At 39.7% G+C, this 135645-nt stretch overlaps 8 protein-coding genes across 8 annotated transcripts in view; 3 read left to right on the top strand and 5 right to left on the bottom strand.

Annotated features, from left to right (window-relative positions):
• Positions 1-10515: 10515 nt before the first annotated feature.
• On the top strand, positions 10516-25830 carry LOC135477513 (organic cation transporter protein-like). Its single transcript, XM_064757680.1, has 11 exons — positions 10516-10661; positions 15458-15701; positions 16456-16559; positions 18969-19123; positions 19525-19693; positions 20441-20653; positions 20998-21224; positions 21902-22083; positions 22277-22428; positions 23949-24038; positions 25052-25830. The coding sequence occupies exons 1-10, from the start codon at positions 10516-10518 to the stop codon at positions 24004-24006; spliced, it is 1650 nt and encodes a 549-aa protein (XP_064613750.1). The 3' UTR covers positions 24007-24038; positions 25052-25830.
• Positions 25831-28323: 2493 nt separating this feature from the next.
• Positions 28324-36606, bottom strand: LOC135477426 (organic cation transporter protein-like). Its single transcript, XM_064757563.1, has 9 exons — positions 36458-36606; positions 35511-35754; positions 35138-35241; positions 32365-32513; positions 31586-31754; positions 30939-31091; positions 29895-30067; positions 29290-29471; positions 28324-28479 (listed from the first exon to the last, which is right to left on the bottom strand). Exons 1-9 carry the CDS (start codon positions 36604-36606, stop codon positions 28324-28326), a joined length of 1479 nt encoding a protein of 492 aa, XP_064613633.1.
• Positions 36607-49876: 13270 nt separating this feature from the next.
• On the bottom strand, positions 49877-54808 carry LOC135477310 (organic cation transporter protein-like). The gene is made up of 5 exons (XM_064757464.1): positions 54663-54808; positions 51651-51894; positions 51133-51236; positions 50347-50501; positions 49877-50100 (listed from the first exon to the last, which is right to left on the bottom strand). The coding sequence occupies exons 1-5, from the start codon at positions 54806-54808 to the stop codon at positions 49877-49879; spliced, it is 873 nt and encodes a 290-aa protein (XP_064613534.1).
• Positions 54809-57733: 2925 nt separating this feature from the next.
• Positions 57734-59044, top strand: LOC135477210 (cAMP-dependent protein kinase catalytic subunit-like). The gene has a single exon (XM_064757407.1). The coding sequence runs from the start codon at positions 57734-57736 to the stop codon at positions 59042-59044; it is 1311 nt and encodes a 436-aa protein (XP_064613477.1).
• A 7985-nt stretch (positions 59045-67029) lies between these two features.
• LOC135477106 (E3 ubiquitin-protein ligase listerin-like) lies at positions 67030-94590 on the bottom strand. The gene is made up of 31 exons (XM_064757296.1): positions 94189-94590; positions 93591-93800; positions 93132-93230; positions 92652-92882; positions 92195-92247; positions 91166-91346; positions 87155-87328; positions 86254-86444; positions 85519-85663; positions 84167-84946; positions 83408-83663; positions 81797-81948; positions 80140-80221; positions 79418-79571; positions 78660-78804; positions 77982-78296; positions 77615-77727; positions 76938-77045; positions 76182-76324; positions 75250-75385; positions 74615-74762; positions 74137-74356; positions 73274-73511; positions 72764-72838; positions 72288-72534; positions 70940-71108; positions 70480-70606; positions 69693-69780; positions 69136-69330; positions 68596-68763; positions 67030-67552 (listed from the first exon to the last, which is right to left on the bottom strand). The coding sequence occupies exons 1-31, from the start codon at positions 94240-94242 to the stop codon at positions 67493-67495; spliced, it is 5457 nt and encodes a 1818-aa protein (XP_064613366.1). The 5' UTR covers positions 94243-94590; the 3' UTR covers positions 67030-67492.
• A 301-nt stretch (positions 94591-94891) lies between these two features.
• On the top strand, positions 94892-105850 carry LOC135471855 (5'-nucleotidase domain-containing protein 1-like). Its single transcript, XM_064751262.1, has 12 exons — positions 94892-95115; positions 96660-96751; positions 97553-97624; positions 98889-99001; positions 99566-99648; positions 100580-100664; positions 101105-101279; positions 101895-101983; positions 102125-102243; positions 102846-103028; positions 103904-104105; positions 104817-105850. The coding sequence occupies exons 1-12, from the start codon at positions 94915-94917 to the stop codon at positions 104951-104953; spliced, it is 1551 nt and encodes a 516-aa protein (XP_064607332.1). The 5' UTR covers positions 94892-94914; the 3' UTR covers positions 104954-105850.
• A 10934-nt stretch (positions 105851-116784) lies between these two features.
• Positions 116785-122176, bottom strand: LOC135461305 (fibrillin-2-like). Its single transcript, XM_064738328.1, has 6 exons — positions 122054-122176; positions 119411-119457; positions 118519-118575; positions 118092-118174; positions 117155-117292; positions 116785-117010 (listed from the first exon to the last, which is right to left on the bottom strand). Exons 1-6 carry the CDS (start codon positions 122075-122077, stop codon positions 116910-116912), a joined length of 450 nt encoding a protein of 149 aa, XP_064594398.1. The 5' UTR covers positions 122078-122176; the 3' UTR covers positions 116785-116909.
• Positions 122177-135494: 13318 nt separating this feature from the next.
• Positions 135495-135645, bottom strand: part of LOC135482287 (uncharacterized) — a 14447-nt gene continuing 14296 nt past the window's right edge. The window contains exon 12 of the mRNA XM_064762197.1: positions 135495-135645. This exon is cut by the window's right edge and continues 1761 nt beyond it. Within this exon, the coding sequence (XP_064618267.1) occupies positions 135629-135645 (17 nt within the window). The 3' untranslated portion in view covers positions 135495-135628.

The raw sequence follows: 135645 nt of genomic DNA, 5'->3' as shown, positions 1-135645 counted from the left end.
GGAGTATTACTCTTTGGCTTTGTTATACGAATATCTGTGTTTATATGAAGTAGAAAGCCAGAAAACACGTTTTTAACTTCTTCGAAATATTTCATATGTTTTAGCAATTCAGATGAAAGTTGTAAACTTTATCGATGTTTCTTTGACAATTACAAAGTACTCAGTGCTAGTGCTAGAAAACTGTTTTTTTTTTGTTGTTTTATGTTCTGTTTTGGGTTTTTTTGTTATTTAATTTACATCCACTTCCAACTGATTCTACTGAAGTCTTAAAGCACGCGCAGAATCGTCATTATCATCAAACCCTGCTTTTGCGAAGAGTTTATTAGACCCCATACCTGTAGCGTATAGATCTTTTCTCTTACAAGAAGAAAAGAAAAATATTCGTCTTCATATCTATGCAAGCTGTACAACTTATATGCTATTGAAGACAATAGAAGGAAGATGTCCCTCCTTACATGTGTGGCAAAGCCGGGGTGGCTGTTTCAGTCTGTGAGTCTTCTTCCCTGAAAATATATATATATATATATATACCTTGAAAAAAAACATAAAGTTTGAAACTGCAGTTGGAATATAACAGAATGTAGAAAGTTGAGATGGCGTTTTATTATTTTTTTTCCTATGTAAATTCTCCTCACCATATATATATATATATATATATATATATATATATATATATATATATATATTGTTACAATATTGCAAACAGCAACAGAAAACAGACTCAGTGACTCAATATTACAATGTAAACAATGCTTTATATATAAAATGAGACGTACAGTTTTACAGACAGTTCAACAACAACAACATAAAAAACATACACATCAGTATTACCGGTCTTTAAAAGTTTCCAGTTCACCTTTGCATCCCAAGGAACGTATTCCAGGAGATCCGACGTAAAGACCATGGGATAAACACACAATTCACACAAGTCACAAATTGTCCCAGTCAGGTACTTCGCTAGGTTAGCGAACGCGAACACAGTACACAGGTTACACAGAACTGGAACAGTCAAGCCTTTGAATGACGTCACACCCGCAGAGCACAACACAGGGTAAATCCAGGCATGGAGGTATAATCCACTTTAGAACAGTCACAGCTCCCGCAGAAACTCACAAACGAGCCGTTCAGAGACGTAGAGTAATGTCACCTTGTGGCAGAACGAACGTCCTTTGCAAAACTGAAAACTTCAGTTTAGAGTCCGTGACGACCTTGTCGGTCAGGTGAGGTCAGCGTGTTAAACAAATTACACAGTCAACACTGTATAATCATAATAAAGATCCGAACACCAATAAACGTGACTTCCGCAGAAATTCACTTAAATCAGACATCAGTACAACTGTGGTACACAAACGGTGCCGGCATAGAAATCTGTCCTCCCAAACGAAACTGGCATCACCAGCTCATATCAATATAATGGACTCGATACGAGAGCGTCGCACACTCTCCTGGCTCCCAGTGGATGCAACAGAAATACCTCCTCTGTGCACAGAAAACACGGCTTATATACATTCCAGGTAACAGGGCCTGTTATGCTTTCACAAAGGTCCGCAGACTAACAGTACATGAAAACGTTAAATAGTCATACATAACAATATATATATATATATATATTTATTTACAATAATTCACGACTCATACTAGAAATAACGACTAAAATAAAAAAATAAAAATACTATTTACAATTCCGAGAAATCATGCAGTGCATCCAGAAAGATAGCTGGGTTAAATACATGAGCATACTTAAAATTGTAATCAGTCTTTAATCTACGTCAAACATAGACCAGTTTAACGTCAATTTGGGCGAGTTCGTTCCGCGAACATAACAATGAAATAAATACAATGAATTATACACGGCTTTACACCATATATTTAATGTATCCTGATGTGGCATTTGTCAGGAAATGTGATTATCTGTGATCGACTATATTTGTCCCTATTTTACACACAAACACAGGGCATAGATTATACAGACCATATCAAAACCATACACAAATGAAGTCCTTTCTAATTATACCGCATTATCTTGTAAGACAATGGTTTGGGCAAGAACATGCAGAACTTACGACTTTTAAAATAATAATGCACATTATGACGCAAAAAAAGCCTTGTACATCCCTCTAGGGTACCTTGTCCACAGTTTTGGGAATTTCTGACAATAACAGTGTCAAATTAATCATCCAAAGTTTATGATTTATGTCAGTTACATGTCTTTAGCTGTTTGATAATATAAAATTTGATTCATTGTTTGATTGATTCGTTGATTGATTGATTCATTCATTCATTCATTCATTTAAATGGTGTTTTACGCCGTACACATGAAGATTTCACTTATATGGTGGAAGGAAACAGGTTACAGCAGGAGGGAAACTCACGACCATCCGCAGGTTGCTGCAGTCCTTCTCATGTACGGCCGGAGAGGAAGCTAGCTTAACTCACAACGACCACATAGGTGAGAGGCTCCTGGCTCACTGTGTCATTCTGGCGCGCTAATCCCTTCGGCCACGGAGCACCCCCCCCCCCCCTTCCCCCACCCTCCTTTTTGAACATAATCAAATTAATCTGAACTACTGTCTGTTTTATATATTCTGTGTATCTATAATTTTTGCTTCTCTCCGTTGACCTTTGTTTTTCGCTGATTCACGTTTGTCGTAGACAATCCGTAGACTGTGACCGCCAGAGTATGTCAGAAGTGGAGCAAAATCAACTTTTTTATGTTTTTTTTTTTTTTTTTTAGAAAAATAGCTTGTCTGACGTGAAATTGCCTGCTGAAGAATGAATAATACTTTCAGCAAATATATTTACTTGGTGGCACTTTTCCAGTGGACATTTGTTATCGTACTGCACAGCCCATCTCCAAATTCCGTATTCGAAGGAAGTAATTTTAGCTTTGTTTTTACGAGATGTGTACATCGAATATCACACCATCACAACATTACCCAGACGAGTGGGGAGAGCATTTTAACAGTCCCGCGTAAGATTCAGTGTTCCAGGAGATAGTAGGTGTATACGGAAGATTTTATACATAACATCGAGATATTAAATACTCCCAGAGTTAGCTGGTGTAGGTAAAATTGTTTTGATCTATTTTTCAGTCGTTCGGTCCGTAGGTCAGTCGGTCAACTTCTTGACATACCGTCTTTTGCTTTTTTATATATATATTCGGTTGGTGTTTTATGCCGTACTTAAGAACTGCCTTTTAACGTGGTACTCCTATTTTTAACATACATTTAACGAAAACTTTTAGTTAAAGACGACACGAAACCAAACATGGTGGATACCCTGCAGCTAGGGGTTGCAAGTTTCGTGACATTACAAAGTGATAATAAACACCAGCAGATAGAGCCGTGTACAGACATTTTCAACATCAGTTGTAAGAATGACTGACCGTCACAAGACTAACAAGAAATATGTTCGTGTTTTGGGTGGATTTTAAACATCACAATATCACAAAAATACGTGTGAACTTAAAGTAATACTGTCCTTCATTAGAGGTATAATATCTTGTTTTAATATGTATGCACCCAATGGACCTCATAATCATGACTTTTTGTGCGTTTACATTTAGTCAAAACAGTGGATTTTCTGCATGGCCTCTATATGCAGCCTGGGGGATCATTCTCAAACGGGATATAACGGTCGTAGGCATAGGCTCGTCTAAGGTCTTAACATTTACCACGTCGCTGTTTCTTAAAGCAAATCTGCGCCCTCGACAGGTCATATCCCCTGCCCATGAAAAACCTGCAAATATGACGGCAAATGTGCCGGTACACAGATGCCGCTATAAGAGTCAGATAAAACATAATGCACTTTAAAAGTTAGTCTGTCGTAAATACCCTAAGTTGTCGTAAATACCATTCGTCGTCGTAAATACCCTATGTTGTCGTAAATACCCTACGTCCTCGTAAATCTAAGAGACTTTTGAGAAACAGCCCTCAGTGAAGTACAACAATCGCCTGTCTGTAGAGACCTGTTAAAATAAGTTATAATCTTTGTAATGAAGACAAATACCTAAATTTTTGCACCATTCCTTTCGGTGTCTGTTTGTGTGACTGGGTATATCGGTCGGAAACCAATATACGCTGTGTTCAGATGTTCCCTCCTGCTGCTTTCTTTTACTGGTATACAAATATGAGAACAATGTAGCGTTACTTGGTGAAGAGATAATGTAGTTTCGCCATATGGCATTTATTTCTGGATAGAAAAACGCATGGTTGCGTAGCGTGCTAGCTGGGCGCAATGCCCCAGCAGCCTCTCACCATTGTGATCGCTGTGAGTTCAAGTCCAACTCATGCTGGTTTCCTCTCCACCCGTACTTTAAAAGGTGTGCAGCAACCTGCGGGTGTCCATGAATTTCCCCCAGGCTCTGCCCGGTTTCCTCCCATCACGGTGCTGACCGCCGTCGTATAAGTGAAATATTGTTGAGTACGGCGTAAAACACCAACCAAATAAATAAATAAATAAATAAATAAATAAGTGCATGGCCTTGCAGCACAGTCCTGCAGTCAGCTGCGAACAATAGTGGATCACTGAAAAGACATCCCGATTTTATAGTTTTAGAGTCATTTCGCACAGAGCTCACCTCTGTTTTACCACCTAACTTTTAGCAGTAAAATATGTATGTATTCATTGTATTTTTGAGACATGACGGTCATTCTACCAGCGAAATCAAAATTACTTTTTAATTTTTAATAACAAATGCAAGATAAAGTTATCTCCGATGAGTTTTTATTACAACTATCTGTATGCGCATCTTACCGATCCAATGAGCCACGGATTTTTTTTTCCGACTCCTAATCCCGTGTTTCGAAGTAGTCCCTCGTTATAATTAGCTGGAGTGTCGCTGCTTGCAGTTGATATCGAGCTTCGGGCGCCAGTGTAATGTAGCAAGCATGTACTTGACGTCGCAATGGCCATTCGGGCACAATATTTACAGGATCCACTCCTATGTTATGGTGTTGTTGTAACGTCTGTCAATGTCGATCGTGCTATTGTTTTTAACTCTTTTAACTTTATTTCTTCTTTCATCGTTCAGATGCAATCAATTTGACTTCGGACATGTTTCAATATTAGTAGAATTTCTTCTACATTTGAATTTAGTTTTCTTGGTTTCAGTTTTGTACCACACTGAAGAATACTTCAGTAGTCCTTCGGTGGTTCAACATGGAGTAGAAAAATTAGGGCCGATAGACACTAACAATAATTCAAAATTCAATAATAAGTGCACGTTTCTTTTCTTCGTTGGAAACACGGCAATATATGCCTTCAACAGGGGCATATACAGAAATGCACAACCGCTTACAGTGATGCGAAGTTACCTTGACCTTTCTGTGCGAAGAAGAGCTGGCGTGACCCATTCTTATTGCTATCGCAGCTTTGGCATCTGATACGCCACGGACAACTCGTACATAAGCCATACACACTCGAGATATTACTTACACAAACACTTATGCACCCCCTACGTACCCTTCTCGAAACGAAAACCAGCTGTTCTTTAAGATATTGTAATTTAATAATCCATAACGTTCGCTATGTGTGGGAGTTCGTTAGTAGCTTGCCAAAGTCCGGTGGATTATCCCAGGCACTCCGGTTCCTCCACCCATTAAACTGACCACCTTCGTAGAAGTAAGAAATGCTTGAGTGTGTGTTAAAACAAAAATCAAAATAAGTAAATAAACAAATATGAGTTGTCAGTGATTGCATTGTGTCAGCCTAATGGTTGACAGAGATACATGTGCCAAAAACAAACTGCGGACATATTATACATGTTAATATAACTCTGTGTGACAGGAGCACAGTTGTTTGTCGAGTCGCATTTATTTATTTATTTATTTCACTCCGTACTTCAGGATATTTCACTTATACGACGAGGACCAGCATTACGATGGGAGGTTGCTGGCAGACTGCTTTAAGAAATTTGTCTGACTTTCACCACGTCTTACAAAGCGAGACCTGATAAAGTTACCCACCTGAAGAAGCTAAGTAAGACACAGCCACCTCACCTGAGCTAACTAGGCCAGATAAAGCCAGCACACCTGACCAAGCTATGTCAGATAAATTCACAACGTCTTACCAAGATAGGTAGATATAGCCGCCAAATCTAACAAAGCTACATGTGAGCCAGATAAATTCACCACATCTGACCAAGATAGATCAAAACAATCACTCCTGACCAAGCTAAGCCAGACAAAGCCACCACACCTAACCAAGCTAGATTAGACAAAGTCACCACACCTGACCAAAATAGGTAAGATAAAGCCCCACACCTGGTCAAGATAGGCCAGACAAAGTCACCACACCTGACCATTCTTGGCCAGATAGTCACCACACCTGAACAGCTAGACCAGATAGTCATCACACCTGATCAGGTAGACCAGATAAAGCCACCACACCTGATCAAGATAGAGCAGATAAAGTCACCACACCTGATCAGGTAGACCAGATAAAGTCACCACACCTGATCAGGTAGACCAGATAAAGTCATCACACCTGATCAGGTAGACCAGATAAAGCCACCACACCTGATCAAGCTAGATCAGATAAAGCCACCGCACCTGATCAGGTAGACCAGATAAATTCATCACACCTGATCAGGTAGACCAGATAAAGCCACCACACCTGATCAAGATAGAGCAGATAAAGTCATCACACCTGATCAGGTAGACCAGATAAAGTCATCACACCTGATCAAGATAGAGCAGATAAAGTCACCACACCTGATCAGGTAGACCAGATAAAGTCATCACACTTGGCCAAGCTATGTCAGATTAATTCACTACAGCTTGCCAAGCTAGATCAGATAAAGCCACCGCACCTAACCAAGCTAGATCAGATAAAGCCACCGCACCTAACCAAGCTAGATCAGATAAAGCCACCGCACCTAACCGAGCTAGATCAGATAAAGCCACCGCACCTAACCAAGCTAGATCAGATAAAGCCACCGCACCTAACCAAGCTAGATCAGATAAAGCCACCGCACCTAACCAAGCTAGATCAGATAAAGCCACCGCACCTAACCAAGCTAGATCAGATAAAGCCACCGCACCTAACCAAGCTAGATCAGATAAAGCCACCGCACCTGACCAAGCTAGATCAGATAAAGTCATCACACCTGACCAAGATAGGCAAGAGAAAGCCAGCACACCTGAACAAGTTTTGTCAGATAAAGTCACCACCCCAGACCAAGTTACATGTAGGCCAGATATGGCCACCAACCTGGTAAAGCTATGTCAAGATAAATTCACCACGTCTTACCAAGCTAGATCAGATAAAGCCACCACACCTGACCAAGCTACATGTACGCCAGATAAAGTCGCCATACCTGACCAAGCTACAAGTAGGGCAGATAAAGCCACCACACCTGGTCAAGTTACGTCAGAAAAATTCTTCACGTCTTACTAAGCGAGGTCAGATAAAGCCACCACACCTGACCAGACAAAACCTCCACACCTGACCAAGACAGATCAGATAAAGTCACCACACCTGACCAAAATAGTCCAGATAAAGTCGTTCTACCTGAGTGTCATAGGCCAGATAGAGCCACCACACCTGATCAAGACAGGTCAGATAAAGCGTCGTACTTCAACAATTTTTCAGTCATATGACGACGATATTATATTATGTGTTACATGTAAAACTTTTCTTCACTTTGCCCGCTATTTTACTTAACTGTATTTGAGTTTGTATTTGAGCCAGCACTTATGTCGAAGAATGATGTGTGAGACTAAGCGCGTATACGTGTACCATTATAGATTGTTGCTCATGAAACTACTGTAACACAGCCCTATATTTATGTCAACAGAATGAGTCTGTTTCCTGTTTCGTTCAGAGGACTGTGATAGCTGGGTTTATCCTTCCTGTGTCGCCTGAGGCTGTTACACAAATTCAGCGCAGTCAGTCGGCAAACACAACAAATGTCAAAAGCGTACGGAATACATTTAGGTGGTGTAGACTTTTTATTGTTTGCACACAGGATGAAAATGTAATGTTTAAGTAGAACAGCCCTGAAGAACTGGGTCATTGAAGCTGTGAGGAGGGCTATTGGTGCACATCGGTGTACAGTTATTTCACGAGGTACATCAGAATGTTTTTCGATGCTGAGATTCCCGTTAAAGAAAAAGACAGCACCTGGCTAAAACATATTTCAATCAAAAGCAGGATAGTCAAGCTTTCTTAAAAGTATAATACTTTATTATTTTAAGGAGGTTTCATGGAATAACGAGTTGAACAAAATGACAGTAATGCACAAATGTCTTGGGAATTTTATCCAATCAAACACGTTGTTGTCAGATTACGCGGCCTGAGCTGTGACTCAGCCTTTACACATTCATTCCATGAAATGACATTTAATACCACAGAACTATTGCATAAGGCATCATTTTGAGATTGTTTGCAACGATTTATTTACGTATAGCCGAAGGCCATTTCAACACAGTGTTGTGGGACAGGTCTGTATCATTTATGGACTACCCAGGACGTAAAATAAAGTAATCTACTAGCGGTGTAATATTCAACGACAGTATTTACATATTATGATAGACAAGCAGCATGCCTTCTCAGAATTACCAGCAAAAACACCCCAGGAGGCTACAACCTGAAACCGGAAAACCCCGGACGTGCATCTGCAGGCTACTCACATACTGTGTAAATGATATAGTGGAAACAGTTCAAGCAGTGAAAGAAATATCCTTCCAGTACGTCCAGTAGTGGAGAAAGCTATTTATCCCTTGGTCCTTCATAGCCGAAGTTCACAACTTTAATCTGCCATAAGCTACTGCTTTGACTATTATATGTGAAATACCTACGAAGTTCGAGAGTTAGAGTAAACGTGACGTCCCCCTGTCGATAATGGAGACGCGCTGAAGTCGAAGTTTCACTAAACTTTCATTGCGTTGGAAAAAACTCTAAAAAAATATTTACTGCCAGTTTTACATACTTTCAAGTGGACGTAATCATTATCATTAGTCAGGTGATGTCTTTCACTTTAACCGACGAACGCTACCCTTCAAATAGCAAGTTTCCCTGTTTATCAACATATCTGCAACCAAAGTACAGGTATTGATTTTTCATGAACACTGCTTTATCTTTACGTTTAAAAGCATAGTTATTCGTGTATGCAAAATGACTCCTGTTCTCCTATATAAGCATCTACAGGCTACATATAGAATCTATTAAATACAGGCTACATTTAGAATCTATTAAAATGTTCTGTACATAATGATCTGGTTCACACGCATGCGCAACAGTCCAAAGAAACGAATTGAGTACAGTAACACGTTTAACTGTAGGTAACTAAAAACTGATATATATCGCGCGTCACACATTTTGCCTTATTCATTTTAACTTCCTCAGTAGCTAAAGAACAAATGGATGCGTTGAGTGTGTTTATTTTAGACAGGAGATTAAAAAAGCAACTCATTTTCTATCAATAGACCTAAATGATACGAGAACATGCAACAAAAGAAAAATTTAAAAAGTAGAATACCAAAACAATCACCGAAGATGACCGTTTACGTTTCTGAGTATCCTTGAGCTGTACATCAGGCTCCACTAATAAACGCGTGTTATCGTGTGCAGCTGTCTATTTATAATCTCAGGCTCTTGCGAGGATACATTCATTGCTCTTGTCAGCTGCTATTTTTAATTTTCCTTTTTCTTTCAGAACATGACCTGAAGCAAAAAATATATGTGTCTGCAGTACCACATGATGACCCAAAATCTGACTGCTACCTAGGATGTTAAGAATCAACCTAGTATACTATGAGCGTGATATCAACTGTATTTACCCTCTTTCAGAACTCTTCGGGCGAGTGCTTCATTGTTCCTGAATCGCTTAATGGGTGGGCGGGAATACCTCAGAGGAGTAAAAGGACCTTTGAACAATGCTCAAAACACTTCTAATAAAAGCACGTTGAACTCTCTAGCATATCACAGAGATGACCTCATAACGAGATACGGACAATACTCTGGAGCATTGCTGTTTAATCTGCTGGTCTGTTTCATTACTCGGAATTAGCCGACTAAATGTCCAATCCCAATTAGAGATTGGTCAAAGTCTCGCCTGTTATCACATAAGCGTCTTTATATTACTAGAACATGATTAACAAACCTTGTGGTAACAGCCATGTACAGCTTAATTCTGCTATTTAAATAGGATTTGATATAATCCGAAACTCAACCAGTGACACTCAAAATCGCCATGAATTTTTCCTGAGACGTAAAATTTTCTATAATTTCATATTTATATTATTACTGCATCAGAATAAAGATGTTTACAACTAGGAATAACCGCACACCAATGCGTTCCAAAAGCATGAAGTCGTCATTGTAATTACTTAGACATGCACATGTATAATTTATATTGGAAAATGTCAGTCAGATCTTGTATTCCGACGCAGTGGGGGAGATAAGGAAGAGTGGACACAGAGGCCTCCAACCAATGAAGTTGGGATAAGCCAGACGTCAGTCAGTGGAGCCAGTAGTCAGTAGTCAGTCGGTCAGGGAGCTCACTGAGGAAGGATGGGGGTGTTCGACACGGTGCTCACCACAGCCGGAGAATTCGGTCCTTACCAAAGGCGCTTGTACTTTGTGCTGTGTCTGTTGTGTGTGACGGTCGGTGTGAGTGCTGTAGTGGTCATCATGGTGGTAGCTGAGCCCTCGCATAGGTATGTTAAATAACCTAACCCGGTGTTAAGCCTTCTCTTTCAGCCTGAATGTCATGGCTGCCGATGATAACACATCATTCACTTTCAAGCTCTTTTGAAACCCAGAGAAACACAGCTGTTTCGTCTTGTGTTGTCAACATGTGTTGAACAGGTGACACAGTAAGCACATGAAACACCGTGGAATAATGTACAACCCATATGAATTACCGCGTTAATTATACTGAACCACAACAGTAAAACACACATCAAAGCGGACAGACGATACACTGCACAGCTAGATGACATACATTGGAAAAAGTTGTTGCAGACGGAAATGTTTAAAATCGACATGCTCCTGAAGAATTTGTCAGAGGGAAGGTCGCTTCAGCTCCAGTAACGTAGATTCGCTGCGTATTTAATACCATTTGCAGTCTTTCCTCTTAGCTCAGAGATCAAATTTCTCTCAAGATAAGCACAGTGTTGACCTTTATTCCTGCTAATGCGAGAATGCAAGTGACATATGCTTCTTCTAATGTTAGATTTGATATTCTCTGTCGAATCTGAATAGCAGTTTAGTAATAAGAAATAAGTATGGGCCCATCCCTCTTATCATTAAAGGGTTTGTCATCGTCCCCTGAGTTACTATTTGTTTCTGTGTTAAGCCTAGACTTTAATGATACGCTGTAAATGTATAAGTTACATGTAAATACGACACTTTAGGTAATATCGCATTAATCGTACACATAGAGAGATTCGTGAGTCGATACACGTACAGCTAAAATATGTTATCCAATTTGTTTAATTTGTTCATCATGCGTAACTAACCGACCAAACTGGTTTTATGTGTATGAGGACACGTGGTAAATTTGAATTCCAGTCCGCTATAAACCCAACACTATAGCAACCACTGTTATAAAACCATGTGTGTATGGTTTCCTCAAACGTTCTATAGACCTGTTGTGGATACAGTATACGTAATCCCGTGAAACAGATTTCCTGGTCGTGTTGATTTCAACGGTACAAGGTTGGTGCTGTAAGGCATGAGTGATGCATACTAGGTTACACTTGTTAGGCACTTCAGTTATGATTATGGAAGCTCGCGTCGCTTAAAACGGTATTGCATGTTTCGCGAGTGCTGCTACCACAAAGAGGTTTCTTGTGTTATCTAAGCGTGATTCCACGTGTAACACATGGATCTGTTTTATGGGCATTCGTAATTTGAGAATCGTTATGCGTGACTAAAACCATAGTCAGACTTTCATATGCCAAGCGCTTGTGCAGAAAAGGTCTAACGCTGCTTTTACGTTGCATATAAGAAAACAACTTTATTTATTTATTTATTTATTTGATTGGTGTTTTCCGCTGTAATTAAGAATATTTCACTAGAAAACTGCTTAAGTTTAGATGGCTGTTCTGGCCAAGTCGTCAAATAACTCCTTTAATGTAGGGACAATGAGGATGGCCGTCTGTTTGAAAATGCATGTATTTGTGCTTTACTTATTTCCAAATTGTGCCAGTCGTTTAGCAGATGAAAAGTTTTGTTCATATATATACGCAGTACATTTTCTATTTCACATTGTTTCAACATGATGTAATAACAGAGTTAGAGAAATTTTCTTTCCATGAACTGTGAAAAACGTTGCTTTTAAAAATAATTTTTAAAAGCATAATAATAAATAATTTTAAAACACCAGAGGTGTGTATATGTGCAACAAACATTAGACGTGACAAACATCCTGTTTTATGTCAGATTTTGATTAATTCATTTCTGTGACAGTTCAAGAACGCTACATAATTCCGAATTCAGGCTGAAGTAACTCGTACAAGGATGACTCATTGAATTGACGAACTATTTGCTGTTGGGAATGGTTCATATCTTCTTTCAACAAAGAAAATATTTACTAAGTTTAATCTCTAAGGTAGCTATTTTACATATCCCATTAAACATATTAATAGGTTATATAATGTGGTAGGCAACTAAAGTTAATTAATTAAACAATTCTTAACCAGAAAATATATATAAATACGGGCTTATTTAAGACAGGGACTTAAGTAACTAGTATCTAGTGAAAGCTTAAAATAAAATATAACCACTTGCAAACTATCACACTGTGGTCACTCCCCTGGATTTACTCTCCATACAGCAGTCCTTTTTTACTGGGCCATGGCAATGAAACAGTTCATGCATGTGTAAATAAAATAAAACAATGTTTAGCCTATATCACAAGGAGATATATTTTGATTTATTTATTTGATTGGTGTTTTACGCCGTACACAAAAATATTTCACTTATACGATGGTGGCATGCATTATGGTGAAAACGAGGCAGTACCCGACAGAAATCCATGACTATCCACAGCTTGCTGACATATCCAAATGGAGATACAGGACATAATTTAAGATGGTGAAAGGCATACGACATGATTTTCAGAAACTACCACCGGGTTGGGGTGAAACCCAGAAAACAAACGGAAGAGGGAGACAAAAAAGCGTAATGTATTTTATTTGCTGTGCATTTACGTGTTATTTGACAGGCTTTTACTTTCAACACCGCAAAAATCTTTGATTAGCATAGTCGATGTATATCGGTAAAGTGTGAACTATTGTATTTTCCGATTCAGTACATTCATCTCAACATAATGTGTAAACAGTTTTGCTTAACTGTTACTGATGATAATAAAAACGAAGTCATCACCATGTAACTGTCAAAGGTTTCACAAGCTTTCGATCAACATGCCTGGATTATTATAAAGTAACTAAGTATTTTATTTCCAAAAAATTTAAATAGTATGTTGTTAAATGTTTAGATATACAAGAACCAATTATGGACAGTGTTCGCCTAGCCTTCATTATTATTAGTAGTATTACTGAACCCATGTACAACTATGCTTCTTAAGCAGGATATGTTAGTGATGATGTTGTCTTCAAACTATGGATTTTTAACTTGACTTCCATTCCAGCAAGATTTTTGGATAATCTGGGCATTAAGGTAACTGGTAAAGTTAAGTCGTAAATGGCATTTAAATGTCAAGCCACCCCCATGCTGTGGAAGTATAACCCTAGCACAGTGACATTCAGTATGGACGAGTTGTTAAATGCACACGGTTTACCTTGTTTGCTGACAAGCGACAAATTTCTTGTCAACTAGTGTGCCCAATTGTTTTCAGACAAACCACCTGTGTTATTTTGAAGGAATGTTTGTTTTATACTGCATTCCACAGTTTTATATATAAATGTGTTGCCTTATCACTTCGCTATACACGATTCTGCGGCCTATTGTCATAGTAAATCATAGATCTAACTCTAAATTATCACAACAAAGCGTGATATTCCGATGTAAAGGTACACACCATATTAACCCTTTCTATGGATTGATAAAGCAATATTTAATAAATGTGACGTGTGCTGATATGCATCGCATTGTTCTATCCCTATATCAACAAAGTTATCCTTGTGTGTGGCTCAGTTTGTCACGCGTTTGTAAACGTTTTATGGTGAAAACAGGACCAGGTACGGTAAGGTAAAGAATTAGCCCCAGAGACATACCATGAGAAAGTGCAAATTTAAAATACCAGCACAAATCTGTAAATTTCCCAATTAGAATATATAACTTGGTCGAAGCGCCCATATATCTTTCATGGTTATAAAAGAAAAGGTTGATCATTTATAACCCGGTCAAAAACTCTCGGTCAAAAATGATCATCTTCGGTCCAAGCAGGGAGCTGTGTTTTGTTTGAGGACGCTATACTTTCATATTCTCTATTCAATCAAAATATTATGCATTCACCACGAAAAGCAAATTATTGTCTTCCAGTAATTATATGACTCGTACATTTACTATATTTGTAGTGTTAAAATGATTCTAAAGTTTAAAAACAATAATAAAGTGACCCTCTTTTTTAAATTTAAGAAACTTCATTACCTATTTTGAGCTCTAACATGTACGCAGAGGAGGCTAAAATCTTGTGAAATTCTAAAATAATAGCCAAATTGCGCCCATCGATGTTCTCCTCACAGCCGCTCATATAAAATTTTTAACGATTGTCTTTATAGGCAAAACATAAACTTTATACTGTGTCATCTGTGGCCATGTTTAAAATCTGTCTTTTCTGTCGAATTTTGATGTCGTTCTTCGCGGTATAGTGAGTTAATGCAGTCACTGTGAGTTAATGCAGTCACTGTGAGTTAATGCAGTCACCGTGGAGAATTGGCAGATCTTTGAATTTATGTTTTTTGTTTGATTGGTGTTTTACGCTGTACGCCAAATATTTCACTTATAGGAAGGAGGCCAGCATTATGATTGCAGAGCCCGGGAAAAACCCACAGCCATCCGCTGGTTGCTGGGAGACCATCTCACAGCCACTAGATCTTTGAAAGAGATGCTTATAGATATTCACATACTTCTATTTAATAAGTGCTACCAAAAATTAGAATTAATAATTGTTAAGATATGTAAATAGGCATGTAAGCTATACCGAAATCATATAAATAACTTACCGTGTTGTATGTAGCGGAATTATAAGGATGAAAGATACATTTGTGGTACAGTGATTTTCCCACTCTACAGTTTAAATATGAACAAAACTTATTTCAGTGTGACTAGAATACCCCTTTTCGATATCAATTTTTTACCTAATTCTGCTTAAGCCGGGCTGCTAAGGGGTGTGTGAGTGGCTGCTATTTAAGCATTTATATGAGCAGTTAAAACCCTGACTGAGGTAAACTGACAATAGGTTGTATTTCATGAGTTACAGCTGTCACACTGTCGTCGCTGCCCTAGTTTTACAATGAGAAAAATGTTGACTCGTATTATACAGGTGCGCCCTTCCGTCCTATGAGAACGACACATATAAAATCCAGGATGCGGATCATGAGGGGATCGTCAACCTGACCATTCCGACGAGGCTGATCCGAGGGGTCAAAGTGTACGACCAGTGTAAGATCTATACATGGCCACCGGAAAATGAGACCAGGGGCATGCGCAGTGGTGATCCACGCAGAGAAAGCTGTAAGAGCTGGGTGTATGATAAAACTCATTTTGAGTCAACAGCAGTTTCCAAGGTAAACTCAAAATAAGTATAGGTAAAAATAATAGCTGACTAGAAACTTATTTGTTGGCGACATATTTATGCTATTGGATTAGTTCTCCTCTTTCAATAAAAACATTTGCTGTATTATGAAAAAAAAATATTTTGTTTGGTATAGGCCTAAATTATATATAAGTATATATTTAGCCCTGTTCTTCGGTACCCGCTTTTTTAAGTCTATTGCATATTCTGTTTTCGCCACAATTTACGTCCAATGTATGCATAAAAATGTTTTTTAATCTCCTAAAGGAAAAGACTTACAAAAATCGAAGTAGACATCAGGTTTTGCGAACTCTGTCCAACTTTTTATCACGACACTGAATGTGGGAATAACTCTTTTTACCCATGAGTAAAAGATTACTGATAAAGATTCCAAAAACTTTCTTTCTTCTGGTGAACATCAGCAAAAAGGTGATGTGACGTCAGAGTTCCTAGATGCCGTCATTATAGCTCGTGAAGCCCACAGTAGTTTTCAAATATTTAAATGCCTTTCAACACTCTCAAAACAAAAATCTGAATAAATGATTGGAAGTATTTATTACATAGTTTTCAGTTGTCTGTATGATGAACCTTACTTCACATTTTAGCTGTTTTTTACTTTAAGATAACATGTATTTTTGCTACATGTCACTGTCACGGGCATGTAGATTTCATTGTTGTGTTTACTTGATCGAATGAAAAATAATTTCATTTTGCCTAACAAATTATCGATGTTCCCTACTCTACAGCTGGACATGGTGTGTGAGAGAAGCTCGCTCCGGTCTCATGTCAAGATGGCCTTCATGCTGGGAAAAGCTATCGGAGTTGTCGTGCTCAGCATCTTTTCAGATTTGTAAGTATTCCTAAACCGGAGCTAGGGGGTGTATAAGCATCTATGGTTATTACGTCAGCTTGACATTTTCATGAACAGTTGCAATTAAAGCACAACTGAGATAACTGTGTTTATATTTCACCTGGAAATTATTAATTATGTCATTGCCTAACTCCACACACATTTTTCGCACACTCTACATACGGTGTAGTTCCTTGGTTCCTCAGTGATACACCCGGTTGGTGTGGCTCATCCATCGCATGAACTGTTGTGGAAAAATCAAAGGAGATCCGTTCATCAAGGGTTCATTATCGCACTTTTCTGCTAATGCTGATGCTTCTCTTCCCAATTATAACAATACAAGTCATGAGGTTCCTACTTTGACTTTATGGGCTTGATTTTAATACTCGACAGAGCACTTACTTAAGACATCAGCAAGTACACATGGTAAGTGTAAAGTCAGTCTGATGAACGGCTGTCGAGAAAATCAAAGGAGAGACATTCTTGAAGAGATTCTTTTCTTGATGGTATTACGTATCCCACTTTCTGTCAGTCATAATTATTTCAATTACCTATCTTCCCAACCACGACAAAAATTTATGAATTTTATTCGATATTACTTCAGTATTTAAGATTTTCTGTCCATAGACTATTCCGTTGATAATAGCATGTCTGCTGTTATGAATTTCTAGCACCTAGTTACACTTATTTAACTCATGGAATGCATTTAGTTGAATTTGCAAATACCGTCTTTATTTCATACAGTGTATACGAAATTAAAATGTGAATTCACCGTGAATTCACATTGTGAATAGTGACATCTATTCTCTCCAGTTTTAAATCATATATCAAACATAAAGTGAGCCAATGCTGCCTGACGATGCCTCGATACGCCAGATTGTGGAAAATAACCAACGTGCCTGGGACAGTGATTCACCAGTAACACTTAGCTACGTGCTCTGGTCTTGCCAGGCTCGTATGGATGAAACATTTCAAGGTAAAGCACCTGGGGCAATCTGTCTATAATGGAAAATTTCCACTAATGTGGAAGCCAGAGCCATTGCTTGCTCATCGCCATTATCTATGAGCAGCAAAGGATCAATATTTATAGGAATTCTTCGTTTTTTTGTCTGGCAGGTTTGGCTAAAACAAAATTACACAACACAGAACACCATATTATAGAGGCTTTCAATGGCATCTTACATTTTAGTTAAATCAGTAAGCTTCGACAAAGTACACATTTGTATCCACATTATAATGTGGGATCTACCTAATAGAATTATTTAAATTTCAGTACTAAAACAATTGGTTAGTTTTTAAAAAAGGCCTAGTTTTTAAATATGCCAAATTTACTTTCTTTTACAGGAAATTGAAACTGCGTCGTTAATTATCCCTACCGCATGCTAGGTACTTTAGTCGTCTTAAGCTCGGCATAAACGACTGCTGCATTAGTTCTTGACTACTGGAATCGGTACGAGTTGGAACTAGTCGTGGTTTTAATATATTGCCATATATGATTAGGGCCAAATCCGAAGGGCACCAGATGGATGGACTCGCGCCTAAAGCCTGACATACATGAGAGCTTGAACAGCGGCTATACTAATAATCCAGAGTTGGCCTTAGTCACCGATGGAAATACAATATGAGGAGATTGAGCTGCATACTGAGTACAACTGACGCCAATTACTGTTGAGTCGCGCCGTTATTCCGCATACCCTAGCGCTTGCAATGGCCCAACAAACCAATCTGGTTGAGTTGAGTTTTCAGCTCCCGTGTATGTTTAAACGCGATTCAGCTCAACTCAGCTGGTTACACGGAGCTGGTCCCAGTTCTTGTACACTACAGACAATTCGCCAATGATTTATCGATTATTTGACTGGTGTTTGACTCCACAATATAGTGGGCATAAATCGGGCATGAACCAATGACCAATGAGTCATTGCGCTGCTCCAGCGTGCTAACCAGTATAGCAGGTCCTTGTTGGCCAATCAGGTTTCGTGTATTAATCTCGCCGTTATACTACAGCGATTGTCAGATACTTTGCCACCGGCGTCGCTCTCCTCTAGCCATAATCAGGGCAGCTATCGTATAAGTGAAATATATAAATGTGGTTACTGTACATGAAATGTGTACGTTTAGTAATTGTTATTTTAGTACCTTTAGTTTAGCACTATTTAGCAGATAGTGATTTTCTCTCTCCACTGATCAGTCGGAATTGCTTTAACGTTTTAAATAAATATAGCTCCGCTAGTACGACGAAGAAGAAACTCATGTAACGGAGTGGTTATGGAGCGTCTCTTGTAAACCACTGACCTTTGACAAGACATGTTGGCTGGTATCCTCCACATGGCGTAATAGTGAGACAGCACTACGAATATGTCAACATGTTGGAATTTACCGGTTACCTGTGAGTCTGCTTTTATTTCACAGGTTCGGCAGGAAGAAGCTGATAATCCTCTCCCTTGCCTTGTCTGTTGTCAGTGGTTTTATCTGCGCCTGGGTCAATGAGACGATCCCTCTCTGCTTCGCTTTGGCCTTTCTCGGGGCTTCCAACGCAGGCGTCTACAATTCCATTTTTGTCATCGGTGAGTTTTCTACCACCATCCGCGCGTCTTCCTGCACAGAATAATCAAGCAAGAAATACAAGATTATAAAATGTGTTATTTTCGACACGACAATAATTAAAATGTCTAAATAGGAAATCATCAGACTGCATATTATGTTTGTTAAAGTCGGATGATTTTATGTACAATTGTTGTTTTCGTAGAATGTCTTGCTTTTGTTTTAAGATATAACTGCGGCGCAATTGTTTTCTTGGATGCTTTTACGACATTCCATACATATTATTTTTAGGTTATATTCCCTTTCTATAACCCCTACAGTTAACAGGTTCCGTAATGCACAAATCGTTTAACCCACGAAAATCCCAAAGGTTTCCATTACAATGGTATGAATTAATCTTCCAGAATTCTTGGGTGTGTTGTAGGAATGGAGGTGACAGGACCCAGTAAACGATATTACGCCGGCACGGTGCTGGATTTCTTCTTCGCCCTGGGTGAATGCTCTGTAGCTGGGGTCGGGTACCTGCTCCGTGACCGTAACCTCACCATCACCGTTCTTATAATTCCCAATGCTTTACTTCTTCCCTGCCTCTGGTAGGTAACAATTCTTGCCGGAATTCGACTTTACAAACTTCGAAAGGATATACGGGAATTTGGGACAAAAATCAATATTAGCTAATCAAATCAGATTGTGTATATTTACCGAGAAGATCTCAAATTATTGCCTTTCAGTAAATATCAGACTCGTATCTGTAATACTTATATATAGAAAAGCTATAACGGGATGCGCTTCATCACCTTTAGGCGATTACCGATTTTGAGCTGTAACACGTGATCGAGGCTGATAATTTGTGAAAGGTCACTATCTCGGCTTTTCTAAAATAACAGCAAAAGTTAGACTGGACATGCCCTGGGTAAACCACCGACCTTTGACCAGTTGCTGACGGTCTTTCCCACATGTGACGTATGTGGACACACCATACAAGCCGAAAACAAGTTGGCTGGTATCTTCAGCTGATTATTTTTTTGGCAAAAATCTCCTTTTCCGGTATCACCTCTCTAAGTCGGTATAGGTTCTTGTAAGCAGGGTATAGAGCCCACCATAGTAGAGCTTCATTTGTCATTTCCATAGGTCTGCCATAAACATGTAACGCTTGAGAAATGCCTGAAAACTCAAAATAAACGTTAAAATATTATCATCGCGTGAATAGGCATCCTTTCTATGGCTTTCTGGCAAATCTTATTCTAAAATCCTTGATAGGAATGTAGGAAAATGATTATAATCTAATTTTCTGAGTATTACATACCTGCAAACATTTTCCGGCATTGCTTTCCCCACAGGCTGGTGCCCGAATCACCACGATGGCTTCTACAAAATGGGCGGAAGAAAGAGGCCTTAAAGACTGTACAGCGTCTGGCCAAGGTGAACGGAAAGGCGCTTGAAGATAAGACTGTTGACATGCTAGAAGAAGAAAAAGAACCAAAGGAGAGCATTCTGGCCGTTTTTAAGTCTTGGCGGGTTACCTGGCGATTTGCTTTCATCTTCATCAACTGGTAAGCTCTACTTAGCTATATGATTGACAGCCATTAAACACGTTAAGTTGTTAAAGGATTATGTAGATCCTTATAACTTGTTATACGTGGAGCGCATGCATTTGAGCGCAAACAGAAAAACAAGTACATCTGCAAGGTATCATTAAACTGACATTTACATGGAAATGGTATAATTTTTAATTCAAATAGTGTAAAGTAGAAAGCGATCATGATACAGTTCTGAACATTATTAACCAAAAGCTAGCTACAATATAAGTTTAAATGCTTCTGCATTGTTTTATCTTAAAAATTACCCGATTCCTCACATCAGTCCCGATTTCAGTTGACATTGGTTTACCTTTCAGGTTTGCCGTCAGCCTGATGTTTTACGGTCTATCCCTTCACAGTATGGACACGCTGGGAAATCCCTATCTTAATCTCTTCCTCTTCTCCCTCATGGAATTCCCAGCTTACGTCTTAGACATGATTCTCCTCAAATTTGTGGGACGCAGAATCGTCATGTGTCTGGCCATGTGCTTTGGTGGATTTGCTTGTATATCAACCATTTTCCCACTGCTTTATGGTGGTCAAGGTAATTACCCTAGATTCTGGAAGTCCTTACATAGACTGCTGGACAAAACCAACGCCCCAGCTCTCACTGTTTGTAGGGTTTTGGTGACTATATTTGTTTGTCTGATTGGTGTTTTACACTGTACTCAAGAATATTTCAATTACACGACGGCGGCCATCATTGTGGTGAGAAGAAACCCGACAGAACCCGGATAAAACCCACGATCACCCGTAGATTGCCAGCATACCTTCCCACGCCGGAAAGGAAGCCAGCATGAGCTGACCGCATTTTCTCCTTGGTCATTGCACCGTGCTGGCACGCTAATCACCTCGGCCTCAAAGGCCCCCTTTGTAATTACAACCAGTGAGCTACGCTCATTTGGCCGAGTACACAGTCTAAAGTTTGTGTTCTAACAATACGGTGTGCATATCTGAACCTCGCCAGTATGTCGTTAAACAACCATGAAATACATAAGTAAAAACGGCGGATATCAAAGATTGCCCCATTGTGAAACATTACTTATTACCAAAATGAATATCGTTTTGCATCCTGTATTTTTATCAATTATGTTCTTGCTTTAAATACTTACAAATAGTCTCACAATAATGACTTATTTGATGTTTTCGTCAGGGCATTACATTTCTCTGTCTGGCCATTCTGACATATCTTCTTAACTTCTGCGTTCACATGTGTTTCAGAGACTGCAACACCTGTTCTGGCATTGGAACTGGTTGGTAAGTTCGGAGCTGCCATGGCGTTTACCACACTCTATACGTTTACTTCTGAACTAGTACCAACGACTATTCGAAGTCGTGGCATTGGGGCCAGTGCGACCTTCGCAAGGATCGGAGGAGTTGTGGCCCCTTACATTGCTCACCTGGTAAGTATATCCACGATATAACATAAATGTGTCTGAAGTCAGTATCGTACACAAAGACTATTTTCTTCTTTGAGCGTTATTAAAAATAGATTATCATAATCTTCAGCGTTCTACAGCGCAGCCTTATTTCTCATGAAATCCATATCTCATTCAGTAAGTCTTTGATGAGCTGACCTGTTTTTGTCGTTCGCAGGAGGGCTATACGGACGGTCCCATAGGGGTCGCTTTACCGATGATATTCTATGGAGGATTGTCTATATTTGCTGGGTTACTCAATATCTTCCTACCGGAGACTAAGGGAAAACCGATGCCGGAAACAGTAGAAGATCTCAAAACTGGCCTTAGGTATGATGCGGTAGGCTGTAGGAAGTTCTGACAGCAGCTTGTAAATGATCGTGGGTTTTCCTCCGGGTTTCTTCCCACCATAATAAAGGTCACCTTCAAAGAAGTGAAATATTCGTCAGTACGACGTACAAGACCAATCAAATAAATAATAAATACATAGATTATACGGACTGTTAAAGCAAGTCCATAAATGAAAAAAGCTAGTCACATTTTTCCTTTCTACCAATTGTTTAAGTAAAAGCGTCCAAAGGCTTCGCGGATATCCTGTTTTGTCTTTCCGACACTTCAGTGTTTATACATTGTACTTCTCTACATGCTGTGAATGTATGCTCAGTGATATACTCCAACATGCAGAAATAGTTAGACAATGCATTTAGTTATCTTGGGATGTTTTTTCATTTGAACCAGCATCCCATGATACCTCGTTTGATGTGTACAATTTATACGTAATATCATGTTATCCAAGTACTCACTCACAGGAGTTTCCACCTTTGTTTTGCAGCAAATTTCCAAGCAGACGAGACGCCATGTTGCTGGCCTTCCAAGGAACCAGAGCCAATCCTGTGGCTGGTTATATATTATGTCCTGATATATCCAACCAATGTGGTGCCTTATTCTGTGTAATTTTCTAAGGATATTAAGAAATCACGATACAAGAAAAAAATTATAGTTTATCAAACTATTTTATTGAAATCACTTTTCTGCCACATTATGGTATATCAGGAAAATATATAGCCTGGGCACTTCTGTGGGTTATCTCCACGTGGATGATTTATTTTTATTTATTTTTACATATTTTTTTACTCTAAGCAATGGAGCGATTCATCCACGGTGTAGTTGCAGGGTAGAAATATATGTAACAGCTTTGGTGCCTGTAGGCACGTGCATGACCCGGATGGTCTAAATGGCCCATAATGCGTTATGCAAAGTTTTCCACAGTGCCATTCATTTGACAAGGCGTTAAAATCTGCTATGTGGATCGGGTGGTTTTGGTTTTCATGGCCTGGAATTGCGCATATTCTAACGGGCAAAAGGAAAAATTCGATCCATTTAAAAAGAAAAACCTTATTGATAAGATCTTTGGGACATTAAACCAACCAATACCCGGCCAGATATACAAAAATCATTCTAACGCTAGATCCGTTCCACATGTGCTCATGCCATGTAAATTCCTAGCTATTTTTATCCGTTTTGCTCCCCGCGGGACGTATTCACACCAAAGGCATACCAGGAATTAGTGTTTGCCGTTTTCTTAAATGGACCGTTGGCTTCCATTGATTTCTCGGTTGTGTGAAGAAACAAGTGTTCGTTCTGAACTATTTAACAGGAATGTCATGTTTAAAACAAAGGCCAATGCTGGCGCTTTCAACTGGAGTATGACAGTGCGCATGACGCAGAGAAAGTGCGGTTACGTCACAGTAGCGTGATTTGTCCGCAGTTGTTCTCTGATCTGACATGTATCGATGGATGGAATTCATATATTCAACATCTGTTAATGATTCATGTTTTCCTGTTTGCAGATCGAATCCCCAAGAGAGGGCGACAAACGTCGAAGTTCAGATGTCCCCGCTCATTTGATCACCAGCATCGTCATCTTCCTGAGTGTAGAGGTATTATTTACCGGTAATTCGCTGAAAATGGTTCATTTAGATATGTAACTGATACAAACCTATACTGCTTTAATTATATACCCTATATTTATCAACCAATAACAAAACTTTGCAGGTCATTTCGATAGATATGTAGACAGTAGCCAACTAACTAGTCAGCATTGGGAGGTTTTAGAACTAGCGAACGTTGCTTATTTACCTAATATTTTTTTTAAACAAAACCATTTTGTATTTTTATGTATCACATTAACATCTCACTGTATATAATCAGAGAGAATGTGACGAACATCGTATCAAATTTGTCATTTGGTGAAGTAAGACATCACCAAATAAACTTAACTGGTACTATCTATGATTTCGTCGCAAGGCACTGAAGTATTATTGTTTACTCGAGTGACGGCTTATTCATTTATTAATTTGGTTGGAGGTTTACTCCATACTCCAGAATATTTCACTTAGACGACGGCGGCCAGCATTATTGTGAGAGGAAACCAAACAGAACCACAGAAAGTCATGACCATCCAAGGACGACGTGTGAAGAATTGCGTTTAAACCAGCTGGTTTAATATCATTACAAGTTCACTATGTTTGTATGCATTGAAGAACAATCACTACCGTTTATTCATCAGTATACATTAGCACCAAATCCGCTACATGCATTGTTCATAACCTAAAGCTATGCAAACGCTTTTGGGGGCATATAGCATCATTTAAAAACGAAGACACTTTATTGGTAACTATATTTTTTTTTATTATTCTTGTGCCTATCTGATGAAACTCTATGAACTTCCTTGCCCGCTGTTTTGCATTCTGATCTGCTGAAATAAAGTCAGCTTTCTTGACCGTTGCTTTGCATCTCTATCTGAAACAAGGCGTCCTTTTCACAGCAACCCTTTTGAAACACGACTTGGTAGTTGAAAATCTTTGTCCATGTTATAAATTTCTATGTCCGTTTGTTAAATTTTCTTCATCTTTACTGGGACATGGCGACCATTACCTATCGATCAATACAGCATGTGTCATCGTCAACACTGCGCAATACCTTAACAATCTGACCTACCACACTGGTGAAAATAAAGCTGAGCATATGATTCTCCGTCAAAGTGTTTCATTCAACAGGTGAGTCGGATGTTATCTTCAACCAAGTACATTTGACTCATAAGGTAACATTATGCGTTGCTGGAAACCGTTCAGCATATTGTAACATAAACTCTCACATATTCTTTTAGACAAAACAAAGAAGTAAGGTTCTCTACCCCTCTTTTCATCCCTTTCTTTACCCTAATTTTCTTTATAAACGGAAAGAAAACATAAAAATGTTGGGTATTTCATTTTAATTTTGCTCTGAATTAAATGCAGTCATACATTTCCGCTGGGAGATGAGCTTGGTATGGACCACATTATATCGTCGTCATTGGCGCTACATAACGATTTGTACAACTTTTTGCTCAGGTCTGAACAACATTCTTGTGAACTTAACCGATGTAATGATGCGAATCTGTTTTAGGGCCACAGAAACGTCGATGTAACGTCGTTGTCTGCCTACAGTGTCATTTTTGTTCGTAAAGCCCACATTACAATCCAAACATTTGACGGCATTTAATTCAGTCTAAACAGACTAGGTTATTACGAATTAATATTCGAATGCGAGTTAGGCTTGTCCTAAGAAGGCTATACGATTCGGTAACACGCACAGTGAGGAAACCTCCACAAAAAGTATGTATTGGTGCAGAATGAAACATTCAGTGCAAAGTAGTATTAAAGTAAAAATTGAGAATACCATAGATTTACAACAGGATATGTTTATAGATTATGATGGTAAAAAAGCAATATACACTTAGTAAATAAAGGTTGTGTTCACACGTCATTATTCATTGTATTCATATTTGTATTGTCGACAATGCGTCTGTATAAATATCCACGAAAGCAAGACGGCATGGAACTAAATGGGTACATATTCCTGCGGAAGGTCGACTTGGGTCAACGTAGAATTGACCCTTGTTCTCTTGTAATGAGTGAGCACGGTAATAAACTGTAGCTTTGCCCACAAATCATCGCCACAAAGACAAGCATGAACAACACACTACATACCTTTATTCTGACGGAAAAGTTTTCCCATTGAAATGTGAAGACAAAATTCACATTTTTGTGACTACCAAATCCGTGTATTGTGTAGGGGTTATAGTTGAAATTTTTTTAAAGCAGCAATCGCCCTTGGTTGTGTTCCGTTTGTTGGGAATAATTTCAGTTCGCCACCCCAGTGTATACAGCTCTGTGCGGGATATTAAACTACTGCCTTGACATCAAATATCTGGAATAGATATAAACCAAATTAGACAACAATGTTTCTTAGATACAGCTATCAAATTGTGCAATAGGCCCCGATAGCACAGTTGGTAGGGTATCTGCTTAGAGAGGTTGTAGATCCAGGATAAATCCTGGGTCGGGTCACACCTAAGACCTTAAAATAGGAAGTTGTAACTTCCTCACCTGGCGTTCAACATTAAGGGGATAGTGCAACGACTGGTTAACCAGTTGTTGCACCCGTGTCAATGATAGTTGACCCGTGTCAGTGCTAGTATAATGGCTCTGGCGGGGCAGCTTACTTGCCTTCGGTAAGTCATCTCAGTGAAGCAGCACTAGATAAAACAGCGGTGGAAATCAGCAGCACTGGTATAAAGAGCGTTGAAAACCCCTTCTGCAACAAGGAGGCACATTACATGCACTCTGATTACTCTTTCGTCGTCATATGACTGAAAAATTGTTAAGTACGACGTTAAACTCCAAACTCACTTAAATTTCACCTTACTCGGCGATACGGTCAAATCCTGTCTCTGTATTTATTCTGACTACAAGCTCTGGATATAACATGTTACAATGCCATTGTGCTAAGTCGCAATATTGAAGCAGGGTACTTTAATAAATGAAACTACAATATATTCCCTTTGTAGCAAGCATATAGCATATATCAGGTATACTCGGCCTTTACTTGGTTGACTAATCATAATCCTATGTAATATGCACATAAGTTTGGTTCGTTTGTTCCAAGAAAGTCACTGGAGAAGTGTATCCAAGTTGTTCCATACGCTTTCTTGTATTGTTCCATTTCCCACCTGTGGTAAATATCTCTGTGCCGCTCCATTCACCACCAATATAAAGGCTTCCTCTGTTGCATGTTATATTATCTGATACCCTTGCCATTAGCATCGGGAAATACATGTGTGTGTGCAAATAATTTTACATGTTTCGATATAGTCAGGAATTTAGTGTATTTTGATGCTGGGTTGTGTCGGGGATGCAACTGACAATAATATGCAGGGATACCTCTGCCACACAAAGGCATGTGGTCAGCTTCGTTTGTTCCTTTAATTCCAGATTAGTGTCTTAGTGCCAAGCATAATAAATTGAGCCACCTATGTATACTAAATTCTGGTGCAATACCCCAGAAGACAGTAACAGGAAGGGTTTTGAATCTAGAGCTTTAAAGTCGATCGTCTTCTATTGAACTACTTTTGTTGTCATAGACATGACTTGTCGTTTTCGATCCTTTATCTGTCTTTTTCTCTCTCCTGAAATGAAAACACATACACGTACAACAGGGCCCGGTTGTTTAACACTGGTTTAAGACTTAATACCAGATTTAACTTGAAGCCAAGTCTTGAATTTTGTATTTAGCCTAAAAAAATTGTGTACCGGTGTATTAAATATGAACTGATACTGCTGCTGTTATACTTGGAATTTGAGGAGCTGTATTGGCTGCTGACTTAATACCAGTATTAGCTAATCCATTTTTGAACAACTTGGCCCTGAACACAGCAGAGCACGGTACAATAGGAAATACTGTTTTTGTGCAAGTATCTTATGACTAAAATTCCCTGATAAATTACAAGGTTATTCCTTCTGATTCGTTCACACACATAGGACTCATCTAGAGATAGTTTTGAGCTAGTTATATCACAAGCAGAAAAATGAGTTTTCTCCTAATAACCACATATATTAATGAATCGTCACAGAAGCTGAATCATGGAATATCTAGCCTCAACTCTTAAGATACAATAAGCTTTTTCCAAAATTTCGAACATGAAGATTCTTATGAATTACTAATTTTTTGCCTTCCTTTATTTAATGTCATTTCCCGCCGGGAACACCAAATGAATGTTAGCATATCCAAGAAAACACTGTATTGGAGTCCTTTTCTGCAATCTTGAAGTACAACAGAAAGGAATGGTAACAACTTCAAATAGTATTCACTACACTTCATACAGACCACAAAACAAAGTGATAACTACCTCGCGAAGTTAATCCCATCCTCGATGGTTTCTGGCAGCTTCCGGTTGAAGGTTTCTAGTAGAAATAAGGACAAACATCCGGCAACTATAGCCGACACACCAAAAGTGACTAGAGGTACCGCTTGGCCCATCTCTCCGCCCACGTAGTCACCCTGAGCGAGAATAAGTGAATCACATATCCACAAAATTCAGTTACTGGTTTGGTCAGCTGTGTCGGTTGTACAAGAGGGTAACTGGCTCACTAGTGGTTGACAACCGTTTTGTATTGTATTGTATTTATTTATTTGGTTGGTGTTTTATGCCGACCTTTCTCTCATACTGAAGAATATTTCACTCATATTTTCACGTCAGCCAGCATTATGGTGGGAAGAAAGCGGGTAGAGCCCGGGGGAAACCCACGACCATCCGCATGTTGCGAGCAGATCTTCCCAGGTTAGACATCTGGACTTCACAGCAACGGCATTGGTGAAAGGCTCCTGAGTCACTGTCCCGCGCTGGCGAGCTAACATCCTCGGCCACTAAGCCCCCCCCCTCCCCCCCTTTCCCCAATATTGTATGGAAGTCAACAGTAAGGCAAGTAAATATGAGATCAGAAGTAGAAGAACTTGTTTAAATGCTTGGTTTGTGCCTGGTTAGGTACCGTACTTTCTCACCAAGATCATCATAATTTTCCCACTTGTATATAAACATAAGTGCTGCCACGCAAGTGAAATACTTTTCTTGTAGTATATGATGGTAATGTCAAGCGCATTATCTCGGAACGAAATATCATCAAACTCATTTCTTCACAGCAAAACACCAATCAAATGAAAATGTAAATAGACCAAGGCATGTGACATGTAAAAGAAGATAACCACTCCAGGAGATGAGGTGTACACTAACATTCCCCATCGTGTCGTTTGGGGCACGTGTTTAGCCTTTTACATAAAGTGCCGGAAGGCACACAGTAATAAAAGACTTACCAAGTCAGCAATATAGGGGGCCACCATTCCGCCAATCCGTGCACACATAGATCTTCCCCCCATTGCGGCATTCCGGATGACGGTCGGGAAAATTTCCGAGGTCACCACGTACACAGTGCTGAAAGCGGCGGTTGCAGAGAACTTCCCAATCATGGCTAAAGTAATGGTGATCCATTGTTGTGCTGAAAACAAAACTAGGCATGCTTACACTCCTTTTCACACATATCCGCCAGTTATGTTAACTGTTCATTAGTTTATTGACTTGATTCCTTTTATCGTTATACTATAGAATTCCAGAACTCATATCACGGTGGTCTAGAAACTTGAGACCCTACTAGTAAACCACACCCTCCACAAGGTACATGACAAATTTCAGTAGTCAGAGCCAGACCAGCAAGATCCCAACCTGGATCCCATCTTGCGAACAACGTGAACAACGCTTTGGCTGAATGAACCTACAATGTCAAATTTTTCATTATTTTCAGACTGTGCCTTTAATGTGTTTGGAATTGTTAAACTTTCAGAACAAAGTAACACTGAAGCACGTTTTTTACTTGCGTCTATGGAACTTCAAAATGATAATGTCAAGCGCATTATCTCGGAACCCACAGTCATCATAGAGGAGTGCAGAGAACGACGTCCTAGTCGATTCAGGGCCCATACAAGACAGCTGTAGGCGGGGATTTCCACCAAGCCAGATAAGAAGTTGATGTGGATATCCCCGTTAAGATTGCCACTTTTCAGGGACAAGCCATAGTACATCATGCTGACAACCATCCTGTCAACATATTAGAGGAGTAATACATCATGCTGACAACTATCCATCAACATATTAGAGCAGTAGAACATCATACTGACAACCATCCATCAACATATCAGGGTAAGTAAACCTGTAACACGGTCCTTACAACCATCCTGTCAACACATCAGAGCAAGTAAACGTAGCACATCATGTTGACAACCATCCGTTCAACAAATGACAACATGCAAACGTTGCACACCATGCTGACAACCATCCTTTTAACAAATCAGAGCACGCAAACGCTGCACATCATCTTCACAACCATCGTTTCCTGACAGTCCTGACAACCAGTCTGCCAACATATCAGAGCATGTAAACATAGCACATCATGCTGACAACCAGACTGTGAACATATCAGAGCACGCAATCGTAGCACATCATGCTGCCATCATAACCCTGTTATCATAGCGCAGCATGCATACGTAGTACACCATCCTGTTAACATATCAAAGCAGTAGTATATCATACTGACAACCATTCTGTAAACATATCAGAGCAAGCCAACGTAGTGTATTATGTTAGCAACCATGCAGCCTAAATATTAGACCATGCGAAAGAAGTACATCGTGCTGACACCTATCCTGTCAACATATCATGGTAAGCAAATATTGGTAAATTCTGATATAGCCTGCGTTGTGGTATTTGGCCAAAATAATGGAGAAAAAGTGTCAGACTCGAAGACAATTAAATGAGGTGAATTTTGAATGATTCATTATGACTCTTTCGCAAGAATTACCATAGCATTAAATATGGTTTGTAAAAGTAGAGATAATACCAATCACGTACCACTTCATAAATGAAATTCCAGCGCGGAAACCAACACTCTAGAAGTAAATATTTTGGAAACCTTTCCGTTTGTTTCACATTTTCCAACGTTACATCATCTAGCATTTTCTCATTTAGAGGGACTTTGTTTGCTTTGGCTATCTTCATCAGAATATTTTTGGCTTTTTCCTTCTTTCCTTTGGCGATGAGCCATCTGGGAGATTCTGGGAGGATGCTGAACATAAAAAATGATGGAAAGAACAAATAATGAAATATACAAAATCGTGACCTGTCATGTGAAAAACTGTGATTGCGCCTTCTTGTCACTGATAAAAAAAAACATGGTTACATAAACACATCCCCAAATACATACGAAAATGAACTGACTACATGCTCTGTTGTTTAACACTTTCTCCAAAGGACAGGGAATGTGTCCTTCAGGTGTCTATAACTCACTATATTATTCTAACGTTCAGAAACAGATCTTTCGTTTTGGCACTTCAAACAGAGAGGTTTACCCACTGTCACAAAATGTAGGTCTTAACGTATCTGGATAACATTTGTGTACTTGTAACAACATCACCATAACTGTTGTTTTGCCGTCAGAATTCACAATCATTTTTATTATTGTTCTTCTTATTTGTGATATTCTTACATGCTTTCCAGTATTATGCTAAGATCTATGCCAATGTGTCGTGGCTTTGCTGCTCGTCCGTAACAGTTACTTACAACCAGTATGTGAGAAACCCGGCTCCAGGAGCTGAGCAAGCGATTTCCAAGTACTGCCAGTTTCGGATCAAATATGCCAGTCCAGCTAGCATGATGTAGCCAAATGTGAAGAAGTACATGATGAGAATACTGGCCCACCGTCGTTTGGATGGTCCCAAGATTTCGGTAACTGAAGCAGAAAAATAAATATTTATCCATTTATAATACAGATAAAAACTTAGAATATAATTGTACTTGTCAGGAAGAATTGTCTTCGAAATCTATTCGTCGTAATAGATATTTGTGTATCATTCGTCAACCATAGTCACACGGGTCAATATTTGTAAGATCAATTTTCAGTGTTAAACACAAACGACCAGAGAACTTCAGTCCACAAAGTAAGAGATCGGAGAGGAGTTATGTAATTTTTTTAACCCTCCGTTAAGCTGATTTATAGAATATAAAAAGACTACGGTAGGGAGAGTACAACTAGAGCAGCGACAACAGTGTGTTAGTTGGCATATGGTCATATACGAAACCTGTGAAATCTAGGTTATTGGCAATTTACGGGTTAGGGTTTTATTCTAAACTAATAACAACTTAAACGTACCAACACACATATTCTCAAGGAGTTGTGGTTTCAAGCTGCTGATCCTACGGTAACCTGCACCATGAACCATGGTTTTTGTATAGGATTGTACCTATTTCCGGTCGGTCACTGCATGAGCCATATACGCCACGTTAAACATCCTAACAAATTATCAGTCTTTTCAAAATCACGTGACAGGAACTTACCGAACACACAGAGTTAATCATCAGTCCTGCGTTTGAGGTGCCATTCATGAGTCTAAGGACACAAAAGCTGTAATACTCCAGAGCAAAGGCCGCGGCCAATCCACTGGTCGTCTGTAGGGTTAGGGCAATATGGATGCAGGTTTTGCGGCCAAGTCTAAAGGATGGATAGAAAATGTGCAACAAAAGGTTTACAGCACAGAGAGTAAAACCTGAGCAGCTGAGGCAGTATGATAATTTGCAAGTGGTCACACGTAACCGGTGAAATACAGCCTTTTGACAATTTACCTCATTGAGGGTTTCTTTAACTGTTTATGTAAATGCTTAAATTGTGGCAAATTACACACCTAATAACATGATGGCTTAAGCAGAATTAAATCAAATGATAGCTCCTGTTTGAACCTCAGCTGTCCGTGCCCAATCAGTAACATGTGCTAAGTGGGGTCATACTCTGTATTAATGCATTGTCTGGCTGTAAGCTCACATTACATATAATCTCAGCATGTCTTTATTACCACGCATGTTTGAATTCTATGGACTTGAGTTTGCAATAAAATTTAACACTAGTAATTTCAATAATTTGAAAGGCCTTTCCTTAGTGTCGGAGAAATCTTAATCATGCCAGATGTAGATACTAGACCTGTTTCCTTCCACCCAGTTGACCTTTCATGATAATGTGCTAGCCAAGTTGGGGTCAAGTTGACGGACCGAACAGCTTGTCCAGGTCAGACAATGTATTCCCATGCCTCACTCATGTAAGCCTTCCACTGGTTAGCTCTTGATCAGGGCGTGATTGTCTCACTCAGCCTGTTTGTATACTACTCCGTGACCGTCAGTTCTTCCACTGGTTAGCTCTTGATCAGGACGTGATTGTCTCACTCACCCTGTTTGCATACTACTCAGTGGCCGTCAATTCTTCCACTGGTTAGCTCTTGATCAGGGCGTAATTGTCTCACTCAGCCTGTTTGTATACTACTCCGTGACCGTCAGTTCTTCCACTGGTTAGCTCTTGATCAGGACGCGGTTGTCTCACTCACCCTGTTTGCATACTACTCAGTGGCCGTCAATTCTTCCACTGGTTAGCTCTTGATCAGGGCGTGATTGTCTCACTCAGCCTGTTTGTATACTACTCCGTGACCGTCAATTCTTCCACTGGTTAGCTCTTGATCAGGGCGTGATTGTCTCACTCAGCCTGTTTGTATACTACTCCGTGACCGTCAGTTCTTCCACTGGTTAGCTCTTGATCAGGACGTTGTTGTGTCACAGCTTGTTTGTATACGACTCAGTGACTCCGTGAGTCAATCCATCAGTTTGATATCCAGGAAAACCACTCTCACATTCCATTATAACCACTTCCTATTTGAGCTTTTTTAATCTAATAAAAATCAAGTGAGATGTCAACGATGTCTTCTTAACAATTTTTAATGAGGTCTTTACTACGGAGCTCCCCTATGGTTTTGCTTCATTATCAGATATTAGCTTGTTTGCCTGGGGATGTGCATTTCCTGGAATATTTGACGCACACGAACAGCATTTATCTCTGACATCAAAGTGTGTGATTTCTATAGCAATGACTCTGCTCTAGCCTCTATTTCACCACTTATGCGTCCAGACATTCGTATACCACCCGTCAATAAAAATAGTCGTTCCTAATCAATAACGGCATAACGACTTTTAACAAAAACCACCACAGAACTAAATAAAAGTACATGTGTACAAAGTACCAAAATAGGACGGAATCACACAAAAACAGAAGCGGTCAACAATTTTCAATGATGCTGGAAAGACGCAAAAAATGTTCTACTCGAATGAATGACATATAGGATATTGCACAGTGAAGGTTGAATATCACAAATATTGTTCGACTGAGAGGTGAAAATGATAACCCAGGAGTCGCATTTCTACCTTTCACTGTGCAATATTCTATTTATTATTTATATCCTGACAATTTCTCCATATATAAATGCGCAGCAGTTTATCTGTTGTATCCGTGAAAAAATAAGCAATGTGCCATCTTCGTCGTATTTCTGATTTTATTCATACCCGCTGCAAATTCGTTCACGTCAGCGCTCACAAAACCTCTTTGCACTTTTAAACGCTGTCTATAAGTAATTATACATTCTACAAAGGTGCTCAATGCTAATGCAATACAGGTATTTACGTAAATTAAGCACATGAAGAATTTCTACCTCTTTTTTGGAGAGCTAAATGTATATATTGCGCTGAAGTGCACGGCCTGATGATGAGGTCCAAGAAGATTTCACGGCCCTAGGACATCACCTGTTTGCTAGGACCGTTCAGAGAATGTGGAGCTAGAAACGATTTTTGATTGCTGATGAGTATACTGACGTTAGGTGCAAGCTACGAGAGACGTACTTGTCCACATTTTTGACACCACTACCACTCACTGATTGTGATAGAAGTGACACAATGAATGTAGCAAACGGCATGTACAAAAGTAGTTCAACTAGAACGTCAACTGTGGGTCATGGGTAAAGGTCCCCAGCTGTGTAATAGCAAAATGTCAATGATATCTAACTAGTGAAGATATCATTTTTATCGTTGAAGGAAATACTGGGATTTTACTGATGTATAAATAATAAAACAGTATCCAAATCGTGTGCCATGGTAGTATATAAGTTGTCGATAATTGAAACATGTAGGTCATCCTACAGTTGCCCACCGAATTAAGTCGCTGACATGTCCGATGTGTTATACATAAATCAGTTTAGCGCTAACATGATAAGGAATAATTTGCATGGTTATGTCTTAGCCACTTACACATCAGCGAGTATTCCGAACACAACCGAACCGACGAGAACGCCGCCCATAAAGGCCATTTGCGCACGCGATCTGTAAGATTTCTTATCACAAACCAGATCCATCTGCAAAATAAAACCTACTCCGAATTAATCAATGTCGATTCACTAATAACTCGTTTACTCTTCAGTGCCATGTGAAAATACTGTTGTCACCAAAATAAATGAGAAGATTTGCCACTTTACTGGTCTTATTGACGATTTCTTCATTAAACTAATCTCTTTAAGAATAATGTAACAATAGAACAATCTAGTAGTGTTAGCGGGTATTTTCTTTTCGTTTCACGTGTCTAGTTCAATTTCCAAATCCTGCGATTTGAGAAAACCTTCCTTGCCTGGGTTACGATGGTCGTCTGAAATATGGATTGATCATAAACCCATTGTTCACACTCTCTTGTGTTGAGGTCAAGAACACTACCATTCGATTCGACCAATGGCTCGCCTCCTTCTCGAACATAGCGATCACATTGGCTATAAGACGACCCTGTTGATTCGACAACTATCGGAATTGAAGCGTTAATATAAAGTTGATGTCTTTCACTTTGTATAGCGTAAGTATCGTTCTCCCATCCAGGTATAGTTCACCTGTTAATGAAGAACAGTTCACGTGTCTGTGTAAAGTTTCATGAAACAATTTTGTCAGCTGATTTGGACACAAAAATAACATTGATCCATGCGTATGTGAGGGACCTAATATGTTGTTTCGTTTCCGGATAAAATGTCTAGCAAATGTATATCTCATTTATGTGTTTGTGAGTCCGAGGCAAGAAACTATTTATTTGAAAATAAAAAATCTTACCAAATTTAGCAACTGTGAGCCACACCTAGAAATCCATAGTAATTTTTATCATTCTAATGGGGATTATATTATCGAAAGCAGCTTTTATTCATATAAAAATAAAATTATTTTGCAAATAGTTTTAATATACACTAAACCTAAATCAGTTTCAAGGTCGACAGTGATCGTGTGGCCGTTTGGGCAATCTTACTCTCGTTTAAAGACCACATGTCTTTCACAAGCATGGTATGTATATCAGAGCGTCGTACGTCCTTCAGCAATTTTCCATTGACTATTGGTTTATCCCTGGCACCAAGCTAATCTGGTTTCCTCCTCCCGTCAAACTGACCCCCATCGTATGCATTTCTGAGTTTGGAGAGCGTTAAACAACAATCAAATAAATAAATATCAACGAGGTATTAATAAGTCAAACCTGAAAGAAATTGAGAACTAATGTTAGATGCTGGAACACGTTATGAGTGAGAATAGTGAGAATGTATCTATAGGCCTCTGTGAAACGGCACTCCAGCAATGAACACGGAGATAACCATCTGGAACCCGGTGAAGATTTTTGGCAAACACACCAGCAAGTACTGACGTTTCTGGTAAGATCCGAACTCGCCCAAGTGTATCAGCAGATCATCGAACTTCATCTTCTCGCACTGAGCTAGGTTTAACGCTTCTGTTGGTTCACTGACGTGTAACGTCGTACTTAAATATCGAAAAAACGATATCCCTAAAAACACAATTTCCAAAGCAATGAACGCATTAAAGCTGCTTGTCAGCAACTTACACAAAGAGTTTACGACAAGAAATTTATAGAGAACTGATCCGTAAGTTTGAGTCGGTAGCAGAAGCTATACATTTAACAGCTGTCTTCAACGTTTGACTGATTCTATGTTTAAATTTATATATACATTTGTAACGCTGAACTAAACGTATATGTAATGTATTCCCGAACAAAACACGGTTAAGCATACATCCAGGATGAGTTTTTTTAAATAAATGTCACCTTTGTTATTTTATACTAGGCAGAGTTCCATGGTGATATACTCTTCTCGTGTGTACAGGGGCTTCCATACAGAAGGATCTTAAGGATAGTCTTAGCACATTAGATATAAACCGTGACAAGTTCGTCAATACTTAATATATTCTACGTCTAAAACCACCTAAAAATTAAAATAAACGGGCAATTTCGTTTTATTACTGTAATATAGGTTCCATGTAGCGAGCATAATATCCTGAAGGATTCGCACTTTACTTAATATAGAACTTTTCTTGGCTTTACAAGGATTCCAAAAATCGGAGTGTTTAAAACCCACACGTTACATTACTGATGATGGGAGAAAACGAGGGGTGATATGTCCAACAAACAACCATGTCACCAACTTTTCGCAGAAAATGACGTGTGCAGTTTATGCATCACAATATTAATTTAAAACAGTTATTTTGTCATCGATATGTCTGTTACATATAAGATGTGACCTAAGCCAACAGATAGAACAGATGTACCAAATACAGATGACTTAATGACTTTTATCCCTGTCATACCATTAAAAACACAAACTTGAAGTGCTCTAACGCAGTCCAATTTAGTGTCAAATTCAGATGATCTTAGGGTACGAAAAAGAAAGTTTATCCCGCAGACAAAATACTTCGCTGACGCCTGGGCCTATGTGAGGGTTACTGACACCATACATTCCCGTATTCTATCACTGAGTAACCATGCAGCTAATAATATCCAGCTATTACAGATTACCACCTATTATTTGCTAGATTTGTTAGATTAAGAAACATCCACACCATTTTCGGCTCATGGTTTAAATGATTCCAAATAGGTTGAGAATACATGTATATACAGGTAGGTACGTGCACAGTAACCGTAGTTTATTCATTGTTATATTTTACTGATGTCTTACGGTGAAAATAACTTACCCGTCTTGGGCCAGGCTTGCTATGAGAGGACACCAAATACAGTCTAAGGGAATCATCGGTCCTGACAAACTAGCGTTTGGTATACCTGAAGACACCCGAAGGACAGGGGAGCAGAAAACTGATAGGCCGGTTTAGCATATTTACTGTCTAGTTCAGCTTACATCCAGTACTATATACATGTACAATGTGGCCAACGGGCCCGGTGTGATAACAAAGATGCCCTCCAGTATATAGATTATGTATTGTTGTATAGTATGAACAATGCTGACCTGTCCTACCCCGCATTATAGATAGGACGGGAATATTTATATGTGAACACCCGCACACGTAAAAATCTCCTCTTGTATTATGAGGTTTAGAAACCCAAACGCATGGGTATAATTTTTATAGAATAGAAGTATCTCGGTTTCCTGAATGCAAGTGAATATATATGCACTTATATACTAAAAAATACTTATATACTAAAAGAAATACAGGATTATAGACATTCGATTATGTACAACTCAAAATGTAGTGTTTTCGTACTTGTTTACATCCTTTCAATGTAACTTCATAGCCCATTTTAACGCTATGATCTTGTACCAATAATTCTTCCCCAAAGACAGTTTATTTGCTGTGTATTCTGAGATAAACAGCTAATACGATAATTATACGTCCACTTTTAAACGATAATATTGTGACAATACGTAACTGTTTGGCACCACGAGTTAGATAGCATTAAGACCAGTCACGACAAACATTTGGCTGGAATTCTGAATGTTGTTTTTGCTTTATTGGAAATCTTTTCATATAAGTACGTTGTAGATATACATGTAGCCCTACATCGTAGAGCACGTAGTGGTATTCATCCTTTACCCTACTTCTTACTATTCATATTACTGTATTTCCTTTTTACTTATATTCAAACCTCCCTTTTAAGTCGTTACACACTTTCAGTACTCACTTCTACATAAATTATCGCCACGATATGGTTGAAATATTGTCGGCGTAGCTTTAAATTAGGGACTTCCTTGCCGATTGATTAGCGTACTAGAGGAGAGCAGTGATTCAGAAATCACTCAACTAGTCCAGCTCAAGTCCAGTCCCTGCCGAGTTACTCTCCGGTCGAAAATGGGAAGGTCTGCCAACAAATTGCAGATGGTCATGGGTTTCCTCCGATGTGTGTCTGGTTTCCTTCCATCATATATGTAATGCTGGTTGCACAAATATTCATGAGTGTAAAACACTAATCAAATAAATGTAAATAAATTATATGTCACAATGCTCTGAACAGAGTAATCCAAGTGAAATCTTATTCTTCCCATCTTTAAACATGGGATTGTCGTGTAAAACATTATATATTTCATCCAGAAAAAATGAAGAAAGTACTCTTTCTGGCGATGTTATTGATTCACATATTAATGTGAATAAATGGAAATTCAGTGCTGGTGTTCATCAAGGTCAAAAAGAAAGACTAGTATCTATATCTTGGTATTCAAGATTGGCATGATTCTGGCAGGCTGCTAAAAAATGACATCCTCCTCAGAAATACCTTATGCTGTATTCATTTAGCCTATATTGCGTGTCCGCATAGGCTATGATGGACTAAAAGTCACCGACGTCTACCATGTCTAATGGTTTGCGTAGTTTTCATCAAAATGCTTCATCAAAACCTTAACTCAGGTAAACTGACACCAGGTGGAATTTCACCTGTTACGTATGACCATCAGCCAACGATCACACTGTCGTCGCTGCTCTGGTTTTACTCTCCAAGCTGTGGCCTTTTGTATCACTTATCCGGGTTGCAAGCGTACCAAGTTAAAAGGAAACCAATCAAGAAAACAATTTAGGAGAATTTCCACCATAACGTGAACTCAAAGGCTTGTGAGACTTAAACAGGGCACATTTCTCATTGCTTCATAGATCTGTACAGATTTTTTTGCAATTACCCTGAAATTAGACCGCGAGGTTGGAATATCAGATGAATTGTACAAACTGCGCGGTAAAATGTGCATTTGTCGATTTTTTTAACCCGGCCTAGGAACCATATATCCGCCGTTTTGAATTAGATTAATACGTTGTACATATTAACAGTTGCAATTAAAGCGCAACGAGATACGTAATTTACTATCGACAGCTGCCAAGCTAGCACGGTACATGATTTGGACCTTGGTTTCAATCATTTGCCTTGAACATTCCTTGAATCTTTTCATCATCAATGAAAATGGTTAACTGCTTCTCTTTTCATGATTCGCTCTAATTTTGGATTTCATATTCTTAATTTCTTAGATCTTTGGTGTGTTTGTGTGTGGAACTTTTGGGAATCGGCTTTGTTGTTATTAGCACGGAACGTCCATTTTGGGTGAGGGCTGGTATATGCGCCAACAAACTTCCGACGAGCATATAGTGTAAACAAACTCACTGATTGCTCAAAGTCTTTGAAGGATCTTCTGTCACGCTAGAAAAGTATGTTTGTTTTTTGCTTTCTAAGGTTTCTGGTATTGTTTTTGTTTATGTAACTTTGATAGCATCAGTCAAAATGTTCAGGTCATTGTTTAATATCACTTGCATGTATACTCTCGATTAGCAGAGTACAGCCAACAATGATCCCTTTTCTATCACGATCTCTATAAAATATACTTATGGATCTTAACAATAGCTATATAGAGATATTTATTTACTATATACAGATATTTATTTACTATATACAGATATTTATTTACTATATACAGATATTTATTTTGTCGTGCTCAGCATTCTATTATGCTCTTCGAAAAATGAAAACCTAATCTAAACCTGAGCCAATATGTTTTAGATCTGCGGTGAGTTATAACATCTACAGGAACTTTTTATCACAGCACAGTACGCGATTTCCGTCGTATATTGTTCGGAAAGGACTGGACTGGTTTCAGAGAAACTGTAACTCACTTGTTAGATAAAACATCTTGACAGATAGTAAAGGTCATATGTTCAACATGTCACCGGGCATTTTATATTTTGCTGGGGTATGCGAATTCTTTCATCAATACGTCATAAAGTGCGAGCCCATAAAATGAGGAAAATACGACAAAAGGATTAAGAAAGTCATTGGACTGGCAGAGATTTCAGCGGATAAACAGACAACAGAACAGTCTTTATGGTATGATCGTTCCCATAATCCAAAAAATACGCAAAATATTAGTGAGCAAGTTTCCTCCATTTCGGCGAATATGCAAATTAATAGTCAAGGTTAGCATATTTTACCTAATGTGCAAACAAATAGTGCGCAAAAGTCAAGGTTACCATATTTTACCTAATGTGCAAACAAATAGTGCACAAAAAGGTTGTCGTTTAACAGCAGACATATAAGGTTATAGTCGTTAAAAGATCGGTGTTTTAGGGAATATTTAAAATAACATCAATAAAAGGATCATCAAAAATTACCATACAACGCGTTTGAATACACCGCACACAGAAAGATGGCGAAGCTGGTGATCACATGACCGGGGATATCTGAACTTGGGCGCTTCTTACCCTTTCATGGGAATTCGACCTGCAAATAGAAAATTGGGTATAAGTCACAAGAAGAATAAAAAAAAAAGTGACGGCCAAACGAAACTTTACAGAGAGTTCAGTTCAGTTCAAGAACAAGATGACTAAAGTTTAATATATTGAAAAGACCAATGACTTTAGATGTTGAGAGTCTTGAGTAAGAACGGCAAAGCAGCTTTGCAGTTCTTACTCAATCATTTTACAAGTAAACAAACAGAGCAGGGGTAGAAAAATAGCCATTCCATCTTGGTTAATAATGGGCAGAGTATACAAAAACCTGATTATTTTTAAAATCAGTCAATATCAAAACCAATCAATATCGCGTGTGGTCACCCCTTGCTTCAATGTATGCAAAAACTCTCCGACGCATAGAAAAAGTCAGTCGTCTGATGAAATGACGTGGGATTCGTTGCCATTCATCTTGGACATCGAACGCAATTCTTGTCGGATGGCTGCAAGGTGTGGCCGTTGTCCTACTGGACGACCCATTATATACCAAAGGTGTTTAATGGGGGACATATCTGGGAAACGTGCAGGCCACGGCAAGACGTTGACGTCGTTGGCGTCCAGGATGTTCTGCACCATTCGAGCTTTATGGGGTCAGGCGTCATGCTGGTACAGGACACCACATGGCTGCTGTTGAAGGAATGGCAGGACACAGAACGTAGAATTTAATCCACGTAACGCTGAGCTGTTAGCTTCCCGTAGATGATGACCAGTTGTGTCCATTCCTCTCCTTCCGCTGTTGCCATCGGCTCGGAACAGGCAAAAGCGGCTTTCATGCGGGGGAAAAAACACGTGACCATTCACGTCACTGCCAACGGCGTACAATTCGAGCCCATCTGACGATGATGTTCGGCTGTCAGCAACCGCCCTCTGAATGGCCTATAGGCCCTAATTCCGTTAGCGAAGAGTCTCCTGGGCACGGTTTCCCGACTGACCCGGTGACCTAAGGCATTGATTGACGATGACGTTACTGTCAGGAAACGGGTCCTCAGGTGTAATGTGCGCAGGTACCCGTCTTCTCTGGGCGTAGTTACCCTAGGCCTGCCTGTTCTTGGACTGTCCGATGTCTGCCCTGTCTATCTGTAACGTTGCATCAAGCTACACAGTTACACGAGAGTAGCCGAAGGTCCTTGACATGTGGGCATGGATGTCTCCCATGGATACCATACCCAGTGCCCTCTCGCGTTGTTCTGGAGTCGGGGCCTCCGTGGCTCAGTTGGTTAGCGCGCTAGCGCAGCGTAATAACCCAGGAGTTTCTCACCAATGCGGTCGTTCTGAGTTCAAGTCCAGCTCATGCTGGCTTCCTCTGAGGCCGTATGTGGGAAGGTCTGACAGCAACCTGAGGATGGTCGTGGGTTTCCCCCGGGCTCTGCCCGGTTTCCACCCACCATAATGCTGGCCGCCGTCGTATAAGTGAAATATCATCGGGTAGGGCGTAAAACACCAATCAAATAAATAAATAAATAAATAAATGTTCTGGAGTCAACTGAGGCATTAAATTGATGGTTTTTAGTCAGTGTGCAAGTCCAGCACACTGTGTGTAACGTTTTATACACTTATTACATGTGCAATTGTGGCCATCCATGGGACACGTGATTTTTCAACTTTCTTCGTTGTCTCAAAACAAATTCGTGTGAGCGTATATGACGCTTGTGGCACATGGGAATATGCTTCGTACAATGTTTTCCTACAAAAATTTGGTATTAATTTGCTGAAAAGGCTGGTTAAATTTAACTCACGAAGTCGTAAAGTTTCTTTTGGCCGTCAGTTTATAGCAATTTCATTTCACTCATATGTTGTCTGACACACATGCATTATATGAAACTACGTGGACATTTTGTAATAAACACAAGGGCCATCGCAGATGTTCCGAATATACATTGTAAACCTGTCTAAATCAAGCACTATTTGTCATTTAAGCCATTTGGGTTATATGATACCCATCAGATGCATACATGTGCCATAGCTGTTCTAACTCCTGTCTAATCCGTCCCTACATGGCAGATAAATAATTGACTGACTTGGATCAAAATACTGAAAAATACCATTTTTAATCCCATAAACCGAGAATATACCAACTGCGATATATTTTCCTGATATAATGTGGGTGAAAATTGGCTTAAGTTAAAAAAAAGCTTGTGACTTCACAGGTTGGCTCTGATTCCTTAGAATGCCAGTCAAAATCTAAAACCAGACAAAAGACGTCCAGAAGAGATCTGCTACGAAATAGTAAAACAAACGACCATCTGCCAGGTGGAAATTGTGGTGAGGGTTTTGAGGGTATCAAGTGATATATTTCGTACATGCATGTCAAATTTCCACATCCTGATTTTTTTAGAGAAGCAGCCAACAAATGAGTTTACAGTTTACAATTAACACATGCAGTAAAGAATATGATTGCTGGAGGAATGAATGCACATGTAAATTGATAACATCTACAAAGAACTGCACCTTACCCAAGGCCTGTGCTGAGATCTTCTATCGTTTCTGGCATGGGTTTCCCCCTAGTCTCTGGCAGGAAGAGATTGAGTAACCCAGCAAATATAGACAAGCCTCCATAGAATATCATCGGTAAAGCAACCCCGAGGGGACCGTCAGTGTAATCCTCCTGGAAATGAAAACCTGCGGTGGACTATGACATGAAGTTTATGGGCAAACACACGAATGTATTATAAAATCTTGTAATCGACTAAAATTTTAATTAAAAGACTCTCCAGTTTATTTATGTTTTTGTTTGATTTTTATTTAACGCCATGTTCAAGAAAAGCGGTTAGGCTTATCGGTCTGGGAAACCGGGATTCCCCGCGTACCTGACAAACTTCTTAAGTTAAAGCCGCAGGGGAAGGAGCAAATGTTGGATTCGGACACGTGCCGTCATTGGTGACATCGGAGCGAGCCAGTGGTTTAACTATCTCAGCTGAAGAACTTTCATGAGTGGTAAGATATATGTTACAAATTTCGAACTAGAGTCCAATTTTAACACAACGATATAGATCATGTGAACCTAGTGTATCAAAAAACATCTGCTATCAACCACTGTGGAATCCTGGCAGCCAGACTTAGCCGAACAGGGTCCGGCTGGCAGTGTCCACTCATGGCTTATGATATAATTAAGACGCACAGCATTGAGAGAAACACAAGAGCAGCCACGACAGTGTGATAGCTGAAAGTGATCACATGTAACCGATGAAATACGGCCACTGGCACACTCAAAAAATGAATGTGTTAATTTTAGCAGAAAGTCTGCTATCAAAGTGATGCTAAAATGTATTCTTTTATTATAAGGTAATACTGTGTTATATGCTACATAATATGCTGTTAGTTTAATAGAATCTTTATGTTCAATTCATAGAGCATGTGTGTTATATTTAACGGGGTCGTCTGTCGCAAAACCAGAATACATTCTGGCATCACTCAAACAACAGACCTTCTGTAAAAATTAACATATTCTCTTTTTCTTTGAGTGCATATTCTGTACAGAAATCTTGAAGAACGCCAAGGAGTCACACGGTCATGAGGCTGGAAATGATGTCAGGAAAAACGCCGTCTTTACTTCGCTTTTATTAATAAATTGACGGCCAAACGAAACTTTACAAAGAGTTCAAATCAATTTGTTTTGCCAAAGCAAAAAACAGGATGACTGAAGTTTAATGTATTGAAAAGACCAATGACTTTAGATGTTGAGAGTCTTGAGTAAGAGGGGACAAAGCAGCCCTCAAATCATTTTACAAGTAAACAAACAGAGCAGGGGTAGAAAAATAGCCATTCCATCTTGGTTAATAATGGGCAGAGTATACAAAAACCTGATTATTTTTTAAATCAGTCAATATCAAAACCAATCAATATCGCGTGTGGTCACCCCTTGCTTCAATGTATACAAAAACTCTCCGACGCATAGAAAAAGTCAGTCGTCTGATGAAATGACGTGGGATTCGTTACCATTCATCTTGACATCGAACGCAAATTCTTGTCGGATGGCTGCAAGGTGTGGCCGTTGTCCTACTGGACGACCTATGATATACCAAAGGTGTTCTATGGGGGACATATCTGGGGAACGTGCAAGACGTTGACGTCGTTGGCGTCCAGGAAGTTCTGCACAATTCGAACTTTATGGGGTCTGGGGTTGTCATGCTGGTACAGGACATCACATGGCTGCTGTTGAAGCAATGGCAGAACAACAGGGCGTAGAATTTAATCCTCGTAACGTTTAGCTGTTACCTCCCGTAGATGAGGACCAGTTGAGTCCGTTCCTCTCTACAAATCCTACTCCACACCATCACGCTGCCGCCACCAAACGGTACCACCTCCTGGACGCATGATGCAGCCGTTCGTTTGCCTCTTCAACGGCAAACGCTCTGTCTGCCATCGTCTCGGAACAGGCAGAAGCGACTTTCATCCGTGAAAACAACATGTTGTCAATCACGTCGCTGCCAACAGGGTACAATTCGAGCCCATCGCAACCTCTGGCGACGACGTTCGGCTGTCAACAACAACTGCCCTCTGAATGGTCGAATGGCCCTAATTCCGTGAGCCATGAGTGTCCTGGACACGCTTTGCCAACTGACCCGGTGACCTAAGACATTGATTGAAAATGACATCACTGTCTGGAAACGGTTCCTCAGATGTAAGGTGCGCAGGTACCCGTCTTCTCTGGGCGTAGTTACCCTAGGCCGGCCTGTTCTTGGACTGTCCGATGTCTGCCCTGTGTGTCTAACGTTGCATCAAGTTTGAGACAGTTACACGAGATTAGCGGACAATCCTTGACATGTGGGCATGGGTGGCTCCCATGGATACCATACCCAGGGCCCTCTCGCCTTGTTCTGGAGTCAATCGAGGCATTAATTTGGTGGTTTTTATACAGTGTGTCCAGTACACTATGTGTAACGTTTTTATACACTTATTACATGTGCAATTGTAGCCATCCATGGGTCACGTGATTTTTCATCTTTCTTCGTTGTCTCAAAACAAATTCGTGTGAGCGTATATGATGCTTGTCGCACATGGCAATAGCTTCGTAAAATATTTTCCTACCATAATTTGGTATTAATTTGCTGAAAATGCTGGTTGAATTTAACTCAAGGATTCGTAAACTTTCTTTTGGCAGTCAGTTCATTTGATACAATGTATGCAAAAACAGAAACCAATTTTTGATAAAGGCTGAATAGAGGTCCGCACCATAAATATTCAGTGGTGAGGCTAAGCCTAAAAAGCGCAAGAATTTTCTAGTGGTGCCAGTGATATAAAGCGAACGCTGGAAACTGCACAGAGTATGAGACACGACGGCAATGGAGGTGGTGGAGTCCAGTTTCGTAAGAACTTAGCAAGACTAATGGATCAATGCTTTATACACGTGGGAAGATACATTTGTCTTGAATGTGTAGCACAGGTCCTTGGATTGGAAAACTTTTAGAAAGTCGTTATGAATTCAGATAACATTGGAATCAATCAAGGAAAATATAACTACATCAATACACACTACGCACAAATAACGACACCCGCATCTTTCATCTCATGAATAACAAAACATGCATCTTTCTTTGTTTGCAAGCCATTTTCTTGCATCTGGTTGTACTTACAAGATGAACTATGTAAGGGGCCACAACTCCTCCAAGCCTGGCGCAGGCTGAACTGGATCCAATGCCACGACTTCGAATAGTTGTTGGGAGTAGTTCAGAGGTAAACGTATAGAGTGTGGTAAACGCCATTGCAGCCCCAAATTTACCAACCAATTCCATGGCCAGAACAGCTGATGCCGTGTCTGAAAAATCAGTGAAATAAAAAATTATTAAGTGATGTGAACAAAAAAATCGCAATCCTGCACATCTCCGTAAACAGAACGTCTTTTAAATAGGATATCAGCCGGGTGCAAAACCATAACAAGCATGCTAGTGACAAGTGTTTCGGGATTGCACAGTCCAGAAGGCACTTTGTCGTATTTAAGAAGTCCATATTCAGGTTACCATGGTACTTACGTGAACCACCATAAAGCAGTGGGAAAATGGTTGACATACAAGCAATTCCACTGAAGCACATGGCCAGACACATGACGATTCTGCGTCCCACAAACTTGAGGAGAATCATGTCTAAGGCGTAACCGGGGAATTCGATGAGGGAGTAGAGGAAGAGACTAAGGTAAGGATTTCCCAACGTGTCCATACTGTGAAGGGATAGACCGTAAAACATCAGGCTGACGGCAAACCTGAAAAGTTGATCCAAAAAGAGTATAGAGCAAATAGCTCTGTCTACCATGCTGTTTACTCACATTCGTTCAATAGTCTTTAACACTGAAAATAACAAATTACCGAGATAATTTCATCTGACGCATTCCCTGTATAGCTCGTACTCTCACATATCTGTTCACTCAGATACCGCATTTTTGAGTTTTGTTTTGTTTTTTGCTTGCTTTCTCCTGGCTGCGGATCTTTTTCAGGTCAATTAATAATTCGTCGACGCCTTAGTTCATATTAAGGCTTCTTGATCAAAAGTGTTAATAAGTAGTGCTTACCAGTTGATGAAGATGAAAGCAAACTGCCAGGTAATCCTACAAGACTTAAAGATGGCCAGAATGCTCTCCTGTGGTTCCTTTTCTTCTTCTAGTATATCCACAGTGTTATCTTCAAGCGCCTTCCCATTCATCTTTGCCAGACGCTGTACAATCTTTAAGGCCTCTTCCTTCCGTCCATTTTGTAGAAGCCATCGTGGTGATTCGGGCACCAGCCTATGGGGAAAGCATTGCCGGAAACTGTTTGCAGGATTCTAATACTCGGAAAATTAGATTAGCCCATGTGGCCATTTTGCTAAATTCCATGTTAACGATTATTAGAATTATATTTGCCAGAATTCATCGTGGTGATTCCGGTATCTGACTGTGTTCTAGAAAGGTGAACAGCTATCAGCATCTGCATCTATTCACTTATTTGATTGGTGTTTTACTCTGTACTCAAGAATATGTCACTTATGCAACGTTGGCCATCAGTATGGTGAGAGGGAACCGGGCTGAACATCACCATTTGTATATTACACTCGAAAACAAATACAGATAATGTCAGCATCTATCAAAGTATGTTTTAGCACGTTCTGTTGGTGTAAATTTGGACATTAAAAACCTGGCTTACAGACATCATTTTAGTGTTGCCCGTTAATGTGTATATGAATATTTAAATATTTCATATTTCACCAGGTTTGCTAAAAAAGGTTCATGAAAACTGTCAGTTAATGTACATGCAGACTGTACAAATGTTTTTAATTTAATTTTGCGTTACATGCATCTTTACTGTACATATTTGATGATGGTTTCTGGCACGAATCGTTTAGGCCGAATCTAACACTTTGCCTTTCAAACCCAATATCATTGTCCTACTAGCCATGATTGTCACTGCACCTACTAGTCATGATTGCCACTGTACCTACAAGCCACCATTGTCATTGTTCCTACAAGTTTGATTGTCATTGTACCTTCAAGTCACAATTGTCATTCTACCTACAATGACCATCATTAGTCACGATGGCCATTGTACCTAGAAGTCATGATTATCATTGTACTACAAGTCATGATTGCCATTGTATTTACAAGTTGTGATTGTCATTATACCTACAAGTCATGGTTGTCACTGTACCTACAAGACGTGAGTGTCATTTTACCTACAAATCATCATTGTCACTGTACCTACAAGTTTATCATTGTAACTACAAGTCATAATTGTCATTGTACTACAAGTCATGATTGCCATTGTATTTACAAGTTGTGATTGTCATTATACCTACAAGTCATGGTTGTCACTGTACCTACAAGACGTGAGTGTCATTTTACCTACAAATCATCATTGTCACTGTACCTACAAGTTTATCATTGTAACTACAAGTCATAATTGTCATTGTACTACAAGTCATGATTGCCATTGTATTTACAAGTTGTGATTGTCATTATACCTACAAGTCATGGTTGTTACTGTACCTACAAGACGTGAGTGCCATTTTACCTACAAATCATCATTGTCACTGTACCTACAAGTTTATCATTGTAACTACAAGTCAAGATTGTCAGTGTACTTACAAGTCATGATTTTCACTGTACCTGCAAGTCACGATTGCCATTGTACCTAAAACTCATGATTATCATTTGTATCTACAAGTCATGATTGTACTTACAAGTCATGATTGTCATTGTACCTAAAAGTAATGATTACCATTGTATCTACAAGTCATGATTGTACTTACAAGTCATGATTGTCATTGTACCTAAAAGTAATGATTACCATTGTATCTACAAGTCATGATTGTACTTACAAGTCATGATTGTCATTGTACCTGCAAGCCACAATTGGCATTATGTCTACAAGTGATGACTGGCATTGTGTCTACAAGTCATGATTATCATTGTACTTACAAGTCATGGTTGTCATTCTTTCTACAAGTCATTATTGTTGTACAAATGGCACGGCACATCCATGTGACACGACACACCAGCCAAGTTTATCTATCCTCTCTCAAGGAGACACGCACTGATATGGCAAGCATTGGGACCCACCAGAGACAGGGAAGAAGTAAGACATTCGGAATTATGAGAACGGTGATGGTGAGGTTACGGTCACGGAGCAGGTACCCGACCCCAGCCACAGAGCATTCCCCGAGGGCGAAGAAGAAATCCAGCACCGTACCTGCGTAATATCGTTTACCTGGTCCTGTCACCTCCATTCCTAAAACACACCCAAGAATTGTGGATTAATGCATAACTTTGTTAATGCATATCTTTGTAGTGGAAATTTCAAAGACCACCGAAGAGAGACTCGGTTGTTTATTTTCATAGCCAAACGTTCTAACAAGTACTTGTACCGTAGCAGCCAAGGGAGACTAAACCAGCTTTTGGCTGTTATTGACTGGTTAGTTTGCTTGCTGTGTAAGAAGACGCAATTATATGGTGTGGCCCAGCACAAAAAACTCACCAATAACGAAAATGGTGGTGTAAACGCCTACATTGGAAGTCCCGAGAAAGGCCAAAGCGAAGCAGAGAGCGATGGTGTTACTGACCCAGGCGCAGATAAAACCACTGACAACAGACAAGGCGAGTGAGAGGATCAACAGCTTCTTCCTGCCGAACCTGTTGGATGGAAAGGCACTCACTGTTAAATTCAGCACCCTTTGTAGCCTGTTATGTCATCCGGTTTATAAGTGAGGTTTGTTGAGCGCTTAACACATGTATAACTTGCTATGCCTCAGCTGTCTCATGCTAACATGCTGGATGTACACAGAAAGAGGGCATACGTGGCCGAGGTGCTTAGCGTGCCCAATGAGCCTCTCACCTATGGGATGTAAGTTTTAAGTCCAACTCATGATGGCTTCCGCTAAGGTCGCAATGTTTGAAGGTCTTCTGTGGATGGTCGTGGGTTTTTCCCTAGTCTCCCACCATAATGCGAGCCACGGTCGTATAAGTAAAATATTCTTGAGTATGGCGTAAAACACCAGTCAAAATAAACACAGGTCAATCTTATTGGAACGGTAGTTGTGTTAAGAATATGCGAGAAATGATAATAAATTTATAAATAATAAATAAAACTGGTAATATATGATTGTAAGTGAGAACCTGCTATCACTTTACAATGAAGTAATCTGGAGAAAACCGAACATTCGGTTGGATTTGTCGCGTCGTGACTATTCATAAAAGCGCCAAGCTGATATGATAAACGTATTTGCTTATCCCTTAGCCCCGTATTAGGCATACCGGTACTTACAAATCTGAACAGATACTGAGTACGACAACCCCAATAGCTTTTCCCAGCATGTACGCCATCTTGGCATGAGACCGGAGCGAGCTTTTCTCACACACCATGCCCAACTGCAGAGTAGGGAACAACAACCAGTGATGAACAATACATGACCCTTGTCATGTGCACTTTTATGTGTTAACTGGTAAACTATCACGAACAAATGCAACACCTCAATGTAGACGGTACACTTTGTCAGAGGCGATCTGGCCAAACTGCCCGGTCGCTCTCACCATAATACTGACCGCCGTCGCCTAAGTCAAATGTTCTTGAGTACATAAATAAATCTTACCACATGATTTCTTCTTTGTGTTGTCTTAGTGGATTATAAAAATAGAATGCAATTATTATTTTCCTTTAAATTTTCAGAGGAGAAATTCAGGTATAAACACTACACGTACAGAATAAATATGAGCACTATAGAATTTTGTTTCTTATTACTTTCTTTTCTAAACTTCTTTGGTAACTTTTGATTCTGGGCTTACCTTGGAAACTGCTGTTGACTCATAGTGGGTTTTATCATAAACCCAACTCTCGCAGCTTTCAGTATGTAGAGCACCACTGGGCATGCCCCCTGTCCCATTTTCCGGTGACCATGTATAGATCTTACACTGGTCGTATACTTTGACCCCTTGAATCAGCGTCGTCGGGATGGTCAGGTTGACGATTTGCTCATGATCCGCATCCTGGATTTTATATGTGTCGTTTTCATAGGACGGAAGTGAGCACCTGATATAGAGTAAATATACGTGTTTTACTGCTTATTTAAACGTGTTGTGATTAGCCATATGCTGGTTGTTCTACATTGTATTACAATGTCCCTTCCACTCCAAAACGCCCAGGCTATCGGAAGTGATGAATCAACCGCGTGTAATAAGCAACAAAGTCATTAGATACCATGTATAACTGTGCCGTTCTGATGGTCCATCGATGGGTTGGCAACATTAGTCATGAAACACATGCCAATCAACACATGACCATTATATTTGTGTCAAAAAGCAATCGATACATTAGACACTCGTGACATCCGCGAAAAGGGTCAATGATTCTAGGGATTCCTGTGCAGACCGCCAAGAAACAGGAAACAAATGTTAGGCTATACACAGTTATACACCTAACATAAATGGGAGCCGTGTTCCAAGCCAGCACATACGGGGTTACTGTGTTTACTCGCCTGATAGTACAAACAGTTGGAGAATAGTTGGAGAGCAGTAAGCTATTTCAAGCTTTCCTACACAGATAAGATACAGACACCGTACGTTACATTCCAGAAGGCTAAGTATATTCGAATTTACCATGTTTCTGTTTCTAAATTTAGTCCGCTTTGCCATAGTTTACAGGTACCCACCCATGACCTACGGCCGGGTCCTCGCTGGCTCAGATGGTTCAAGTGCTACTTCATTCAAAATGCCACGTGTGACAAATGCACTATAAACCGCCGCTCGCCCCAACGGTCCGGCTGTTGATCAGTGTGGTCAAAACCTCGTATTTAGTTTTTGCTGTTTTGGATGCGGGCTTAAGTGATGTACCTGGTGAAGGTCACTGGTATATTCTGGTCACTCTGGTTGTCATATAAGTGATGAAAGTGTTAAACACAATTAAATAAATAAATAAATAAATAAATAAAGCCATTGATGATGTTTGACATACAGGATGCACATGTTCATGGGGATAACGTTGATGACAAAGATTTGTGCCATCATAATTTTACTTTGACTGAACATTTCGATTAAAGCATTAATCCATCGCTTATTGTCCTGAACCAACACAATGAGTTTGCCTCGCCCTAGTTAGTTGTCATAAGGATATACGGTCAAACCTATACCTACGACCACCTGTAATCAGCGTCCATCTGCCGTAAGTGGCCACTCTCTGCCGCGACCAAACAATTTTCCATGTTAAACGACCTGTAATTTGCAGGCACCTGTCCAACGCGTCCAGCGGCAAATATATTTTGCCACCAAATTCTATATCAGCCTGTCCTGAGCGGCCGAGACAGTAAAGGCGATTGCCGCATCGGACATTCAAAAATTTCAAAATCGCGCCGACATGACTTCAGTAGTTTTTGTAGCGATTAAAAGCTACAACCTTCCACTTTGTGATGTCAAGTGAAGTGTGAACATTACTGGTCATTAGCGGTGAAGTCTATTGTTCTTTTATCAGGCCTAGCTGGTTATTGTCCAGACACCCCTGCACTGTGGCAGTGGATTCGCTTCATGCTCAGATCGGTGCTATGAATGCCATAAACAGCGGGAAAACTCGGATATAATCTGACCTCCTGTGGTTCCTTCCATGAAAGGTTTCTTTGAAAAATTACCTGACTTGCTTGGCCATTATCTTTGCAGGCAAATGGTGTTGTGTTTTCATTTCGCATGGCCAAAATATTGCCTGTACTGGACACATGGAGAAACTGATCTTCCTTCACTCGTAGTCGTACATGTCCTTGTTGTTGTTTCAATGGCAAATATGATTGAACATCTCAGCATTCTGCCATTTACAATCCAAAACTTTGTTAGAATGGTCATTTATACCTACGTTGGCCAAACTAGCACATGGCTTTCTAGGGCTTGACAATGATGGGAAGAACGTTCTTCTGTCGTGCGTGCACTCAGTAAATAAACAGATATTCCATCCTCCGGGTTATATTATGTCTACTCATCTATCGTTTTATACGATGTTCCAATCGTCAAGTCTATACACAAATAGTAAAAGTATTCCATAGGTGAAAATCATACAAGGACGTCCCAACACTCTCCGTCATTGCTAACCGTTAATCACCGTATAAGCACCATTAATTGCCTGTGTTGAACGGTTATGCTACGCCTATAGTCTCGTTAGAAGCGGGGAAGAGTGCACAGACAAAACGTAATTAATGAGACTTGTTGAATCTTTTTTTCGTATTACTGCAGATAACACATTTCACCAAACCTCGCACTTTCGTACTTTTGCAATCCCATTTTAAATAGATGCGCGCATGAAGGCAAAAGGTCGAAACGTAGCACTTTGGTCCTTTTTGCCTTCTGATCATGCACAGGGATTTATAAGTGGAAGGCAGAAGTACGAAAGATCGACGTATGATGGGACCTCGTTCTTTCGTGGTTCGCTCTTTCTTATGTTTCATATGGTTGAAAACTCGAAAGAACAAAAAGACGAAACAAAAGCACAAAAGGGAGACGCGAAAGTACAAAGTGCGAGGTTGCAAACCTCGTTGTTTCGTCCAGTCATACTTTTCTTTCGTCTTTTTTTTGCCTCACATTTCTGCTGCGTTCAGATGCACGGTGCGATGCTCAAGTGGACTCGTCGAATTCGACTGTTCAGGTGGAAACAGGACAGGTGCTATTCCATGTGACTGTAGCAATCGTTCGTCGTCGGAACGCGGCTTATGAAATAGGATTATCCGATTTTCATTCCACATGCCGAAAGAACATAATACAGTGTGAACGCGGCTTTGTGGAGCTTTTTTTTAGCTTAACACTTAATTACTTTTTGCTGCGTACCTGTGCGAGGGCTCAGCTACCACCATGATGACCACTACAGCACTCACACCGACCGTCACACACAACAGACACAGCACAAAGTACAAGCGCCTTTGGTAAGGACCGAATTCTCCGGCTGTGGTGAGCACCGTGTCGAACACCCCCATCCTTCCTCAGTGAACTCCCTGACCGACTGACACCACTCCACTCCACGCCTGGTTTATCATCGGAGGTAACGACCTTCCCACCCCCACCCCCGCCTTCACCACAGAAGTCTTAGTACCGACTTTTTCTTCTGTAAAATTACACATGAGCCGAACGCACAAACGAGGCAATACTAGTTTATTCTAAGAAACTGTCTTACAGGTGTAGTAATAGTGCGTGTATAATAGCGAATTGTAACAATTCCATGATTAACTATACGGAAAATAATCTTAATAAGCGGTCGAGTGTTATTCCCCGATTTTGGGGTGAACGGTTCGACAAAGTGTTGTTAGATGTCCTTGACACTCCAGTCCGTATACCCGACTGTGTTTGGCCTGGTATATAACTAATGTGAGCAGCTATAGCCGTGACCGAATGGTTAAGACGTTTAGACACACAAGGTGTGGGTTCAATTCCATCCACGGATGTGGAATTTGTAGATTCGTGGGACTAAATGGTGACAATGAATGTTGGACATATGGCCATGGCAAGTGGGGCCATGTGCACAGCTTACCTATCGCTGAGGGCCACTCGTCCTTCACCAGTCTGACTTGCAGATCCGTTTGAAACAGATTTTGAAGTTCATAAGTAACTTGTCGAAGATTTAAGTTTTCCTCCAGCAACTACAGTATCCTCCACCATCAAATCCGACCACCATGGTATAAGTGGAAACTTCTTGCATGTGATGTGAAACAATATCAAACAAATAAATGTATAACTGCCGTGGCCATCACAGCCTGCATGAATACAGACTTCATCGAGAGGGTTATCTTTAATTATGTTCTATTAGTTCATTTAAAAAAAAATCGTGAAGTGAATTTTCACAGTAGTATTTCAATACCATTTGGAGGAATGCAACATCTCCGTAACATGACATTGAATCATTGTTTATTGTATGAAATATTACAATCGGCCTTACTCAACTTCTTAAACCTGTACTCTGGTAGGTATAACCAGAGTAAATCTGGCGAATTTACACCACAGAATAATTTCATCCATTGTTATGTACACCTGGCCAGATTCCAACAACAAACTTTACACCTCTTTTTGTTTTATATCAGCTTAATGCATACCGTGATACACTTAGAATAAGTTATATCTCGGTTAGTCGCCGATATTACTACTACTACTGCTACTGCTGCTAACGGAACTACTACTAATAAACTGATAATACCGGCACTACCACCACTACTACTAATATGACTACTACTACACACTACTGATATTACTTCTGCTGCTACCACCACTACCACTACTGCTACTGCTGCTGCCGTTAACGGCACTACTACTACTAATACTACATACTACTGGCATTGCTATTGCCACTACATACTGGCGCTATTACTACTGCTACCGCTACCGGCTCTACCACTACTGCTACTGCAATTACTAGTACTACTGCTACTGTTACTACTACTATTACTGCTACTACTACTGTTGGTGCTGGCACTCCTACTACTGCTACTGTTACCGGCACTACTATTACTGCCGATGCTATTGGCACTACTGCGGCTACTATTGCTGCTGTTCCTACCGGCACAATTACTAGTACTACTACTACTACTATTGCTACTGGCACTACTACTACTACTTCAGCAACCTGCTGATGGTCGAGGGGTTTCGCCGGGTTCTGCCCGGTTTCCTTCCATCATAATGATAAGTGAAATATTCTCGAGGACGGCGTAAAACACCATTCAAATGAATAAATAAATATATCCAGACAAGAATTTGTTTACTTATACCACAGGCAGAGGCTAATCCGTCCACGATCTGTTACCCATAACAAATCCCACTGAACCTTTACTAGAACTGGTCGTCTGTTAACTCGCTGCCATACTATAGTCAATATTTCAGTTGTTATATGATTTCTACAGTGACGGATTTTACTCTGATGTTGTCGACAAATTTTCACAATAAACTATACTTTGTACAAGGTTAGTCTGACCGACGGACAAACAACCCCGGCATCAGATAATACACACAATGATATATGGCATGTATACAAGTTCACACCACAAGGAGAACACTTTCGTATATTGTTCATTTCAGTGCTTTGGGGCCTTGTGATGAACGAACTTGCAGTAGTTTGGTCAACAGACTTTCATAAGATGATAATCTGTCATGATTACAGTACTAGGGCCGATTCAAAATTTGAAAAACGATTTATGTAAAACTTATTTTTGAGCCGTAGAAATTTGAATTTGGACCATCTCATCAGTGTCACCTTAAGGCACATGTATCAAAATCATCCAGTGACAAAAACTAAGCGTTGTGATCAGGTTTTACCTTTTGACATAGGTCAGAAATAGCTCTTGAATCGTCCCCTGTTCTGTTTGGCAGGGTCACCCATCATGTAGCGGCATAGCCATTCTGGTTCCCGGGCCTAGCTATTACAAACGCCTCGCTCCATGTGATGTGAGGCCCGGGAACCACGATGCGACATAACATCAATCACGTATATGGGATCTATCACACGCCCGTCAGGGGGACGTTGACGTCATTTTATTGAGGTCAAATGTGACATTCGCAGCCCATCATAATGACGTCACATTTGAGACAGTATGACATTACAATCGAAGCTAATACAATGTAGCATTGTAGACATTGCGCTACTATCCGTTTTGAACGTAACAATGGCTCAAGGTCACAACAGGGCCTCCTCATGGGATCAAGATAGGTGCTGTCCCCTATTCCCAGGTCATAACAGACATCGCGTATAGTAACGTCACAAAGGCTAAGGCTAAGTACGCATATAGCGTCAAGGCAACGTTGTGTGCAACGCATGATGCAAAATCCTTTGTATGCGGGATACTTATCGTAGTAGACCTTAGCACGAATCCTGTGAGAAATGTCAAGTGGAATGAAGTTTGGTTGGTGACAGATATAAGATGGGCCGTCGATTTAAACGCCTCAGACACCTCTCACAACAAGTTGTGAAAATCACGAGGCGTGTGTTTACTATGTGCCGCTGCGGTCAAGTCACAGAAGGGATCAAGGAGGAAATCGTCCCAGTGGCGTCGGTGCTGAATGGTAGAGTCACCAGCCCAAACCATGGGGCACCATGCCGGAAAACCTCAGCCTGCCTTGAGGACCGGCACACACCATCAAGATGTCAACGGAAAAGCTGTAGCCACAAACAGAGGTCAGGGGGGACGGGAGGCGAGGTTGTTCCAGAAGATAAGGTCGAGGTCCCCGCACATAAAATCATTCACGTAGCACCTTACCGAAGAAAGCTACCAATTCCTCCAGGTCAAGGTGACGTAGTCCATGAGGAAGAGGAAGAGCCACCACCAAGAACGGAGACCAGGCTGTATTTCCAAGCGACAGATGCATGGGCCAATCTTCTACCCATGGATGTACATGTGAGGCAAGAAATTCAATGCAGTAACTTCGGTGAGATTGAAATTGTTAGCCGTGAACACAGAAGCAAAGAACTGTTTATTATGAAAAGCATCAGGGGCGGCACCGGATTACGAGAAGCAAACTTACTGATCAAGTGCCAGTCTCAGTTTGTGGTCAAGTTGCTTGCGTGTTACACAACAAGCAGCATCACATACCTGTATATGCCATTTTACAGGCTGAGAGATGTCCAGTACTGGATTTTCTTGGACAAGAACCGTAGATTATTCACAGAGCAGATGGCCGGTTGGATAATGATTCATCTGCTACTGTCTATTCAGTATATCCATGATCGGAATATCCTTCATTTGGACATCAAGCCTAGCAACATCTTCATAGATGACAATGGCTACCCCATTTTGGGTGATTTTGGAGGGGCAATAACCGCCGGACCAGACGCTCATGGGTACTGTTTTACGACGAATTATGCTAGTCCTGAGGTACTGAGGTTCAGGCCCGTGGACAAGATGGCGGATCTGTGGTCCGCTGCCGCGACCTACTTTTCCCTAATCTCCAGACAACTTCCAATCATTGCGGGTGAGTTCGAGGAAGGATGGCCAGTCAAGATTATCTTCGATACTAGTTCTCTTTCGCCAGTCGCTGCAAACTTCGTGAAAGCACAAGTGAAGGTGGAGAAAACCAAGAGGCTGGGTTTCCACAATGGAATCAACGATTTGTTGAGACACCCTGTCTTTGCCGGCACAAATTGGGGTCTGATCAACAGACGGTTCTATGGAAGAAAATCGTGGTTGTTTTACCGGCTCGTGGAGCTGAGACTAATACAACATTCTGCGTTTTAGGCAGGGGTAGAGAGGCAGAACTTAAATCTTAACTCAGATCTTCAGTATAACGTAATAATCTTATAAGTTTATACTTACATATTTTCATTTGAATAGTGACTAAAACTTTGAATACAATATTCAAGTATTCGGCTTCAAAATGACATCGTCCAGTAATGGTGACCTGTGATACCTTATCCCTTTAAACTGAACGCTTTCAAAAAGTGAACTGCGATCTAACTGTGACTAAGGATTCCTTCTAAAATGTATGCATTTATTTTAAACACCAAAGATACATCTACATGTATGTAGCGTTTTGAATATTCGACCTTTGAACTTAAGCGATTCTTGAAACTTAAAGAATTACCCAATCACCCCTACTCTCCCTTACCTCTGCCTCTAACAAACCCTCCACATTGCACCGCTAACTGCAACATCATTTTAGTGACATCAATTAAAAGTGGTGTCTAAAAGTTGAATTATTAACAGACTGTGACAACTGAAAAATAAAAAAAGCAATAATTAGGTAACGATGGTGTCTGGAAAAAACATTAGCACTGAAGACTTTGAGATCATCCACATGTGGGATTTGAAGAACATTGACGAAATGTAACCCATGAAAGGCACGAACTGGCAGTAATGTGAGAACGGTGATATGACAAAGAAGTTCAAAAAAGTGATGTCAAGGCCGGACAGCCGAACCTTCAAGTACTTTACGTGTCTAACTTCAAAATGACGATACCATAAACAAGGAAGTGACAGTGGTTGTGCCAGCAAGGCAGAACTGTTCTCCGCACTGACAGTCCTAGAGCTGTGTGAGGCCAGTGTGAGAAAGGGATGTCTGAACCACTACTGTATGAAGGACAACATCATTACTCTAAAAGTGACAGTGGTTGTGCCAGAAAGGCAGAACTGTTCTCAGCGCTGACAGCCCTAGAGCTGTGTGAGGCCAGTGTGAGAAAGGGATGTCTGAACCACTACTGTATGAAGGACAACATCATTACTCTAAAAGTGACAGTGGTTGGCCAGCATGTGGCAGAACTGTTCTCCGCACTGACAGCCCTAGAGCTGTGTGAGGCCAGTGTGAGAAAGGGATGTCTGAACCACTACTGTATGAAGGACAACATCATTACTCTAAAAGTGACAGTGGTTGGCCAGCATGTGGCAGAACTGTTCTCCGCACTGACAGCCCTAGAGCTGTGTGAGGCCAGTGTGAGAAAGAGATGTCTGAACCACTACTGTATGAAGGACAACATCATTACTCTAAAAGTGACAGTGGTTGGCCAGCATGAGGCAGAACTGTTCTCCGCACTGACAGCCCTAGAGCTGTGTGAGGCCAGTGTGAGAACGGAAATGTCTGAGCCACTACTGTATGAAGGACAACATCATTACTCTAAAAGTGACAGTGGTTGTGCCAGAAAGGCAGAACTGTTCTCAGCGCTGACAGCCCTAGAGCTGTGTGAGGCCAGTGTGAGAAAGGGATGTCTGAACCACTACAGTATGAAGCACAACATCATTACTCTAAAAGTGACACTGGTTGTGCCAGAAAGGCAGAACTGTTCTCAGCGCTGAAGGTCCTAGAGCTGTGTGAAGGCAGTGTGAGAAAAGAGATACATGGGCCATTACTGTATGAAGGACAACGTCATTACCCTAAAAGTGACAGTGGTTGGCCAGCATGAGGCAGAACTGTTCTCCGCACTGACAGCCCTAGAGCTGTGTGAGGCCAGTGTGAGAAAGGGATGCCTGAACCACTACTGTATGAAGGACAACATCATTACTTTAAAAGTGACAGTGGTTGGCCAGCATGTGGCAGAACTGTTCTCCGCACTGACAGCCCTAGAGCTGTGTGAGGCCAGTGTGAGAAAGGGATGTCTGAACCACTACTGTATGAAGGACAACATCATTACTCTAAAAGCGACAGTGGTTGGCCAGCATGTGGCAGAACTGTTCTCCGCACTGACAGCCCTAGAGCTGTGTGAGGCCAGTGTGAGAAAGGGATGTCTGAACCACTACTGTATGAAGGACAACATCATTACTTTAAAAGTGACAGTGGTTGGCCAGCATGTGGCAGAACTGTTCTCCGCACTGACAGCCCTAGAGCTGTGTGAGGCCAGTGTGAGAAAGGGATGTCTGAACCACTACTGTATGAAGGACAACATCATTACCCTAAAAGTGACAGTGGTTGGCCAGCTTGAGGGAACTGTTCTCAGCGCTGACTACCCTATAGCTGTGTGAGGCCAGCATACTGGGAAAAGGGTTGTCTGAACCACCATTGGTGATGTCTGAACAGTAATGTTTGAACCCCTAACAGCAGTGATGTGTGAATAGTGATCTCTGGATTATTTCTAATTCACTAATAGCGATGTCTGAATAGTGATGTCTGAACCCCTACCTGCAATGTTGTGTAAATAGTGATGTTTGAACACTAACTGCAGTGATGTGTGCATAGCGATGTCTGAACCCCTAACAGCAGTGATATGTGAATAGTGATGTCTGCACCCCTAACTGCAGTGATGTGTAAATAGTGATGTCTGAACCCTAACTGCAATGATGTGTGAATAGTGATGTCTGAACCTCTAACTGCAGTGATGTGTAAATAGTGATGTCTGAACCCTAACTGCAATGATGTGTGAATAGTGATGTCTGCACCCCTAACTGCAGTGATGTGTAAATAGTGATGTCTGAACCCTAACTGCAATGATGTGTGAATAGTGATGTCTGAACCCCTAACTGCAGTGATGTGTAAATAGTGATGTCTGAACCCCTAACTGCAGTGATGTGTAAATAGTGATGTTTGAACACTAACTGCAGTGATGTGTAAATAGTGATGTCTGAACCCTAACTGCACTGATGTGTGAATAGTGATGTCTGAACCCCTAACTGCAATGTTGTGTAAATAGTGATGTTTGAACACTAACTGCAGTGATGTGTGCACAGTGATGTCTGACCCGCTAACTGCAGTGATATGTGAATAGTGATGTCTGCACCCCTAACTGCAGTGATGTGTAAATAGTGACGTCTAAACACTAACTGCAGTGATGTGTGAATAGTGATGTCTGAACCCCTAACTGCGGTGATGTGTGAATGGGGATCTCTGAACCTCTAACTGCAGTGACGTGTGAATAGTGATGTCTGAACCCCTAACTTCAGTGACGTGTGAATAGTGATGTCTGAACTCTAACTGTGGTGATATGTGAATAGTGATGTCTGCACCCCTAACTGCAGTGAAGTGTGAATATTGTGATATCTGAGCCCCTCACAGTTATTTCTGAATAGTGATATCTGAACCCATATTAGTGACTGTCTGAAAAGGGACTTTTTGTGGAAGTCCAGTCGAAATGATTTTGGGGAGACTAATAAAATATAAATCAAAATATAAGAGTTAAAATCTTTATTTTGGAGATAAACAATCTGAATCAATCTTACTGGAGGAAGATTATTCAAATACTGATTTTTTTGAAACAATAATTTTCGATTTGAAATAACGATTTGAAGAAAGACTATTTTATAGATTTTTGGACAGAGACTATTTTAGTGAGTTCGGGGACTCTCTGTATTCATTATTCCGGAGAAGGGCTATTACTTATATTTATTTTAGAGTGAACCTTTCTGAAACAGTAACATACATGTATTTGGGAACCCGGAAGATTTGTTTTTTAAAATAATGACTTTGCAGATAATATTTTTTGATTGTTGTACAGAGACAATCTTATTGATTTTAAGAGAAAGACTGGAATGTTATTAAAGGAAAGCTATTCAATATAATGATTTTCATGACTATTTGAAAGAACAATGTTGAGAAAATGTTGAAATAATGACTGAGCAGTAAAGTTTGATTAGATATTTTTTAATTCCAATGAGTATTCAAAACCTTTGACAAATCTTGTGAACAAGACTAATGTTTTAACAACAAAGTTTCAAAGATAATCAAATTCAAAAATGTAATTTGTATAATGCTGTATAAATATTTGCATGCAGGTATTTTGATTATAGCAAAAGTTGTTCTCAAATAAATAAGGATTTGTTTGAAATGGCAGTCATATTATTTAATATCACTCAAATATCACTAAATGGAAGGAATTACTATGCCTAAATGTCTGCACAATTGAGTAAGTTTATCTAGTGTTGCTTCACTCAGACGACTTACCGAGGCAAGTAAGTTGCGCCACCTGACACGGGTCAAGCAGTCGCTGTATTATCCTCTTAATGCTGAACGACAAGCGAGGAAGCTACAACTTTCTCTTTTAAGGTGTTTGGTGTGACCCGACCCAGGTTTGACTCTGAATCTACCGCCCCCGAAGCGGACATTCTACCAACTGAGCCATCCGGGGGCTGGTCCTGCCCAATTGAACATCAAAGAATCCGTAGCTTGATGGAACAGAATCATCTTTCGAACAGTTTTGCAAAGCGAACCTCCTTGTATACTCTCTCCACGACAGCCCGTACAAACCCACCTCCTTGTATATTCTCTCCACGACAGCCCGTACAAACCCACCTCCTTGTATATTCTCTCCACGGCAGCCCGTACAAACCCACCTCCTTGTATATTCTCTCCACGACAGCCCGTACAAACCCACCTCCTTGTATACTCTCTCCACGACAGCCCGTACAAACCCACCTCCTTGTATATTCTCTCCACGACAGATCGTACTAAATAAACCTCCTCCTTGTATACTCTTTTCACGGCAGACCATACAAACCCACTTCGTGTATAGGCCTATTTTGTCCACGACAGATCGTACTAACTCACCTGCTTGTATACTTTCTCCAGAACAGTGCATACAACTCAACCCGAACTCCCCGTATACTCTCTCCACGACAGACTAAACCTACAGGAGTTGAGTAAACCTTCGGCTACGGTCCTCTGTATAAGGAGAGAACTCTTCAAACAACTTCATTTGGAAATACATTTTCTTTTAATACACTGTTGAAAGTGAACATTATTTACTGGAATAGTTAATGTGTACTAAGTGTGTGAATGTGTACTAAGTGTGTAAATGTGTACTGAGTGTGTAAATGTGTACTTAGCACTTATAACTAAAATTAAACTGTCATGTGTGAATCAAATGTGTAAATTGACAGCTGTACCAGACTTGGTTAAGTTGTTACAGTGATCTGAAAAAGACCGTGCTGTAAAACGATTTTTCGTAATCTGAAATACTTTCCGATCAGTTGAGAAAAAACAAAATTCCGTGTGAACGTAGATAACATAACAAGATATTGATTGCTGAAGTGAATTGGAGGTCGGAAGCATGTTTTCAGAGAAAATCAGTGTTAAAAAATCCAAAAAAGGCCCAAAAATTAACATTAGAAAAACTGAAAAAAAAAACAGTATTGCTTGTCTTTGACAGAGCACTGATTTACTCCAGCCTTCAGAAGAAAAAAAATTACGTCAACAAAAACAGCAAAACGAAAAGTGTATACATACCACGTTATCTGGGAGTCGGAAGCGCAAATTCCGAGTTTTTGGAAATAATGCAAAAGCGACATATGCAATATTTTCCACTCAGCGCATGCGCACAAGAGCGCGGGGTTACCTGGAGTGAACACACATGGAGCAATTAAGCTTAAAGGTCTACACATTGTGTAATATCGTTCTTATATAGTAAGAACGCAGTCTAACAAAAGTCACAAAAATTTGCTTTAAGGAAACTCCCCTTGGCGTCTTTAAAAAACTGGACACTTGTTATTTCCGAGGTTTAAACTTACTTGTACCTGGTGATAATAGAGGAATCGCAATTGTTGCATGCTTGGGTAGAGTGGTACATGTAGGCTTTCAGGCCTGTTGCTCTGCAGCGGCATGGGTGAGGCGGAAGGGTGACTTTAATAAATATTTATCTAATAGACATACTAATAGTCCGGACTTACCCCGCTTCTTAATAAAAACGTTAATGATTACCTCAAGGAGACTCAAGAGTTTAACCTCTCCAAGAGAACCTAATTTCCCACAGATTTACATACAACAGTAACTTATTTGCTTTCATTTCCATTTGGACATATGGCACTATGGCCTTCTTAAATAAATACAAATGAAAAACGCGAAGCATTGTCTCAATTTTATTTAGGAAGAGCATGGCTGATCGAGACCCTCGAGAATGGATAATCACGCAGAAAAGCTGGCCGCATACTGTCGTATTTGCGATTAAAGGGATGCTATGGGGAAAAATCAAGGCAACAAGGCAAAATATCAGCGTGATTTACTGAATTTCTTCCCTCTTGACATTCGCTATGATGTTATCGGTGTCCATCCAACTTCCAGCTGCGATCGACGTCCATTTATCTCAGTTTTGAATACAAAACTTCGTAATGGATCACACTAAATAAAACAATGACCAGTACCTTGAGTTTGTTTCAAACCGAACTAGATAAACCGGTAGGAATCCATCGACCTGTAACATGTAAATTGCAAGATTTACCTAATCTTATACAATTTGCTGATAAATTCATTAAAGTCAGTACCTGTAGATCAACATTTGTAACCATACAGACCCTATAATTCCTGGAGATTTTGTTTCTTAAAGCATAGAGGACATAAAGGACACGAACTAAACAACCATCAACAACTCACATGACTTTCACAGAAACTTAAATATTACACATGTACGTGTATTTTCCGCTTTGTTCGTGTGATTCCAAGATCGACATCAGCCAGCCCTTGGTGGGGTGCTTCTTCACACCAATATACAAAGGCGTCAATGTTCAAAACATTTATTTATTTTAATTTCAACTCAAAAAAACCAAACAGAAGTACACAAACTTACAGGCGTTGTGTAAGGCAAATGTCGCGAGCTTGACTTAAGTCTTTTATCAAAATACGTGTCCTGGCTGCTCGCCTACAACAGCCTCGCGAGAGCGCTTGCGCCTTGGCCTGACCAAGCCAGACAGCTCTAATCTTCTGTCACAACAGAGAGCGGACCTCATAGTGTCGGTAACGTCCATTGAACACTCTGAAGCCCACGTACATTGAACATTTTGAAGCCTCATCGTTGTGCCTTCTTCTATTCTACCTCCATGGAATCAACTCCAAGGTAACTGGATGACAGAAATACACTGGATAGTGTATTTCTGTCATCGAGTTACCTTGTCAGTCATTTGTTTTCAACTATCCAGTCGCTCCATGTAGATGTGAACAAGTCACTAAAGTGACGATGCCTTGTTATTTGACATTTTGACAACAGATACATTTTCTAGTATTCAACATTATCCTACATCAGACAAAATACTCCGCTTTTCACTGGACAACCACTGTCACGTGGGGTACTGATATAGTCTTGACTCCTAATTCTAACCCTAATATTGCCTCACCGGGCACGGAATATGGATGCTGTTCAACATGGCCTTTACTGACAGGACTCCTGGCCTCCAATTAAATCACAGGATAACATTTTTTTTTCAAATTATTGTAGCAGTTTTCCAACTAAAAACCAAAAAGTACACATATCTGTCAGAGACATGACTTTATCGGTCTTATTATACTCATCGTCCATAAATTTGATACAAACCTGTGTTACCTTGCTAACATATGGTATACATGCCAAACAAACCCAATACACTATATCTTATATTTCTACCATATTTACATACATGCAAACGCTGTATCCTGACATATACATTTACACTATACACTGCATATTGGACACTATCAAGTCTTCAGTTTTCTCTGAAATATTTATTTATCTATTGCGTAGTGTTTTACGCTGTACTCCAGTATATTTCACTTATACGACAGTGGCCGGCAGTATGATGGGGGAAGGGTATATACATGCACTACTCACTATTTCAATGTACTGACAAATTTTCTGTCATGTAACATACATACTGGCACGCCACAGTAGGCAAATCATATCAGCAAATTAGCAAATTAGACAGACGGTCATAAACTACAGTGTATGTATAAACAACAACATCCTTTTATTCAGATTTTGTCAGGCAACACAAAAAAATGAATCAAAGAGAGTAGGTGCTTAAAGTTGTCCCTGAAATCATGTATTGGTAAAATATAAAGCACTTTTATATGAAACTGAAATATACATGTACTTGTTTTCCTTTCATTTGCCCACCACAGATAGTACAACAAAACCCTTAACATAAGCTATGTCACTGACCATGTCATTATATACAGCATATATTAAAATGCACATACAAAACATCATCTTAAGCCTCTGTCTGTACAAATTTGGAACAGTTGTCTATTATTGTCAAACAACATTAAATATGAACATTACATCTTACAATACACAAATCTGCAAACACAAATTACCTTCTGGTTCATCTTTTTTAACCTCCTAAGATTAAACAAGCTGCTGTACTGATTTTTTTTCTTTCAGTTAGAGAGTGTATCACTCTCAAGAATGGACTACCACCATGATTAATATTCTCAAAACTGCTTGTATACAGAAACAAGCCAGAGACAATCTTCCACGCAATTCCCTCTCACGATTACAGAAATGGCCAATATTCCCGGTGCTTTTAGAAGAGGTTCCGACACAGTGGGCACGTGGAATTGTGACTTGTGTTAAACCATTTGTACTGAAATTGAAAGAAGAAAAAAAAACAACAATGTTAGATCTTGCTAAGTACAAAGTACATATACATGCAAGTACAAAATAATGTAGGATGAAAAGCAGCAGCTCAATGCAGATATCTGAGACCACACTAGTGCACAGTAAGACTGATATAGCACTGTATATGTACATAAACAAGTATAGCAGAAAAAGACCAACAAAATACATTACAAGCAGTCCTTCATGCTACACGCACATGTTTACTAATCTCATAGATAGATATTTTGTACAGGCAGCTGCGAAGGTACACATATAATCCCGTAAAGGTACACATATAATCCCATAAAGGTACACATATAATCCCGTAAAGGTACATATATTCCTCAGACATATTCTATGGTACACACATATTCTCCAGACAGATATCATGGTACCCATACTATACTTCCCAGGTGTATACTCGGATACACATATATTAGTACTCTTTTGACAGATGCTATGGTATACGTATACTCACCTGATAGGTGTCAAGGGGGAAATACACCCCAGATGCTAATATACACATATACTAACCAGACACATGTTATTGTACACACATACTCACCAGACACATGTTACTGTGCACATATACTCACCAGACACATGTTATTGTGCACATATACTCAGCAGACACATGTTATGGGCACATATACTCACCAGACACTTTATTGTACACATACAATCACCAGACATATGTTATTGTACACATATACTCACCAGACACATGTTATTGTGCAAATACTCACCAGATGAGCAGATATTATGGTGCACATACTGAACTTCCCAGTTATACACTATTATTTATTTGATTGGTGTTTTACGCCCTACTCTAGAATATTTCACTTATATGACAGTATCTAGCATTATGGTGAGAGGAACAGGGGAGAGAAAGTTGTATACTATGGTACACTCTCAATCTCCTGACAGATGCTAAGGTATACATTTACTCACCAGACAGATGTTTATATACAGATATACTCACCAGTCTTACAAACACACAGGCAGTGACCATGATCCATATTTACTCACCAGGCAGGCAGAATGGAATTTTTTCTTGCAAGTCCTACATTGTAGCCTGGGCAGCTGTAATGTGGTGCCGTGTATCACTGAGTAACAGATGGTGCATTCCTCCACGCCCTCAAACCTTTTGTCAATGTTCCTCTTCCACATCTGAAGTCCGTCCACGATACTGCCATTCTACGCACAACCACAAGAGCAACACATATGGCACATGTTCCAGCAGTTCAATTTTCACAGTCAGATATAATGAGTAGAACTGAACATATCTCACAATATCCACTGGTTTCAGACACAAGAGAACGAAAGTGACAAATGGCATAACATCAATGCTGAAATACTAACTGACAAATGTCATAATATCAATGCTGAAATACCAAAATGAATACTTCCTCAAGTGGCTTTTAAAGTCTTTCACATGTATCTCATAATGAGCTACACAATTCTATGACCTATGAAAAATTACCACATATGAACTGCTCTATTAAACTGTACAATGAGTTTATTTTTTTGTCAAAAGTTGCACATAATGGTATTACAGTTGCTGTGTACCTGATGCTGTAAGAATATGTTGAGCTGTAGAAGCAGCTTCTCCCACTGTGAGGCAGACACTCCCACCCTCTTCTCTGAGGACACGCTTATGTTTCCCAGTGGATAATTAGCAGGAAGGGAGATAACCATCTCTGTCTTCACCTCCTCCAAGTCATACGTGGCTATTACCTCCCTTGACGCTGCTCTCGCTTTGATCTGGGAGGGAAATTTATCTTTCAGAATGCATGTATATGCGACTACAATACGGCATGTATGGCTGTCTGCTTAAGCAGGAAGAGACTAGTTTTGAAACATGCTTTCCCTGTATGATCTGCACCAAATGTAAAAAGTACTGATTGTTTGGCCATTCTCCATACTATGAGAACCTTCTGTAAACATGAGCATATACTAACCACAGACGAAAATTTTACATGAAATATTTTATACCACAATGCATATGAAATATTCCCATTCTACAGTTACTGCACTTTGAGCACATCGGTTTATTAAACTACTCAACATATTCACAGCATCTCTCATCATGCATACATGTCAGTCAAATTTCAGCTTGGACTCACAGTGAGGTTGCTTAATTTCACATCTGTCGTCTGAACAGTCTGGATTTCTGATGTACATAGAGCGGGGCTGACATACTTGGTTGTATACCTGAAGGTGAAAACAGAGAACAGTATGCTTTTATCAACACAGATCTTGAACATTGTATTCGACTACTGAAGGTAGGGACTTTGATTACCTTTACTGGAAAAACTATGTAAGACAAGAAGATTTGCCCATCTGAAAAACGAGAGGCAAGACTGGTCAATGTTTGATGCTTAGACTCATTCTTGATGCTGAGGTAAAAGACGATTTCACCAGTCAGGGCTTTCTCCATCATTGGTAGATTATGTACCAGAAATGAACAGCTCTGTGGCTATCAGGCTAGCAAATGTAATAAGATAAGAGGAAGGTACAATCTGACATATAAAGCTGCTCTGAATGACGAACTCTGCTGTGTTTTAAAGTGAGCAATTCCACCCATTCTCTTAATGCAAAGATATATCCAGGGTCAGTTGTTCAAAAGTGTATTCAAAGTTAAGCCAGGCTTAAATCATAATACCAGCCTAATACACTACTAATAAGACATTAGGTCAGGTTAGTATCAGGCTTAGCAGCTAATATACTTTTGAACAACTGGGCCCTGGAAGAAATCTGTGAGTTTTGTCTCACGAAAAAACAGGAATATGTATGTGAGGAGGAGTTCTTGTGAACATTGTTCAACTCCTGGATCATAATTTACCAGATCCAATATCAGTCTAAAATCAACTGTGCTGCTTGTACAGACAGATGTACATGTAGCTGGCCTACTTGTCTACATAAGCTGAGGTTTTCCTATCCTGATCTTTCCACCACTGCCTGGCCATGGCTGGCATCACTTCCAGCACTTCTCTGTACACAGAGCAGACTACATGCTGCAGCTCTCTCTCTGAAGATTCTACCAATAAAGGGTAAAGTAAAAATCACAACGTCATTTTGCTTAACAAGGGCAAAAAGACAATATGATTAAAATCTTCTGTCTTATGGTTTCACATTTCAAAGAGTCATCCAACAATTTATATTAAAGGCACATGTACAAAGCCAAAATACAGGAAATTTTGTCTCCTAATAGCCCATTTGCAGAGATTTACACGTGTACTGACAAAATATATATATATAATATTACAAGAAGCTACATGGAGTGCAAACCTACAGGTATCACAATACGTCTACTATATTTTTATCATCTCAGGAAAATCACTTTTTTTCCCATTTACCCATCAACATTTACCTAATGCTGATAATATAGGCTCCACTTCAAACATGTTTTCCCTCGATTTTGGATTAGATTTTTTGTTAGATAGTAGAACAGGACTGTCAGGCATCAAGCGGAAGACATGGTCCAACAGAATGTGCACGGTTCCCTTCTCCTTCAGGTAGGCTGCGTATTGGGGTCGTACCTGTTGAGTTACAGCACAAGCAATGGCTATGAAATACAGGTATATACAACTGCATTTTAAATAAAGCAAATTAGCATGTGGGGACTAATATCATCCTAATAACTCCACTTTTTCAACCACCTCTGAGACCACTAAATATTTTGAAACATTTTGAGAGAACAATGGGGTGTAGAGAAATAATTTGCACAGTTTTATGAAGCTTGCATCAATTTTAGCATCATTTTCATAATAATTATATGCATAAATTCCTCTCAAAAAAGTGCTTTAGAGGGTGAAAAGGTTGGCGATTTACAGCATGTTTCCACAGAACTGGAGAAATCCCGGACATACAACTGATCAATGTTTCTTGACCAAAGTCTGCCATCTGCTTTTACATATAAAGATAGAATAAAATCCTTCCCACATTTGTGAGAAATGGTGGCTTTGATGGCATGTACAGAAGTAGGGATCAGCCAGTCTGATATTACAGTATTATATGTATACTTTGCTAAAAGTTGAGTTAAAGTGTCATTACTTTTCAAAACAGTATAGATGCTGCATGCATGTATTTCATTTTAAGAGTTATTTATTTATTTGATTGGTCTTTTATGCCATAGATTATTGCACTTCAACGACTGCAGCCATCAGTATGGTGGGAGGAAACCGGGCAAAGTCTGGGTGAAGCCCACAACCATCCGCAGGCTGCAGGCAGATCTGCCCACGTATAGCCTGAGAGGAAGCCAGCATGAGTTGGACTTGAACCCACAGTGACCGCACTGGTGAGAGACTCCTGGGTCATTGTTCAGCCACGGAGACCTCCCCAAGGAGAGAATTACACACGACTTGTTTAGAGTAAAGAGGATACATATGGAGATGATAAATCACTCTCAGACTTGAGTATAAGTGTACAAAAACAACTTCAGTAGCAAGGTTTATATCCAAGAGTCACCAAGAACATGCATGAAGGAAAATTTTCAGTTCAATACATAAAAGACTTGAATATTTATTTTAACGCAGGAGACATGAAGGTCATGAAGTTTGTAATTTTCAATAATGAACACATATGCAGGGATATCAGTAACAGAACATGGCTCCAGTGTATAATATCGCCTAATGTTGAGAATCACATAAGAATTAAAGGCTGAGTTTCACATGTATTCGACAAATTTCACTACTGAATTAATCCACAGTTACACTGACCTCACTAGGAGCCTGCTTGAAGAAATTCAGCAACAGTTTCCATGACAACAAGTATCCAAAAATAAAGTTGTACTCTTCAGTCAAAGGAGGTACATCCAGACAATCCTCCACCATAACGTCACTGAAGATGACCTCCATTGCAAGGGTAGCATCAAACAAAATCTTCATCAAGCTTGCCGGTGGAGAACTTCGAGTACAACAGGAGTCAAAAATATTAATCACATGGAAGGCATTTTCCAACATGCTAAGATTTATTAGATTATCACGGTGTTAATGTTTCAGGCGTATGTATTAAGTCTCCTTTTTTTTATTCTAGGTAACTTCACAGTGTATCTGGGATACACCGCATTTTACAAATTAGTACACACAGGTATTATGGGTACAGCAATGTAACAAAGGACATAACTAATGAATGTAGTTTCAGGTTGAAATGTCATGCCTATTTTAAAAAATCCTAGAGCTAAATATGGATTTACCGAGTTGGTTCTTCCTCATCAGTCTTAGCCGTGCTGTCTTCTGCCGAATCCAGCTTAGGGATGTCCCCTATGATCCTGCAGATAGACAGTGGGAACACATATTCAATAGTACATAACCCAATAACTGCACTTTTTTTCACTAATCACAGCTGCAATATGTGAGATCTAAACTTTTTAGGAAAGGTTAATGAGGAATTTTATACTGAAAAAGTTTAGCGGACGTTTTCTGTACATTTCCTGAAAGACACATACTCAGTGTTAATGATTTTGTTGGAGAGTAGTAAATGTGAGAAGTAACTCTTTTCATATTAAATCACAATCAAGTTGCCAAGATATTCATGTGATAGGCAATGGGTGTGTCTGTAATCATGGATAATGGTGCTGGTATATAATTTATATCACATATAAAATACAAAAATTAACTTTGTCCACAAAAACAGAAAGTTCCACTTAAAAGAACATACATTATTAAAACAATGACAAATCTTAAATGTTAACTTGGCTACTTACTTATCTAGTGTCCAATAGGCTGCAATCTGCTCACTCCTGTTATGTGCCATCAACATGGGACAGAAATGATTAAGCAGTGTCTGTATGGAGTTTGACAACGCCGAGTCCTGATCAGGTATGAGGTAAGCTGGGAGTTGATTGGACAGGACTTGCTGCTTGGGGCAGAATGACACAGCATGACAGACTGCTGAGAGGACCACAGCATTCAATCCAATACAGTCCTTGTATAGGGGAGCACCTGCAAATAAAACTTAAATTGTAAATCAAAATGCCCTTTTTTCCATTCTTCAGTTTTGTTTTCTATGTGTTTTTTGTTGCCAACAAAGACTACATGGGTTCTGTTACTTCGTATTGTTTGTTGCAGTAACAACTTTTCAGGACCTGAACTCGTTATCTATTGTTGTCATACTTTTAGCACTGAGAATAGTGATTTAAGAGTGTATGTACACAACAAATATGGAGAGTTAATACAGTATATAGGGAAAGACCTAATTCTCCAGAGTCATTTGCCCATGCCCACCAGAGGTCTCCACTCTAGATAACAGGACAAATGGTAGTGATAATGTGTCATTTCATCACCTGCATACTGTTATGCTTAATGGCACCAAAATGTTAAATATGCCATTTTCCCCTTTAAAACAGTAAAGATAAGTGATTGTCATGGACAAGTATGCTTACGTCTGTCTGGGGTTATCATCTTACTTAAGTGATCTGGTATTAACTACGTGTACTTTAACTTTCTGAAAAGATTTCACAAGACAATCAGCCCTTGCAATATACTTGTTCATTTTCTCGACCTGTGCTCTTTTAGTGTAATCATAAATTACACTAAAAAAAAAGCATCATGAATGCCTTACACAAACCTGTCAGTTTTAGGAAAAGTGGTAGCAGGATACTGTAAGCCCCTTCACTGAAGAACTCCTCCCACTCTGTGCAAAGATTGGCCGGCAGTTTGGACGAATGCCCAGGTGTGTTTGACTGGATACATTCTGCTACTTTGGCCACCAGATGGCAGCATGCAATGCACAGTTGTTGTACTGGAAACGAGGCTGAGCACAAGTTTTCTTGGTTCTCGTTCACATTCTATTACAACATACAAAATGAAGTATTCTGTAACATTTGTTTGATTCTAGTAGTATATGATGTACACTGAGGTAAACTAATAACTAAACAGGGGAGAAATGGCACGATTTATTTTCCTGAAAATTGGCATTTTGAAAATTTAGCATATTGCCAAATTTGTACACACCCAACAAATTTTAATAACAACCCAGTGTCAAAAGTCCCATATGCAGGAATACCCACTGTCAACAACAGAGAAAACACATGATTTACTAGTACCTGAAGCCAGCCAATCAATGAGCATAATACATAATCCCATGATGCATCAGTCAGTGCTTCAGGACGTATTGCCACGACACATGCTAGAGTCCTGACCACTTCCAGGTTAAAGGTCAAGGTAGCTGTGTTCTCTTTACTGGAAAGGTCACTGGAAAACAAATTATCACTGAAAATGTTCAAATTAAATTCACAGAATCCAGTTACATTTTCATCAAAAATAAAACATTAGACAGGACACCCCATCAATTAAGCCACAGCCAACTGACACCAAGCTGAACATGTCTTAACGCCTGTTACACATGTAGTTAGAAACCACCAGTGGTATTACTGGAATGTACTGACAGTTTGACATACATGCAGTATATGTAAATTTACACTACTACAAGATTCAAAAGGGCAACGATTTAAAATGATCTTTGTCAATGGAGGTAGAAAAATGCAACAGATGGATATGGTTATTGACTTAATCGAATCTTGTAACATCATAACACTGACCAAAGGTTGTTGTTCTAATAAACCAAAACAGACAAATACCAGGGTAACAGGCAAAATTATGTAATATCATAGATTAAAATCAGCCACAAGTGAACAACTGCATGTATCACTGTATATGTACCAAAGAAAACTACACCAACCCGTTGAGTGCAACAGCTGACTCCTGTCTCCAGACCACTAGCTGCTCCATAAGGCCATTCAGGAGGTCCACTGTGGACGGCTCTACTGCCATACTGGTGATCAATACCCTCACAACCGCCAAGGCACCAACAGCACCTATTATTGACAGACAGCTGGATAGTGGTCACAGATTTCTTTTCAACTCAATTTACAAACAGAATTTTTTTTGGGGGTACCAATTCAATGTGGAAACGCTACCCTAACATGAACTCCAACATGAGAAAATAAGTCACATGTAACTTACAGTACCCACACTGTTATATCTTCCAGGAGAGCCACAAGTGAAGTTTCACGGAATTCGGTTCAGTAGTAGTTTTGGAGTTACTTAACAAGTAATATACAAGTTATGATCAGAGACAGTACACTGTAGGTCAAAGGTAACTGCATTACAGAGAGAGGGGCATGTATGGACAGATGGAGGGACATGTATGGACAGGCAGAGGGACATGTATGAACAGAGGGACATGTATGGACAGACAGAGAGACATGTATGGACAGACAGAGGGACATGTATGGACAGAAGGACAGACATGTATGGACAGACAGCAGAACAGGTATGGACCGATGGAGGGACACGTATGGACAGAGGGAAATGGATGGGCAGAGGGAAATGCATGGACAGATGGACAGATATGTATAGACAGACAGAGGGACATGTATGGACAGACAGAGGGACATGTATGGACAGAGAGACATGTACGGACACACAGAGGGACATGTATGGACAGACAGAGGAACATGTATGGACAGATGGAGGGACACGTGTGGACAGACAGAGGCACATGCACGGACAGACAGAGGGACATGCACAGACAGACAGAGGGACGTGTATAGATAGACAGAGGGAGAAGTATGGACAGACGGAGTTACAAAGGAAACAGGTGTTTCTTACCATCCAGGTGTGTTAATTCATCCTCGGGAGAACTGATGACTCTGGCAACCATTATCTCTGTCACCTGTACTTGTTCATTAGTAGGAAGGTAAGGCGCGCACACTTGAAGGCTGTGTACCTTACTGATTGTTAGAGTGCTGTATCTGTAAACAGTCCACAGGACATTGCCTATATACCCTTTGTGAAAATACATGTACATCAAAGGCAAAAATCAGGCAGGTATATAATTAGTTTTAGATATTATCATGAGAAAATTCATAACAACTGCAACATCTCCCAAAAATTTGATGTCACTTTGCACTCAGGCCCCCCATTAAATGGATGGCCTATGTCAAAAACATAATGTTAAAAAATCTGACTTACTGTAACTCTTCAACCTTTTCGCATGTTTGCAAAGTGTTTATTTAACCATATTTTGAGGGCATCATTCTTTGTGTATACTAATGAAATCATCATCTTGTTGTGAAGCCCCGAAATTTTTTCAACCCAATCAAGTTAAAATGTGCATAAATGGTGCTGAAAGGGTTCATATGCAAAAAGGTTGAGAAAATAGGGTACCAACTAAGAGACAGTGACTTATACACATGCAGTTGTTTATTACTACTAAACATGATCTGGTGTGAATGAACGCCCAACTCAGCTTTCATCTACATTAATGTAAAAAGATAATACTTCCATAAGGATTTAAAAGTGACTGAGCTTTGTGAAAGCTTTCAAGCAAACAGCCTGACATCCTCTGCTATTATGCAGGACTACCTGTCAACCAATCCAGCGGGAGAGAACTCAGTATCTGGATAAAGGTCTATGATCATGGTAACCAGTTTTCCTAGGCTCAGAGCCGACACCCAACCAGTGTTATCAGATCTGTAACAATGATAATCACAACATCAGAGAAACACCAAGACAAGTTTCCACAAAGAACAATAATCAAAACATCAAGTGTAAATTATTTATTTATTCATTGGATTGGTGTTTTACACCACACTCAAGAATATTTCACTTTTACAAAGGCGGCCAACTTAATGGTGGCAGGAAACCCGAGGGATTATGGTTGGTTATCACATGGACATAAGGCTATTTATGCTGTTTCTTCAAATTCCATGGACCACTGCAAGTCGATAAAGTAACAATCCATTCAAGTGACGTTTCTACATTAGGCTTGTCATGTCTGAAAGAAAACATTCAAAGCCATCCAGCCAAGAAAATGATTAATAAAAACGATATGGCAAAATTTGTAACAATTTTTCAAAGTAATTCAGGAACGTGTTCTCACATTTTCATGGCGTCTGTATTAACACCTCTTCAGACAGTTACGTTTCATAGCGTCTGTATTAACACCTCTTCAGACAGTTACATTTTCATGGCGTCTGTATTAACACCTCTTCAGACAGTTTTAGCGCTAAAGTCCCTGAACTTTCTAGTCTTAGACTCACATCTCTACAGCCTGGCTGATGAGGGCATTCCTTTGCACCAGATCAGTCCCAAGTAGAAGTCTCTCCACTATGCCCTGTTGTTCCTTCACCTCTTCCTCATACACGCATCCCTTCTGAACAGTTCAAAATCATAAAACAGCAAAATTTATTATTATTATCATTATTATTAATCAAAAATATTTGACTACAAACATGTATATGTTAAGGATAAATGAAACACTTAATTTCAAATAAAAACCATTTAAGGAGAGTAAGTGTCAAATTTAATCTGTATAAATGTAGCATAAAGAAAAAAAATGTTGCATATCAATAAACTACTGCTTAAATAAGAAATTTCTAATCATTTGCAAAAATGAAGAAAACTCACAGATATGCATGCCTGGCTCCATATTTCTGACAGGGTCAAGTTGTAAATAGCCTGATAAACCTTTTCCATGTCTCCATCTTTATATTCTAACACCCCAAATTGCATGTCCTCCTTAACAGTGTTGGATGAGCTGCTGAACTTGGGAATGGCTTGGTAGAACTCTCCTGTTTTGGAGAACAGTAATAGTCTGGCAGAAAATAAAGCAGGGTAGATAACTCCTTGGATAGAGTTTGCTGCACTTCTATCAACCTGAGAGAAGGCTAGTGGTGTCTCCATGGAAACAAGGTCCTCTTTCACAGCCATATACTTTACAATCTGAAAAAGAAAGCAAATAAACTATTGATTTTCACTGTCAAAAAACTTCAGTATCCAAGTCAATGTTAAACTATGCTAATACAATCCACACAACTTACTGAAATGTCAACTAGATTGACATGATGTGTATGCGTTCTTTCTTTTAATAATAGAAGTTTATGATCTCAGTTTAGAATACATGTGTAATTGTATGGTCACAGTAAAATAATATTAAAATGTCAAAAATACAATGTGCATCCAATTCTGAATTGAAGATTGCTTACAGACAAAGCAATACAAATAAAGTTGGCACTTGTGTAAATCCTTGATGTGCCAACTTTTCCGTCTTGATGGTAAAATGCATAGGATGTGGTAAGAACTGACCTGCTGTGGTAACGATATGTCAGTAGCTGTGTACATCATCCTGTTCATGAGGTTCTGGAGTGTGGGGTCTGTCAGCTCGGTGTTTGGCAGACTGCCTCTGATTGTTGTCAGGAGAAGCTGTACTACATGGCACATACGCTCCAGGCTGTAATCATTGTACAAACCATTCTAATAGAGTGTTGCAGAATTGTAGAAGTATAACAATAGAGTGACAGCCATTTGTACTGAGACGTCCCATATTTGGGACCATATATCATTACGATTTACTTATTTATTTGATTGGTGTTTTACGCTGTATTCAAGAATATTTCACTTATATGACGGCGGCCAGTATTATGGTGGGAGGAAAACGGGCAGAGCCCGGGGGAAACCCACGACCATCCGCAGGTTGCTGACAGACCTTCCCATGAACGACCGGAGAGGTAGCCAGCATGAGCTGGACTTGAACTCACAGCGACCGCATTGGTGACAGACTCCTGGGTCATTACGCTGCGCTAGTGCGCTAACCGACTGAGCCACGGAGTACATGTATCAAATTCCAAAACAAAACCAAAAAAGCCCTATGTTTGATGAAAATAGACAAAACAACCCGAAACTCAAACTTGATCTCTAAATAGACATGTTGATACGTTGATACGATGTACTAAGTTTCAATTCAATATAACAAATTTTTTTTTTTTTTTAAAAGTCCGTCCGTGACAGAGGAGCTGTAAACCTCCAGTGCAGATAGGACACTATACAATGACACTTTAAAGTACCTGGCTAGAGACTGCACTTTGTGGACCAATCTGTGACTGACTGTGTGACATGCTGACACCAGGAAGCCCTGGTCGGAGATGAGCCCTCCCCTCTGCTGTACTAACACCTGTACCCCACACTGCCAGGATCCCTCCAGTTTCTTACTGCATGCCTCTGTAATCATAAAGGCATGCGACCAGGTAATTTAGCATTGTGCTACTGAAATGGATTTCTTATTTGCACAATGTAAGTATCAAGACTGAGAAATAACACAGATGACAATGCATACACAAATACTGTATTTAATCAATGTATTAATTTTAAGAAATTTATTCATAAATATAATGATAAAAATTGATGGATTAATGGGTATTTTTTTCTTTAAAGTAAACGACCAATCGTTGCCGGGTACCTCACAAACCTCCTGATTCCAAACCAGGATCAAACCAGTGAGAACTGGATTCAAACACACTGGTAAATCGGTCAAGGATTGGAGTCGGTGTGAGGTGGCACGATAATACTGAACATGATTGGATGATTATGGTCTCTTCAGCAATATTGCAGTCAAATCTTGGCAAAAAATGTAATGTTAAAGATGAACTAATAACTTTTCAGTGCACTCAAAACATAAAACCCGTAGAGAGAATACAACAATAAATGCTCAGAAAATACGAAGTTCTTACTCAATAAGGTACCACGAAACTAATCTACTGATTTATCATACAATTTGTTGATCCTGCACCTGAGATATGTAACGTCTCTTCCAGTGATAATGAGAACAAGGTGAGCAGCAACTTCTCAGCAGATGGTACCAGCAGACAATCCTGAAAGGAGAGTCAAAATGTCCTCTGAATCAAAAATATGGATTTATAATATGCATAGGCTTAATCAATATCTGAAAAGAAAAAAAAAATTAGAATTATAAACATGCACATGAGAGAAAACAATGGAAATAAAATCATTGTATGTGGACAATTCTATAGACATACAGAGTTTTGTGGCAGAAGATAGAGGATATTGCAAAATGAAGGTTGAACACAATGAATATTTTTTCAAGTGAAAAGTGAAAATGATTTAACCCACCATACACCAAAGCATCCTGTCAGTTATTATTCCCCTACCTTCACCAGAAAAATATTTATGGTTTTAACACTCATTGCGCCATATTCTATTTATTACTTATATTCTGACAAAATTATGACAGTGTTAATGTGAACATGTTAAACAATGTTTAGTTAGCTGTAAGCCTACACTCAACCGCAGACCACTAGGACTGGTAATCTGGTGTCTATTAGTTTCATGATAATGGGATAAAAAGAGAAAAAAGGTTGACAAGAATTAACTGGATTTGAACCGCATATGGCTAGATAAAATGTCCATTGGGGGTTTCTGTGATGACCAGTGAAAAGATAAACAGTGAAAATAAAACAGTGATCTCAAATTGCAATGCTGGGCCCAATCTGATTAAACTCAAATCACATGTATATCGCTTCGCTAACAACGCTCTGACACACTTCCTATCCCCAGCGCATTCAGTTACCTCCGCTGAGCTGAGATGACAACCATAGGTCACTGATGTCAGCAGCAACCAATCAATATGAGGCCTTCTCAGAGCTTGTTTTCACCAGGAACAGTCAATGTTTGTTGGAGAAAGGGGAAATTTCCATTTCTCTGCAGTGGAAGTAGCTTGGCTCAGCAACATGGTGTACACGCCAAGCAAACCATGTTATCACTTTCCTTACAACAAGTATTTGTTTTACGGATTTAAGTCGTGATTTTCAGTAAGATACCCCCAGCTTCAGCTCTGTCCATGGCAGCTGCCTTCTTTCAAGCAGGGCGTCTTTAATTGGCTGTAAGAGACATACACTTTGAATGCTCTGGGGATAGGAAGTCTGTCAGATTGTTGTAAGGGAAGCAGTATACATACCATCTGATTTTAATCAGACTGTGCTGGGCCACACGTATAGAGAGATTGTGCCTTTGGTGGAGAGGGCTTTCCTGTGATCTTCAGCCGCAGACGGCACTCAAATAACAATACGTGTCCTGTGGCCAGAAAAACTACAGTGAAAGGGTTTCATGCAGACTAGCACGAAGCTATGTTATTTAAATGAGATGGTTTGTTGGTTTTTTGGTCATAATATGAAAACGATACAAAAACACTAATTTCATTATGAACTAATTTGTACCAAACTCAATGATTTTGGGAATCTTTTTCAATAATAAAGTGCGGCTGTTCGTGGGAAGGTCTGCCAGCAGCCTGCAGATGGTCGTGGGTATCCCAGGGCTTTGTCAGATTTCCTCCAACCATAATGCTGGCAGCTGTGGTAGAAGTGCAATATTCTTGAGTACAGGCAAAACATCAATCATTATAAACAAATAAACAATTAATAAAGACTCACCTTAAGGCTACAGAAAAACTTGAGCATGACCTCAGTGACAAAATGTATGGCAGTCTCCAGCTTATTCCCAGAAGGATTCTTCTCCAGAATTACTAGAGTCTGTTCTATCTGTCCAAGGATCCTCTCTGTTACCCGTGAGCTCAAGATGGGCTCTGTGTACAAACAGTTACATTTAGAAGCCTCTTTCTTTTCCTTTTTGGGGGTTTGGGAGTGGGGGTGGGGCTTAGTGTCACTTACACCATTACGCTTGTCATACCACAATGCTGTAGGAAACATGACTGATCTCATAGACAGGGGCATCCATTCATTCAATTATCAGATCACAGTGTCATAAAAAGTTATAACTGCAGCTGTAACTTTACCTGTATACGTATGTATATGTATGTGCCCGAAGTGCTTGTACTTTAACATTATACTGACACCGGGCCAATCAGTCATGTTTCCTCGTTCTAACCTCTTAGTTCTGAGTGCAAAGCGAGAAAGCAACAAGTACCACTTTTTGCTTTGAATCGTCCCAGTTTTGATCCCATGTCTCCTGACTACGAGGTGGACCCTCAATATAAATCATTAGACCACTGAAGTGGTACAAGAAAATGGGAAATCAAATATGGATGGGTCTACTAAACTGAAAACCAGTATGCTCAAGGTTCTTCAAACCATAAAAAGATAGAAAGCAGCCCCAGAGTATTAGGGTTTCTGACACCCTCGTATTTTGGTATTTACATGTTTATCATGTTCGCATGTGTATCAGCAATGTGAAGTTTACTCATGTTTGAGGGCAAATGTTCGCTACTGTTTTGAGCAAATTTACTGCCCTAGCCAATCTCCAGCTGGCCTCTCTACGGCTCAGCAGGTGACATCAGAGATGGCCGACCCAAAGTTGTCTGGGATGTGTAACCTGGGAATCCGTATCAAAATGATGTCATTTTTTAGATGGATTCCAGCATCACAGAAGCAAATATACTGCGCTGCAATTTGAACCCCAGTGAACGATGTTGATGTTGATGCATATGCGATGATAACTGCATGTTCAATGTTAGTCTTCCAAATTGCCCATGCCTATATGGCCGTGTAGAATATAAATACAGAGACAATTTGGACAAAAGTATTAGTGTACACAGACTCGCTATCTTATAGTTTTCAGTTCAGTTAACTTTCAAGTTTTAGTCTACTGTGGCCCCCATAGCCGCCAAAGCTTTTGAGCTGTATTTCTCTTGTATCTTTCAGCTATAAAATGGCGAGAGCAGATACTGCTGTTTTTTTGGTGGGTGAAAAATTCTTCTGTCTTGAATTGTAAATCTGCACACCATTTCACAGAGAAATTTGATTTGCTTGTTGTCTCTTTTTTCAACACTGAACTAAATGGCAAAGTTCTTACAGCTCACAAAGGTCGGACTTGTATGACATAATTCTGTAGAGACTACCGAAAGTTGGAGGAAAAATGCATAAAACCAGCCTGATTATCTGGTGATTTTATGTGCCATACTCATATTAATGTGCCCTTATTCAATATTTTTTTAAACTCACTTTAGTTATATATACAGGGGTAACTAATTATGAATAAATAATAAATCTGGATACGTATCCTTTAATTAAACACCTTTAACATACCTTGCCCATCTGCTGATGAGAGCACAGATGTGATCAGCTCCCACTGCTCCTCCATCCCCCTGTCCTGTACCCTCACCCCCTCTTCACCCTCCGTCCCCACCCCTTCCAGGCTTCTCTGACAGACAGCCTGGGTTAAGTCCACCAGTCTCTCCTCCAGCTCACAGCTCATTAACCACTCCGATATCCCAACTATCTGTTTCCTTTGCCTCAGACACTTGTCCAAAAGTAGCTGGAATGACTTAGCGCTGGGTAAAGCCTGGAAACACAGCTCACCACAATTATACAGGTACAAAATGGTCTGTTAGTGTTAAAACATTCATACAAAATTAACCAGGACCCAGTTGTTCAAAAGTGTATTAGCAGTTAAGCCTTCAGTTTGGACTAAAGAGTTTTGTATAAATACATGTACATCAAGACAGGTATTAAGATTTAAGCCTGTCTTAACTTGTAATGCATATTCGAACAAACAGTCCCAGAACAATGATTTCCTCACCATATAGTTTGACATCACTTGGAAGAAAGTTTGTGAAAATAAGTGGAATAGCTGTTTACAGTGAACAAACATATTCTTAAGTCGAAACGTTTGAAAAAAAGCACATAAAAAACTAGAACTGAGCTGAATCCATTTCTGTAGCTCAACTCTTCTTTGCTGTAACAAAGATATAAATGGCCATGAAATTTTGTTCATTCACTATATGGCTTATTGAAGCTAAGCTAGTTTTAAAACAAAATGTAGATATGTTCCGAAAAGAGACTCACCCTTTGTAGACTAAACAGAACATGTAGAACATCAGTCTTGACCAATGTGGACAAAAGCACGAGTGAGATGTCCAGTAGATGACCAATGCTGACAAGCACACCTGGTTTACTCATGGACCGGTCATGTGACTGCTCCAGTTCTACCACCCAAGGCACACACAGCAGATAGATGAAGGAAAGCACAGGGTCTGTGACCGCGTCTGTGTTGTCGCCTAGCAACAACGTACCCGAGTCTTCAGTTTCAAAGGCACAGTCATTAAGGATGGTTCTGAGGAGCTCAGAGTCTGGGAATGTCGTTATGACCACACTTAACAGACTCAAACAACAACTGCTGTGTTCCTGTTTAGCCAGAGTAAAACTCGTCATACACACCTGTGTGATTATGTCCCGTACAACCTTGTTAATGTCGAATGAGTCGGAACAGGTAAGAAACGTCTTACTGGCATTATCACTGGAGCCAACATCACAACCAGAACTGGAGAATTTGACAGATTTCTGTGACTTTGATCTCATGTTAGAAATGTTCCCCAGCTTTGGATTTATCAAAGATCTCAACAAATGCGCTAATCGTTCCTCCAAATCCGACATCTCACTCTCTGCCATCTTTCTGACATTTTCTAAAACCAGGCCTTTGAGTTCTGCTGTAAATGACTCCACCACCTCGCTTCTGTCCTTTGATTGGTTCAGTGAGTTGAGCAATGGACCAATCATTTCATAGAGAGGTGATCGTGATAATGCAGGGAGATCATCCACCAATGATGCTGCAATCAGCGGTAACACCTGAAAGAAAATTTCGGACTGAATTACTTGGATGCTACAAATGACAACTGCTGCGTAAATGTGACCAGTGACATGAATAATAGTAACTCTATGTACAAAATAGACATGAATGAGTGTTAAATCTACAAGCATAAAAGAGTGATTTACTACAGAAAGTGTTCAATACAACTCTATTCAAGCATGTATGCATTTGAATTCATTAGAAAGAATACATGTATATGTACAACATCTGCAGAGTGGAGGATGGCTTCGATTAAAACACTATTTTAGATGTCAAACAGTTCCTGATTATCACTTCACATAGTCTGCTATGAAACACTCAACACATGCAGAACAGACACTAATAATGCCGTGATGAACTTGTTACCATCATTTCACATTGTATTCACTAAAAGCATACTGGGATTTGCATTTATTAATGATGATAAATAATTAAGACACAATGCAGACTACAAATGTAACACTGAGACAGGCCTGAAGAAGAATTCACGTAATTTGATCATCAATGGTATAAGTGTAACATATATTGCAGCTTTACACTGTCTGCTGAGTTTGACTCCCATTTCCCTCACCTGATCAATCAGTACCAACTGTGCTGTGCCCGTCTGATCTGGGTTACCCAGGGCCTGTTTCACACTGTACTGGGCACATTCCATGAAGGCTCTGACCAGAGCTCCACATTCACTAGAACTACTCCTAACCTGATCTGTACATAGCCTGTGATAATATGTGAGCACCCACTATATACACCAGTTCTCAAGTTCTCATGAACAAATAGACAATACAAATATTATTGTATTTCATTCCAAATTTATAGAGAACAATTAATCTGGTAATAAATGGTCGAACAGAGGTACATGTAAGGTAATGTCAAGGTCAAAATTGAGCTTAATTAGTGAAGATTCTTAGCACATAGAGTGGTGCAGCTTTAAACTGAATTCAGTCAAATAAAACTCCAAAATTCCAAAAAATTAACACGACTTATCTCCTTTTGTTGCCTATAAATATCTTAAGTTGCCATCTGATTGATTCCAAACAATGGTAAGATGGCACTTCATTCAATCTTTACTACATTTTTACATTTAGTACATTTTCTCAGTTTACCTAGTCTAGCTAAATTGAAGGCTGCTTTGAAGATGTTTTTAATTAAAATGAGTGCAACTGGAGTTTTAGTCCGATGTATAGAGACATTTCACTAGCAAGGGTATCAATATTTTAGCAGGCAAAAAATCAGCTCACTGGCAATAAAACACAAATGTACCGATGCCAGAACCAAAACTTTAAAGGTTCATCAAACATGTACATACCCTTGTTTGAGATTTTCAAACAAATCTTTCCACAATTTTTGCCTGGTTCCACAAACTTCATCTGGGATTTTACTAAATAATGGCAGTATATTTGGTCCAACCACTGTGGCATTCCCACAACAACCATTCTGGAGTAGTTTGCGAAGTTTGGGTAAAAATGCTTTTTGTCCATTCACATGATTCCAGCACTCCTTTAGAAGGTATAATAAAATAGAGTAAAGTGATAAAAATGGGTAATAGTGACCAGGTTCCAGTCTTACCAATGTTAATACCTTTTATCATACAACACACAACTCACAGCCCAGGTGGCCCTTCCTAGAAAATGAGCACTTCAAACACAAAAGGGCAGGGGGTGTCCATGGCTGAGGTGTTTAGAGTGCTAACACAGCACAATGACACAGGAGCCTCTCACCAATGTGGTCACTACCAGATCCAGTCCAGCTCATGCCGCCTTCCTCTCTAGCTGTACATGCAGGTCTGGTCATGGGTTTTCCCCTGCTCTGCCCGGTTTGCCCCTGGTCATGGGTCTGGTCATGGATTTAACCCTTCTCTGCCGGGTTTGCCCCTGGTCATGGGTCTGGTCATGGGTTTACCCCTGCTCTTCCCATCATAGTGATGGCCAACATTGCATAAGTAAAATACTCTTGAGTATGTCATAAAACACCAATCAAATAAATAAACAGAACAAAAGGACCTGACATAAATGTACCCCCTTCACCTTGCATGCCACTGGAAAAAGTGTCATTTTGTTCTCCAATAAAATAGTAATGTAGGTCTTTTCAGTCATAAAGAGAGATGTATTTGCTATTAGAAAACTGTGAAACTTATACCAGCCATTGCCAAAACTGCTCACAAACATAGATTTAGCACTGCTCAAAGCAGTCCAAATCCAAGTGCTTACCGGTAGATAGGTAATGGCAGAGAGGACAGCTTCCCACAGCTGGCCACACAACACACTGTCAGTTTCGTCTACACTATGGAGGGCCAGAGGGGCCAGCTTGCTGGTGAACTGGACAGCCACCTCAGTTTGGCACTGACAAACCCCAGACATGAAACTGTACACAGCTGCTTTTATCTAAAACCAGAAGTAAATTATTTATTTCAGTATTTTTAATGTCATACTCAGGTATGTTTCATTTATACAAAAGTGTTCAGTTCTTCGGGTGGATGACACCTGGGTGCCAGAGATGAATCACCACCCATTTGAGAAGTTACTGAGAAACTCTTCCACGTGTGATTTACAGACTTGCATCAAGAAGATGAGCAGTCTTCAACAGATGTAAGACCGTGCAAATGGTACCATGAGCACTGCTGGCCACTGATTGTCACCACACCCTCACCCACACAAATGGTACCATGGGCACTGCTGGCCACAGATTGTCACCACACCCTCACCCACACAAATGGTACCATGGGCACTGCTGGCCACTGATTGTCACCACACCCTCACCCACACAAATGGTACCATGGGCACTGCTGGCCACTGATTGTCACCACACCTTCACCCACACAAATGGTACCATGGGCACTGCTGGCCACTGATTGTCACCACACCCTCACCCACACAAATGGTACCATGGGCACTACTGACCACTGATTGTCACCATACCCTCACCCACACAAATGGTACCATGGGCACTGCTGGCCACTGATTGTCACCACACCCTCACCCACACAAATGGTACCGTGGGCACTGCTGGCCACTGATTGTCACCACACCCTCACCCACACAAATGTTACCATGGGCACTACTGACCACTAATTGTCACCACACCTTCAACCACACAAATGGTACAATGAGCAATGCTGGCCACTGATTGTCACCACACCCTCACCCACACAAATGGTTCCATGGGCACTGCCGGCCACTGACTGTCACTACACTTTCATCCACACAAATGGTACCATGGGCACTACTGACCACTGATTGTCACCACACCTTCACCCACACAAATGTTACCATGGGCACTGCTGACCACTGATTGTCACCACACCCTCACCCACACAAATGGTACCATGGGCATTGCTGACCACTGATTGTCACCACACCCTCACCCACACAAATGGTACCATGGGCACTGCTGGCCACTGATTGTCACCACACCCTCACCCACACAAATGGTTCCATGAGCACTGCTGGCCACTGACTGTCACTACAGCCTCATCCACACAAATGGTACCATGAGCGCTGCTGGCCACTGATTGTCACCACACCCTCACCCACACAAATGGTACCATGGGCACTGCTGGCCACTGATTTGTCACCAAACCCTCACCCACACAAATGGTACCATGGGCACTGCTGGCCACTGATTGTCACCACACCCTCACCCACACAAATGGTACCGTGGGCACTACTGACCACTGATTGTCACCACACCTTCACCCATGCAAATGGTACCATGGGCACTGCTGGCCACTGATTGTCACCACACCCTCACACACACAAATGGTACCATGGGCACTGCTGACCACTGATTGTCACCACACCCTCACCCACACAAATGGTACCATGGGCACTGCTGACCACCGATTGTCACCACACCTTCACCCACACAAATGGTACCATGGGCACTGCTGGCCAATGATTGTCACCACACCCTCACCCACACAAACGGTACCGTGGGCACTGCTGACCACTGATTGTCACCACACCCTCAACAACACAAATGGTACCATGGGCACTGCTGGCCACTGATTGTCACCATACCCTCACCCACACAAACGGTACTGTGGGCACTGCTGACCACTGATTGTCACCACACCCTCACCCACACAAATGGTACCATGGGCACTGCTGGCCACTGATTGTCACCACACCCTCACCCACACAAATGTTACCATGGGCACTGCTGGCCACTAATTGTCACCATACCCTCACCCACACAAATGGTACAATGAGTACTGCTGGCCACTGATTGTCACCACACTTTCATCCACACAAATGGTACCATGGGCACTACTGACCACTGATTGTCACCACACCCTCACACACACAAATGATAGCATGGGCAGTGCTGACCACTGATTGTCACCACACCCTCACCCACACAAATGGTACCGTGGGCACTGCTGGCCACTGATTGTCACCACACCCTCACCCACACTAATGGTACCATGGGCACTGCTGACCACTGATTGTCACCACACCCTCACCCACACAAATGGTACCATGGGCACTGCTGACCACTGATTGCCACTGATTGTCACCCACCCATACAATATACTGGGCCATGATTGACCGACCGTTTTATGGATCTTGGAAAATGTTAAACACCTAGAAATGTGCATTTACCTGTACGTAACTTTTAGCAGGTCTAAATCTTAAAATACATGTAATAATTTAGTTTAATTTAATTTTTTATTTGTTGGTACATGATTTCTTACAGCCTGAGGCAGCTTGAGAGTTTCTTCAATAATCATGCATATTATATAAACAAGATCCTGCTTGGAGCTTAACATCCATTGTGGATAAAATCACAGAGTCTACTTTAAAGAGCTACCACAGCGTGAAGACCTGAATGTCTTAAAAAGAGGGTTAAATGATAAGGATTGAGATAGTCCGAATTGCTTTCCTAAATTATTAAAAAATAGCAATGTATTAAAACCCCTGTCACTAGTTTCGGAGGATAGTGTGGAAACAAAAGTTTTCTGTCGTTTCCAATTTTGCCTGGTGTGATGTACGTCATGAAAGAACACTTGGCCTCACCAATCCCTGACGTATAGCAGCAAATGACGTCGCACTTTCAACTGCACATGATGTCATACCAGCATAACTACATTACTCGACGTCACATCTACTTGACTCAACGTCACATAAGGAACATTATCACATCACATCAGGAAAAATTTACAGAAACAGATTTTGCTTTTGAGGACTTCACTTATACAAGTTAAATAGTGTTATTCGTCATAAATCTTTTTGAACCCTGGTGTTAGCTCTGTACCCTAGGGTATCCCTTGTATCATTTTAATATTTCCGGGTAGCTTCTTTTAGGACTGAAGAAGCACTTTAAGCTTTTAAGTTTTAACACAAGATATATCGGGTAGGCCTAAAAAAATGGGCCATACTTTGACACTCAATATTTCCGAAACCCTCTTACGTCAGCTTCTAAAACTTTACACGCTCAAAACCCATTATGTCCTTAGTATACAGACCAAATTTCAATTTCATCCTTTTACATTTCTGTTCATGGGACCAAAATCAAAATAGAGTCAAAAACGCATATTCCGGACATTTCAAAATGATGTTCTACCTTGTTTTACTTGAAAAGGAGATCAATTCCTTGTCCGTCGCAGAGAAAACCATCTTGATTCAGCAAAACTTGTGCCTGTCTGGCAGAACAGTTTCTCTGACACTAGAGCCAGACAATTTTTCCAAACAACACTTGATTGATGCATGTCACACAGGTGCAGAGCATGCTCTACTCATGACACCTGTGGATCACCGGAACGTGCAATTTTGAGGCTATGTTTTCATTATAACCCTGTGTACAGACTACTCAAGCTATGGTCAGAAAATTGACCAGTATATTAACAAAATCATGCCATCTGAATGTCTAAAGTTTGATTTTTTTTTTTTTTTTTTTCTTTTTTTGATTGGTGTTTTTTACGCCGTACTCAAGAATATTTCACTTATACGACGGCGGCCAGCATTATGGTGGGTGGAAACCAGGCAGAGCCCGGGGGAAACCCACGACCATCCACAGGTTGCTGGAAGACCTTCCCACATACTCTAAAGTTTGAAAGGATTTGAACAAAGGATAATGGAGCAATGCAGCATCAAAGTACGGTCCATTTTTTATGCACACCCAATATAAATAGATCACCAAACTGGCAGAAACTTGAACTTACATTATTAAAGACAGTCTACCATAAGTTAAATGTGGTAAGAGATACAGAGGAGGTATACCGCTGTGACAGATGACTTGCTGAGTTTCCACAGTTTAGGGTTGTTGAGGAGTTGTGTGAGAGTTGCAGGCACTCTGCCGTGTTGGGAGGCTGGAAGGGTCTCCAACAGCTTCCTCCAGGCCAATAATGATGATGTGACCATACGGTTATACTTCATCTCCATGTCCTCAGGGCTAGATGTTCTGAATCATCAAGTATTTAGTCTATTAGGAAATTTTTAATTGGTACTTTATACTGACCAAAATATCCCAATATTCCACTTCCATGTATGTCATGGTAGATTAATGATGGAAGAACTGGACAAAGTCTGATGCGGATTTTACTGAAATTTAAATTTAAAAGTCTTCTGATTGTACATGTATGTACTTCCTCACAGAACAGATGTTTCCTATTATACTGTATGTTTTACGACATGAAGAATGTTTCCCTGTTATGGTATGGTTTGAGGAAACTAAGTACATCTCTGATGACATCAATGCACTTTATTACACCAGTCACCTGGCAGACACAGGCAAAAGGACACAGCCTACATGTGACATACAGATATGTACACCATTTTGGTGGAAGACAAGTGGTCTTCATCGAACATTAATAGAATGTAAGAGCGGACGAATGAGTGTTGACCACCACTTATTGTCACCAAGATGGGGCAAGGCCCCGCAAACAATGGGTGCAGGGTAATTTACAAATTTTTCAGTCCAAGTTCGGATTTGAACCAGCACCTTGTGTGTGCCCGCACCTTAACCACTTCGTTATGGGTCAAATTTTGATTGGCTTTACTCCTATGTTACTGTAGGGTCCCTTTGATAATGAAATATAACAAACTGAGGCAAAAAAGTTATTCACTTTGGCTGAGTCCCTGTTCAAACCCGCATGAAATCACTTTCATTTGATGCATGCCAAATGTGTCAAACATATAAGTATTTCTATGTCTCGGTAACATACATGTTCATGAAATTAACCTAAATGGAAGCAATTTTCTCAAAGTCTATAGCAGAACATTACCAATAAGTTAAATACATGTACTTACTTTGGATCACTTAATGTTGATGACGTTTGGACAGTAAGGTTGTCAAGAAGAAACTAAAATAAGGAGACAAAACTTGTGGGATAAAATAGGTCCATAATAATAAAAGGTATTAAGCATATCAGGATTTCATATTACACAGAGTTTTAATTTAAATCTACTATTTTATTATCAAGATATTATCCATGACAAGTTGATGAAGTTAGCTGACAAATATTTATAGATAGCAACTCATAACATTAATAAAAGACTTATTTCCTTTAACTCTGCACAATGTATTGAAAAGGGAATATTCAACCAGCTCAGTATTACATCAGGTATGCAGTACCATATATCGCTACATTTTTGAATAAGTTGCCCTTCAGTAACAAGAAACATTGTTCAATGTACATGAACTTATTTCATGTCACATGCGTCACACTTGATTTTTCTCCATATCCCACCCAATATTAAGACCAACCTCTGCAATTTCTTCTTTGCAGTACACTATGGCATCACTTTGTTTTGCTGGAGGAAATGCTGAACTGAAGGCTTGCTGCGCTGCTGTGGCAACTGTCGGGTAGGTGTCACACTGACACAGCAGCCAGCATCCCATAATGCTTTTCAGGTGAGGGGCTAGATTACGCCCAACTCGAGAGGCAATAGCCGCCATTGCCTGTTGAGATGCCTCACGAACTTTGTGATCAACATCCTGAGAGTAAAAAGACAGAGGCACAATTAATACTTCCTAAAACAATTTCAGAAGCACCCATTGAGAATAAGGTTTAGAAGTTTATGCCAAATACATGTATTATATACCAAGAAAGTAATGTACACATAACCCTGTGAGATTTCAGTCAATGACACCTTTTCAAGAGTCAGCTTTAAGCCATTGCAAGCAGCAAAATAAGCAAAGCTTTGAATAATGTGAATTCCATTTCACATGCATTAAGATACACACCACGGATACTTTGTTGTAAATCTTGGGCCAGAATGGCAGTGCAGCCTTGACTGCTTCTTCACTGGTGTCCGCACACAGGGCACTGAATTCTTGCAATGCCTACAACAAGAAATAAATATACAGTACACATGTAAGTGGATAAATCTGATGGACTTTATGATGAACTGTAGAGTTAACTGGACACTAAAATTTGTACCTATAATTGTGTACCTACAAACTTACAGCAATACGACAACCATCTGGTGATTAATTCTCAAGGGATTTCGTACTCCACCAAGATACAGAATGTTATATTCTAAGACTATACATCAAAAAACTGAATGAATTGTCAGCATAACTGAGATATTAAAATTCATTGTGAAATATTTTTTAAAGAAAAATCACAGAATTCTTGCACTACCGGTACAATAAATAAAATTTTGCCTTTTCATTAAATAATCAAAACTATATATACCAGACCTTGAGTTTTGTTACAGCATCCCTCTTAGACAATTTCCTCAGAGTCACTCTAAAGGTTGGATCTAGTCCACTGTCCTCATCTTCCAAGGCTTGACTCACTGGAACGAATGCTGCAGCACCAGCCCCACCCCCAAACCCAATGAAACCAGTGTGAAATCCACCACCTCCTGCTGCTGCCAACAATTCAGCTGCCTGACTACTGCTTGATGGCTAAAAAAAAGACAATACTTTGCCACACATGTATCATATACTCAAGAATATTTCCCTTATACGATGGCATTATGGTGGGAGGAAACCGGGCAGAGAACAGGGGAAACCCACGATCATCCGCATATATATATATATATATACCTCTGCTATAAGCATTATAGATATAATTAACTGGATTTGTTTACAATCTGATATATACTAATTTCACAATCTTTAAGTTTCATTAACAGAAAGCAGTACCCTTTTATCATCTATGGTAGCTTGATCTGCCTTTGATTTGCACCATTATTCAAAATATACACTGGCATATAGCAAGAGTTAATGAACATCTAGAGTTAATGTTTAAAGTGCTAGTATGCTATCAGGCACATCATTTGGTCATATTTACCTTCAAGTTGCCCTTGGTTCTCTGTGCCCCTTTCTTATTTCCTGATCCAGGCATTGCTAATGACAATTAACGACTGAGCTGGAGAAAAATATTTTCACACAAGGATAAACTACATATCCTAAACCGAATTATCTAAGTTTACGGATTAACTCTAGTAAGTGACATAATTACTACACAAATAGTCATTCAAGAAGCTGTACACACATATACATATCTAAACAATTTTACACTCCATAGAGTTGTAGCTGTTGTTGTTGTTCAACATGCTGTTTCCATAACCTGACATAACGTCTGGTCAAAACGTTTCAGATTCACAATAACAGAGATTGTCCCACGAAATAAAGCGGACAATTAGCAATTGTTATCATCCACGATAGAAAATACCAATTCCATCTGCGACTCTATCTATACCACGAGGCCGAAAAAGCGTTAGAACTTTCATAACATACTGACATACACGTCTGCTGATAGGGAGCAGTCATTATTTTTGATGTAACTTCTTTTGTTTCTGGCATTCGCCACTGAATATCCTCTGTTTTCAGTAACGTATTTATCTAACAGCACTAAAAAAATTAAGTTCTATCAAGAAATTATGTCTAACTACTAATTATATTGAGTATTTAGAGACTATGTGGCTGTTAACGTTTTTGCCGGTCTGTCGCACTTCAATGTAGACGCGAGCAGCTGGTTGTTGTAGCGAGTTCACGTGTGCGCAGGCTGAACTGAATGTACAAAACTTTTACTGTAACAGTTAAATTTGTGCCGAGGATTCTGTGTAGATGTAAGACAGGCCTATCTTTTTCGGATCTATCTGTGCACACTTTAGCTATGGACGCGGCTCACCTTTTCTCCTTGGCTGACAGCGACGCCTTCGGCTTTGACCTGGACCACACACTGGCAAAGTTCAATCTTGTCGAAAATTTCAGAGTAGGCCTAAGTATTAAATTTCAAATAATTGTATATTTAGTAAGTAAATTAGAGTATATATATGGAGGATAGTTGACAGCATGGACATATGGCGAATTTCTTCTGATCAATTTAATGAATAAGATTGTACTAAATTAACAATCAGACTCTAAATCTGCAGTTCACGAAGTTTTAATTTTTTTAAAACAGACTCCCACATCATGTCAAAACTTTGGTATAAAGGTTGAAAAATTACAAATGCAGGTCGTGGTAAAAGCCACCAGCTTGAGTGCTCACAGTTTTCTTCATTCTAATTTGCTCCATTAACAGGACTAGTCCAAATGAAATGTCATGGGTTTATACGTTTTTATTTCCAGTTTCATAGTGGCAGTGTGGCACCCACTCTTCTTTACCGGTAGTGATTTATACCAATACAGTACATGTTTAAATTAAGTTACATGTAAGTGTAAATTGTATGTGCAACATTTATGAACCTTTAGTCAGCCATCTACATGATCTACATATTGTGGGAGGTGTGATGTACATAGTTAAACCACATTTGGTAACAACATTTTTGGCCAGATAACCTTGGCCATGGCTGTTAAATGTTAGATATGTTTACAGCTTGTCCCCCTAAAAAAATATTAAAAAAATCCAGCTTTAACAGTGGGTCTCATTATTCCATATTGAAATATTCATACAGAAAGAAATTGTAGAACAAAGTCTTTGTAATGTTTATACTGGTGAAGTATCAACAAATGGACGATTTTAAACATCAAAAAAGTGTAATTCAGTTCATTTTTAATGTATATTTTGTACCAGTTTACTTGTAGTCCATATTGCAGGTAATACATCATAAATGCAAGTTAAAAGAAAAGAACACATTTATATAACCTATACCTTAAATGAAAGAGCAATACTCAAGGTTAACTAAGATTTCTCAATTTTCTGCCAGCAGTGCTTCTTATGTGAGTATTTAATAGTTAAACATCGAACATTTAGAGGTTTCCTTCAGGTCGCCATTTTGAAACATTACATATGTCACCATCCTTAGATCTGCCCGGTATAGCTCTTCAGGGCATTGCATGGCATGTAGGCATGATGTGGCACTCTCATACATTCCAAACTCTTCTGTTTTAGAGTTAGCGTTCACAGACCTTAAAGTCCATGATTATCGTGATATACATGTGCGTATTTAGCCTAGACTGGAAATGCACTTTAATAATATAGTAGGAGTAAAACCATAAGCACAGTGACGTCACAATGAATATTCACGAGGAGGAAAGGAGGCTTTTCATTGGACGAGTTTAAAACATGGCGAGACTTTTAGTGTGCCTCAAGTTGGTGGATTTTGTAGAAAACAACAATGTGTACAGCCACTTCTCTCTCATACAAAAACATAAAAAATAGAATTCCTCACAGTTTGTGTAGCTCTTTCATTTAAGGTAATAGAGGTTGTATAAAGGTGTCCCATTCTTTCAGTTAAACCCACATTGTTCTGATTGACCGTTTTACGGATTTATGTTAACATATACTTAAATGTATTATTTTGTTCAAATTTTCAGCTAACATACTCATGTGTTGCTGAGTATTTGATATCAGAGCGGGGATACAGTTCAGAACTGAGGCAAGACCTGAACATTCACAAGGATTTCTGGTCTGTTTTAATTTATAATATATATATTTTGTACTTATATTATTTTGACAATTGTGGATGGCTTAATTATCACTGGTGCTTAGTTTATTACACTGCTGCAAAAGTACTATGCTAATCTAACATGTAACAACAGTATTAATTGACTGCAAACTCAGTTTAAAGGAAATTTTAGGCACAGTTATGCACTGTGCTAGATGCCCATGTACATCTACAGTAAATCAATTATGAGTTCATGACAGGTCAAGAAAAAGGTAAGGAAATATCCTGAAATGTGGAAAGTTTGCCCCCAAATCTCAAATCTGTTAATTCAGTGTCACTTTTTATATATTTATTTATTTGATTGGTGTTTTACGCCGTACTCAAGAATATTTCACTTATACGACGACGGCCAGCATTGTAACAAGTGGAAACCGGGCAGAGCCCAGGGGAACACTTTTTAAGTCATTAATCAAAAATTGTGTACTTGAAAATTGAGCCATCTTTGGAAATGCCTGCTTATTCAATAGCACAAGTTGCGTTTTTTATGTTATTGTTTACACCTGTCCATTCCTGGTTTGTTAATGCACGTTAAATATTTCCAGATGATCACCTATAGCCCCATCTTGACAATGGATTGCTCCATCAAGACTATTGATACATGTATCTCCTGTAAGACAATTGATAGCTCCTTCATGGTAATTGATGGCTCCCTCAAGGAAATTAAGGGCTCACTCAAGACAACAGTGTAATGGGTTGTCATTTGCCATACATGATTTTTTTCATTTCCTTGATATTAACTGTTAAAATTATGCTCTTTTCCAGTACAAAAGGCCTAGTTCTGGATACACCAAAGGGAAATATTCTAAAACTTGCATATGATGGAACAGTTCTCAGGTGATTATTACCTAATTATTATTATTATGATTTTGTCACATTTTGTAGCCTGTACCATTACCTACCTCACACATGTACAATAACATACATGTTTACAAATTTTTGACTGCACAGTAGCTGATGATCACAGATCACTTGATTATATACTTTAATCATGATAATGCATATAGATACAAGCATTACCATACCTTCTCAATAATTACACACCCATATTCAGAAACTGTTGTTTTAAGTACGTGTTGTAAACTCTGTGTGGGGAGTAGGGGATTACCAGTAGCCCATCAGTGACAGCTGCCCACACCTCTGTCACACCTCAGTGAGCCCCTGTCACACCCTAGTGAGTCTCACCAGCTTGGCAAGACGGGTAGAAACACACTGCTGCTTTTGTAAAATTTCACTTTTTATCCATTGAATGGTTGTAAGAAGCAGGGATGGACTTGCAGTGAAAGTTGTGAGAAAAAAAAAAAAAAAATGAAAATACCATGAATAAGCGATTAAGCTGTTGCGGAAAGTCTGGCTTTATATGGCAGGTTAGGCCTATACCTCGGCTGGGCCAGCGGGAGACTTCTGTGGTCTACCCAGCTCTCTTACAGTGTGTCTGAATTAGCAAGTGTTTGTAATTATTGAGAAGGTATGGTACGACGATTACTGGTAATTAATGTAATTCCAAATATTGACTTTGAGCTTTTGAGAGTTTATGACTGGTTGGTACATGTAAGTATTTATTCACATATTTTAGTTTCCTAAATATTTAGTTATTTTTTACTTACATATACATGTATACATATGAAAATTATGTGTATGTGACAGAACTTAGTGGAAAAGTCATCATAAAAAGAAATTATCATCATCATCATCATGATCATCAGAAATTACCACATAAAGCTGCATCGTTAAGTTCTGTAACAGAACAAAATGTATACATGCGAATCTTTCAGTATTTTGCTATTTAGTGCATAGTACATAATGCATTTTATTCTTCTCCACAGAATTTAAAACAAAAGTGCTAATGATATATGTACAAGCTTCAACTTTCATGATTACATGTTCTCTCAGCCCTTATCTGGGCATTGGGATAATGGCCTAGTAAAGTACAAGCGACATCTTCTTTTGATTTTTGATTTTGTGTTTGTATTTTTTCACATTAATTATAGCTAGATATGTTTATACCCCTACAATCCAAAGATTAATTTATCTAATTTCACATATGTACATGTAGCAACAATCTCTGAAAGTAAATTATCTATTTTATTAATACCTTCAGGGCCAGTCATGGTACTCGTATGATGCAAAGGTCAGAGGTTTTGGAGTTGTATGGAGATACTAAAGTCTGGGAGCACTTCAGCTATCTAAGGGATAACTTCAACAGTGATGGCAGTAAGTTTGACAAATATTCAGCTTGATTCCTCGGCTCTCATTGTTTGTAGGGCCTTGGTGATAATTTGTAGTTGTTGACCACACTTATTTAGCCAATAATTGCATGGTCTTTTGGTTGAAAACCACTTGTCTTATCAACACAAATTAAATAAATAAATAAAAAAAACATTTCAGGGTGCTCAGATTTATTTCCTTTTGACTTTAGATCAGAAAATTTGTGAATTTTTCATACAAAACTTCAGTGTAAATTGACTTCATGATAGCCCAAACCAGATTCTGCTCATGGTGTTTTACATGAAGCTAGTGTTTGAGCTGCTCATTGACAGCTGTACTTACTGTAGTTGCCATATCTAGTTGCTAACCTGTTGTTTGTATTTTTAATGTGTTGTGATTACTATAATCGTGGATCATTTCTGAATAAAATGAAGGTCACGCTGTATGGATTTCCTAAATCCTATTTTACAGCTTTTAAATCTGAATGAATAATCCACTACGTACCTTGTTTCTGCTTACAACTATTGTTTTGTATGGTAATTAATAGTATTTTGCTTTCATACATTTCAGATAATTTCAGGATTTTTGAAAACTACTTTGATATGCCAGGAATTGTCATATCTGCCCGAATTGTAGACATAATTGACAAAAAGGTATATGCCGTAATTCTGAAACCCATTTTCTTAGTTGTGGTATAAAACAATAAATTGATTGCTCCATCAAGACTATTGATACATGTAGCTCCTGTAAGACAACTGACGGCTCCCTCAAGACAATTGATAGCTCCTTCATGGCAATTGATGGCTCCTTCAATGCAACTGATGGCTCTCTCAAGACAGTTGATCGCTCCTTCAGTTGATAGCTCCCTCAAGACAATTGATATCTCCCTAAAGACAATTGATATCGCCCTCAAGACAATTGGTATCTCCCTCAATTTATAGCTCCCTCAACACAATTGATATCTCCCTTAAGACAGTTGATGGCTCCCTCAAGACAACTGATAGATCCCTCAAGACAATTGATAGCTTCCTCAAGACAATTGATGGCTCCCTCAAAATAATTGACAGCTCCCTCAAGACAATTGACAGCTCCCTCAAGACAAGTGATGGCTCCCTCAAGACAATTGATGCTCCCTCAAGACTATTGATGACAATTGATGCTCTCTCAAGACAACTGATAGCTCCTTTAAGATGATTGATAACCATCCGCAGGTTGCTGGCAGACCTTCCCACGTACGGCCGGAGAGGAAGCCAGCATGAGCTGGACTTGAAATCACAGCGACCGCATTGGTGAGAGACTCCTGGGTCATTACGCTGGGCTAGCGCGCTAACCAACTGAGCCACAGAGGCCCCTGACAATTATTAGCTCCCCATTGAAATTGAGACATTGAATATGTAAGTTTGTTGACTCTTATCACAAAGATTGAAAATCTACCATTAGGTATCCCCTCATTTGTAATGTCAGACTCCATGCGTTTGTTTGTACCATACATTTACATCTCATTGCATTTTTATCTAACGTTTTTGGGGTGTTTCAGTGTATTGTATAAACCTGAAAGCTGATATATTTTTTGTTTTTGTGAAGGCAGGTAAACCTCAGGAGAAGTATACATTTTGGGAGGATGTAATTTCAGGTTTTATTAATGCTTATCGCTATCAAAGTTTTTCAGGTAAGTCATGAATAAACATGATTGTGGGTGATTGAACTAAAGTATTGTTCTCACCACAGCCTGTTGGCTCTAGATCAGTGAGGTTGAATGCTTGAACTCACCTCCAACTGGAGTGTTAAGTTTGATACCAGGCAAGAGTAGAGGATTTCTACCACTGTCTCTTTAACTGGTATAACACTGAATATGGCGGTAAAGCCTGTCCAATAAACTGCAGCATATACATGGGCTATCTGTTGCCAGTATGTGTTTCATCTTGAGATTTAGACCCATTTTATCCATTAACTAAAAAGTCAGTTTTTTTGGAAGACTTTGTGCATAAGTGAAATACTCATTTGAAGTGACTCATTTCTGTAGCATTTTTTCTTTGGGAAAGTGGGGGTATTAATTATTTGCTTAATTCAACAGAAACCTCAAGTAATGTGTCAAAAATGTGTTTCCAGAAAACTCTGGAGGGTATTTTCCTGAGTTGAAGAAGTCACCTGAGCTATATTACAGGAAGTGTAGTGCCAAAGCTAAAAATTGGCTGAAGTCTTTGCGGGAGCAGAAGAAGTTTGTTTTCCTCATGACCTCATCATTTGTGGACTTTGCCACTCATACTCTGGAATTTGTATTAGGGTAAGGTACTTTCTTATTTTGTTGTGTTTAGTCATCATTAATTAAACTTCTTAGGTATATATTATGTTACCCTAGTTTTTCAACCTTTTCTACCCCCTGTGCAACCAATATTTTGAAACATTCTGAGAGAACTATAGGGTGTAGAGAAATAATTTGCACAGTTTTGTGAAGCAGGCATCTTTAATGACATGCACTAATTGTTTTTAGCTTCATTTTCATGCATAAATTCCACTGAAAAAGTGCTTTAGTGGTTAAAAAGGTTGAAAATTTACAGTATGTGATGTGGGGCCTCCGTGGCTCAGTCGGTTAGCGCGCTAGCGCAGCGTAATGACCCAGAAGCCTCTCACCAATGCGGTCGCTGTGAGTTCAAGACCAGCTCATGCTGCCTTCCTCTCCGGCCGTACGTGGGAAGGTCTGCAGCAACCTGCGGATGGTCGTGGGTTTCCCCCGGGCTCTGCTTGGTTTCCACCCACCATAATACTGGCCGCCGTCGTATAAGTGAAATATTCTTGAGTACGGCGTAAAACACCAATCAAAAAAAAAAAAAAATCAGTATGTGATGTTGCAAAGGGATGTGTACTTTACATATAAATTTCTATTTCATACTTGTTACAGGGAAGACTGGAAGTCCTATTTTGACCTTTGTGTTTTCTATGCCCGAAAGCCATCTTTTTTTGAAGACAAACGTCCGTTCTTGAGGCTTGGTGAGAATATTTTACATTTTTGTAAATAAGAATCTAACAAATTTGATATTCCAACACAAGATATAGAACTTCAGTTATACTCTGCCATAATTAATGCTATGGCATTGTAATCAGCCTGTGGTTTCTGTTTTGGTCACGCAGATGGCAACCTGGAAAAGGAGCCACTTACAGATCTGCAACTTCATGGCCACTACTCTCAGGGAAATGCTGAAGAACTCAGTAAATTCATTGGAAAAGTAACAGGAAAGTCAGATCCAAAGGTACATACATTGTAGCAATATCAGTTTTATTTATTTATTTATTGTTTGTTTATCTATTTATTTGTTTATTTACTTATTTGATTGATGTTTTATGCCGTACTCAAGAATATTTCACTTATACGACGACTGCCAGCATTATTGTGGAAACCAGACAGAGGGCGGGGAAAAGCCATAACCATCCCGAGTTACAGGCAGACCTTCCCGCATATGTCGAGAGAGGAAGCCAGCATGAACTGGACTTGAACTCATAGCGACCACATTGGTGAGAGCCTTGTGGGTAATATCAGTTTTATTCTGCTAAACATACAAACACGAGTGAATAAAAGCATTTTCAAGGTCTTGTAGCTGGGTTTAATTGAAATAGCTTTGGTTCTAAATTTACATTTACAGTTTAGTGTTTAGACACATGCAGTTAAATCTCACTATGTTGACGAAATTAACAAATATAAGGAATGTTGGCTTCTAAAATAATACATTGATTACTCTTCTGCTTACAGGATGAATACTTTTAAATCTATTTCTCTGAAACCAAATACATGACATACATGTAGTTGATTATATTGCGCTTATTTGCATGTACATGTGTTACCTTGTCCACACAGATTGTGTATTTTGGAGACAGTGTGCGTTCTGATGTGTTCCCAACCAAGTCGAAGGTAAACTGGAATGTGGTACTGATTATAGAAGAGATGGAGGCAGAAGGCTATACGCTACATGACGTTAATGTAAGCCGAGATGCTGACAATGACGGAGAAGAGCCCAGACATAAACGACGAAGGCATGAGGTGAGAAGCTGTGCCAGACTGTTTGAATATCTAAACATTTCAGTGAGAAGTTGTGCCAGACTGTTTGAATATCTAGACATTTCAGTGAGAAGCTGTGCCTGACTGTTTGAATATCTAGACATTTCAGTGAGAAGCTGTGCCTGACTGTTTGAATATCTAGACATTTCAGTGAGAAGCTGTTCCAGACTCTTTGAATATATAGACAGTTTATTGAGAAGATGTGCCAGACTGTTTGAGTATCTAGACATTTTAGTGAGAAGCTGTGCCAGACTGTTTGAGTATCTAGACATTTCAGTGAGAAGCTGTGCCAGACTGTTTGAATATCTAGACATTTCAGTGAGAAGAGTGCCAGACTGTTTGAATATCTAGGCAGTTCAGTGAGTAGCTGTGCCAGACTGTGTGAATATCTAGACAGTTCATTGAGAAGCTGTGCCAAAATGTTTGAATATCTTGACATTTCAGTGAGATGTTGTGTCAGACTGTTTAAATATCTAGACATTTCAGTGAGAAGCTGTGCCTGACTGTTTGAGTATCTAGACACATCTATAAGTAATGCTATAAAGTTTGAATGTCTAGATATTTCAGCAAGAAACAATGATATACAGTTTGAATGTCTGTATATTTCAGTGAGAAACAATGCTCATTTCATTGAGAAATCTGGAGAGTTTGTCAGAAGAGTTGTAGATGCACAGTGGCTCTGTCCTGTTTCCTCTTCTCATAAAGCTGGCCACCATCATATACATGTACATTTGATATTTTTGATGATGTTATGAAACACCAAACAAATAAATAATTATATATGTAAGTCAGATGTAAAATGTATCTGAATTGGTACATTTTGAGATTATTTACTGTTTGCTTTGATCACTCTACAGGATGTGTGTCTGTCTACTCTTGATCCCCTGGAGAAGGATTACCTTCTGTCGAAAGAGTGGGGGTCATTTTTCACGGATAAGGCAAACCCACGCCTGGACCCCGACAATCACAAAGGGCCCCACCGTCACATGAACACCTTCTGGGGCTGGGCAATTAGCCAGTACAGTGACATTGCCATCCCCAACATCGAATACATCACAGGTACTTGCACATGTATGTACACACAGAAATCCAACACCTCCTCTGACAACTACTATATATCCTCAACAGTTTTATCTGCTTATACCAAACCTATATGACAAGGTTCAGTCCATAAATGTGTAGATACATGACAGAGCAGTAGGCTTACATGCATGTCATTGTTATATTCTGGTTTTGGCAGCTTGAAGCTGTTTTGACCAGTTTGGGCAAGAGGTACCATTTAATTTTCATGTCTTGATGCCGAAACTCTCAAATATAGACTTATCATGAAAAACAGGGATTTAACTTTGCCTCGGAAAGTCTTCATAGCGATGTTATGCCAGATTTAAAACGGACACCAGTGCCGAAAGCATTACGATGCCATGATAGTTACCTGCTCTTTACTTTGATAGGGTTTTGTGCGAATGGGCCTCATTCGTGAAACCCTGTAGAGTTTGGTGCATATAATTACCATGGATAACAGTAGTGAAAACCTGGTGTTACCATAGTAGTCCCCACGCCCAACTCCAGGTTAAGAGACTTTGACTTTACAATGACGATATAAATGTAGACTGGAGCATGTAGAGAAGTCTACTGACAACTGGTCCTTGATCAAGACCTTCATCAAAACGTTGCTTTAGTTATATTGGTCTGTGAAAATGTTTGTTTTCTTCCACGCCTAGTAACAAATGATGTATGTTACCATTTGTGTACATGCATTCGTTATTTCAGAGTTGCCTTTAGATCACAAGTTTTGGAGTTTTGGGCCTGGATCCAGATCTCAAGACATGCTGGGCTTTCATCCAGGCGTGCCACTGTCTCTGCAGAAGTATGAACAGGAAAACGATGGTTGTGTCACGAAGATTTGAATCATTTATACTTCAGAGAAGTTTTAATGTTTTATGCAGGTCATGAATCTTTTATCACCGATAGTGTTTAATTGTGTAAGTAATGAGCCAACATGTGTATTTGTATGAATATGAGCTGAATGAATATATATATTTGTGTGAATGTAAATTTTAATAGAGAGGGGGTTAGCACGGCGCAGTGACCCAGGGACCCTCCACCAATGCAGCCGTTATGAGCTCAAGTTCGTCTTATGCTGTCTTCCTTTCCAGCTGTCTATGGAAAGGCCTGACAGCAACCTGTAGATGGTCTTGCGTTTTCCCCAGGGGGCCCACCAGGTTTCCTCCCACCATAATGCTGGTCGTCGTCGTATAAGTGAAATATTCTGGAGTACAGTATATAACACCTATCAAGTAAATAAATAAATAAATAAATTTAATTGGAAAAACAATGTGTGTTTGGACAGCCTCAAGATATCTCCATTGCTATGGCCAAACAAAGGTCAATTGTCATACGGTGTTGAGTTTTTTCTTTAACCAATAATCAGATCAGATCAGATCAGATCGCGCTCAGTTCAGTTCAAAAGAGATTGTTAAAGTATCGGGTATAATGATGACGAATATTGTCAGTGCCACTAATCCTGTGGTAAACAGTAGACATGGGTATGTATGCTGAGCCTGTTGTTATTTACTACATTCAGTTACAGTGTACTTGTTATTTAGTACATTCTAGTTAGTGAGTTATTATTGCCTGTAAACATAGAATAGGGAGATGCCGACAGTTAATGTTTGAGTTGTGTACTTGTCTCTCAGCACTCATTCTTCTAATTTTTGGGACAGATGTTAGAAGTGTTGAAAGTTGAATATTGTGTTTCTTTACCAGCCTTTTGAAAATGTAAACATTTGAGTATGTTGTTCATTAGATGAAAAAAAGGAACTCAGTATTCCTGCTACAGTTACATGTATATTGGCTAAAATGAGCAGACCAGGTGTACCAAAAATTAGATTTGATTGGTGTTTTACGCCCTACTCAAGAATATTTCACTTATACCACGGCAGCCAGCATTATGGTGGGAGGAAACCAAGCAGAGCCCGAGGGGAAACCCACGACCATCCGCAGGTTGCTGACAGACCTTCCCACGTACAGCTGGAGAGGAAGCCAGCATGAGCTGGACTTGAACTCACAGCGACCGCATTGGTGAGACTTCTGGGTCATTGCGCTGCGCTAGCGCGCTAACCGACTGAGCCATGGAAGCCACCCAAAAATTAGAAGAAAGAGGGCAGCATATCCAGTCCCAGGATTCCCTTTTTTCAATCTTGATTCTTGTGTTAAGCTTTCTGAGATTTGTTGACATGCATCATCATGCTTTCATATACACCAGGTCCGTATGCTGAGTGGCTGGGCAGTGTAATATCACATCTTCCACCAACTTGTAAACAATTCTGACCCTATTTTTAAGCTCATAACGCATAAAGCTTACAGTTGATGACATCATTTTTGGAGTATAGCCCTGAAGTGGTTTGCCACCTTTTGATTCCTCTCTTTGAATTGTGCATGCATCACAGCTTGTGACCACACAACAGCCATTTTTTCCCTAGACTTAATGATTATGGCGCCATGCTCGTGACAAGGTTAATATTTGCAGTATCACAGAAACCGAATTCTACCTCGGTCATCCTTTAAAGCACAGTCGTTGCTTTGAATCTTCTCCATGAGGAGAAGCCATGTTTCTTTTTTCAAGACACTTACTTGTGTGCTTTGGAACTTTTGAGTGCATTTTTTTTTATCTGATGCTTTTAGGTCAAATAAAATTTGGTGCTAAATGTTGTTCATGTTCACATAGAAACGTGTGCAAAATGTTACCAGTATTCACTCGCATCATACATGATATGGAGAAAAGTGAATCTATGTTTTATGCTGGATTAGAATATTATTGTTGCCAAGTACTAGTTATTGTCCATGTGTATAAACTTGTCACGTTCTATCTCTGTACCTGTTGGAATGTTATTATAGACTCATATCTCGGATATCAAGTGTTCAAGCACCCTAGTCCGCCTCAATAAAAGAGGATCCGATGGTTAATTGTCATGTTGTTTGTCTACATAGTTGTTGTTGTTTTGTTTGTTTTTTGTCTCTGTCCCAAATCTTTTGGAGGAGGCATATTGAGCTTGTGCTTCCTGGCGTCCGTCGTCATAGTAACCGTGTCCGCACATTTCCGGGGTCCAGTGTCACAAAACTTCGTCAATCAGCTTTATGATTGATGGCGTCGCGTTATGGCACTATACCCTAGACCACGTCTTTTACGAGTAAAAGTCACGAGTAATATAGCTCACGAAATTTTGTGACGGTGGTTCCAACTGAACTTGATGAACACATGAGATTGGCCTTAAGACTGGACCAGGTTTGTCGGCGTGTTCGTCCATTTTTCTGTAATCTAGTATTGTACCTTTATGTGAGACATCTGCAGAACTGGTTGGCCAAATTTTAATGAAAGTTTCAGGCTTTGTGATCAGGGCCTTCAGAATTGATCAGCCTCTGAGGTTCCTCTGCGCCCTTCTTCATCCGGTTATCAGTATTTCAGTTGACATTCCAGCAAGCACTGTGTGCCATATCTCCAGAACTGCTCGTCCGAATCTGATTAGATTGTGTTTGAAGCTTAAAGTGAACAAAGTCTGCCACTATATATGCATAGAAAAAATCATACAGGACACAGTTATTACAGAAAAATATGTAAAAAAAATTTCTATAAAGTTTTGAAAGCTGAGAAGATTCAGCATTGGGGATATGGCACAGACGGATGGTCCACCACGAGGAGCCATGTTGTATAGAAGACCTTATGAACTTGACCAATCACTAGTGCTGAAAGCGCCACGTGATAATTGAGTGTCGTGTCGAAAAAACTATTAGCTCTCGATTGTCAGTGTAGATTCTTACGGTGGATAGACAGACATCGATGCAATAAATTGGACTTTGCGGCTAGTTTAAGTGTTAAACTGGTGCATTTTGAAACACATATTTATGAACATGGAACTGAGAACGGCTGCCCGTGTCACAATGCGGAGGCCTACATGTAGTACAGGGTATTGCAATAACTTGTCAGGGTGAACTGGCAAGAAAACCGCATTGGGAGAGTCAATGCTTGAAGAAAAATACTGTGACTTTGCATTATTTTTCCTATTCCTATATTTTCTTAAAGTCAGATTTATTACGAATATATCTTCCCAAAATCTGAATGAAAGGGTCTGTTATCAATCAGAATATCCTGCTATGTCTGATAAATTCCGTGAAGTGGGTACAGCCAGTTAGGCCAAATGCTTAGCCCTACACCCATGGACGACGAGGACGAGCAGATCGCTAAAAAAAAAAAACGCTTGTGTCCACGAACTTCGCGCTGACTGAGCGCCAAGCTAAAAGAAACATCTGCCTTTTGAACACGAAACAGAACTGATGCTCGTTTTGTTGGACATCAGGTTTTTTGGTTTGTATTTTCTCATTGTCACATAGTTTAATACCGATGGTACGGGAGAGCGCCTAGGTTTTGTGACGTCACTCTAGATAGCTACAACATGGCCCAATGGCGTCACCCAGTGAGTGGCTAGGTACTGACGATTGTTAGCTATTTATTTTCTTCATAAGCGGTGTACAATTTTTAAAATAATTTTTTTTAACATTTCTGGAATAGTAGTTTATTGATTAATTCAGCTTTAGTGGCCGACTTAATGTTCACTTCAGTGACAAGGGCCTTAATGACTTTTTCAGTTACAGTAGCGTTTGTCATTCGTCCATTCGTCAATACTTGACGTTGCAGCAGCGAGTATCTGTGTCCATGTGATATTGTTTTATCGATTTGTTATGACTATATCGACTATAGTCTGTTTCTTTTAGCCAGTCGCCAATATTCAGCTGTCTGAGAAATTAGTCACACTAACTACCAAAATTACCTTTAGTCAGTGACACGTAACAACACATGCTCTACACATGGATGTGTTTTAAGTTCATAAACATGCTTAGAAAATGAAGTTAGAACACTTTTCTAAATCATAATGTTAAACTGCATAAGCTCGGTTTCAACAGCAAGAACTCATTGCCTCGGGTGACATCACAATTATTCAAAAGACCTTGGCATGCTTGGTATTGGAGGGCGTTCACTATGTTTTGACGGAGGGTGATCCCAGTTACCTAAACTGCTATCGACTTTAATCTAAATCCTGTTTGTAACACTGCCCCATTTCACTCTGTTCCCGCGTTTTAGTGTAATATAGCCTTCATAAATGATTTTTTTTATCTCTTGTATTGTATGATCTCATGGAAAAAAATAATGTAATCTATTCGCCGATAGAGTAGTGTAGGCTGTGTGAGTTTGTTCTAACCGCATGTGTTGTAAAATAAAGTACTCACCAGCATGTCACTTCTAATTGAATTTTCCTTGCAATAATATAAACGTATAACATATCGATGTGTACAGGTTGTGGTGATTCGTGACACTAACAAAAGGCAATTTGATAGCGTGTATGACTGATTTTCCAGACAGCTGGATATAGGCGACTGACTGAAAGAATTAGACTATAGCATAATGGTTGTTACATAGGGCCATCAATCGATGAAAAAAGGAGGCATTTATTCTTGAAAGTGTTACTTAAAAATTGATCTGTGTCAGATTTTTAATAGCGTTTTTACGCAGTTTCTACCTTGCCTGTAAGGGAGGGATCAAATGAGTCAGCGAGTCAGTGTTCCTACAATCTCTGTCCATTTTCCTCCCACTATGATGTTAACCGCCATCGTATAAGTAAAATGCTCTTCAGTACTCCAAAACTTTTGAGTACTCCACATCCCAGACTATTGGTAATATGTTGTTTGAACTTTAAATCACCACTAAATTTTAGAGCTTGATCCTTTTGTGCCCATTCTATGTAGTTTCTTTCGGTATTATAGTTATCTAAGAGGTTTTGGTCTTATTTGTGCACGATATGGTTTTTGTGTACTTTTCGAGAGTAGCTCTATCTGACTTTCTGATCTTCCAGAAGATCGGAGTCAGCTTTTAAATTTGAGATCTTGAAACACATATACAGTTGTCTGAGTGACGTGTACAAGTTGAGGAATTATTAATAAAGATGATTAGAGGTAAAAGTTTGATGAGGTACTCTTGAGGAACGAACTTTTATCCACGAAGATTCTTTGCTGCTTAGTACTTTATCTGTCCATTAGGAATACTCAAATTTTTTTCAGCCCTATGACAATCAGGAGCCTTTAGATCTGTGGACATATACTGTCTTCTTGTGGCATCGTAAGTCCGTGCCGCCAAAGTGTTATCGCCATGAAATGAAGTATCATAGGGAAAACATCCATCCACTCATGAAATCAGTTCTATTTCCTTGTTCTAATCTGTTAGTGCTGGGCACCAAGCCAGTCAACAGCCTTTTTTAACCATTTTGAAAGGCTTTCGTATGACCCAACCCGAGTTTGATCCCAGGCCTGCCGACGCTCTAACTATTATGCTATGCACCAAAACGGTTCAGAGCCATTTTAGCAGTGAGCCGCTAAAGTCTTACTGTGTCAATTTATATGTCAACGAATATATGACCAACTGTAGTGCTGAAAATGGTCTGACTTCATATATAGCCAAACATGCACGTACACTATGCGAGACACTATGAAGGGCTGTGCTAAGATCTCCAGAACTGTTCGGCCGAACTTGAATTTGGTCGGTTGAAACTTAGTGACAAGGGCCTTAAGAAACTATTAACTTCAGATTATGTCTTATCTGCTTGTTTGTCCTTTCGTCTATTGTTATATTGCAGTGGGTGATGACGTTGTCCAAGCTGTATCTCCAGATCTGCTACACTTTGAACAATAACGCCATATTCAAGAATTGCTCTGGGCTTTCACTGCTCAACTTTCTCAGAGTGTTGTCCTATTAACCCCGTTGGCATAAAGTTATATATTGGGTACATATAGAAGTCCGAATCATTGTCTTCTACAAAACTTGTCGGAAAGTAAAATGCTATATTAAATCTAAGCGTTTTTATTATAATGTTTACCTAATTCCTCTCAACTTCTGGCGATAATAAAAGTCCATGTTTACTTCCATGCTCAGTCAAAAAATTTACATGAAAGTTAGCTGAATTTTAAAAACGTTTGAACAAATAAGATCAAACAAGAGCATCCTACATTAATATTCTTTATTGGCGACCTCGGGATATGCATTCACAGAATAAATTACGCGTTGCATACAGTGGTTGGATATCACACTTAAGCAATTTGAACTTTGATATGGATTTCATGCCTGGAATATTCAGTGTCTGTCCGGCATCACTGAAAACTGATGACCGCTTATCTCTTGTGTGTTACCGGCTCTATTTCTTATTTGTATAATTTCTTACATACCTTTGTCTTTGGAAGTTAGTGTTAAACGTTGTTTTGGAAATGGATCTTGCAATTATCGACTCGGAACGCTTTTTACGGACTACGAATGGTATATGAATGTCGGACTTGACGTGCCAAGGCCGACTTTAAATGAACGTAAATAGGCGGTTGGTATGCTTTCCACAGGATTACGCAGTTACGCGATAAGTCCGTCGTTGATGCCACAACATCGTCAAGCAAGGTTGCAGCGGTGCATACAGCACGTCAGACGACGTGGACACTGGTGGTGAAATGTACTGCTTACGAACGACTTTCGTTTCCACCTTTCTCATTCAGAGTGAGCATACGTTGACATGTTGTCGAAAGAAACCGTTTTGGTGGCGAACCAGTAATGGTGTGGGGAGGTTTCACATTTCACCACCATACTCCTCTTGTTGTGTTTGATGGTACCTTGAATGCTGTAGGTTACAGAGACCAGACCATCAGCCTGTTGCCGTCCGTTGCCTGCAGGGTCAAGGAATCAGGATGACATTTAAGGTGGACAATTCTCGTCCCCATACGGCTCGAGTGACAAGAGCATTTATGGATGCAAACAACTTCCATGTGGACCTTTGGCCTTCAAATTCACCTGCTTGATTTAGCCCTTAATGAGCACGTTTGGGACGAAAAGGGTCGACGTTTAAGACGGCAGCAGTGCCAGCCCCAAAACTCTGACGCAATGGCTAGGGACTTAACCAGAATCTGGGAGGAGATTCCTTCACTTCAGTGACTTCTGGACTTCATTGAGACGGAAATGCACAGAAAACATCGACGCTCGTGGTAAACATACGTTACTGAGCTTCCGAACCTTTATTTTGACCCTTCCTCTGTGAATGACCTTGAAAACACGTTAGCGACGTGGTTTGAATAACCATTTTTTGTCTGCTCATACTCAACGGGGTGCTCTCTGACCATGAACTAAAGAAAACACAACATGTATTAGAGATGGAAGAACAATATATTTATACACAGTTCCTTTTTTAAGTGAGTATACAACATAACAGTAGCGGCACTACCCCGGCTGAGGTCAAGGGGCTGTTCGTCGGTTTTGTGTCGACGCCTTCAGCTTTTTTATATCCTTGTGTATTGAGCACATTTAGAAGTCTGTGATGATCCAGTTAGAATATATGCTCTATAACCTTGGCGCAAAAAATATATACCATATATGTACGGAAATGCTCTTGCCGAAGCCTTAGGCTCGCGGCAAATTGTTTCCAGTTTTTGGGCTTGGAAGCGGAGCGGGCGGGCATTTCTTTGTGGTGAAAATTGTGACTTATTTTCTGAAGTAGTTCCAGTTTTAGAGTGTCCTGCCGTTGTGTGGTTTAGAATCTCTGTAAGGTTTTCATCTATTTGAGTATGTAAACCCGCCTAGAGCATCGTTACTGTGAAGCACAAAACTTTCTTCATAAAATACCGCCCAAATTATATTTTCTTTAATAACATTTTTGGTGTTGTCTGTTCGCACTCTTCAACTACATGTTGCCTAATGGTCTCATTTACAATGATTCGGCCAGGCCATGATTAAAAAATGTTTGTTGAGGGTAACGTGAGCGAGTCGCTTAATTCGGGGCAACTAATTTTTGTTTTTTCTTTTCGGGAAATGTGAGAATTTCTTTCTGCGAGAGACAAAGATTGCCGGACACAAACTACTGCAATGCTCCGATTTACCGAAATTAGGCTCAGTATTACAAGTTTGCTCTCGGCTGAGTCAGAAGAACATTTGTTTCATCCACTACCTTACAGCACATTTATATTCACGCCATGAATGTCGGTCCGAAAAAACTAACAATGGCTAATCTTCCGCGTTGTATTATAGCTGCGTAAAGCGTGCGAGAACTGTTTGATAGCTACATTCTACATTACACGCCATATTCTCCATATACCTCCATTACTCGCCATATTCTCCATATACCTCCATTACTCGCCATATTCTCCATATACCTCCATTACTCGCCATATTCTCCATTACTTGCAAACAGTTTTCTCCTTACTTTGGCTTCTTTCTGCTTATGCCAGGGACTTAGGGAGCATATCCAGTGTTCGATTTACGCATTTTTAAGATAATTTAGAACCATCAAAAGTAAGCACAACACGTTGCTTCCTTCCATATTTCTGCATTCCATGATCAAAGATGTCTTGGATGTTTTCTTTAATTATTATTATTAGTATTAGTTTAATAGGTGTGAGGTGTGACTCGACCCAGTATTGAATTTGGATCTACCGCTCCCGAAATGACGCTCTACCAACTGTGCTATCGGGGCGGGTCGGTTCCTTAGAGCTCCTCGATTCATAAACGTGGTATTTGTTACACAAATAAGAGGAATATTTATGAGTTCGACATAAAATAAAAATCAAATTTGATTTCATCATTTTTGTACTCATTTAATGTATTGCTAATCAGAAAATCGCTGCTTTCTTCTCATCAGTCCTATTTTCTTGGCGTTCTGGATAATGCACAGTGTTAATTGGTGATGAACAGTTTAGCTCAGTTTAGGGCATATAAGTTTGTGTGCGGTGAGGAAAACAAGCTTAAATGCCAGATGCAACCTCAGGCATTGTCACTAGGGTGGAATTAATGGCGACACTGTATTTGCTATGTCCCTTGCAATAATCTGGTAATTGACACCTGCCTTGGCTTGGACTAGTAGGCCTATTGTTCAATAATCTCACGGCTTGCGCCGACAGATGTTTTGATAACTAACCCCGTAACTTCCTTTTGCCTGTCTGTCTAGCAAGTCAGGGCGTGTCAGGTACTTGTCAAGTGTGTGAGAGAACAGGTTCCAGTTACATGTTTGATTAAGTATAAAAGGCATTACCTTAACTTGGTAAGGCAGATAGAAACTTGCTGTCACATTAGTAGGTTAGAGTACTCCTACACTGCAAATCCTGAGTGTGTTCTGGTTGGCATTAAGGAGACTATCTCATGTCATTTAATCAGTTGTATTAGATGTTCCGACCATTAATAAATTGTACATAGTTGTTGTTACGTTACAACGCTGCCTTCTGGATTTATTTTTGTGATCATTGAGCCACATCCCCGCTAGCTAACCACACAGCGATTTATGGATAGCGCTTTAAACATCACACCTGTCAAAGGACCCCTTGAAACTAGATAGGAAATCGTCCTACTTCGGTGAAGCAGTAAGATATATTTTTTTCAAGCAGAAAAACAAGTAAAACTTTCTTGAATATAAAGTGCAATTATTGAAGGATTTAGCGATGCGATTTATACTTTTTGTTTTATCAAAAGGCAAAATTAGTGTCGAGTTGCAAGGGGTCCTTTAGATATTCTGTGACTAATGATTGCAAGCGCTTAAACCATATAGAATATCAACTTTTTTTTTCTTTTGAGAAGGCTGAAATATAAGTGTGTAGGGGCTATAGCCTACATGACGTACATGTAGAGGAAAAATTATAAAAAAATCTGCTAATGGTACTTTTAGTTAAGAGCGACATCCGTTAGTTTTAGTTAAGAGCGAATACACGTCATCATCGATATAGTTGCGAAAGCCGACGTTGAATTAACCACAAATCAAAAGGGTTAGATACTGGAAAATGTATATCTCATGGTGGAGCTACAAAATGGTGTCCCTCCAATATCAGACGCTTAGTCAAAAGACATTTCATTTAGATCAATGGCTCAACATAACATCCATTTGCAATTACACATGGATACCTATGTCAGTGACATAGCATTAGGTCATCATCGGCGAATACATTTATGAGAGGTATATGGACATTGACCAGATGTTTGTCAACGTACCCGAACTTCGGCCAACAGATGCCGCCGCTCGTCAACGTGCCCGACCTTCAGCCAACAGATGCCGCCGCTTGTCAACCATGGAGGTATATATAGATATATACCTCCATGGGCCAACGTTCCCGACAGCATGCATGCTGTGTGGGTAGTGGTGATGATAAGCAGTCAACGCTATGCCCAGTTTCCTCCCACCATAATGTACACCGCCCTAGTGAACTGTTTGAATTGAAACGAATGATAACTTGATTTTGGAGTCTTAAATTTAATGTTTGCTTTAATAATGAACAGAAATGCCTGAACGCAACTATCGTGGAAAAAGAAGATTATCTTAAATTTGGGAAGAGTCGACGACTCTACCCCATAGCAGCGCAGCCGCGTGATTCGAAATAACGGTTTGCTAAATTAAAATGCTGTCCGAGTGGGCGTCTCGGTAACATTTGTGCTAGTTGCAAGGTCAAGGTTATTTTCGCGTAATGCGGTGATACATGAACTCAGAATTGCTTTAACTTCACGGGAAACCTGTTTCTGTAGCGTACAACTATGAGAGTTTGTGGACAGCGTTATCGATAGGACCGTTTTCAAGGTTAGTGAAAGTTGAGTTGAAATTAATGGAGTAGACTTTACAAAACACCGATCATCATTCTCATCCCTCGTTGATATTGTTTACACTAAAATCTGAATGATTTCACATATGTGAAATGCCTGAGAGCGTTACATCTATTAACTTAAATTCCTCTCACCATACTATCGGTTATGGTGAAAACAGTCGAGTCTTTGGCTCCCTGCCTGCGTGATTTCATTTCCATTTATTCACCATAAATTGCGTAGCGATTCATTTGGAATAATATGGGCGTGAATAAAGGTTATATGAGCTTGTTCTATCCAGTGTTCTATCCAATACAATATTGACAGAGTATGTACAAGGAATATTAGCATGTTGGTGATAATGTGTCCTATTAACATACATGGCAACAAAATAAGGTGACACAATCAGGAATCATAAAGATTGAAGAAACTTTATAGACATATTTGTGTATATTTTCTTATTTTATATTTTTTATTTAATCTACATAAGCAATAACAGAATTACTTCTTCATTTAGAAATGATTTATTGGTGTTAACGCTATGCTCAATAATTTCCACTTACACGACAACAGCCATTTTTATTGGTGGATGGCACCGGAGTGTCAGGAGCACCGATCTTCACCAGGCACCTCATAAACTCCATGACAAAGTCACGGCCAAAGCAGCGAGAGATGGATTTGAACACACCACTTCATTAGCCAAGGGCCTAACAGTCGCGACGAGCATGTGTCTCTGTTATGAAGATATAATATTACAAAAGAGCGCGGAATTGTAAGAGAGTAGAATAAGAGAGAAGAGAGTCTACACCTATCCAACAAATGTTCCGATGATATTGGTTTAAAGGTGCACTTTCGCATGGCTTACATGTATATGTTTGCTCAAGAATCTGTGATCTCTTGCTGGAATGATTAGAATTCCTATGCTATTTAGTAGTAACCCCCCAAACTCTTCTGTGTCCTCTAGTTTAATAGCTCTACATAGGCGTAATCCACATGTTTTCGTGTACACCGGTCATGCTGGCTTCCTCTCCAGCCGCACGTGAGAAGGTCTATCAGCAACCTGCGGAGGCTCGTGGGCTTTCCACCAGGCTCTGCCCTGTGCCCCCCCCCCCCCCCAACAATGCTGCATGGTTGCCATCATATAAGTTAAATATTCTTGAGTACGGCGTAAAATAAATATGTACACTAGGGCAAAACAATAAAACACGCACATCACACGAGGCAATATAGTATTAACAACAGCAACCACAGCACCATAAGCAAAGGCATACAAAGATAATGATCCCTACGCCTGGAATGCCAATGCCCAGTCCAACTGTCAACTGCCAGTTATCTGAAAAGAGTAAGCATTTAATCCATAAGACCAAGTTGCAATGGCACGTCTAAGGGCTATTAAAGGCAAAGAACACACTAGCATGAAGTACATGTGAGGTGACAGACCATTAAATATTGCCCGTTTAACTTCGACGATTCTTACCGGAAGTGACCTCTCTACAAGAAAATCCATCAATGTCAAGTTCGTAGCCGCTGCGGGAACACGAGCATCTGTAAGAGCCGTCTGTGTTGATGCAGTTGTCATCACATCTGTCCAAGTCCAAGAAACACTCGTTGATGTCTGAAATATTAGATTTAAAGAACAATCCTAATATCGATTAGGTGAAAACCTGAAAATATGTTTTATACACACAGTTACAATTTGGCAGCAGTGTGTTAGCAGACATTGTATTAGTGAGTAGTAGTGATGTAGGCCTAGACACAGTTCTTGATTATTGACGTGCCTTCCTATTGACACTAATAGGTAAAATAAAGAAACCGTTGATTGTTTCACTTATACTGCTCAAGATCTTGATCGGTAAACAATGCTAACATTTATAACATGTCCTGTTTGAGTTTTTGTCTTTCATCGCGGTGCATAGATTCCACTGTATACATTGGAATCCAAAGTATACATGTACGACAACAACCTGAAAATAATGATCGTGACATTTTATTCTGCATGCAGGTAACTATTTTTCGTTATACATTTGTTACAATATTTGACAATATTTTGTCATTTGACGCTTTACTCAGGAACTTGTGCGTTACACTTTTGTGAGAGGTGAAACCCGGGGCAAACCACTGACTACCGGCAAGTTGACTCCCACGTCTAGTGGTCTTCAACGAACCAGTGACTGCACAAATGGTCCTACTGTCTCATTTGGCCCGTTTCAAAAATCATTTGATTTTTTGCGCCAGTGTGCCACAAACAATAAAAACTGGACGATCTTGAGAAATCCACCAATCAAGGCCGGAACTGAGCCTACAGATCGTATGCAGTGTAGGTGGGATTGGGGAGCTTTACCAATGACACAAGTCTCACTGCCCCAAAAAACCTTCCTGGGAACTGGTGTTTCTAACCTACACAAATAACTTACCAATGTTACAGTCTTCATTGTTGCCTGTCTTCCAACCGGAACAACAAACATGTGTTATCTTGTCCCTGTATGCAATAGTGTACCTATGGAGCAAATATCAACAAGATGAAGATTAATTTTGATGATAAATGTTACCTCATATCCCAGTTAATTTAAACCACCTTAATGTAGAAATAAATATGGTCAATTAAACCAGTATTTTTTGAATTTATCAAACTTCATTATCAAATTCTATACTACTGAAATCGTTTCGCCTTATCCCATTAAGTGGGTAGGAATTTAAAAAAAGATTCCAAAGATCTACATTTCTTTATGCACCGTACTTTAATAAACGTCTACCAATAGACACAAATTATTGAAGAATTATTCCTATTATTATTTGACCTAAAACATTGATAGAATCTGTACACATGACAAAAAGACTTACCCATTCCCAGTGGACTGTAGGTAAGATTCCCGATCTGTTCTACTGCAGACATGGTCCCTATGGTTTCAAGAAATTCATACTAATTTATCAATAATGTTACTCCCAGCAATCGAAAATTTCGAGAAATTTTTTACAATCAATGGCATGTCCATTTGACTTTTTTGTTGTTTTTCGTGATCGCTGCTGACACCACTCGAAAAATCACCATTCGTAAATTAGGTGTGCAAGATCAACGCTAAACGAAGGGCAAAGAAAAATTCTCTCTTCTGCATCTTGAGATGAAAGCACGGGGTTCAACCCGAGCCTGTTAGTCATTTCCTAAATGATATATTGAGAATAAAATGGCATGCTAGTTACAATTTTATTTTTAAAAATTGTGCATTATATCAAAGACGATAATTCATTCTCAAACAAATCTGTTGAATTGAAACACAATCACGTTACTCATGTGGACAAAGAAAATATTTTGTAAAATTGGCACAGTTCAAGAAAATTTAATAAACTGTTGTTAATAAGGTCATTGTAACTAATACGGCACCCTGTGTACGTTTACAGAAAGGAAGCGCATGCAGAGTGAACTTGTAGAATGGGGTCAGATAGACCTATGCAATAGATTATTATGTCCACGTTTTCTAAGTAACGTTAATTAACCGGTCTTGCAGAAATCTGCGAATGGTTGTGAGTTCCCCCATGCTTATGCCCGTTTTACCTCCCACCATAATGCTGGCCGTCATCGTTATATATTAAGTGAAATGTGTACGGTGTAAAGCACCAATCAAATAAATAAACAAATATACTTTAACCAACTCAGTTGGACCAGATATTGTTCCGCATTTCTGGTTATCCCAGTTATGTATGGATCTATAAATTGCACAGAAGCTCGAATACTTACCCATTTGGGTCCAGACCAGAACAAAAAACTACCAGAGCTGTGAGAACCTAAAAGAGTCAAATCACAGAGAGTTGAGATGTGAAGTAGAACTGTAGTGTATGAAATGTGAAGTAGGACTGTAGTGTATGAGATGTGAAGTAGGACTGCACTGTATGAAATGTGAAGTAAGACTGTAGTGTATGAGATGTGAAGTAGGACTGCAGTGTATGAAATGTGAAGTAGGACTGTAGTGTATGAGATGTGAAGTAGGAATGTAGTGTATGAAATGTGAAGTAGGACTGTAGTGTATGAGATGTGAAGTAGGACTGTAGTGTATGAAATGTGAAGTAGGACTGTAGTGTATGAAATGTGAAGTAGGACTGTAGTGTATGAAATGTGAAGTAGGACTGCACTGTATGAAATGTGAAGTAAGACTGTAGTGTATGAGATGTGAAGTAGGACTGCAGTGTATGACATGTGAAGTAGGAATGTAGTGTATGACATGTGAAGTAGGACTGTAGTGTATGAGATGTGAAGTAGGACTGCAGTGTATGAAATGTGAAGTAGGACTGTAGTGTATGAAATGTGAAGTAGGACTGTAGTGTATGAGATGTGAAGTAGGACTGTAGTGTATGACATGTGAAGTAGGACTGTAGTGTATGAGATGTGAAGTAGGACTGTAGTGTATGAAATGTGAAGTAGGACTGTAGTGTATGAGATGTGAAGTAGGACTGTAGTGTATGACATGTGAAGTAGGACTGCAGTGTATGAGATGTGAAGTAGGAATGTAGTGTATGAAATGTGAAGTAGGACTGTAGTGTATGAAATGTGAAGTAGGACTGTAGTGTATGAAATGTGAAGTAGGACTGCACTGTATGAAATGTGAAGTAAGACTGTAGTGTATGAGATGTGAAGTAGGACTGCAGTGTATGAAATGTGAAGTAGGACTGTAGTGTATGAGATGTGAAGTAGGACTGTAGTGTATGACATGTGAAGTAGGACTGTAGTGTATGACATGTGAAGTAGGACTGTAGTGTATGACATGTGAAGTAGGACTGTAGTGTATGAGATGTGAAGTAGGACTGTAGTGTATGACATGTGAAGTAGGACTGTAGTGTATGAGATGTGAAGTAGGAATGTAGTGTATGACATGTGAAGTAGGAATGTAGTGTATGACATGTGAAGTAGGACTGTAGTGTATGAGATGTGAAGTAGGACTGTAGTGTATGAGATGTGAAGTAGGATTGTAGTGTATGACATGTGAAGTAGGACTGTGGTGTATGAAATGTGAAGTAGAACTGCACTGTATGAAATGTGAAGTAGGACTGTAGTGTATGAAATGTGAAGTAGGACTGCACTGTATGAAATGTGAAGTAAGACTGTAGTGTATGAGATGTGAAGTAGGACTGCAGTGTATGAAATGTGAAGTAGGACTGTAGTGTATGAGATGTGAAGTAGGACTGTAGTGTATGACATGTGAAGTAGGACTGTAGTGTATGACATGTGAAGTAGGACTGTAGTGTATGACATGTGAAGTAGGACTGTAGTGTATGAGATGTGAAGTAGGACTGTAGTGTATGACATGTGAAGTAGGACTGTAGTGTATGAGATGTGAAGTAGGAATGTAGTGTATGACATGTGAAGTAGGAATGTAGTGTATGACATGTGAAGTAGGACTGTAGTGTATGAGATGTGAAGTAGGACTGTAGTGTATGAGATGTGAAGTAGGATTGTAGTGTATGACATGTGAAGTAGGACTGTGGTGTATGAAATGTGAAGTAGAACTGCACTGTATGAAATGTGAAGTAAGACTGTAGTGTATGAGATGTGAAGTAGGACTGTAGTGTATGAAATGTGAAGTAGGACTGTAGTGTATGAAATGTGAAGTAGGACTGTAGTGTATGAAATGTGAAGTAGGACTGCAGTGTATGAAACGTGAAGTAGGACTGTAGTGTATGAGATGTGAAGTAGGACTGTAGAGTGTTCATGTATTTATTTACTTGCTCAGCGGACTAATACAGAATTTCTCACTTTTATATGTGATGGCGTCTGCTATAAGTATTCTTGGAGTAAACCACTGACCTTTTGGAAAGTTTTTAACTTTCCCACATGTGGTGTAGGGATAAACAGACCATACTCATACTAGTGGAAGACAAGCAGTCTTCAACTAACATTACAGTGCGCAAACAGTCGCACGATCGTCGTTGACCCCTTACAGCCACCAACACCTCACAAGCAGAGAAAGCGGCGAAAACTGCCCAATGTAGGGATTGAATCCACACCTGAATCTGCCCTTTGTTGGATTTGAACCCACGTGTGCCCTTGTGTTTGAACGGCAAGCGGCTCTAACCACTAGACGACGGCCCACTACTCTGTAGAACGTCAATATGTAAGGATGACCTCATATATGTGTACATGCAACCGTTTCAACAGCAAAAGTGTAAAAATTTCATATACCACTGAGTGTCGAAATTAGAGATAAATGCGATCAAACTACAAGTTACTTTCCACTGATGTATTCAAAACCCAACGGAGCCAACAAAAACAAAAACATAAAAATATAAGTCGTCCTTCAATTGAAAAATAAGACTATGAAACCAGACTACGTAGATATACTGAGGTTCAAAACGTAAGCCTATCTGTACCATGGCTTTTTACGCTTACCGTTAAAAAGGCTGTTCCAAACATCTTGTTGTCAATGCCAAGACAAGGACCTCATTTATGCCGTGTGCCCAAGAGAGCTGTTTTATCCCGAACTTATGTGTTAATCCTATGACGTCACCACAACGATAGCATTCCATTGGTCATATACACCAAAAATCTACTTGGCCCTATAATATATAGTATACGTCGGCAGATATTAACGGCAGACTGTTAATGGGTAATTGCCTTTCAGATGGTTACCATTTTGAAATTAAGTCCGTCTCTAAGAGATGCACAAATTCACCGAATTTACGAAAATATACTCCGTGCCAAAAGTGATAGAAAAAATCCTGAACTCGGGTAATACAAATCATGCTTGTAACCTGCAAGCGACAACGATTGTATTAGAGGTTTCATAGGGTTACAAGACTTACCTTGGACTAGTCATCCATTCCTTCCAAAGATTTAATGTTTCTTCCTCATAGGTGAATCCACAACTTCTCTGTTAAGGAACGGGATTGGAAAACAAACAGTTGGTCCTGATTCGCTCCCTAAATTACTTGATTTAACGTTTTAAATGGAATGGGAGGATGTAATATGTTAATAAAGTAGTAATGACATTTTTACTGAAGCACGCCAATTCCAATGACCTCACGTTCCTAGTGCTATATCCCTGGGGCCACTTTCACAAATAAATCACATTTCTCGAAACATATTTCGTAAAAGACGTTGTCTAGGTTATAGTCCCATAAGGCGACCCCATTTACGAGAAAAGTTACGAAAAACTAATTTGCGAAGTTTTGTGAAAGTGACCTCTGGAGCGCCATGCCAAAGACATCCGATATCACACCACATTTGGCCTCAGTGCACTTGATGGCATGCTTCCTTGTGCTAAGAGCACATCTGTTGACCTAAAGCTTCGGGAATATCAAGCGTCTCGGAAATCCAGATTTCTATTTACCATCTTACCAATATGAAGGTTAGTCGCTTATACGGCCTCACCTGGAATGACACCCATGTCTGCCGTTTTCCGCCCCGCCCTGGGTGAAATTTAAAAAATAAATAAATAAACTGAGTTCAAACACAATACTGTTGTTTATGACACCACCTGGGTGTACTCTTGGCTGTCCCCCATGTCTGCGTTAGGAAAATATAATATTTCCTGAAAGGAGCCATGCAAGCACCACATTAGGGGGAATCCGCGAAGTTTTTAGCAGATTCGTGATTGACCTCAAGTCAATATCGTTCAGACTTGCTAGATGTAGATTCAGCCCTGCACAACTCTGCACAAAGCTTTCCGGTCTTCTGCGTGTGTCGTATATATTTTAAAACAATGAAACCAATTTTAATATGTATATAGAATAGAACCAAGTCAAAGATTTATTCTGACCCATAGACGATAATTTTCGAACATAAAGGATAATACTTACATGGGAAAAGTTATAGTATAGCATTTAACCACGGAAATTCAGGCTATGTTATGACACTTTGCTGTAGAGACAAAGCCTGTAAGTAGCCTCCAGTTAAAGTTTTTGAGCAACTGATCCCAGGTAATAACTGTCAAGATTTCTTATTAAACATTTTACAACTGGGTCCCACGATATATTTTTTCAGGAGCATAACTAATTGTAATCTATGTCATATCACTTTGATAAAGTCTTTCAATGGCTTGCCTAAACTTGTTCCAAAGATATAAACCATGACTTGCATTAATGGTGTACCCTTTTGGCACCATGGTTTGTGACTACGACACGGTTGTTAATGCACACCTTAATAATCGCAAATATTAAGATTTTCTAAGCGTTATTTGGTACATTACGTCCTTTGACCTAAACGACCTTCCTAACGGTATAAATGGAGAAGTTTCAAGTACAATCACATCAGAACCGTGACATGACCAAATGCCAAATATATTTCACTGGCAAAGATAGCCACAGTATTGCTGACATACTGCCAACGTGCCCTTAAGCCATATTTATTCACGCGAAAAAGAGTCTTTATAATTATAGTTTAGTAGTTGTACAAATTACCCAAAACTGATCATGTTAGTACAAGTTAACTTGGCTGGGAAAAACCGGGGAATACCCAGAAGAAACCCTTTTGAACCACATACACCGTTTATCTAATGTACAAATGGCTATATACATTAAATGACAAAATATATCACCATTTTTAAATTCCACTACCCTGATTAGGACTAAATCGGTGTGAGATACCAGAAACTTTAAACTTTAATTATGCAGTCAAACACAAATCATTTGCAAATACAATTGCTCTTTGGGGCTCGTTGCAGTGGGGGCCGCTGTTGTCGGTAGCTCTGACTGACTTAATTGCAAGGTTAGCTGGCACATGTAGGCATACAAAAAAGCCATGTAGTTCGAACAGAACGGCAGGCCTAAACAAGGTCCTACCCATATTAAATACACAGAACACACTAGTATGAAGAACATGTCAGATGAATGGCCTTTAAATACTGTTCAGAAAATTAGTTTGATTTATTTTTTGAGAATATTTTTCGATATTGTAAAATGCATTTAAAATTTTGAATTCTACTGTAGGCTTTTCTGACCATATTGGGAACAGCAATGTCACTTCAGCTTTTTGCCACTTGACACATACCGATTGCTATATTTCATCATTATTAATGCATCTTCAGTTAGAGCTATGAATCCATTCAACAAATGGACATTGAAACGAACTATTGCCAGCCAGATATATTGCTGTGGCGTCACTGATACCCTCTCGGTCCCAACAGACCACCATAGAATCGTATGTTTTAAATGCATTTTCGTTGGTTAATCTGCTAAAAAAATAAATCAAACTATTTTCCTGGACAGTGTTTAATGATCTTTCATCTGATAAATGCTTTATTTAGTGTTTTCTTTGCCTTTAAATCCCCCTTTAATAGTTACACAGTCAAAATAGCACTCGTACCCACGAAATTAACCCACCACAACATTCACAGTTTAAACAAATCAAATACCACATCGAACCAAGATAGAGGAGACGTAGGTGTGGTGATGCTGATCGTCCGTAAGCCATAGTGGAGAATTATTGCAAAGACCGTGAAGAGACTGGGTGATCACAGACAATATATGTCACATAGTTAGGTACATGTAAATCCAGACAAGGCTAAGTTATGGGGTTACCGTAAAGGGTAGGATAATCTGTAGAGCGTAACAAGTCATATTGAATCATATCATAACACATGTTTACGCTAGCGTTATTCTGTGGCCAAGAAAGTGACTGGTGAGTTCCCATGATTCATTCTTACAGCTCACATTAAGTTTACACAGCACTTAACATGGCCTTACTATTTGTGTAGTAGCATTTCCACACATATCTTTCATAAACTATATTCTCTAACCCAAATTTCATATGCTGTCGAGCATAGGGGTGATATTTTCCACTGCAACTTATCCAATGCGGCGAAATTCGAGGTCCATTCACTGAATGCATCTATGGCTCTATACAAGTATGTCTATGCAGTTTAGTGTACAAAGTGTATTTCGGAATAGTTGAATTCTTAATCTTAGTGTTTGGCTTTCAGTTACCAGTGTTCTTGATGGAAAGTCAAAAAATGTGATCACGTCTGTAGTTTTCAGACATGTAGATCACAGATAAGGATATGGTACAAACGTTAACTCGCCTGGGCTAAAACTATCTTAACTCATCATAATAATGGGCGTAACAAAAGAAGTACATAGCTGGGCATATAAACTGTTGATAAACTGTTATCAACCCAGCTGAAAACCTTGCAAATCTCACATGTAAATGTACAGATCAACTGAATATTCAGCTATTAACGTACATAAAATATAGGCAAAATTTAGACTGCTAAATTTTCTTTTCTCCATAAACAATCCAACCACAACCATTTTAAACTGCTCTTATTATATTATTGACTGAGAGTACACGATATATTGACGTTTCTCTTGCTTTTTGTAATTTGCGCAACTCGTTATAAGGTGATTTTCCATTTGATCTAAATTGGCCCAATGTCTATACCCTCTGCATAGTTTATTTCTTTCTTGCATGTAGTATGTAGCCACCTGACGTGAGTATTATTTATTCATATGTAAAATTACTGTATAAAAGTTACTGTTGTGAAGTGTTTTGTACATTATGTAGTGGTATTGTACGAGTCTATGTCGTGTTAAAAATCAGGCGTACAGTCCAATGTGGATTTCCAACACAACATGGACTAGTAGGCCTACAACACCACTCCATAGCCTAGTGTAAAAAAAACACTTCACAATGACCTTTTCATTATATAGCACTACCTGTCTAAGGGCTTTCACCTCCCGTACAAATAACCACCAAGGATACACGTACATATTTAGCTGGCCTGGAGTGGTGGAAGTTTTTCATTCTCCCTGTTCTGGTCAGGTAATGCAATCTGTAACCGGCGCTTGAATATACTTCAGTGGATTTTGATCTTCGCAATAGTATTTTGCACAATATGACAATCAATGAATAATGAAATTTATTCCTCAGTCAACATTCTCACCTCGTCAATGTTTGCAGAAACGCAGCGAGCAAACGATACACACCGCTATGCCCCCCAAATGCTTTAGCATATAAATTACCTCAAATAATTGCTGAAGTACAATATGAAAATAATACATTAGTCTCCAGGATCCAATATCGCTCCAAGTACAGGACGGTCACGTGGTACGATATGAATGATTTTATTGGACCACATTTATAACTGTATAATAAATGCAGTTACATGCATGTTAAAAAGTTTGCCTGTCACGTTTTCTTTCGGTTTGATTTCTCTGGCTGTTTACAGATAATGACAAAAGTTCACTAGGAATTAATAATCGTCTTCTAAACAGTTTACTTTACTTTAATTCTGCTTAAGCAGCCAGTGAAATAAATCTGCAGAAACTCATAAAGATAACTACATTTCTGACTACACTACATACCTGTCTAGAAGATTTATGTATTTGGAATTGAAAATTTTGATATTTTGTAAATGTGCACCCTATGGTTTATAATTATTGAAAGACAATAGCATATATTGCAAAAGTACATGTGTTAACTGTGGCTGAGATTTATGAAGAATGGATTTAATCAGTAAGTGAAAACGGCATATAGTTGTATGTTCGTAAACAAATGAATGATTCCTATATTGTGTACATATCACAACAATAAAATACCTTTGTACATTATTCAACTTTTCCCGTTCGTACAGCAATTCTGTGTTTTGTCAAGTTTATTTTTAAACATAAATTTATACGATGAACAGAATGATGCATGGTTTGAACAACCGGTTATATGTTTTGAATGCATTGTTCCCATAGTCTCGTATGTTCTCATATGCGCATTGATATAAAATGCAACCAAAATGGATCCTCTAAAAGAGTAACAAAAATAATTACAGTAAGCAAACAGTCAGGGCCAGTGATCACGTGATTTCGGCTGGGTTCGGCTTTGCATTTAGTCTAGACGCTTGACATGACTGAATGATGACAGCAAAGAGGTCAGGTATTTATGGATCAAGGAAATGGGGAATCCCTCAGTGACAAGGCCGTACAGCTATCAGTATCATCGTTATCTGAATCACCCATTTCTATCTGCTGTGCATCAACAAAGCAAGAAACGTAGATTTAATTTCCTTCAACCGAAACATTACAAGTGTTTAAAGGTGCGTTTGGATAACATTGCTGCCTTGCCAACGGTAGACGGGGAATCATTTATTTTCGAAATTCGAAAAAGTTGGTATGGTTGTGTGGCTCGTCATGTTCACGTCGACTTTAATATATACCCGTTGCCTGTGCCAAACTCACACACTGTGAAAATGAAAGAGAATTTTCAAACGATCGAATTCTCCCTGTCAGTTCACAATTCCGAATTTATGGCCTCTTTCTACAGAATATCTCAACGAATGAAACAGCGGCAGTGAAGCAAACCAGTATTGCAGCCTATGTTGCTAGAACAGTGCAGCTGGTCTGAGTTTACAACGATACACTCCCAGCTGGGAAGGCTAAAAGCATTAATATTAATAGTATTGGTACAAATTTAGTATGCACAGGTAGCTGAAAATCTGGGATTATTTTCCAAATTTTTTGTGGTGATTACCGCGATTAAGGTAGTTTTTCTGTAAATGCCGTTCATATATACCTGCAGGGTATTCTCTCTCAGCCGGTTTGTCCAGCCGTGTTTTAAGTTCTCCCGAAAGTGACGAATATAGCGTTACGTCTAGGTAAGGCAAACAAGACAATTTTGGAAGTGACGATGAGTGATTTTACAGCGAGCCTACAGTAGGGGACAAGTTAAAATAAACCGATCAGAGTGATACATCTCTATAAATATGTCTACCTGCTGCAAGATGAGAGTGTCTTTAAATGACCCAAGATACACTGAGTATGTCACCCGAAATGTGCTGAATATATCACCCAAAATATACTGAAAACATCACCAAAAATATACTGAATATATCACCCAAAATATACTGAAAACATCGCCCCAAAAATAATGAAAATATCACCAAAAATATACTGAAAATATCACCAAAAATATATTGAACATATCACCCAAACTATACTGAACATATCACCAAAAATATGCTGAATATATCACCCAAAATATACTGAATATATCCCCCAAAATGTGTTGAATATATCCCCAAAAATATACTGAGTATATCACCCAAAATGCATTGAATATATCAACCAAAAAATACTGAAAACATCACCCAAAATATACTGAAAGCGACGTTAAAAGCGATCATTCTCAATACTGTTGTCCTTTGACACACAATACACCATTTAATCTTTTAAGCTCTCTAACCTAATGCATTTAATAAAGGAGGAAACGTCAGAGTAAAATGGCTTTGATAACTACAGTTAACGCACTGGAAAAACTACATAAGTCCATTAAGCGGACCGTAACGAAGTTGTTTCTTTTCAATATACTAGGTATCAGGTTTTGCCCCGGATTCCTCTCCAACAAATGAACTGTTGTCGATTCAGTCTTAGGTCTGAGTTACTATATGAACTATTTCTGTCGAGAGGCGTCTATGGATTTTACCTCAAACTTGGGACTGAATTTCAAATATGAGAAATGACAAAGGATGCGTGAACTTAGAATAGGTTTGCGGGAATTTGAACATTGGAATAAATCAAGTCACCATACACTCATAAACACCTCCAAACTGAATTACCCGACTATACCCTTCTAATCAACTCATACGATTTTGGCAACACTTGACCACAGGCGATAGGAACAAACGCAACAATATAAACTGCAAGTGGTAACATGTTTTATTGGGAGTAACAACAGATTATTTGTCCAAGTAATACGATAGAAGTTCACAGTCGTTATCATACAGCAAAGGGTTAAGTCTGAAATCAAATATTCATCATAATTTTTCTAGAAATTGGCCAACGTTCATTAATTTTAAAAGACATATACGCTGAAATCATGTATAAATATCCCTTAAAATATTATATAAACATACATACAATTCGAATGCACGGACTTATCGCTTCTTATACAAGAAATCTGAAATACACTAATTAGAAAGGAAATTTCGAATGCAACTGGAGAACCTTTCCGTGTACAATAATCTGGTCCAAACCTATGTAATGCACTGCTCATTTCTGCCTTTAGGCACACTGATAACGCAGTACTCAACTATTGCAAGAGAACAACGATCAAATCCAGATTGGGCGCGAATCGCCATTGCGCTTGAAAAGGTATTCCCATGAACAGGGGCCAGTTTCATGAAGCATACTTAGTGTTCAGTTGCCCTTAGCTAAGTGCACTTTATATATCTACAACATATGTCATCATGGTAGTTAAGGACAAACAGCTAAGTGAGCATCATGGAACCGAACCCGAACTGCGCTACTCTCAACGCAAAAGTTTGTAGTGGAGGCTTGATGACAAAGCCTTTTGCTCATCTGGACACCCGGAATTTATTAGTATCAGTATATGAGATAATTAATGTAGGACAAACGGTAACAAAATTCCAACGATATTAGTTCTACAAACAGTATTGATAACGTCCATCAGAACATTTGCCCATCCAATTATACAGTAGCTCTCTTGATAATAGATGTTGATGATAATGAGACTTTCATGCAACAATTTGGGAAAATTGGGAATAAGGTAAACATGAATGGGTCGGAGACTAAAAATCTTGTCATATACAGGAACTATTTTCTTTCAAATTAATAAACCATATATGAATTCAACCAACACTATGCAATGTAACAGGTGGATACATTTTTCCGAATAAAACATTCAGTTATACGAAAAACAATTAGCACACGATTTGCAGCTTTATCGCCTCCAGATATCGACTTCTATGTACTTTTGTTCGGCTGTTTGTCCTTAGTCTTCGGTGCTTACAGTTCCAGTTGGGGCTCTATCCGGTTGTCTGTCCTCAGTCCCCGGGGTCTCTGCACGAGTGACACGGCGAACACCAGCCCTGACCCTGTCTAGTGCCTCATGGACGATGCTGAATGAGAAGGAGCCCGATTTTGGGCGGAGAACTCGGCGGTACAGAACAACACCTGTCACGATCACCAGACATAAGGCCATCGGCAGACCGATTCCCAGGCCCAGACCTAAGGCCAGTGGTATAACTGTTCAGAGAAGAGAATGCAACGGTGAAAAGCTGGAAGCCGGATGTGCGAAATATCACCTAGCTCCATCAACTGACATGCCATGATGTTCAAATGTGAAAGGCTTCGAATTGCCCCCAATTTTGTCATTGTGATAATTTTACTTCTCCTTTGCATTTTATAACAGTTGCAGCAAAATATGGGACAAGTACGGAAGCGCGGTAGGGACATAGTTGTATAATTCTTTTTCTTTTAATCAAAGAGAATTCTAAAAAAATAGCGTGCAATGCATTTAAACCTCCCAACCTTGAGCACATGTACAGTGTAATGAATAAACCTAACTTACCGGCAGTTTGTAATAATGTGTAGATCTTCTGCCAGCGGCATTTAGAAAGTTGTGCAACATGAAGCAGGAGAATATCTTTTTAGGATGACAACTTTTCTGTTTACTTCTGACTGCCGTTGCAGCCTCTTATATAAAATTTAATTTCAATGACCCCTATGAAAATGAAGAAAGGGTCAAGGTCGCTGAAAATATGCCAAGGTATGGTGTAAGTTTGATGACCTCGGGCTAAACCGTTCTGGAGAAAGCATGTTTACAAGCCTTTATAAAATTTAACCTAAATGATTCCAATGACCTTGAAGAAATAGGTCAAGGTCGCTGAAAATCGATAGTGTTCTTCCTCAAGACAAAGTGTAAGTGTGTTTGGTGATCTTGGGCTAAACAGTTCTACAGATAGAGCGCTTATAAGCCTTATATAAAATTTCACTCAAATGACCTCAATGGCATTGAAAAATGGGATCAAGGTCTAAAGGGAATAGGAGACAAATCAAGTATTAACAGGGTGCAGATATGGGTACAGCATCTTGCCGCGAAATATATCATCAGCATGACCTCTTAGCTTTTGCATATGTGAACAAGCATCATTGCTCTAAATCTGTGAAGTAGGCCCAACGTTCGTACGAAGCAGACATGGAGTACCTCAAGTGGAGAGGAGAGGTAACTGGGTAAATATGTACACAAACGGCATAAAAATTATGCCCCTACCAGTTTAGACCATGGGGAAAGTTTGTATACATATTTGTATGGAAACCGGTGCAGTACTTTAAGAGGAGTTGCGTAAACAAAATGGAATTTACAAACAGGCAGAGTGATACCAACATACGCTCAAACGTCGTTGCGGGTGGTATAATCAAAGCATATCTTTACAAAATAAACGGAAAACACCACAAATATTTAGCAAATGTTCAAATGGCACATAGACATTATTACAAGAAAATCTGTGATGATAGGCCAAATAGCAGCCTACACAAACATGTATCTACTCACTCTCACCTGAATGGTCACGGTCTGACTGCTTGTCTGTCCCGATGACCCTCCTTGCCCATTGACTGTGGTGAGATACTGTGAAGGCTCGCACCCAGACCTCATACCGGCCAGATTCATTACTCTTGGGAAAGTGAACCGTCAGGTCAATAGATGTAAGTGTCGTTGTTGTATTCAGAATAACATGGTCTTCCCTTCCAAGTAGCATCACTCGATACCCTGAGAAATATATCCAAGAAGAGCACCATGTACAAACAGCTCATATCATTCGATGTGTTTTGTAATAATGTTGACAAAGCGATTACACTGTCAAAACGACTGTGTACAGATTTGCACATCCACGATGAAAAGTGTAGCAGCGGTACAGGAATTGATACAGACGTCTGACCTGTGGAACAAACATTCTTCAAATTTCATTGTGATGTACTAAATCAGCGTTAATATTGATATATGGCCGTCCAGGTTCTATAAGATATCAATGTGTATGTAGTGTGGTGAACGCAGCATCAGCGAACAATCCCAGAAAGTCGTGTTTTTACGTTCAAGGAAGGTCTGAACGTTTATTTTTGGATGAAGTCCACGTAATTCAAAATCCCGCTTGTCAACGTGAATTTTCTTCAAGATGATAGGACTAAAACGTGACCACGAGTCTCTCTGATAGCATACAATATAAAATACAACAGTACTGAAAACAACAGTCTGGTAGATGACAAATGGTCACGTGACCAATCCGTTTTTTTGTCAATATTTACCATCAAGCGTGATTTCGACACACAGGAATTTTCACTTTGTTTTACATCAAGGGATGGTTTATTGCTAGTATGAAGACTATTTGACAGCTGACAGTTCTTTGGAGTCATGTCCTGAAGGGATGGCAGGAGATAACCTGTACTATATACAATCTCTGGACTAGAACTCGCCATAAATAAAAAGAGACTCAAAACATCTAATACTATAACTCGTCCCAAATACCTAAAACTCATTATCTGCATCATAAAAATGATGACGCTCTGACGATATACAGCGTTATCAGCTGCCCTGATCCCTGACCGTACCTTTGACAAAGCCCTCTATCAGAGGATCAACACTCCAAGACAGGAAGTAAGACAGGTCAGTCTGAGGGACATCCACGATAACAGGTGCAGGTAAAATGTATCGTTCGTCATCATTCACTGAAACAAAACAGACAATGAATTGTTATGCAAGTTATGGTCAAAAACAATATACAATAAATAAGTAAATATATAGAAATGGTTGTTGTTTCAACCGCCCTGAATCAAAATGTTATTTTAAAGAAAAAACACTTTGAACCAAACTGAGGTATCTACACTTTGTTAAACATTCATGCTCTATGGACTAATACAGAAGCATTATAACCCTTGATTTCAAGGAGTCCCCACTCATGTTAAAGCACTGCACTTTTCAGTGAGTATTGCGCGATGCTCAGCGATTCAATGTGAATTATTTCAAGCATTTCAGTTATTGATTGATTTGACGGTTGTTTTACGCAAGACATTTTAGGTATTAAAGCGGTTAGATTTTAGGATGGTGTGAACAGGATTGAGCTTGCAAGAAACCAGGGCTCCTTCCAAGGTACCTTACAAACTTCATAGCAAAGCTGCAGGGAATCTATTAAAAATTAAAGACGTTTAGCATTACCCGAGAAGTCAGAAAACAGCTTCCGCATCAAATGGACAACCAAACCGTAAAACAACAACCTTCACCAGGCACTCACCACAGGCATATTCCGTGAACTGGCGATATCCAGATGGGCACTCGTTCTCAACTCCAGGCACGTCCACAATGGAGGGATTGATATAGTAGGCGTGGTCGCTCAGTGTAAACAAAGCTCTCCCCCCATCAAACTTCGTCTGCAGGAGCGTCCAGGATTTCTGAACCTTCTCCAGCATGGCCTGGTACCTGGTCAGACAATCTGACTCCTTGCAGACTTCCTCTGATTCACAACTGACCGTGATGAACATACTGATTACGTCTGAGTCAGTCTGCAGTACCGAGATGTTGGTGTCTTTGGTCATGAAGGAAAGAGCCAGTTCCATTCCTTCCTTCAAATCTGAGGCCTGTAGACCAGCCTCCTCTAAAACGGTGATCGAAGTTTCCTGGGGAGAGGCGAGGTACCCAAGGGCTACCTTTATCCTTGGGCACAGTGGTTTGCCATGAAAGACGTGTAGCACTGACTCTGTAGAAAGCTCTTTCCCATACATGTTAGAAGCTTCACATGCGTACAGACCAGCAACATTAGCACTGACGTCTGTCAGGGTTAATTCGTGTGACGCATTTCCGTATCTGTGAGACATTTCAGAGGTAGAAAACCACCTACTTATTGGCTGAGGTTTACCCACAGAGGAACAGTTCATAACAACAGTAGTTCCAGACAGAACCTCCGCACTCTCTTCCGGTTGGGACGTGATCTTCGCCGGGTAGACCAAGGACAATCGGCCAACCGCTGCTGTGCTGTTGTCTATGTGGTTTCCAGCCACACATTTATATACCCCTTCATGCTCTAAGCTTACATTATATATTTCAACAGCTGTCACGTGATGCCCTCTAGCCATGAGGTGGCCGTTTTTGTACCAGTAGTAGGTGGGCGCTGGCACACTATCAGCGATGCATTTCAAACTTACGTTGGATCCTTTCAGAGCTATAGTGTTTGCAGGAGCTTCTATTATCTCGGGAACGGTGCCACAGAAAATTTCCGTTACATCAATCAAGTTTATGTCCATCAGCATGTCTTCTGTGATGTTCTTAACATCCGCAACTACCCGTGTGTCATTGTCCAGTAACTCAAAAAATGCTCTCTCAAGATCGGGAAGATTCATTCTCGAAACACTTACCATCTGTAAATCTACAGAGTCCAGAAGCTGATAGAGTTCGCCGAAACTATATACAACACAATCATGGAAGCCTGAACATTTCCCTGCGGAGAAGGTTTTACGCGTGAGGTTCTCCATTTGGGCCTTCCATAAAGGGATCACTTTGTATTTAAGCACGCTTCCCGCTGACTCACTGCTCTGTTTGCTCACGAACTCCGTGCTTGCTTTACCTTCGCGGAATACTTCATCGTCCTGCAGGCTGGTCTGGTTCAAAGCAACCTCTATATCCTCTAGGGTCAGATTAAATTCCAGAGCCGCAACACTGAGGTCCACCCCAATTGATTCTGCCGAAATATTTGTCATTGTCTCAAACATGGGCTGATGCGTGGTATTTAGAACCGCCTCCGCTTTGCTGACCATATCGGCAGTTACATTGCGCAGGATGTCAACTCCTTGAAGCAAAAAGTTGAAGACTGGTCGGTACGCTAAGCATTGGTTGGCCCAGAACTCTTTGAGGTCCCACACCGGTAACTGAATTGTTTCATTCACAAGAATGTTACTGTCATTACTTGTGCCTGTGGTATTAGTTTCTCGTCTTTTTCTGTATACCTTGTGCAAGTTCGAGTAAAGAGTGAATTCCACTTCCCTTTTTCGTCTCCCCAAAATTCCACCAAGCCCCTGTGTGGCGCTATCTATTAAGCCCTTTGCAGCGTTCCACAGACTTGTGTCAATATTGTTAAAGTTCACCTTAAAACCTACATTCCTCCAACCTAGGGTAAATGGATTGATTTCACAAAATATGTCAAACTCGAAGAGATCTCTAGTCGATAATTCCAGTTCAAACCCGCAAGATCTTACGTCAATTATGTAATCGAA

This window comes from Liolophura sinensis, chromosome 1 (genome assembly GCF_032854445.1).
Source record: "Liolophura sinensis isolate JHLJ2023 chromosome 1, CUHK_Ljap_v2, whole genome shotgun sequence".
Lineage (NCBI taxonomy): Eukaryota > Metazoa > Mollusca > Polyplacophora > Chitonida > Chitonidae > Liolophura > Liolophura sinensis.
The sequence above is the reverse complement of the archived record's forward strand: the minus strand, read 5'-3'. Positions and strand labels throughout refer to the sequence as shown.

Excerpts from the sequence above, each read along its gene's own strand:
- LOC135477513 (XM_064757680.1), top strand. The coding sequence starts at position 10,516 with ATGGGGGTGTTCGACACGGTGCTCACCACAGCCGGAGAATTCGGTCCT. Across the intron at positions 10,662-15,457 it reads GTAGCTGAGCCCTCGCATAG|GTGCGCCCTTCCGTCCTATG; the intron begins GTATGTTAAATA and ends CGTATTATACAG. Across the intron at positions 19,124-19,524 it reads CAATTCCATTTTTGTCATCG|GAATGGAGGTGACAGGACCC; the intron begins GTGAGTTTTCTA and ends GGTGTGTTGTAG.
- LOC135477426 (XM_064757563.1), bottom strand. The coding sequence starts at position 36,606 with ATGAAGTTCGATGATCTGCTGATACACTTGGGCGAGTTCGGATCTTAC. Across the intron at positions 35,755-36,457 it reads GTGCCGTTTCACAGAGGCCT|TATACCTGGATGGGAGAACG; the intron begins ATAGATACATTC and ends TAACAGGTGAAC. Across the intron at positions 31,092-31,585 it reads GGGTTTCTCACATACTGGTT|CATCCTCCCAGAATCTCCCA; the intron begins GTAAGTAACTGT and ends TTTTATGTTCAG.
- LOC135477310 (XM_064757464.1), bottom strand. The coding sequence starts at position 54,808 with ATGGGGGTGTTCGACACGGTGCTCACCACAGCCGGAGAATTCGGTCCT. Across the intron at positions 51,895-54,662 it reads GTAGCTGAGCCCTCGCACAG|GTGCTCACTTCCGTCCTATG; the intron begins GTACGCAGCAAA and ends ACTCTATATCAG. Across the intron at positions 50,101-50,346 it reads CACCACCATTTTCGTTATTG|GAATGGAGGTGACAGGACCA; the intron begins GTGAGTTTTTTG and ends GGTGTGTTTTAG.
- LOC135477210 (XM_064757407.1), top strand. The coding sequence starts at position 57,734 with ATGGGCCGTCGATTTAAACGCCTCAGACACCTCTCACAACAAGTTGTG.
- LOC135477106 (XM_064757296.1), bottom strand. The coding sequence starts at position 94,242 with ATGCCTGGATCAGGAAATAAGAAAGGGGCACAGAGAACCAAGGGCAAC. Across the intron at positions 79,572-80,139 it reads AGAGACGTTACATATCTCAG|AGGCATGCAGTAAGAAACTG; the intron begins GTGCAGGATCAA and ends TTATGATTACAG. Across the intron at positions 76,325-76,937 it reads CCCGCTGGATTGGTTGACAG|ATACAGCACTCTAACAATCA; the intron begins GTAGTCCTGCAT and ends GACTGTTTACAG.
- LOC135471855 (XM_064751262.1), top strand. The coding sequence starts at position 94,915 with ATGTACAAAACTTTTACTGTAACAGTTAAATTTGTGCCGAGGATTCTG. Across the intron at positions 99,002-99,565 it reads TAACTTCAACAGTGATGGCA|ATAATTTCAGGATTTTTGAA; the intron begins GTAAGTTTGACA and ends CATACATTTCAG. Across the intron at positions 101,984-102,124 it reads ACGTCCGTTCTTGAGGCTTG|ATGGCAACCTGGAAAAGGAG; the intron begins GTGAGAATATTT and ends TTGGTCACGCAG.
- LOC135461305 (XM_064738328.1), bottom strand. The coding sequence starts at position 122,077 with ATGTTTGGAACAGCCTTTTTAACG. Across the intron at positions 118,576-119,410 it reads TCTGGTCTGGACCCAAATGG|GGACCATGTCTGCAGTAGAA; the intron begins GTAAGTATTCGA and ends TTGAAACCATAG. Across the intron at positions 118,175-118,518 it reads CTACAGTCCACTGGGAATGG|GTACACTATTGCATACAGGG; the intron begins GTAAGTCTTTTT and ends TTTGCTCCATAG.